Source organism: Chrysoperla carnea, chromosome 4 (assembly GCF_905475395.1).
Source record: "Chrysoperla carnea chromosome 4, inChrCarn1.1, whole genome shotgun sequence".
Classification (NCBI taxonomy): domain Eukaryota; kingdom Metazoa; phylum Arthropoda; class Insecta; order Neuroptera; family Chrysopidae; genus Chrysoperla; species Chrysoperla carnea.
In genome coordinates this window covers 61,327,363-61,448,612 of record NC_058340.1, presented here as the reverse complement: position 1 = coordinate 61,448,612, position 121,250 = coordinate 61,327,363, and the positions used below count along the sequence as shown (strand labels likewise).

General features: G+C 28.4%; 8 protein-coding genes and 1 pseudogene across 14 annotated transcripts; 6 read left to right on the top strand and 3 right to left on the bottom strand.

Annotated features, from left to right (window-relative positions):
• Positions 1-3,139: 3,139 nt before the first annotated feature.
• Positions 3,140-8,374, bottom strand: LOC123298295 (N-alpha-acetyltransferase 60). Its single transcript, XM_044880257.1, has 5 exons — positions 8,239-8,374; positions 8,092-8,166; positions 7,839-7,997; positions 5,863-6,308; positions 3,140-3,565 (listed from the first exon to the last, which is right to left on the bottom strand). Exons 2-5 carry the CDS (start codon positions 8,106-8,108, stop codon positions 3,402-3,404), a joined length of 786 nt encoding a protein of 261 aa, XP_044736192.1. The 5' UTR covers positions 8,109-8,166; positions 8,239-8,374; the 3' UTR covers positions 3,140-3,401.
• Positions 8,375-8,458: 84 nt separating this feature from the next.
• Positions 8,459-11,033, top strand: LOC123298294 (ribosomal RNA-processing protein 7 homolog A). Its single transcript, XM_044880256.1, has 2 exons — positions 8,459-8,598; positions 10,172-11,033. The coding sequence occupies exons 1-2, from the start codon at positions 8,574-8,576 to the stop codon at positions 10,939-10,941; spliced, it is 795 nt and encodes a 264-aa protein (XP_044736191.1). The 5' UTR covers positions 8,459-8,573; the 3' UTR covers positions 10,942-11,033.
• Positions 11,034-11,565: 532 nt separating this feature from the next.
• On the bottom strand, positions 11,566-12,941 carry LOC123298834 (uncharacterized protein C7orf26). Its single transcript, XM_044880929.1, has 3 exons — positions 12,803-12,941; positions 11,817-12,733; positions 11,566-11,724 (listed from the first exon to the last, which is right to left on the bottom strand). Exons 1-3 carry the CDS (start codon positions 12,882-12,884, stop codon positions 11,566-11,568), a joined length of 1,158 nt encoding a protein of 385 aa, XP_044736864.1. The 5' UTR covers positions 12,885-12,941.
• Positions 12,939-14,204, top strand: LOC123297347 (probable tRNA N6-adenosine threonylcarbamoyltransferase). The gene is made up of 2 exons (XM_044878974.1): positions 12,939-13,275; positions 13,348-14,204. Exons 1-2 carry the CDS (start codon positions 12,939-12,941, stop codon positions 14,016-14,018), a joined length of 1,008 nt encoding a protein of 335 aa, XP_044734909.1. The 3' UTR covers positions 14,019-14,204.
• Positions 14,205-15,240: 1,036 nt separating this feature from the next.
• On the top strand, positions 15,241-17,018 carry LOC123298832 (putative ankyrin repeat protein RF_0381). The gene is made up of 2 exons (XM_044880927.1): positions 15,241-16,335; positions 16,989-17,018. The coding sequence occupies exons 1-2, from the start codon at positions 15,241-15,243 to the stop codon at positions 17,016-17,018; spliced, it is 1,125 nt and encodes a 374-aa protein (XP_044736862.1).
• A 2,683-nt stretch (positions 17,019-19,701) lies between these two features.
• On the bottom strand, positions 19,702-41,292 carry LOC123298022 (anoctamin-1-like). 4 transcript variants are annotated; one of them, XM_044879884.1, is made up of 11 exons: positions 39,513-39,639; positions 36,766-37,058; positions 26,061-26,297; positions 25,703-25,750; positions 24,623-24,777; positions 24,388-24,556; positions 23,025-23,651; positions 21,883-22,251; positions 21,511-21,763; positions 20,561-21,184; positions 19,702-20,435 (listed from the first exon to the last, which is right to left on the bottom strand). In XM_044879884.1, the coding sequence occupies exons 2-11, from the start codon at positions 36,991-36,993 to the stop codon at positions 20,296-20,298; spliced, it is 2,850 nt and encodes a 949-aa protein (XP_044735819.1). In that variant the 5' UTR covers positions 36,994-37,058; positions 39,513-39,639; the 3' UTR covers positions 19,702-20,295. The 4 variants fall into 4 exon arrangements, with proteins under 4 accessions (XP_044735819.1, XP_044735820.1, XP_044735821.1 ...); XM_044879885.1 differs by lacking the exon at positions 39,513-39,639 and adding an exon at positions 41,225-41,292 and having other exon boundaries at positions 19,710-20,435; XM_044879886.1 differs by having other exon boundaries at positions 19,710-20,435; positions 36,811-37,058.
• Positions 41,293-42,932: 1,640 nt separating this feature from the next.
• On the top strand, positions 42,933-46,237 carry LOC123297556 (programmed cell death protein 6-like). Its single transcript, XM_044879263.1, has 4 exons — positions 42,933-43,138; positions 43,208-43,314; positions 44,550-44,818; positions 45,366-46,237. Exons 1-4 carry the CDS (start codon positions 43,083-43,085, stop codon positions 45,465-45,467), a joined length of 534 nt encoding a protein of 177 aa, XP_044735198.1. The 5' UTR covers positions 42,933-43,082; the 3' UTR covers positions 45,468-46,237.
• Positions 46,238-47,327: 1,090 nt separating this feature from the next.
• On the top strand, positions 47,328-49,328 carry LOC123297385 (annotated as a pseudogene).
• A 136-nt stretch (positions 49,329-49,464) lies between these two features.
• Positions 49,465-100,679, top strand: LOC123297377 (homeodomain-interacting protein kinase 2). Of its 4 annotated transcripts, none has more exons than XM_044879014.1 (10): positions 49,465-49,524; positions 80,144-80,977; positions 86,765-87,035; positions 92,074-92,498; positions 93,011-93,598; positions 94,641-94,940; positions 95,008-95,424; positions 95,619-97,009; positions 99,054-99,245; positions 100,285-100,679. In XM_044879014.1, the coding sequence occupies exons 1-10, from the start codon at positions 49,498-49,500 to the stop codon at positions 100,481-100,483; spliced, it is 4,644 nt and encodes a 1,547-aa protein (XP_044734949.1). In that variant the 5' UTR covers positions 49,465-49,497; the 3' UTR covers positions 100,484-100,679. The 4 variants fall into 4 exon arrangements, with proteins under 4 accessions (XP_044734949.1, XP_044734948.1, XP_044734951.1 ...); XM_044879013.1 differs by having other exon boundaries at positions 93,011-93,601; XM_044879015.1 differs by lacking the exon at positions 49,465-49,524 and adding an exon at positions 51,732-52,218 and having other exon boundaries at positions 93,011-93,601.
• Positions 100,680-121,250: the final 20,571 nt, after the last annotated feature.

Sequence of the window (121,250 nt, the reverse complement as noted above, 5' to 3'; positions counted from 1 at the left end):
CAGAGGGTTTTCAGAAAATATGACACAGTTTGATGAAGATAAATAGACAAATTTTTGCGTGGCGGGGTCCAAATAGATAATATTTGAGCTTTTATTTCGAAAACTAAGTGTAAGCTATCGAATGAACTGAAGGTGCTCCAGTTTTATTTTTTCAGATAAATAATTAAGATAAATATTTGAAAATTCGGGAATATTTTAAACTGATTGGCTTCAATTTGTAAGTAGTTTATTTCAAATTTACTCATAAACGAAACATTCAGTTTAAATACTCAACAACTACATAAATTTTTTATAATATTGAGCAAAATTGTTTGTTTCTGTTTTAAATTATTTTTGAGGCGAATTTGAATATATTAATATTATTATTATATGCTTTATATATTTTTTTGATTATATAATTTGTACCAAATAAATTGTATCTATTACATCATTTTTATATTTTGACTATTATAAATACTTTTTTTTTTCAATTATTAGCACCATTATACATAATTTGTGTATAATAATAAATATAAATTAACTGAACAATAATATAAAATAATGAATTAAAAACATGAACATAATATATTTAAAAAATAAAAAAAAAATTATAATTATAGTTACGAATATTTTAAAGTATAATAATTATAGACCCTTTTTATATGTAAGATATTATTGAGTGCTCAATATAGACAGGGTATTTTTTTAATTATATTGAGAGATTCCTTTTCGTAGTTTCATAATAGTTACTTCGTTTTACGTTCAAGAAATCGGTGAAGGTATTTAAAAAATAATGTATCTTCCCGAATTCTTCAATTAAAATCAAATGAAAAATTTAAATGTTTCTTAAATAATTTCTTTTGGCGACACATGCAATTTGTTTTTTAAATCATTTCACGTACATCAATGAGTGTGAGAGAGTACCGTATATATTAATGAATGTGTATAAGAGAGATACTATTATATGTTTGATTCTATGTGTTTGTAGCTATGACTGACTGAAAGCATACACGTAAACATATAATAGTATCTCTCTTATACACAGAATCATACAGGTTTCGTCCCCAGAACCAAATATATACTCCAAAGGCGAGTACATGTGTTTACGTTTTGTTTTTTTCAATTGTAAAAAACTTTACCGGCATTTGATTTGATAGATTTGAAATCTAATAAAAAGGTTGTGTTCAAAAAGTGGAAATAAAACATATATATCATTACCATGAAAAATTAATTAATTACTATTTTTTTATAAAATTCTCTTCCACTTTTTAGATAGTGACTTCCTTTTAAGAGAGGCCGTGAAATGGATCTATTCCTAAAAGCCTTATAAATTAACACTTCAAGGAATCACTTCCTGAGAAATTAAAAAAATACCCTGTACAACCGTATTATTTTAAAATAAATTTAAGGTCATTTCCACCATTTAAAAAAAAAATATTATTTTTAGTTCAGAACCAAATCGCTCAAGTTTTCTAAATCAGTAGCAACTCAAGAATTTTCAAAAAAAAGATATTTGGTGGATATTTATTATTTTTGGCAGTTTAAATTTGGAATAATTTTAGGGCCCACTCATTTAATGAAAACGTAAAATTTAATAGGATTATAAGATAATAATATTTGATAAACTTTAAAAATATATAACATTAAAAAATTATATAAATTACTCACTATGAAATTAACTATTAAAAAAAAAAAAAAATACAAATGGCGGAACATTATTAGTCTGGCACTTTTTTTAAAATCAGTATTTTATTAATTGTTTTCTTTTAAGTTTATTATTCAGTTTTTTTTTCATCAAAAATGAAATTATTTAAAATAATAAAGCAATAAATTAACAGTGCAAATACAAACAAATGGACCGAAACTAAAAAAACTGAATAATAAACATAAGTTTTTAAAATTTTATTGTTTGTGGTAACTTTTTATTTAAAATAAAAAACATATTTGGTATTTTAAAAGATATAAATGTCCTCATTCATTTGAAAAACGAATATACTGTGTTCACAGAACACGTAGTAATTGCAGAAAAGTAAAAGGGAATATTCATGTATTTTTTTTATATTTTTAATTCATTGTTTACACCGTTATAACAAAGTAAAAAATATATATACTGCTTAAAAATGCTGTATTTAAGTATAAAAAATATTTAAAATACATTATAATTTACACTTAATAAAAATGAATTTACAACACATAATTTACGCTCGTTATTATTAAGTTTTCTAATAAAAAGCCGTAGAATAGTATAATTTCATGAAATACCATATAAAATGTAAGTAATTAATATCATACAGTATGTCAACAAATTTGACAAGCCCGTACTTTGATGTCACGTCCGTATTATAATTTGAATTTCCGTTTTAGAAATTTTTAAATGCCCTCACTGAATTTGTACTTTTATTAATTAATTTTAAGTAATTAAAAAGATATTAATTACTAAAATGTCATTAAAGTTACGGAAGAAAAATATTTGAACCAAACTTAAATTTCATGAATATTCCCTATTCGAATTAAGTCGGCCTTTTCATTGCATGTTCTAAAAAAGATGATATTTTTAGAATTTTTTTTAAATAGCTTTTTTGTTAAAAAATACATGTGTTACTTTAGACTTTATTTCTTGTTTGCAATTTGTCAATAATAGCGATTTGATGTGAAAATTATTTTTCAATGAACGCAGTATAAACATTTTTCGTATTAAAAATGAATATTGAAGTGGTTCGAGTGTTTGAGCAAGTATGGTAAATGTTCATTTTTTTGCGGTAAATGATAGTTCAAAGTCTCTTGATCACAATAAACACTGTTTTGGAGCCTCTTGCGGGGCAAAATTTTGAATTATATCATTTTAAAATTGTGATTTGTTAATAGTACCTTATGGAAGAACTCAAAATAATGTTAATTGTACAAAAATTAATCGGTTAATGAGCTTCAAAAAAGTTTTCATCATGAAGAAAATTTATCACAGATTCTGTTTATGCAAAAAAAAAAAAAACATTACCTTATGGTGCTTACCAAAAAGAAAACATAACAAAACTTTAGTTTTTGTCGCTTTTACGATATTTTTAGAGCATTTTTTTACATTTACGTCACACAAATTGCCTAGTTTACGATATTTTTAGAACATTTTCTTACATTTACGTCATAAAAATTGTCTAGTTAACTACTTGACTGGTCACGTGACAGCCGAACCACTTTAACCTTTGACTAATTTTAAAAATAGATTTTTTTGTTTGTTAACATTTGATTGTATGTAAATGAATGAGTACATTTTATATTAATAAAAAAATAACAATAAATGAATTGTGGCCATATTTGTTTCTTTCTTTTCCCCCGCATTTAAATACCTTACTAAGTATACATATTATTTGTGAGTGTTTTGTTTCCTTTTATTTTCTTAGAACTAAGATGAAAGCCGTTTTATAACGTTATGATAATGTTGATGAGCATCCATTTGTTGATCGACTTGTTACTGCTGAATGATGAGGTGGTGACCACAGCCAATGCAACATATTCATTAATTTACCAGCTACCCAGGGACATAATTCTCCAGCACGCCATACTAAATTACACCAATATTTAATATAATCATTAAAAAATTTATTAAGGAAATTATTTTTATTAATCACTGAAAACAGTTAAAAATTTTTATTTGGGAACTTGATTGTACATCAAGTGCGATTTGAACAAGCTCGAATGGACAGACAATAAACAGATCGCGTTATTCGTAATTTAAGTGCGACAAATGAATCTGAAGCTCGTAATGTTATTGAAAATACATATATTTGGCTAAAATGATGCAATGTTATCGGATTTTTATCTAGAGACTATATTAATTAGTTTCTATTGAAACATTTTTATAACAAAGTTTTTATAATAAATTTCGGTAGTTCAATTTAGATTCAGCTTTTAATTAACTTAGAATTTCTTTGCTCATGGATAAAAAATTAACTTAGTTCACAATGTATCGTTCAACAAATAACTAATTATTCTTTCTAATCCAAAGGACGATTAGACACTTAAAGCCAAATCTCTGCGCTTAAAAAATACTTATCGAAAGTAACGTGCACAAAATCAAATACAAAAGCCTGTTATTGTACAGAAAAAAGGATTTGATTGCTATTCTTAACATACTGATAATAAATGTCTTAAATTGGCTCAATTTTTTAAGATATTTGGGGTCGAAATTGACATATAGGGAATAATACACGCCTCTGGGATCGTATTTCTAACGTAACTATCTGCACTTCTAGCACTTGCGAAGACAAATGTTATAAACCATTTTTGACCCATAGAACTTGCATATATCGAAAAAAGGAATAATTTAACACAAAAATTGAAATTCAGAGTGAAAATATGAGACTTATATGTAAACATTTTCAATTAATATAAAAGATGTAGGCATTAAAAAGATCTGTTAGCGATATTGTGTTAGTATCAACAATATAATACATGGTGGCTACATTTTCTATTTACAACAAGTGGCAGTTATAACTTGAAAATAAGTATTTCTAAATATTTTTCAAAACATTATTAATCTTTATTTGATAACAACTTTACATCATATTGAATGCGTCAAAAAAAAATATATATATATATATAACAAAATATTTATATTATAATTTTCATTAATTAACGCAACCATATCTTCTTGTTGCTAAAGTTTCTACATATGTTCGATCGTTCGGTAAATTTCAGTAAGACGATACTTAAAAAACCATATTTTCCCCATAGGTTTCCCAATATTAACTATTAAATATATCAATGATGTTGGATGCTTGTATACTTGATACATCAGGCTATTCAATAAACTGCCTATCATTCTATCCTTCAATTTTGTACAGCCACTGCCACTGAGGTGTATATTCCTATTCCACTATGGAAGTTCTATGGTTCGATTTTGCTGTGCATACTTGGAGACTAGTATATATTATGTAATAATGTGAGCATGCATTTTTGGTATGATAGATTTGCATTTTATACAAAACTAAATTATATTAGATTCACGTTGGACCATTTTAATCGATAAGTGAATAAAATATTGTATTATACCCGCTTTGCTGCATAATTTCAACTTTAGAATGAGAACATTGACTACCGCGTTATAGATTTCACCTCACTTGCTCTCACTTTATTGACTATTAAAGCAACCCAGAGAATTAGATTAAATCTGATGTCTCTCATCAGACTCAGCAGCTTTTGTTTAAGTTTTTGTATGATTTGTTAGCTATAAAAAGAGCTATTAATCATAATAGATTAAAATGGTCCATTCTGTATATGGCATCTGTGGCACTAGTTAGTCACTTATCAAATAAAATATTTAATCTAGAAATTCGAGAAATTGCAAACTCATTTTATATGTTAAATCTAAAATTATCATTGGCAAAAAATTTACAATAAGCGAAAACCTAAAAAATGGCAGCGTGAACATCAACCAACTAAAATAAGTCGTCATTATTTTTTCTAAATAGCTTTGTTTCTAAGCTTCTCTTTTCTAAAATTGTTTCTAAGATAATGCATGTAATAGTCTAAGAGGCGTGCGGCATGCTGATTTTGTAATATTTACGTTATATTTGGAGAGTTCAGTCAGTCGGTTTCTGTAGCGTTTGGCGCTGGAGCGGCTTTAACTTTGCAAAAAACGTGGAAGTATTTCTTTTAAAATCTGAAAGACACCCTTAATCGAAGACACTCTCTGCTACAGAAACATACTGACTGACTATATTTTTATGTTTATAATAATATTCTGTACCAATATACAAATTTTCAGATGTTAGAAAATACTTGCACGTTTTTCTCTGATAAAACGTATCGTATCGCATGCAAAGAAGTTTATAAAAGACTAAAACTAATTATAAATGATTGCTAGTTTGTAAATTAAAAAAGGATATTATAAGCCCCATGGTGGATGTCCGCCATTAATATATAACACATATGTAAAGCCATCTTTACACCTTCCACGTATCGAATAATAATATGGTAAAAATTTATGTAAATGAAAGCGTCTATGCTCGTAAAATTTAATAGCTGTTGTGTTTGTTGTCAACACATGTAAAAAAATTGCTTTCACACGTCCTTTTTCCGTTGTTGTTAATTGTCCAATTAATGAATCAAGTAATAAAGATGCAACTCCATTACGTCGAAATTGTTTTGATACACCTAACGATAAAATGTATCCAACATCAGCTGTTTTTACATATACTTTTGGCAAAATATCTTTGTCTTCAATATTCAATTTATGAAATGGTTTTATTTCAGCAACTATTAAACCAATTATTACTTGATTATAAACGGCTGCTAACGCATAAAATCTCGTACTTGAAGTAATATCTTCATACCTAGATAAAACAAGCAGATTAGGCATTTATTACAAAATTTAAATTTCACAAATATTATCAAAGCTGAGAGATCAAAGCTCGGTAACATGAAAAATCAAAGCATGTTAAACTTTCATAACAAAAATCCTCTTCCATCGAAAATGTAACAGACATTTTTAATTGCGAGTAACTTTTCTTAGTAACATTTCGCCAACTTATAAAAAAGAAGGGTAGTTTACCAAAAATAAAAATAGTGATTCCAAATTTTTGTCTACCCTGTACATTATTAAGAAGTTTTAAATATACCTACATACTTTTCAGAATAAGCAAAACTTCTTATAAAGAATGACTTTTTTTTCTTAAAATGCAAAATATGGAAATTTACAAGTATAGTTACCTCTATCCGGGGACACACTATATGTTCAAGAAATATCTGTCAAAAAATAACGTTTACAAGCTTTCGAAGTTGACATGAAATTATAAAATTAAAAGTAATCTTGACTATATTTTTTTAGTCAACCCATTACAGGGATATTTGTTAAACCCTTGTACTGTTATTTTTATGTTTTTAAAAGGTTATTTCCGTTACATCACATTGCCTACAGAAGTTATGGAGTCTTAATAAATTTTCCTGGGTGAACCAGAAAGTATTGCAGCATTAATTAAACGACATTCGTTCGTAGAAACTGTTATAACTAGGTTTTGATAATGATAAGCATAATCATGTTTCCAGCGTGTCTCAGGTTGAGTTAGTTTAGTCGAATTAATCTGGGTTTACGAATTTTTACTTAAGTATTGTGATCGAAAAAAAAAATCGATATCGGAGTTTGAACGGTAATACACGTTTTGAGGGTCCCTGAATCCAAAAAAGTGGTTTTTAAAAAATGTTGCGTCCGTCGGTATGTCTATTACCAAGCTGGAGCCTTCAATTTTCCCTAGGATTTTTTTCAAGGGTACTTCCCTTTTAAAACACGGCTCTAACGATTTCGATTAAATTTGGCACAAAGCTAGACCTTAAGGTGTTCTTAGGATTGGTATTACCCACATATTCGGGAAAATTCGAGAAGGCCCACACCCTTGGGAAAACCTTTTTAATAATTTTAGTAAACTGTTTACGGTCAAGTGCAAGTGCAATAAAACCTCAAAAATCGCAAGATAAAATCGTATAATTATTCAAATTGTTCACATAGTCAAATAAATCAAATAAAGAAATAAATAAAACTTAATTAAGCCAAATTAGTGAAGTTAAAAAACTTAAAGCTTTTCCTTGTTTTTAAATAATTCTTACAATTGGCTGCTTTCAATAAAAATATTACAAGAATAATATATCAATTTTATAATATAATAAAGTCTTGTGCGATGTTTCGGACCGTTTATTTATGTTTATAATGATTCACTAGGGACCTGACCACTAAGCTAGACACTTACTTTTGTAGAAATTTAATATATAGTGTTTTAAGTTAATGCAAAATGCATGTTGTGTCAAAGCATCGTGAATCAAAGGACACTAAATAAGCATAAATTAAGAATAATTTAAAACAGTTATCTTACCATGATAATGGATAATCAATTGGAAACCAATCTTGGCACAGTGCCCGTACTTCGTCTAAATCGCTAGGGCACAGAAATCTTAATTGAACGTCAGCCAATGAACATAATGGAATTTGATTTACGTCTACTGAACATGGTTCAGATTCAGAATTTGGATACCTACAATCAATTATTAAAATATATATTTTTTCCTTAGAAAGTATACAAATAATAATAATATATCCATAAAGAGCAATTTTAAATAAAATCATACCAACTAAATCCGGCCATGAAAATGCCTAGCCACAGAACATTTTCACCATGTTCAAATTAATATACATTTAATTTCCTGGAAAAAATTTTATATGAAATACTTAAATATCTGCATACTGATAATTCTTGAATAGAAATTCTTGCTTACATTTAAGAAGCGAATGATCCTTATTTAGGATAACATAAATCTCCAAAATTAATAAATTATAATTTTTATTGACAATTGTTGACTTTTTGTTATGAAAGGTTTATCTAATTAATTTTTTTTTGCAATTAGACGTTTCTTTCATAATGAATTAGATAAATTTTAATTCGATTAATCATTCTTTTTATCTTTATAATTTTTCTAATCGTACTTATGGATAATCTTCAAATTTGACAATTATTTTTGAATGATTATTTATAAAAACTGTTTGAGAATCACTGTAATCTGTAATATATTTATATAGGTTAGGTTTAAAAAATCGTACCCAAAATTTTAAGATGAGTGATTTGAAAGGATTTTATGGTAAATACAACGAAAATTATCTTATTATTATTTGATTTAGGCCTTATCATATTTCTATTTAGTTATTTGAAAATGTCATGTGGCATTTTACACTTTTCGACTAAAATTATATATCGCATGCATGGCTCAGTTTATATTTTAATTTGTTGCAGGTTAATTTCAAACTTTTTAATGAATCATTTCCAAACATTCACGAAAATCATAATCACTTTTTCGGCGATTCTAAATAGTCAAACCGCAGCTTCATTATGTAGAACTGGTATGATTACTATGAGGTATCATTGAAAAAGTTTCATAGTATGATGATTTTCGTGAAAAACTGTTCGAAAATGATTAGTTATTAAGTTTGAAAATTAGCCTATAACATTAATACAATAACACATTAATTAAAAATTTTAATATACCCCCGAATCGTCTGTGACATAGTAGCTCTTAAACGGATGAACTTTTTAGTTTGAAGGAAAGGTAATTTGATCGGGAGTGTTTTTAGCTATGCTTCAAAATAATCAGCCCACCCGTTTGAAGATTATCAACTCTTTTCTAGTTATTTCGGATACGAACTCTAAACTCGCACTTAAAACATAGTTAAAAACACTCTCGATCAAATTACCTTTAAAACTTAAAAAAATTAAAACGATGACACAGGCAGACACGCATATACACTGACACATTATACTTAAAGCATCCCTCTTTTCAGTCGGGGCTGAAAAATAAAGCCTGTAACATGTTCGATTAATCACTCTACGATTACGCCTTGGTGACGACATCATTTTGACTTCAATAATTACGAAATTCGATTCATTTAAGATCGCTATTGTTGTAAAAAATAACTTGAAACTGTATCTACAGTATCTACTATGTGTCTACAAGTCTGTATCTTTCGTTTAGAAAATTTGAAATAACAATTGCTCTCCTAATGAGGTTTGATAGATAGATATTAAGTCCCGCAAATCAATTTTAAATCCATATAACGGTTCATTTAATGTCACGGGATGCTAGCCTATACAATTCCATTAACCACTAATCTTAAAGTTACATAACTAAGCATCCTGAATGGAGAAGCTAGAACATTAAACCGCTTACGAAATCGTTACATATTTTCAGAACGAAAAACGCGTCTGGGTACTTCGACAAGTGCGCAGATGTTAAAAGCAGCCTCATACATAGTAGAAGCGTTTTATATCATCCAATTAACTTCAGAACGATGTTTGGGCTGATTAAATGTAAATATTCTAAAACGCCTTGAAACTAGGATCGGTAAAAGCAGTACGGGACCCTGAAGCCCGTGTTATTTTCTTAATATATCTAAAACGCCTAGCTGTAGCTTCAAGAGCATAAAAAACTGAAGATCATTGAATATTCTACTCTCCTACGAAAAAATGCCTCTGAACTTTTCAAAAAATTACTCATTTCAGTACAACAGTTGAAAAGTGCCACAAGAATAAAACATATTTTTTAGGGCCTTTGATCCCCGGACGGCTTGTATGTAAAATATGATAAGGACTGGCATAAATCTAAAATTTGTATTAAGATAAAATATCTACACTAAGTAATTTAATGTTTTTTCTTACAGTATGGAAGTTGAAGTTTTCGGATGAAACCGTTGCTCATGACATTTTTATAAAAGAGCATTCAGTTCGTGGAGAATCACTAAGTAAACCTAAAGGTCGAACATTATTTGTATTAAATATACCACCATGGGCTACAAAAGATAGTTTACAACGAGAGTTTAATAAAATTAAACCAGTCAAAAATGTTATTGTGCAAAATAAACCATCGATACAAGATGAAATTGAAGATAATTTAACAGGAAGTAAATATTTTCCAAGACATGAACCAGCAAAAGGATTTCGAGTAGCTTATGTAGTTTTTGAAAAAGCAATACATTTGGTGAATGCATTGAATGAAGAAACTCGAACACTTGTTTTATCGAATGAATCCACACCAATTGTTACCGGAATTAAAAAATGGGCAGAAGATTATCATGAAAGTATACCAAACCGACGACATTTAGAAATTGAGATTAATACATTTATGAATAAATACGATAAAGAAGAGAAAAGGGCAAGTAAAGATCAGACGGAAGGAGAACCCGATGAAGATGGATGGATCACTGTGACCAAGAAAGGACGCAATCCTGGTTTACCTCGTACAGAAAAAACAACACATAAAATTCGAAAACGCGATCAAGCATCGAAGAAGAAAAAGCAGTTATTGAATTTTTATACGTTCCAAATTCGTGAATCAAAAATGAAACATCTAGCTAGTTTACGACAAAAATTTGCTGAGGATAAAGAAAGAATTACAACTATGAAGAATACAAGAAAATTTAAACCGTTTTGATTATGAAACATTTTTAAGTATTTGTATGATCTTTTGGGCAATTATTCAGGGCAATTAATAATTTTACTTTAAAACTAAATTAAAGAAATTCAAATTCCAAACGGCATCCAAAAAATAATCCCGAATTGTTATAAATTTAGGGGAATTGTTCACTTCGAAAGGAGAACCTTTAAAAGTAAAATATTAATTTTCACTAATAATTACCTTTCTCATTACTCACTCCCGATTACAGTTATTATATCCGGCTGTCCCCAAATTCGCCTACTGCCCTTTGGAAGGTGATTCAGGACGATGAAAAAATAAAAAAATGTTATTAATAACTTTTTTTAGTAACATTTTTTCAACTTGTAAAAAAGAAGGGTAGTTTACCAAAAATAAAAATAGTGATTCCAAATTTTTGTAATATTAAATATTCCTACATAATTTTCAGAATAAGCAAAACTTCTTATAAAGAAGGACTTTTTTTCTTAAAAAGCAAAATAAGGAAATTTACAAGTATAGTTACCTCTATACGGGGACACACTATATTTTGTATTTTGAATAAAATGTTAATTATTTTATAATAAATATATTTTAATATTAAAAAATGTGTACAAAATAATAATTATATTGAATGAATGTATTTTATAAAACTACCGTTGATTTATGAGTGTTAATTACAATTGTCAGCAACCTATTTGATGGTAATTTTTCCATTTGTAATAATAATTCTTGTATATTACCAAACATACATTTTGTTGCAATTGATATTTGTACAGCTTGTGCTAATCGATCTAACGATAACTGAAAAACGAAAATAAGATATGTTATAAAACGATATTTTTCATTAAATTATATTTTCTGAAATAAAATTGGATTGTTTCAATATCACTCACTTGTATTTCAGTCGAACAATCACGTCCAATTCGTGTTAAATCATTTATTTGTGTTTGTATAGCAGGAATAACAGGTACTAAATGTTGTGATCCAATAACATTTGGTAATCCAGATTCAGTTTTCGCTTCAATTAGGGTTTCTAACAGAGCTAAATGTAATTTCGCGTACAATTCTAAGTTGTTATCGTTCATTTTCTTTGGATTATTTGCGGGCATTTTTAATGTATTTTCACATTGCAAAGGAGCTAAAATACACCATTTAAATAAACCAGCAATAGGTGTGATTGTAGGCATTGCAATACCACCAGTAGGCAATGCAGCCGTTTTTTGTTGAGCTGCTAAACATAAAGTTGGATTTTCAGTTACCCATTGTGTAATTATTTCTAGCAAACTTTTTGGTGGTGTCGTAAAAACAGAATATTTATCAGTGAGATAGATTTCAGCAATTGCTGTTAAGAAATTAGCTGTAAATTGTGGAGCAATTTTGGGTAATGAGTACAATGTCTCTAATACATTTGGTATTAATGCAAAATAATCTTTAACTATTGCTCGAGCTAATTGTAAGCTAGAATGAGATGTGCAACCTAATTGTTGCATCCAAGCTCCAGCCGCTATCAACAACGAAGCACAGGACGAAGAAATTCCAATCGAAACTAATTTACAAAGAATTTTCAACCGTAATTGTATTGTGCTAGGACCAAATAAATTTAAAAATACTGTATTTTTTGTGGTTTCGCTACCAGGTTGTGAAAAATATTCGCATAATACTTCGAGTAATTGGATTTCTTGTATACATGTTAATTCAACCCCGCGTTTGTTTCCACGCCGATCTTTTTCCCAAAATACAAATTCTGCCATTAAATCAATAGCTAAATCCATTTGTTTGATCGTTGGAGACCTTCCATTTATAAGAGATTCTAAAAAAAATAATAATTTAAGGCTAATTGCAATTTTGCATTTTGAGGTTATCTTTCGTAAAAACAAACCAATTTTTTTAATAGCTTCACGAGCACATTCAGGAAATTCTATTTTTCTTAACGAATGTTTTATTTCAATAGTATTCGACATAATTTCTTTATTTTTAACTTTTTTTAATTCACTTTAAGTAAATATATTAACAAAATGGTAATAGCAATAGGGTTTGAAGGAAGCGCTAATAAATTGGGGGTTGGAATTGTTAAGGATGGGGTTGTGTTAGCGAATTATCGTCGTACATACATTACACCACCTGGAGAAGGTTTTTTACCAAAAGAAACAGCTCAACATCATAGAGCAAATATTATTGAAGTTTTGAAAACTGCTCTGGAAGAGGCAAAAATTTCTCCAAAAGATATTGATGTGGTTTGTTATACAAAAGGTCCTGGAATGGGGGCTCCTTTAGTGGCTTGTGCAATAGTAGCACGAACTGTTGCTCAATTATGGAATAAACCTATTGTTGGAGTTAATCATTGTATTGGACGTATCCTTAAAAAATCCAATATATATAATTTTAAATGATAAAAATATCTTTTCTTAATTTTTAAATAATCAGATATAGAAATGGGTCGTTTAATTACTAAAGCAAAAAATCCTACAGTTTTGTATGTAAGTGGAGGAAATACACAAATAATTGCATACTCTCGAAAACGTTATCGAATATTCGGTGAAACCATCGATATAGCTGTGGGTAATTGTCTTGATAGGTTTGCACGAGTATTAAATTTATCGAATGATCCAAGTCCAGGGTACAATATTGAACAATTAGCTAAGGATGGTACTAAATTTCTATCACTTCCATATGTGGTTAAAGGAATGGATGTTAGTTTCTCCGGAATTCTTTCATTTTTAGAAGAAAGGGCATCTCATTTTTTAAACGAAGGATGGACTAAAGCTGATTTATGCTTTAGTTTACAAGAAACAATATTTGCTATGCTTGTTGAATGTACTGAACGAGCAATGGCTCATTGTGGATCCGAAGAAGTTCTTATCGTGGGTGGCGTTGGATGTAATCTACGTTTACAAGAAATGATGGAAGCAATGTGTAAAGAACGGGGTGCTAAATTATTCGCCACCGATGAACGATTTTGTATTGATAATGGTGTTATGATTGCACATGCTGGTGCTGAATATTTTGCTCATGGTGGTCGAATGAATTGGAATGATGCCACCTGTACACAACGATATCGAACCGATGAAGTGGAAGTTACGTGGCGGGATGATTAGTTTTAAGGAACAAAGTTTAGTTCTAATTCGTTCGGTAATTTTATGATTTTTCATGATCGTAAAGCGAATTTTGCTATGTTTAAATATTTAATTTTGTATTATAACAAATTTTGACCTATAAGTTTGGTACAATAAACTTTTAGTTTGTTATTTCAGAAAATTAGATTTTATGCAATAAACTAAATTAGTTGCGTTCACCCTATGATGGTGTCCACCCTGACAATGTCCACCCCATGTAATATATGTAATTAAGTTATTAAATTAAATCATGAATTTTGATTTACTACTGCAAAACACTAAAGAAAATAGGTAAGTACATTAATGCATTTTTTTGAGTATATTAATTCTTTTGATATTTGAAATACGCGTACATTCTGTAATCATTTTTACGCAACTAGATGTATGTCGGTAAGGTAGGTTTGACCTGAATAAGGTAAATAATGACATATTTTTAAATAACCCATTCATTAATTTTTAGGCTCAAAAAATAACATTCATATTTTCCTTAATTAAAGAAAAACTGTAATTTTTTCACTATCTCCACCAACAAATTTATAATCTAATTCGTAAAGTCAAAATAAGCTTTTCAAAAAAATACTTTAGTCACCTATTGCCTTTGGCCTACATATGCCCCCGCTGGCCGCTGGGGTCCCATATGATTATGTCCCCTTCTGGCTAGGTTAAGTTGGCTGAAGGTTTTTTGGGGGAACCTTTCTTGGGATATTATAAACACGTTACAAAAAGTTTCATTAAAATCGGTGCTGTTTCTCAACTTTTTCAATTATCGATACTTTATTCCGGCTTATTGATTGTATTAAAACACGTTATCATATAATATAATGCACGAAATGAAATCGTGTTTGATGTAAAAGTTTCTAACTTGATTTGATACATATTTATAATGGGGATTGTAAAGTTGAATATGTGGATAAACTCTATTCGAAATTAGGTAGACAATAAGAACATAATTTTTAATACCTATTAAAATCAAACTTTTATTAACGGCAATGTTAAATTTTAATGAATTATTACAGAGAATATGGATTCAAATTTAGAAAATAGGGATAATCTACAAGATTTATCGATACACTATGCAGTGGTTAATAAAAATTTAGAATTAATTAAATTGTTAATTCAAAATGGAGCAAATTTAAATGAAAAGAGTGAGTCAACAACACCTTTATGTATGGCTGTACGTGATGGGGATATAAACATCATCAAAATGCTAGTAGAAGGCGGTGCGGATATTGATCGTGTGGATCAAGATTGGATAGTAGACGATGGTACGCAAGATTACGAAGAAACATTAACACCCTTACAAATCGCACTTGATTCTAGTAACATGGAAATTGTTTCATATTTACTTGATAAAGTTCAATTCAGAATTCATCGTCTGGCCGAGTGGGGAACAGTTGAAATTATTGAAAAATTTATTAAACCGACTGATATAAATTCTGTAGATGAATATCTTCGTACACCGTTGTTTTATTCCGTAAAAAAACCAGTTAATTTAAAATATTTAATTTCCTTGGGTTCTAACATTAATCATCATGATGAATATGACAAAACACCGGTTTTTGTTGCAATGGAATTGGGAAATTTGGAATCGGTAAAAATTTTAATTAAAGAAAACTGTAACTTAAATTTCACTGTAAAGAATGGTAATACACCGTTAGAATGGGCTATCAATGTGGGAAATTTTGAATTATTTAAATTACTGGTAGATGGTAACGCTTCGGTAACTATGAGAGACCCTAAGTGTCAATGGACCCTATTGCATCATGCCGTACTCGCTGTATATGATGATGTAACTTTAAATATGATGCAATACTTACTATTAAAAGGGGCTGAAATAAATGCTACCAATATATATGGTGAAACCCCTTTATATTTAGCTGTCGATGGGGCGTGTTGTAATTATTCTTATGTATCCAATAAATCTTATAAATACGTCAAATTTCTATTGGATAATGGGGCAGAATTAAATACATTAATTAATGAATATAAACCGGTGAATCGAAAACCACCAACGCCCATATCGATTGCGGTTATGAAAAATAATTACAAATTGGTAAAACTATTAATTTTATATGGTGCAGATTTATATTTAGATAGAAATTTAATCAATCTTTGTGAGGATGCTGAGTGTCGAAGATTGTTATCTTACGCGGGCTTACGATTTAACAATGTACCAATTATAGCAAATGATTCCAGTATAGAAAATTTGATTAAACATATAGATTCAAATCCATTTGATTTAAAATCATTATGTCGAATTACGTTACGTAAGACATTGGGGAAAAATTATTTATGTTTTGTAAATAATGCCCAAAATATATCTATTTGGTGTAAACAATTTTTATTATATGATGAATTTTAAGGCTCTTGTCTCCGGACAATACTGTAAAAATGTTTTGGACTATATGCACGGTAATAAAATGACTATATGCATGTTTGTAGCCAAGTAATGTGTTATTAAAAATATTAAAAAATTAAACTAGAACGCACAAAGAACTATGAAACAACAGGAGATAATTTTATAAAAATATTTATTGAAAAAAAATTAAAATATGTGCATAAAATATTTTTCATTAGTATTCAATTTATATTGTATATAATTCGATAAAATAATATTGAGTAACTGTTTCGATAAATAGAAAACAAAATTTTCTACTCATCAGTTTGAGTAATTTTAATTTGTGTGAATCAGCTTATAATTTTTATATCGTTCACTTGTCGCTCGAGTATGAAACTTAAAGCATCGATTAAAATAAGCTCATACATATTTGATATTTGTCAATTTATAAATTATTAAAGAATCACAACATTCAAACAATTAGCTATTTAAAATGAGCATCAAATGTCAGCACACATATTTCAGGTTGTCTAGTTCTACCAAACTGTACGTTTAATTTCTGCTTTCTTGGTCATATTACAAAAACTTGCATATTTATTTTTTATTAAATCCAGATCAACTCTGAAACTGATATTTTATCATAGAATAAAATATCAAACATAACTACAACTTTAATCTTTAATTAAAGAAATATAAGAAACTGTTTTAATATTTTATCATAGCTACTCTCCCTGGTTTATTTTTGACTGCTAAATATTAGATTTTAAGAGATATACGTGATTATTACACAATTCCAGGTAGAGCCAGGTAGGAGCGTTCTATATGAGTGGCAAGAATGATGCACCTAAAATAACAAATCACATCGGGAAATATCAAATATCTAAATAAAAACCAATGCACTATTGAATAGTTATTAATACCTGTGGACTACGTTGTTTGTAGGCCATGTCCAAGGATATATCTCGATATTATACCATGGACAAAAAATGAATCTTTCTAAAATGTGTGTGCAAAAATATTTTATGGTTAACAAGACGAACGAAATCATTAATCGTTTATTTGAATTTCGGACTAAATAAAGGAGAAATGAAAGACATAAGGAAAACATGATATGGACAACGATACTTCCCTGACAAGGTGCAAAGATTATCAAGTCGGCATTTTTTTATATTTAGACTAGCTTGATATCCACCCGTTTCGCTGGGCTTAAAAGTAAAAATCACCGTGTTATAGTCTTCACCTCTCTTGCTCTCACCATACAAAAGAACACACACTCCAAGTTTCAGGTCTCTACGATCAGCGGTTTAAGCTGTGCATTGATCCGTAAGTCAGTTTCAGTCATTCAAGATAAAACATTTTATATGCATAGATTACAAAGCTACATTAATTTGTTTAAATAAACTGGCAGTGACGGTTAATCCTTGTCCCTAATTCTGTGTACACTGACTCTAAAGTGTATAGGGCGTTCAATATCTAGGACAATTCATTATTTAGATGTATAATCTGTTTAAATTAAACACCGCTATTTAAACGCCGCTTAAATAGCTGGGATTTACCCAGGAGCTAGTTAGATATCACATATGCTTAAAGCAGATATGCCTTATTAATGTTTCTCTTGATTCCAACTTTTACGGCTGTTTCAAATTTTTGTACAGTCTTTTTGGACGCTAGACACCCTGATATTTATATAAAATTTAGAATAAATTAATAAAATTAAACAACATAATTAACATATAGAGAAAAACTACATTGAAAAAACACAATTTGAATATATTATATATTCTTAAAAAAAATTTAATTTAAAGGTTCGCTTATAGTCGAATACGTAAAATTTATTATTCACAGCCTCGATAATAAAAATAAACAGTGTATAAAACAAATTAAATAAAAAATATATAATTGAAAATGAGACTTATTTTATCGGAATGTAATTTTAAAAACGAAAATAATATAGCGATTAAATAGAAGAACCATTTTGAAGTTGATTAAAAAAAGTAATACAACTTGATAGCCCTTAACAGAGCCCTTGCTTGTATAACATAAATTGTACATTCCACTTAACGCTTTTAGTACAATCCACTTTTAAGACAAAAACCGTTAACTGTTAAAACGAATTTTAAAAGAAGTTTTCGGCAGATAAATAATAATAAACCGTCTGATATGCACACCAAATTTTATATATGCACACCACAAAATTATAAAATAGAGGTACTCAACTAGAAGTTAACACCACCTAATTTCTTTCTCTCTCGAGCCCAGAAGCTCGCTAAATGGATACTTTATTTATTCTACAAGTGTAGAGCCGAAGATAAATGTTTAAGAGGAACTATCTGCACAAAGTGAGAAGATTTAGATCTTCGAAGGACTAAAACATTTCATTCAATTTTACAAATGTAAAACGTCCCCTGGAATCATGGAAGCAATTCAGATATTTTTGGAATCCATTTTCTAATGTTTAAGTTTTAGATACTTCTGAGCCCGAATTTTGTAATGTTAGTTTAAGCGAAAAATTGTATCTAATAAAAACTTATACATTGTGTTTTATGGGATCGTTTCAAATTGTTAAGTCTCTAGTTGTGGTCGTGGTCGCTAGAAATGATCACAAACCTACTTCTATCCTTTTTAATTTTAATGAATGCAAAAAAATCGTAGTATAACGTCAAGTGGCATGTACTTTGTAGTTGACAAATCTAGTTTGAGGTAACGTAGGTTAATCAGTTTGTTAAATAAATGTGATGTATACAATACGAACCTTTAAATATTAACAATACCCCACGATCTACGCATGACTATAAAAACATTAATCATGTAAATGTAAGCATTTCAAATTGATTGTTCAATTTGCATTGAAAATAATTCAGTCTAATTAAACATGGAAAGGATTTAAACACGCTATGATCAAATCAGGTATTTTAAAAAACCGGTCCTTTCAGATCTATATCGCTAGAAACTGTCATACGATCCAAATTTTTAAGAAGTTTTTTTGTATTTTTGAGAATGACTTGGTCGATTGTCGTGGACGAAAATTTGGATTTAACATTGCCAACGTATTTAAAAAAACAAACATACTTGATTTTATGCAGCGTTCAATGTTTAATTTGACTAAATTAAAAATTGATATGACAAGATGCGATTTTTTATCAAAATTGACAACTAAACATAATTTTAATTATTTTAAATAATAATTTACACAGAATTAAAATTTTACAATCAATTCCTGATTAAGTTTTTGTATTATAAATACGTATTTTAACTTCAAGATATTGATCAGTATGAATTACCCGTTAATAAAAGATTTATTGTGTCACGTTTTATTTACTTGTGAGGCATGGATTTTCTTTTTGGTGATATAAAAACCCTGTGTAATTAAGTCGCACAACCTTTTAAAATATGAACATAAATTTTTGTTAGATGACTTTTCGCGATTACTATTTTAGGATGAATAATGATTTTATATTACAATTCTCTTCAATTGCGGTCTCACTGTTGATTTAAACACACGTTTTCCTGACGTTTGTTAAAATTACATACATAATATTAAAGAGTTCAAAAAGTGTGTTAATTTTGACGGAAGCGTGACTGCAGTCCTAGTATATAAAAACTATCGCTCATATAAATCAAATGATTTGGCAGTCAAAAATGAGTATTAAATTAATACAGTTAGATACGCATCTTGTCAAATCTATTTCAAAATTATGTATTGCCTTTGCAATAATTTTAATAGTAAAAATAAGTACAGAAATAATCATTAAAAATTTCAATTTCAGGCACTTATTGACTTAGTCCTTTTTACTGATACAAATAATATGATTTATATATATTTAAAAAAAGGTAGTTCAGGTTTTTTTTCTTTTTTGGCAAGCCAAGCACTTAAATTATTAAATATTCGAGTTAATTCATGTTATTTCGATATTGATATCTTTAGTCTTCATCTAAAATTGGTGCATCTCCTCCGCCGTTTGATGAACGATGATGAACCGGAGAATTATCTACCGTACTTGGAGAATTATTATTTCCATTTTCAAATTGTTTTTTAATTGATGATTGTCGATTAATTAAACCTAAATATATTTGTTTCAATTAATTTATGATTTGGACAACAAGTAGTCATAGTTTAAATTAAATATTAATTTAGAATATAGAAAATCAAATGACAATAATATTCTAAGCAAAATTAAAAACAAACCTTTTGTTCGAAGTGCTTCTTGTTTAATAATAATTTCATTTGTTAAATAAGCTTCACGTTTAATTTGATCACGCAATTTACGAGACATGTCCGGTATGGCCCACTCAACAATTGTCATACTAAATCCAACGAAATTTTGAAAAATGACAACAAATGCCAGACGTGCAACAAATAAATGCCAATAATGTATTGGTCGCTTATATTTCTGTACATCGTCTGGTGGATTACGAAATTCAGCATAACGACACATCGATACATTAAAATTTGAGTGTAACGGTCTTGCACCATATTGAAAATCAGATGTATCAAAATATGCTAATGTATGATTTAAGAATCCATTATCGGTATGATCAGGACTCACAGTTAACATGTACATTAAACGTGGTATGAAATTTGATGAGAAAGCTAAAATAAATGCATTGGAGACAACAGCTATTCGACTGATGACAGCTAAAATGCGATACCATACACCGATGTTTTTAACACGAAAAGGCACTGGTCGGCGATAATATTTTATAAATTTTTTTCCATCTAATCGCATTTCAAATACGTTGTTGATTAGTGCTAACAGTGGTGCTAATGGAAATGCAACTACGAATATTGTTATAAATCCATACTGCATTACTAAAAGTAAAAAATTCATAATTAGCTAACCAATTATTTAAAATTAAATAAAATTAAGTTTTGAGAGCTGATTTCATCGAGTCTGTTTGAAGGTTGAACTGATTTCAAAATATAGTCGATGTGAGATCGTCCGCAATGGTAGTGAGAGGGGGGATTTTAACTAGTCCGCAACGCTATATATGTCGGTTTTGTCTCATTAGGAAACAGATTTCAGAATGGCTGAAAGTCTGCTCACATGAAGATTAAGGGGTGGCTTAGATCAGTCCGCAATCACAAAAATTATAATTTTTAGTACTTTTTGTAAGTATGAAAAATTTTTTAATTACCCATTTCAAGATATTCATCAAACAATCCTCTAGGACCAATATCGTTTAATTTGTAGTCCTCGGTCCATTGATTACAACATATCAAATCATCTTCGTCTCGTTTTTGTGCTAACCCTGTTTTTATCGTAAATGTATTGTACCATTTCATTAAAAGTGGTATTACTGTTTCAGTTACAGCACTCATAAATTGATTACCAATCATAATAATTGCTAATTGTATAAATAATTCCATTAAACATCCACCAGGACTACACTGTAAAAAAAAAAAAAAGATTTCATTAAATAAAAAGAAATATTGTATTGGATTTTAATATCAAGAACACACTGTATATAAAAAAAGATATAATTAAAAAATCGTTTTTTACTCTGTACCTCTTCTTGTCTCAAACCAAATATTCGATTATATTTAGCTGGATATCCAACAAATTTTCCTTTTAAAAATGCTATATAAAATATTGACGAATAATAATTAACAAATTGGAACATATAAATTTTTAATGTTAAACTATCATCATATTCAGTTTGAGTACGTTGATATTCCATTTCTGTTAATTTCACAGCTAATTTATCATAAATAATATTTAATATTAATATACATATTAAGTTTAATATGGCCGCTGTTATTGGTATTGTTGCTATTTTTTGTGTTGTTGAACCATCTTCTCCATAAATATTTTGTGATGTTATTTGAGACATTCTGTATATAACAACACCAAAGACTGCTGCAATGGCGATTGCAATCTGAAATAAAAATATTGATATTATCATCTCAATTATGTATAAGGCCATTCGACTGTCGCCTGAAATTCATTAGAGTAGTTAAAAAGGGTGGTGGGACTTTTGAAAAGACAATGTTGATTGAATTATCACCTTCATAACATGGCGATTTCTGATGGTCCCACTTATAGGCCCTGAATGGAGGACGATAAAACCTTCTTACATGTTATTTGCACCTTCAAAAAACCTGCAGAGCAGAGCGTTAGGTTTAGAATGTTTGAGTCCGAAACCTTGGATTCATCAATCTTGTCGGAGAAGCTGTGTGCTTTGTGCTTTCTGCGTTTAAGAAATGCTTAAAATGGCATCTTTTAAAATAACGTCTCGTTTCGTGAGGCAGATTGTTGTCAAGGAGAGCACAGAGGATCCTTTGGTCTAGGGAATAGGAGATTATTATTATTATTAACTATTATCATATTAATCATGATTAAGAATTATTTACGATTATTTCGAGGAAACAAAACCGTTTTATATTCAATAACACGCAATCAGGCTTATCTAGGTACTTGCTTAAGGATCAACATACCCTAACCCAAACAGTTTAGATATCATAATAAATTTTGTCTCCAAGTGTGATCCAACCTCGGGCAGTGTACATCATTCTCGATATACATAATAAAATAATACCTAGCTTTTACATTGCCCTCACCCGCTCCCTTTAATAAATAATTTTTATTTTTTGGAATTTATATGGCAAATTGTTTTCGGAGTTATCATAAATTAATTATAAATTTACTTACCCACAAAATGGCAACAGAAAAACTAAGTATAATTGATGGAAATTTCACTTTCCAAAAAGGCACAACCGGTTCTAATACTCGTGTAACAACATTTAATTTACGTTTTTTCGCTTTACTTAATCGTGCTAAATATTGTGGTCGTGGATGTTCAGCTTGTAAATCAAAACCAGTCAAACCCCATCGATGTGTAATTTCAGCACTATAACGTTTCCATAATTCTAAATATAAAGCTGCCCAAAAAGACATAAATACAGCGAATGCAATTGTAAATGGATTGTCAAATATATAACTAATTCGTGAAAAGGTACAAGCATCTGTGAGATTCCAATAATCACATTTTGCATCACATAATGGACACATTGTAATATTTAAATTTGGATTACATATATCCGAACTGAATTTATCATTTGAAACCGTTGCTAAACCATATAATACACAAATAACACCAAATATTGATGCGGGTATTAACATGTGTGTATAAAAACCAAGCCATGCAAAGTATAATGCATATTTTACACCAAAATAATCTTTAATGTAATCGATTGGTTGATATTTTATCCATTTGTTACATTGAGCCCATTCATTAAATAATAATGCACGCATAGAACCTTCTTTTTGATGATCACCCTAAAAAAATAGGACATTTTTTACTGAAATCTCAGAGTACAAAAAGAAAAAAATTTCAAGCAGGGGCGGATTTATGCGTAGGCAAAGTAGGATGATAAATTGAAAAAGATGTTGGTTCATCGAGAAAAATCAACGACTTTTTCAAATCGTCAACAAAAGAGGTTGAGTTATGGGATAAATTCACCGTCCCCGTTCAAGAAGAAACAGATTCAGAGTAACGTTTTTTTTGTTTCTTATTCAATTCAGTAGTAAATTGTTCAGCGCAACGTTCATTTTCATGCTTGAAACGTATCAAAACTTATTTGTGTTCAATGATGAAAGAGAACAGACTAAATTCTTTGGCGCTATAATGTGTATTGAAGTTGAAACTTTGCTACAAGTTGATCTGAACAAAATCATCGATACATTTGCTGTTGAAAAGTCCGGCGTAAAAATTTACATTGAAATAATTGAAAAATGAATTGTTTTTGTGTTTTGTAAACCTTACTTATGATTAAAAAGTTATTTCATTTATTATATTAAATATTTTACAATTTCCAAATAAATAAAACAGATTATTGTTTATAAAAAAAGGCGGCACTTTGATGCCTGCCTATGGGCGGCAAATTCGTAACTCCGCCCCTGGGACAACCCCTCTAAAATTTTCAGAATTGAATTTTCAACTTCATATAAAAAAATCAAGCCTTGACGTGAGCTTATGAATGATCTTGAAAACGTTTGGAGGTTGTATACTTACATCATGTAAAGGATAAGCAGCTTGATACACTTGAGCTTGTAACAATCTATCAATGCCAACATCAAAAGTGGCTTGTGGATCATCTTTATATTTTGTTCGTTCTAAAATAAAATTTACTACCATTGACTTAACGGATGTGGTAAAAAAATTATCTGCATTAATATCAAATCTAAAAGAACGAAAACAATTAAAATAAAAAATTAATTCAAATGATTTTCTTATATAAAATACATACAAATAATCTTTATCTCGAGAAAATTCAGCGGTTAATGTATATTTTTGTTCAGGAAATAATTTTTTATCTAATCTTACATTAAATATGTCAGGTAATTTACTACATATTGATCGTAAATCGAATGAAGGATCCACAATTGTTTCTTGACCAGGAAGCTAAAAAATATTATAAAAGTTTACATAACAATTCGTATATATTACAAAAATTTCATCAAAAAAGCCAAATTTTTATATTCAAATGGAAAAAAGATGAAAATATTGTAAAGTTAAAGTTTAGTTATTAAAAATTTGTTTTAAGAAAAACATAATGAAAATTTAGGAAATTCCGCTATCTAGCTAAAACAATGCATTTATAAATCACATATTATGAAATCACATATTATGAAATCCAAAGTTATGCCCTTCACTCCTTTTAATTAAGATCGATTAACATACCATTTTCAGAGAAAATAGAAACATTTGTGCAACTAACTCATCGTTTACGAATGATATTTGACATTTAAAAGACATCCCATTAGCTTTTAATGAAAGTAAGCGGTTTATTTCATTTTCCTGAATTAGCCGATTTTCGTTACATCTTTTACTGCACTACATACATAGGTTCTAAAATAGTTAAATGCAAAAATTTCATATGTGCGATCAACTTGACATTTTGGGGCCAATTACTTATCTCTTATATACCGTCATCCTAAAATCCTCTCCCTTTTAAAGTATGACCATATTTTTTTTTTAAATTGTGTATTTTCTATGTAAAAATGTAACAAATAAAAATCTACCACTTTCATCCAATTGATTTGGCAGAAGTCCAGATTTAAGTCAATTAAAGAAGGAGTGCATAGCTTTGAAACCACTATAAAAACATGCAGCGTAGCATGCATAGTAAAAAAATTCTTGAAAATGTACCTAGATACAATGAATCTTGATCATAGCATCTGAATGAAATAAGATATCGGTATCTAGAAACATTGCACATTTCATGCCCAGCAGAAAATTAAATTTTGATTAGTAGATAGAAACAAGAATTAGTAGCTGTTAGTAGCCGTTTATAAAATTATTTGTGTAATAAAGAAGCTCCTTTTACCTCCAAATTGACATGAAATCGTTTTTTACAGTTTATAGTGATTTTAGACTGTAAAATAAAAATATTAATACGTGTGGTGTTAAAAAGATATTGAAAGTGTTTTCATTCAAGATGCTGGAACAATTAAAGCTTAACATTTTAAATACCAAGTTTATATCAATTAAAATTGTGAGTAAAATCCTGCTGCACCTAACATAGAAAATTGAAGCCTGATTACAGTATGCAGCTTGATATTGAAGTAATATCGATGTATAAAGTTTTAGTGAAGATACTTTCGATTAATTTTACAATTTAATGATATAAACAAGGCGCCATAAAATAGATAAAATTTAATATCAATTGATTTAACTATACGTACTTCTTTAATCGGCATACGCAATTTTAAAATTTCACAATATCGACATAACACTTCCTTGGGAGCATGTATTTTAACAAAATGTAATCGTTGCGTTTCTTCATGTTCCAATATTAAACCTTCATCTGTTAAATTCCTTTCGAATACTCTACGTTTATTCTCATGGTCGTTGACGTCGTTTGGTGTATATGCTAAAACAAAGTCCACTGTACGCTCACCGTCTCTAAAACGATTCCAGTTCTGAAATAAATTTTATGAAAATTAAAAAAAAAAATTATATTTAAAAAATTTAAATTTGTTGTGTATAAGTGACTTTTAAGTTTTGGGTTAACCCTATACCAGCAACTTTTTAATCATGGTGATTAAGCCAATTTGTGTTTCTTATACTGTCACATTTCATTTTTCCTAAAAACTAACTGGATGTCTGATACAAGTTTTTTCAGCCAATTCTTGAATTAAAGTATAGCCATATCGTTAATTTAGATAAAACTATTAAGGCATCGGTTTCTGGATTGGTGCAAACATTGACAAAGCAATTAAATATACCAAGTGCCAAAAACCACGCGTACACTCTAAAATCAAAAATATTTAATTGAATGTGAAAAATCGGTTACTATGCTGTAAATTGATCCTGATAGATATGATATATTTTGATTTGTTCTTATACTAGTTGATAAACGATAATTTCTCATGATCTTAAGTAAAAGGACCCTATGGTCCAAATGTACTCTACCCATGGAAAGTCACTCTAACCTAACCCAATCTAATTGTTAAAAGATTGATCAAGAATGGAGAACCAAGAACATATGTATTAAGGATGTAAAACTCAAGTGGAGAGGGTAGCAGGAAAAAAGGCGCCTATCTGGGCGAGTCGGTCGTTGCGTACTATGTACTACGCATCTTTTATCCAAATATAATCATTATGATCTATTTTCATGCATTTTTTGGGAAATGATTTGCCTCGCTCGAAAAATTAAACGAGTTCGGAATTTTTTGTGGCAGATCGACTATTTAACGTGTGTATTTATGTAAATAACAGTGCTCTACTTTGGTGATTAAAACGTTGCTAGTAGTATGTAAGAGCCCTTAGTTTCGTGAAATTATTCTGTTAATATTCAATCGAATTCTTTAAGTTCCTTAATTTAACTGGTTGGGTATAATTCCAATTAGATTCCGGGCAACCCCTTCTACAATCTCTCAAAATATTCATCCTTCGTGGAGACGGAGATGTAAAGTGTGTGCAAAATGATTTCGTTGGAATTATGCTTCCAAGCATTATACGTTTGAAATAATGCTTCCGACAGCGTCTATTATAATCGGGGTCACTCTATATAAGTGTTAAATTCGATTAAATATTAAAAGAATAATAAAGAGTATTTTCCATTTAAAACAAAAATCGTCACACAGTCAGCTTTTGTCCAATCAAACACTTAGTCTCACACTGTGTTTAATTGAATAAACTAATGGAAAACACTCAATGTGAAACAATCGAATTAGATTGGATATGTAAGTGTAACATTTTAAACAGTTGTTTTAATTTTAATTTTATCTTGTTTAGTCAATTTTATATTGTTAATAGAGAGGAAAATGTGATTAAGAAATAAGAGTAAGCACAAGACGTGTGAAACCCAAGATATAAAAAAATATATTTATAAATACGAATAGAAGCCCAGGAAAATATAGGTTTTTCTGCCTAAAAACTAAAGTGAAGGTTTATCACCGCGATTATCTTTATTCGGATGCAAGAAATGGCCCATGAAAAGTTCAATCATGTGCCGAAAATAATAATTCAAGGTCAAAGGTCGCGAAAATAGGTATTTTTTCAAATATCTTGTAAACTGTTAATATATAATAATAAGAAGCTTTTACGCTCAAGAAAGTTATTTGATTAATACATTCAGTTCTTTCTCTGGTGTTCATAAGGCAATAATTAATATTTCTATTGCTTACTATTACTTTTTCAGCCAAATATTTTGAGAACTATTATTTCTACAGATATTTTGTATAGAACCTTTACTCACAAACAAATTTTATAGTAGCTAAAACTGCCATTAACTTAATACTTTACGAGATATTTGAAAAAAAAAACTATTTTCGCGACCTTTGACTTTGAATAATTTTTTTACGCAAGTAATTTTGCAATGGACTTTTCATAGGCCTTTTCTAGCATTCAAATAAAGATAACCCCGGCGAAACTTAGCTTACATTTTTAAGCAGATCGGCTGTTTTTTTCTTATTTTTCTGGGCTATAGCCGTCTCAAAATAGATAAAAATAATTTAAATCTGACGATTTTGTGGCAGGCCGATGAATCAATTATTGTTCGCAAATTAGTTGTAAATATGTGTTGATCAAAATCTATAAACTAAGAAAATGTGTTTTTCAAAATTCAAATTGGATGGATTCACTACTGGAATTTTCGAAATCGCTAATATAGTATGGATGTGGAAATTTGAAAATTAAAAATCCCTTTTGACTGTTTTCTTAAGGAAAATTTTATTCTGATTAAAACTCTAATGTAAAAATTGAAAATAGCGAATCCAAAATAAACAGTAGCAAAGATGAACGGCCAGCGTCCTCGGAAACCCCAGCGTGGACTAAAATATTATAGTCCATTTTGTTTATTTTCATTAAAAATAACAATTTGCTTTAACACTCTGTCATATTGAATTCACTATTTGAATTTTGAAGAGCACACTTTAAAAATGCAATCGAACACTTTCAGATCAATTTATCGGCTTGCCATAAAATTCACACTAACATCCTATTTTGAAACCATCAAAAATAATTTGGTTAATTACCTCCAAGTATATTAAATTTTGTAACATTTTTAAATTTATACAATATATTAAAAACCCACATAAACGTTTTTTATTAACATATATTAAGAAAACACTTTTTGTAAGTACATATTATATTTCAAATAATTAATAAGTCGTGTAAATAGGATAGATTGAATTTCTTACATTGCACTTTTTATTTAACTATGATTAATAGACAAAATAAAAATTTGATGATATTTACAAAAATTTCAATATTAATGTACGGGGAACATTGGTTGCATTCAAACTAACTCAGATATGAGCGATTTTCCCTTGAATGATCTAAAAAAACAATAATGCATAGATCGTCAGTCGTAATTACTAAATTTGCAATTTATTAGTTTTAGTTGCATGGAACCGCTTAACTGGTCAAACGCAGTCAATGATTACAAATAGCTAAGAATGGCTTACTTATTACAAAGACTAGAGATACGCGTAAAAGCTCATAAGTCAATTCTTTGTGTACCCACAACCTGCTAGTTAGTATCCAGGTGTCGATAGTAGATTCTTAACTTAACATGATTGCACAAATATTTCGTAGCAATTCTTAACGAACTGTATTTCGGTTAGAAATTATCGAAGGTTGGATGTAACCACTAGCATAATTTTTTTTTTATACCATGTATATGAAATATACATAGTATATTAAGTTTAGTCCCAAGTTTTAAGTAACGCTTAAAAATATTGATACCATGAACAAAATTTTGGTATAAGTGTTCATAAAATCGAATTAAATTAAAAACCTAATTAGTCCATTTCCGTCTCTCATCGCGATTACTCAAAAAACGAAAAGAGATATCAAGCTGAAATTTTTATAGCGTGCTGAGGGCGTAAAAAGAGAGGTCAAGTTCGTAAATGAGCAACATAGGTCAATTGGGTCTTGGATCCGTAGGACCCATCTTGTAAGCCGTTAGAGATAGAACAAAAGTTTAAATGTAATAAATGTTCCTTATAAAAAAATAAACAACTTTTGTTTTAAACATTTTTTCGTAAACATCACTGTTTACCCGTGAGAGCGCAAATTGTATAGTATGTATGTTATGGCTATATCAGTTATATATGTGTGTGAAATGTGACAGAGTAATCAACACTGTCTATATATGGTATTTCAACAATTAACTCAGTCCAATGTTTTTCACTTGTTATAAATGTAATTTATAATTTAAAAAGAATGATTTATGGTTAAAATTATAGTGCAATCATGTTAAGTACTTACTATTGCCGTCTGGTTTTTGGGTATTAACATATTATATAAAAGTTGACCGAGCTTCTACTAATAACTCTAATCTTTGCTTATTACTTCATTAGTTTGAATGTCATCAAATTGTATTATATTTTTAAAATATTTACGACCATTTACGTGGTTTTAAATTAAGTTCTATCAGTAGAAGGTACACAGGCATACAGACTGTAAAAATCTGAGGGTATACGCTAGAAATTTAAAAATTGTTCAATTTTCTATAAGCACAGTGTATACGCTATATTGTAAGATCAAACCACAGGGTATATAACACTTGAGACTAGTTGTTAATAATAATGCTCTATCTATAAGGCTAGAAATAAATACTTTTTGACTCTTGGACATATTTTTCGAAGTGTTTTTCAGTAACGAGAAAATTAAAACTTTTCTAAAGGAAAGAAAATTGTTTTGTTGGTTATTTTTCATAGAAACGCCAATTTATTTACCAAGTAATAAAGTGAAACATGTTTTTTTAATTGACTTATTTTAATAGTTAACCGGTTGTTTGTGGAATACTCGATAAGTATAAACCACAGTAAAAACTTCTGATAATAATAAACCTTATCGGTTTAGCATGAACGACAATCATAAATAGTTTTATATTTTTCGTATATGTTTATTATCACATGAATTGACAAAACGCTGCCCACCAACAATTTATTGTTATAATCTAAAGCTATATTCACACTAGGGAAGTTTTATGACTAAACTTTTTTTATTTTTTCATAATAATTTGAAAATTACATACAGTTTTAAAGAACTTGCGTTCCGTCAGTGAAAAAGTGGCCTATACATATATATGGAACATTGAGGTTTGGACCGCTTTTGCGCTGTGAGCCTCAAATTATAGTAGATTTTATTTTTACAACTTTATAAAAATTTCGATTTTTTACTAAGAAATTCTCAAAACTAAATATTATAATTGAGGATGATCTAGTTCGTTAATGGATAATGGTCAAATGGATCGAAAATTTCAAGTCTTTTCTACTTAAAATTTTTTTTATAGATCAGTCTATATATCTATTATCATATAATATACATATATTATATTATCATATAATATACATATATTATATTATCATATAATATACATATATTATATTATCATATAATATACAACAAAGCCTTAGAATTTTTACTTATTCATCAAATTTGAAAAAAATTCCGTGCGTTTTTGTGCATTTTTTGTGACATGGAGTGTAAATTGATAACAGAATTTAATTTTCAATGGAATTTCTATTTTCAAAAGAGTCTTAAAACACAATTTAATAAAAAAAAAAAAAAAAAAAAAAAAACAATTTGAAAACTAAACTAATTAATTTTTACAAATAAATGAATTTTTAATGGAGCAATTTAAAAAAAAAATTTTTTTAATGATAAATCTTGTTAAAAATGTGAGAGCCATGATTCAGTGTAATAAATATAACAAATATTTCAAACAGAAGGATTCCGTTGTATACAATAATAAGTAACAAAAAAATGTGGATAATTTCCAGGCGGAGTTATAAGAATTTACGAAATTTGAAAAAGCAGACATAATGAAATTATAAAAGTTCTGTTTTTGCCATTTGAAATCCAAAAAAGTATTTCATTTAAAATTTCAAGTTAACTCCCAAGGTTCATGTTAAGATTAACTTTTAAAAAGAGAAATGAATCGAGTTAGTTTAACTCTTGAATAATTCACGATCAAAATAGGTATTGATATCCGTAAGAAATTAAGATAGGAGAGTAAAAATTTTTGAACTCTTTAATAATTTATTCGTTTGAGGATTGAATCCTTCATAGGAACTATTAGTATTACTCCTGCGTGTATTGCCTCAACTTACTGACCGTCTACCTGAAATCATACTGCGAGTCGGTCTCGTCCGGTATAGACTACCAGCAGAATATACCTGAGTAAATCAGTAGGCAGGATAGCAGATCCTTTAATACTTATAGCTAAAAATAACCTTTCTACGGTATCGTATGACCTTTCCACGAAAAACAATAAAAATTAAAAATGAAACAGAAATCAGGGTCATCAATGTAAAAACAGCAAATCTGCTGTTAAAACAGTAGGGTTGGTAACACTGGTTCCGATTCTGAGTTCATGTCACCGATTCAAATACGTTAGAATCGATTCAATTCTTCCTAGAACAATGTACGTTGTCATAGTCATAAACTGTATTTAAAGATAGTCGAAATACTCGCTCGAAGATTTAAAGTTAAGAAAGATTTAATCTTCAGATGCCTCTATCTCTGTTTTTCAGCTATGTGAAGTTAATCGTATACATTAGTTTTATTTTTTAAATAAAATAAAATTCAAATCTTCAACAGTTAAAATACTTCTTAATTTTCAATGCCACCTAAAGATGGTAAAATCTAAAGCCAATCTCAGATCAAACAACTAAATTTTGTTTAATGTTTATAAAGATTACGATAATCATTCATCACCAATAATTAAAAATGGATGGCACTTATAATATTTAAGAGAAATTGCGGCATTAGAAATATTAAATAATATTATTTTTTTACATTCACATTACTTTTATAAACACCTTTCACTTCACTTCAAATTTTAAAGAACACTTTTAAAAATAAATTTAATTAAAACTAATTTATTTATTTAAACAACATAAAGTTCAAATGTTCATTATATTTGCACATAATAGCACTTTATTTGAATTAAACTGATTGTCACCAAATTTATTAAGGATGCGATGATGAATGAACTATGAACACACAGTACAGTATGATTAAATGTGAAGGAACTATTCATCCATTTCATTGAATAGAAGAAAGAATTTTAAGAGAACTGAGTTGGTGAGTCACACAACATAATAGCAACATGTTATAAAATAAAATGGACAACCGGATAATAAAATCTAAATAAATCACATACTTATGTGATAATTATTTTTAAACAATTAGTTTCTTTTAAAGCTTTGTTGAAATCTTTCAAAATATTAAGTGCACTATTTTTAGGATTCCGTATAGTGATCGATTAAAAATAAAATGGAAAAAACTGTAGGTCATCATCACTTTTTAAAGTTAATAACCCCAAAGAACCTTGCACAAATCAAGTATAAATTGCATTTTGGTCAAATTGGCTGAAAATTTAGTATTTTTAAACAGAATAATTTTTGAAATATTCGAGGTCGAGGTTGAAAACATCTAACAATACACGCGTATAAAAGTACCCAGTAAAAACCCCCAAGAGGTCCACAAAAATAGAATCATGAAAAACTGAGAGATCAACCAAGCCCCTCCCCCCCGATTGTGTGGTATTGTATTGTTGTATTTTTTGAAAATACCTTTCTAACCACAAATATCTCATAAACTATTCAATGATCAGAATGTTGAGAAGGACTTGTCTGAAATTTTTTTTCTATATGTTTTATGCATGGTCCTTTCAAAGATACTGTCCCTACACACCTCCCTATTTTTAAATAAATGGCAGTTACCCGCCGCTTCGCTGGACAATTTCCAAGACTATTCTAATGGATTTTAATGAAACCTTACAATAATATTGCTCATATATCAGAATAACACATGGTATATAATTTATAAAAATACTAAAAACCCGCTCGTTTCGCTAGACGATTTCGATTTAAAAGCAAAATAATTTGGTCTCATAACAAAAATTAACATAGTATTATTATAAAATAAGGTGCTCGTTTTTAAAAAGTTGAAACAAATAACTGTTCGCAAAATAAAATTAAGTAAACAAATTTTTAATTAAACAAATCAATAGAATTTTAACGGGATTTATTGTAATTTTGAATAATTTTCGTTTTTTGTTAATTTCTAAAATCCTGATCTACGATTTGTATGTGGTATTGTTATTTTCTCGACAAACGAGGCAAGATTGGAAATGATTAATTAAATTTTCTTGAAGACCTTCGTTAATTACTCTATATACTGTTGTCTGATCAATATTTAGCGTTTGGTAATCTTACTTTTCGACATGTAGCTATTTTTATGAAAAATCACTTTCTATCGTAAAATTTTTTTTTAAATTATATTTTCCCTGTTAATTCGAATGATAGACATACTGTATAATACTTTCTTATTTTTAAGTTTATATGGTAAGAAAAGTTTTGGTAAGAGTTCATGTCTCGTACGGAAACCTTACAATATCTTAATTAACTAAAAATTAAAATCGATCAAATTCAATCACTTTATATTAATAGGTGCAGAAACTAACAGCTACAACACCTATAAGACAAAATCGTTTTGTTAATTAGTAAACAGTTAAATTGTTTAATTATCACGATCATTCTCAAATCATATGTTTTTATGAGGTCGTATGATTCAAATATACTAGCAAAAGAAGAGTTTCAACGTTCAGTTTTATTACTTTTCCGCATTTGTAAATTTTAGTTTTTAGAATATTTATTTTTTTAAACACCAGTTAAAATTGATGAAAATGTTGAACAAAATTTAAAATTTGCTATAGTAAACTTTGTCCGTAGAAAATAATTTTCACAATTGGGTAGATGACAAATATCGAATTTGCCACATTACCCATAAAAATGTAAAGTTAAATAACGAAGAAGTTATAAGCATTCAAAAATTTGCCCGTGTCTTTCTTACAAAACAGAGTTTTATATGTAATCTCTATGGCGACTCTCTTTGTTTAATTAAGAGTTTTAAACGTTTATATTTTTCGTACTTCTAAAGATTATCAAAAAGCAACGTCACTTTTCTATCCGTGTAGTGAGAATTCTTCACCTGAAGTGAAAAAAAATTAAGCCACCATCCAATTGCTTCTGACACAAAAGTCATATCTAGGACAGTAGGACTTCTACCAGAAAATTGGCGCGGCAGTCATTTTATCCGCAAGTTTTCTACAGGCAATATCATATTTATTCGAACTTTTATAGTAATCAGTAAATAACCTGCCCTTAATTCGATAATATTTTGAAGAAATAAAAATCAATATTATTTTTAGTACATTTTTAGGATAAATCTTACCTTTTGTTTAAAAATTTACGCCATAAATTCTTTGACGAAAAACATATTTAACTTAAACCTTCCCTTTTGACACTTCCATATATGAAGTAAGGGACGATATTTGTATATTTGTTGTAAAACAAGTTGAAGTTAATCGGTGGGAAAATATTTAAAATCTTTAGTCCCATGATAAATTAAAAAATATTTAATAAAAATAGAAGAGAAAATAAGTAATATGCCCCAATCGTGAAGAGAACGACTTTAAACATTTTCAATTCGAATTTCAAACCCATTTTTAATCCCATGACATGTAATAGCACTACATAAAAAATTAAAAGAGAAAAATAATACTTCATTCCAATGCTTTTATAATTTTTCTCTCAAATGTGGATTGAAGTACATTTTATGAGTTTTCAAAGGACGATCCAAACAATACATACAATTTATATATCCGTCGATTTTTCCAAAAGCACAATATGCCATGATAAAATCCTATTGGGAGGGTAGAGGCTTTAGTATAGATAGACCCTAACCTAAAGTTATGTACTAAAAACAACTTTTAATTACTTAAAATGTATCTTGTCTGTTATTAAATTAAAGGTTTTGAAGATGTATGAAAACATCAAACGCCCGTAATAAGATTTAAACCTTATTATTTACGAACATAATATAAAGTCGTCAAAGTCATAAAAGTAATAAAAGTTATTTCTCGTACATCAGAATAACACATAGTCTACAATTTATAAAGATAGCAATTACCCGCTTTGGACAATTTCTAAAACTACGAAATGGATTTTAAAGAAAGTAACAAACTTTACAAGAATACTGGCAGTTATCTCCCGCTTGGCCAAAAAATTTATATTTTAAAATCAAAGACTAAATAGTTTGGATTCATAATAAAAAATATTTCGAGTGTTATAAAAGGGGGATAATTGAGAGCAAGTAGGTGAAGGCTACAACGTGATCTTCACTTTTAAAATAGAAATTGTCCAGCGAAGCGGGCGTGTACCGTGCTAGTTTCAATACATAATTCAAAAACTTAAATTACGAAAAAAATATCTTTTAATTGAAACCAAACACGATATATTCTCTTCAAGGCTTTTGATTTAATAACAAACAAGATATATTAAAAAAAATTTTTTAGTCCATAATTTTATGAGAGCACCCTTTTTTCCCAATGAGATAAAATTCGATGGGTATATACAATTCTATAAGTATTGCGACCGTATTCCTTTTCTATTTAACTCGAGATGGTCAGATTTGTGCATTTGTTTTAATGCTTCAACCCGAAATTTCTTGAGCTTGACTTTGGATAATTTTTATGGGATACTGTTCCGTAAGATTTGTATAATTCCCATTTAGTTTGGGTTTTTGAATACATCAATCTTAAGAGACTTTATCAGAGGATGAAAATTTTTTAATATCCTATATTTTTTTAATCCCTTATGGGAAAGGATTAACATATAAAACCCAATAGGCCAAAAATAAGTTTTTTTAAATCTGTCTAAACTTCTAATATTACAAATAAAAATCTAATGTCGTTCTTTCCATGAATAAGATATGAATTTTTCACCCATATTGAATAATATAAATAAATAGCTGGATATTTGAAGCAGACCCATATTATTAGATAAATTTTGCAGTAGTAACACATGCCAGCAGCCATATATATAATTGATCTTTGTGTGCCAGCTGTAATATTTAAAATGTTACCCTAGATCTCCACTGCGCATAAGATATAATAACATGACCAGAAACCTTTTTTCTATGGTCTCCGCTATCACGTCCTGATGACATTATGGTCAATAATTCCAAATCTTCAGCTGAATGGTATATTGTATGCCTTGACTGTGTAATGCTGTTCCGATTCTTATGCCGACTTGATGCCGTTGAATTTACAGAGATCGTATCGTAAAAATCTGTATCATCTGTGTCATCCATTATTGTTGTGCTTTCGTTTTACTCGAAATCAGTTTTATTTTATTTCCAAATATTGGACAGAGTTTCTGAAAATAAATAAAGTTATTTTAAAATTTAGTTTAAAACATAAAATAGAAATGAGGGTCAGCGAAATAAAAATATTTTTTTTTTCCGTTTCTGAATAAAAGAGAATGGCAGACAAAAGGATTTTTGTATTTGAATTGGTTTTTGAAAATGCAAATAGTGTTTTTTTGAATAGTTTTTTGGTGTGAATCAGATACTAATGTAACATATAAACCAATTTTTCAAATTTAGGATAAAAGCTTATTATCTTCCTAATCAGAAAGTTTCCTAACAATGTGAAATATAACACCCCATTTACGAAAAATTCACGGGTATACAAAATGTGTGATAGGCACCGGAGGTTTAAGCTTGCTGAAATTATGCACAATTCAGTTCATTTTATTCAGATATTACTTGAAGGTTAATTTCAAGGTTCAATAATTTTATTTTTTTAAGTTTTTTCTTATGGTTTTCAAGGTGCGTAAGTTTTGAGATTTTGTAAATTATTAATGTGATTTCAGCTTGTCCTAAGTTCTAAAACAGAATTGGCGCCCGCAATTGACAAATTTTTGCAAATCTCTCACTCTAAAATAAGCTGACTATGGGAGCTATTTTTTATAGGATCTGAATCAAAGGCAGCTTCTTCAAAATTGAATTATTCATACTAGAAATCTTTCAAGTAAAAATGTTACATGGGTTTTTTCAGAATATTAGATAATTATTCATTTACAATTATAATATTGAAACAATTCATTGGAAAAACTACTTAATTTGTAAATATTATTCTTTATTCAAGGTTATTTATATTTACTTTACAAAATAAACGCAGCGCAAAGAATTAACAGAGCGATAAATGTTAAGGATATAAAACTTAAATTTCGGAACTTTATTATTTCCCTTTCCAAAAACCTGAAGCCTGAACCTTACCGACATTCGCAATCAAGAATTCTCCGTTTCAAAGTTACAATTTGAGCACTGAAAAATTGCATAACTTCATTTTTAAGAAGTTCTTTGCAAAAGTGTTTTTAGTGCTGTTTCTTCAGTATCTTTTCGCCTACTGTCTTAGTCTTACTTACGAGCATTTTTAATGGTTTATAAAACAATAAATTAAATGTTCTTATTTCCATGTTTTTGTAAAGGTATATAGATAGAATCATAAGCGTACCAAAAGGGCGAGGTGGGCGTACCGACAGAGCGGCTGCTCTAGCCTGGATCTGGTATGCTTTCTCATTTATCAGGTTATTTATGTGCTTATGACTAAATACCGATATAGTTAAGAAATTTTATCTCATCCTAACGGAAAAAAAAATTTTTTTTTGTCTCTTGTGCCAAAAGTTCTTGACTTTCCCTCTTACAGGCCAAAAATTCTTTATTTGCTTTTTCTTATGCCAAAAAATTTTTGATTTTCTCTCTCTTTAGACAAAAGCTGAGTGTGACCATGCATAAGACAGTCTTACCTCACTCTTATATATTATTTGGAAATTTTTATCCCGCTTGACGCTCAAATTAGAGTTTTATCTCAAATTAGAGATCCGCCTAGCTAAAAAAAATAGAGTTATGTCCAGCATCAAGTGTTAAATTGTAAAAACGAACGACAAAAAAGTATATTAATATCAAAAGTCGATATCTCAAAATATACAAATTCATAAAGGCTTGTGGCCTTGTGAATATGATTATCAATTGTGGCTGTGGATTTATCAGTGCCAAAAACTAATCCGTAAAGCCCAAATAAATAGAAACTTTAGGCGTAAAAGAATTGAACTCCACAAAAAATTTAACAAGAAAAAATGAGAGGTATTCCGATAAAGATGTAATTTTTCGAATAGGATTTATTTGCCACAAAAGGTTTGTGAGGATCAATTTCCCAATAACAATTCTCAATCTTTATGTTGTACCTAATTTGATGTATCTTGTTAATGCGCATTCTTAGTACTAAATTATAAAAAAAATCAGATTGTGAGAAACAAATTCTATAAAAGGTTGTGATTTTTGAAAATTTTCAAGTTATAAATAAAACAAAATCAAACATACTCAGTGCAAGATGAACACATAATTATTGACTCAAATTAAAATTTGCATAGCACAAACTAATGAATTTTGATTGCGGCTCTGTTTTCATATAAAATTTAAACAATAAAATGAATATTATCACTAAAACCACCGTACTTTCACAAATAGCCGCAAACCCATAAATAAAGTGGTATAGAAAGTATACCGGGAAAAACTATAAAAATACACACTATTCACAAATAGCACAATAACTCTCCTGAAAACTGAGAATAGTAATCAAACAAATGAAAAGATTTTCATTACAATTAAATGATTTTATACAAATTACATTAAGATCTTTTAATGTAAAGGTAATGTTCAAGGTTTTAAATACGAATATTTATAATTATTACTAATTAAGAATAAACATAGATTAATAAAACACACTCAATATTTATATTTATAAATATAGTTTTTATGTTAATTACCTTTTTCCTTCTTCATTTTATTTATTTAATAAATAAAAACGAAATGATACGTGTCAAATTGCCACTACTGGGTGTATAAAAGTTATGTTTGGTTATGGGAACACTTCAAAGCATAATGATGGTCTAGTCTAGGTATTATATAGGTATTGTATTTTATAAATTAGTAATATGTTAATTTAATCTTTTGATTTCTGGTTTAAGAGGATACATTCTTAATAAATTCCGTGCCCTTGTAAAAATATTATAAAAATTTTTTTCACTAGTAATATTTACACGTTAACGTATAAAACTTACACGTGAATAATTATGTCTACGCGAAGTCAACGTATTAGGTTGGCTTGCAGAATGCAGAGGTTGTTCATGTGGGGAAACCCTTAGGTTATAAAGGGTCCATTTTTGTATCTAGTACGAGGACTCCATATTTCATAGATAAATAAGTTAGATTTTAATACCCTATTACTTTAACCATTTAGAGGTAGCTGTTCAAGGACAGAAGAAGAGATTTGACGTCGATCGATTTTAACTACCACAGATCTTTAATGAATGGTTAACCACGTTGACCTAAATAAGTAAACCTACTCAATTCGAGAACTGAACAGTGGTATGAGAGGTGAAATATCGTTTCCTCTTTCTCATTGTGACAGCTTCTGCAGTAGGCTTGGTAGGTGGTGCATTGTTAGGCTCAAGTGCTATTTTAATGCGTAGAGAAGTCCGAGGAAGGAGCCTCGTTAATAATTTCAGAACGCTTACGATTTTTACTATGACTATGTCTGCCTTGTAGTGGTTCAAGTGTGTTTCTCTCTTTCCTTAATATGTATAGACAACGTTAAAACTGCTAGAATCCATCCTTACATTGATTTTTGTATGAAAGCGTCCATAAACTACGTTGATCCATTCCAGCCTCTCTGAAACCCTCCTTCCCTCTATGCAGCCTATCGTAGTATTTACTATAACCTCCCCCCGAATGGAACATGGAACGTAGTTTTTTTATTATCAAGTCAAAAAAAAGTTTTGTATATTTTCTGAAACACTGGTATTACGACATTGTAAGAAAATGGCCTTCAAAAATAAAAAAGGTTCCCAATTTATGAAATTAAGTATTCATATAACGCAACTTAAACTGTAAATTATTTTCATTGTGCCAAAAATATATATCAAGAAAATTACGCAGCTTGATTTCATTGTCACCCACCCGTGACGTTGCTCCGCGTAACTTTTGATATAATACCCTCTCCCCCTTGATCGGGCCACGTGGTTTATGGATGCTCCTTATCCTAAATGCGCTTTTCTAATTAAAATGGATCCAATTGCATTAACATGGCTTGTATAATGTGCCTCGCATTATCCAACCTTTTGAACCGATTTTTACACACTATTTTCATAATTTATATCTCTTCCCTGCTGGCTGCACATATAAAAGTTTATCGTTATTAACATGATGAAAAATGGTTTGATAACGTGAATCACTCACAAGTGATTTTTATTACTGTTGTAAAAATGTCATGTTGCGATTGGTTGATTCAAACCATTTTAAAAATGTATAACGTTTATACAATAATCCCGAAAACGTGCAAATAGACAATTTAAAAAAGTTTTATTAACAATATTAATTCAAATGCAGTGCGTTACTTCTTTGTATTATAGGGTTGTTATTTTATAATTAATTATTACGTAGGCATTGTTAGTACAAATTTAATTTAAAAAAAACTTACATCTGGAAAAGAACGGTTGAATGTAGCAAAGTACTACGGGTCACAGTTCAATGATTACTGTTTTAACAATTTTATATATTTTAAGAAATACAATTTTCCGAGTTATCAATAATAAATTATTCTTGATAAATTATATGTAATAAATTATATAACTTTTGATAAAATTATTTTAAAATTATTCAATTGAAAAGAATGTTTATATACATCAAAAATTTTATTCATGTTTATATTTAACTCAATTACCTAGCCAATTCAATTTGCTAGAAATTAACTATTGTGATAACTATTATTGAAGTATGTATTATTAAAAAAATTCTAAATGAAAGTGTTTAGAATAAAAAAAAATATTTGTAATTTGAGAATATATGTTGAAATAGTAAACAATATACTAAAAATAGATCGTTAATTATTGGTTTCATTTTATTTTACTTAGTACAAAATGAATTTTATGATTCATAAACAACTTTTAATTAGATTTCCTGATATAGATTTCCCGTTCAAATGACGTAATCGTAATATTAAGGCATGTTTATGTATTACAATAGATTTAACCTTCCCGTGACGAAATATTAACGGCTTTATAACCGACTACAAAAACAAGAGTATAAATTGTGTACTTTTGTAAGGTACTAAGGTACTAATAATACTCAAAGCTAAATCAAAGAATACAGAATCTGTCTAAAGGAATTTTCTTGAGATCTTTGATTCAGGAATTGAATTTGTCATGCTGACACGCTGAAGATGATTTCAATGTCAAATTCGGTTAAAGAATCATAAAGTGTAGAACTGACTATGATCAGCAAAAATATGGCGTTAGATTATTTTTTAAACTTTTAAATCTGTCTACATGAGTGTATCGAAGAAAGGGAGAATTCAATTTCATATTGAAGAACATTTTCTTCTAAAATTGAAAGTAACAGCTTAACTTTGATTTCTTAATCAATTTATTATACCATGTATATATGAAATATACATAGTATATTAAGTTTAGTCCCAAGTTTGTAACGCCTAAAAATATTGATGCTACGAAAAAAATTTTGGTATAGGTGTTCATAGAATTACCTAATTAGTCCATTTCCGGTTGTCTGTCCGTCTGTCTGCCAATACGATAACTCAAAAACAAAAAAAGATATCAAGATGAAATTTTTACAGCGTAATCAGAACGTAAAAAGGGAGGTCGAGTTCGTAAATGAGCAACATAGGTCAATTGGGTCTTGGGTCCGTAGGATTCATCTTGTAAGCCGTTAGAGATAGAACAAAAGTTTAAATGTAAAATATGTTCCTTATAACAAAATAAACAACTTTTGTTTGAAACATTTTTTTGTAAACATCACTGTTTACTCACGAGGGCGCTAATTTGGTGCAAATTTTATAGTTTGTATTAAAATGGGAATATCAGTTATGTGTGTGTCATCAACAAAAAACAATCGATTGCGTCATCAACACTGTCTATACATGGTATTTCAACAATTAACTCAGTCAATTGTTTTTTTTTTCTCTTGTTTAGAAATTGGTTTTATTTTTTGTTAAATAGTTATTATATGTTAATGATCGATTCAGATGAGTATTATGTCTAAGTAGTGTTTTTACATATATTTGCGCAATAATAAATGAATCATGTGAACGGGCTTTTATGACGTGTACATTCATTCAACTCGTTATCATGTTCAACAGATGTCACTATATTACTTATTTTCATTTCAAGTAGTGATAAATAGGTGTACTCGTGAACCTGATTAATAATCGTACGTCAAAGTACGATACTTTCGCATTCTTTGGTGATGTTTGGCATGTGACATTAGGTTAAAATTCATTGAAAACATTTATTCATTTCGAAAAACAAAAAAGTAATTAAATAATGGCTTATGGAGCACCAATGGTAGATAGGAATTTCCTTTGGGATATATTCCAAAGGTATGAGATTGCTTATTACATTCAAAATTAGTTACAAGATTTTCATTTTGCAACGAAATTTTCTTTTAGGGTTGATACAGATCGTAGTGGATATATTTCACAAGACGAATTACAAGTAGCTTTATCAAATGGAACATGGACCCCTTTCAATCCAGAAACAGTTCGATTAATGATAGGTATTATTTCCGGTTAATTTTTTTTTTTAACTTACTTTTTCGGATTTTTATTGTATATAGGATTTTTATTATGTATATTAAATGCAACTGATAGATAGTCTAACGAATTTTATAAATGAAACTGAAACTAAAGCAGTTATGCGAAACTAATTACCATGGCAACGATTGTTATTTCAATATCGTTAATAGTTTAAAATTAGAGAACTAATGATTTACCTTTATAAATAGACAAAAATATATTATTATAAATTATATCATGACAGAAAAATGTCTTTCTACAAATATATTTACGATAAATATTTCTATTTACTTAATATCAACCAAGGCATTCCAACTTTAGGGTTTTCCCCAAAAAACCGCAAATATCTCTGTTAATTATAGATTTACAGAAAAATAAAATCAAATGATAAAATAAAAATGTTATAAAATTAATTTCATAAAATTTTGTTTGTAATATACCATTTTATTATTATTAACGCAAAAATTATAATTTTTTTTTATAATACTGTGTCCAAAAAATAAGGTGACATTTGAATTTAAACTGAGCACGTTTGTTGTGCATTATGAATTCCTTCCGCCCGGCCAAACATTCAACAAGGAATATTATTTGAACGTTATGCGTCATTTTCGTAACGCTATCCACCTAAAAAGGTCGGAATTGTGGAAAGATAATTCATGGTTTTTACACAACGAAAATGCACCATCCCATATTGCACTCATAATTCGTGATCATTTAATCTAAAATTCAACCCATATCGTTACACAACCACCGTATTCACTTGATCTGGCGCCGTGCGACTTCTGACTGTTCAGCAAGCTCAAAAGTCCGCTCCGGGGTCACCATTTTGATACGATAGAGGAGTTTCAAGCCGCAGCGAAGACGGAACTGGAGGCAATCTCGGAAAGTGACTACAACCAGTGTTTTGAAGATTGGAAAATCCGTTGGCATAAGTGTATTGCATCGGGAGGGGATTACTTTGAAGGGGATGAAATTGATTTGGAAGAGTCACCTTATTTTTTGGGCAGAGTAGTATACTCTCTCTCAACATCCTTTGTATACCAAAAATAGAACAGATACTAAATTGCATTCCGATCGTTTTTAATCAATAACTATATATTTATGGTCATTTTGGCCATTTACTAGACTGTCTTTAGTGCCTACAACAGAAAATTCATTAAAAATGACATATTGTAGACAAGTAGATAAATTTTAAAAACAATACTATTTATTATAGGTATGTTTGATAGACAAAATCGAGGTCAAGTTAGTTTTGAAGATTTTGCTGCATTATGGAAATATGTTACGGATTGGCAAAATTGTTTCCGATCATTTGATTCTGATAATTCAGGAAATATAGATAGAAATGAAATGAAGACGGCCTTAACATCATTTGGTTATCGTCTATCAGAAAATATTATCGATTTGTTAGTTCGCAAATTTGATCGTCATGGACGTGGAACTATTTTATTTGATGATTTCATACAATGTTGTATTGTTTTATATGTAAGTTTTCATTTAAATTTATTTTCATCAGAGCCGTCTTTAGGTATTCGATATTCCTGGGCTACCAGCAATAATACACTATTTTTGTTGCTGGTGTAATTATCCTTTTTCCTACAAAGAGAAATATTACAAGGGGCTAATTTTATGACTCTTTCAGTAAAAATTATCGCGGTTCAAACTGGTATTTTTATATTTAAGCTTGTCTTTTAACCACCAGGCTTAAATTTTTTTTCGGATCATTGAATTATGAAAAAAGTTGAATACAAATTTAATAATTTTTCTTTAACAATTGGGTTGTCGAATAAACAATAGACCTTTATCATGAAAAACAGAAATGCTTTTTGATAATTTTTATGAAAGTATAGGTCGAGTAGAGCCTGTAACTCAAATTAAGCAAGCCAGTAAAAAAAACTTTAAATTTAAAAAAAATTTCTGTTAACTTCGTTTTCGTTTCTTTTTATATAAGATTTTTAAAATTGTATGTAACTTTTTTGAAATTATTTTGAAAAAACTCAATTATCTAAATTAAAAAATGTTATATTTTCAGACTTTAACTTCAGCTTTCCGTCAATACGATACTGATCAAGATGGTGTCATTACAATACATTATGAACAATTTTTAAGCATGGTATTCAGTTTAAAAATTTAAATGTATCGCTCTTGTCCATTTGATTAGGGTTACTATCAAATTAATTTTGAAATCAATAAAATGGTTATTATTTAAATCGGGTTCTGCATAGACCCTTAGTTTTTAGGGGTTTACATAGATCACTGTTCCATTTAACTATATCGTCCTAAAAACGTATATTGACCGTTATGGGTATTTTACTTACTTATCTAGCAATTATTTGGAAATCTAACATTTCACACTGAATTATAAAATTCGACGAAATTCCATTAATGTGGATGTAATGATAGACCCATGACAAATGCGAGGATTTATGATTCGTCAATTTAAAAAATATTTATATTCCTCTTTATAATAATTTTATCTTAATATTTGTTTACGAATTTGGCTTTACTTAATAAAATAGTTCAACTTTCTACGGACCTATAAGAGCAATCTTATTTATACTCAAAGGTGAAAGATTTGTGATAAGAAGTTAGACAAAGTATAAATATAGACAAAAGATAATTTCCAATCAAAATTTTCGTCTAGAATCTTATAATAAATAGTGATTTGATGAATGGGAGAAAAAACTCTATAAAATGTCAACGCAATGTTTTAAATTTCACCCTTAAAAAGTTACGGTATTAATAAATCGATATATTTTTTTCATGGCGATTGAAATGGAATACGTTAAAGTAATTTAACTGGATCGACAGTCAATATTTAATTAAACTTTTCCTTGATAGTAATCACTAATCCGCCAAAATTATATTAATTATAATTGAAATAATCGTACAATAATTTTTATTATCATTTAGTAATTAATAATTTTTATCCCTTACACACGATGTCTATTTCTTAAAAAAATATGGAAATTTTATAACAGTTCCTAAAATGAATTTTTTCTAATTAATAGTTTTAATTTTGATAATAAATATTTTGAGTTAAAATTTTTATACCAACAAAGTTTGATGTTATTTAAACAGAAAAAGGTATCGTGTTAAAGGATTTTAGGTAATTTTTATATGCAAATATGTTTCTGAAACAGTTATTATAATTATTAAAAATTTATTTACATTAAAATGTGATAAAAATATATAAAAATTTAAATAATAATTTACTTAAATGCTAAGTACTTTGATTGTATTCAGATATTATATATTTACAAGTATTTAAAAAGCACTTTTGTTAAAAATTATATACTTAAATGTTTAAAAGCTCCAAAATATAAATAAACCTTCTTTTTTCTTAATAATATGTTTGTTTATTACGTAAAAAAAATTATTGTTTAATGTTTAAGTACTTTTTCATGTGAAAGGTATCCTTAAGTTAACGTAAGGGCACACATGAACTCATTCATCGAAATTTTTGACAGTATGGCTTGTTGCATAACCTGGAAAAAAAGTCCGATTTATGAATCGAAAATATCTAATTCCAAGGTTTATAAACTCTATTAAAATTCTCGATAAGGTGGTTAGTTATAAAATCCTTTAATTAGGCGCAAAAGAATTTTGAGCCGTTCTATAGTTTCGTTACGAAATATAAATATTGTTTTAAATATCCCTATTTCGAATGTTATGGAGGGGGGTTAAGTGAAAGCAAGGGATGTGAAGGCTATAACACGGTGGACTTTACTAGTTTTTACTTTTAATCCCAGCGAAGCGGGTGGGTATCAAGCTAGTAAATAATATTTATTCTGAAAAAAATGTGATGTGGATAAGACGTGACAACTGACATTATGTATCATTTTCCAATCTTTATTGTTATTTATCCCCATTTTTGCGTACATTTTAACGTGTAAATAACATAACTCATTATTTAGACACTGACGTGTAACTAGACACTTGTATATTTTTAAATAAATGTCAATGCTATCAAGGAGTTCTTAAATTTTGAATAAGTACTGTAAAAATATTTTATAAAATCATGGAATTAACCAAGAAATCCCACAAAGCCTAATTTTCAAAATCTTTTGTGATGTTTTGTTTTAGATATAATTTTGTTTGATTTTTAAAATATTGGGTATTCTTTTGGTTTTTTAAATAATGGCTAGTGGGCCACCAGTTGATACACAATTCCTTTGGAATATCTTTCAAAGGTATATAATACTAAAAATTATTAATTGACTGGATTTACCCTGCAATGTAACGAAAGTTTTCTTTTAGGGTTGATAAACGTCGTAGTGGATTTATCTCGGCAGAGGAATTGAAACAAGCTCTTGCACATGGATCATGGCCTAATTTTAACGTTGAAACTTGTAAATTAATGATAGGTAATACTTGTTAACTTTTTTTCAAAACATTTGCCAAAAGATAAACGAGAAACGTTAGATAAGCTTACGAGGCGAAAATGTGAAACATGATATGTTTTTAAAGCAATGTTTGATAGAAGCGCTCGAGGACAATTGCAGTTAGAAGAATTTTGTGCATTATGGCAATATGTTTCAGACTGGGATGTTTGCTTTAAATCATTTGATATAGACTATTCAGGAACTATAAATAGAAATGAATTGAAAATGGCTTTACATCATTTTGGTTATCGTTTAACCGATCCAATTGTTGATTTGATAATACACAGATTTGATCGGTCGTGAGGATATTATGTTTGATGATTTTATACAATGCTGTATTGTTTTATATGTAAGCTTTCACGTATCAAAAGCCTTTTTTTTGAATTTATTTCCTTTAAAGGTGTTTGTTGTAAAAGTGCTGAAAACTAACAAATAGTGAATATCTACGTTTTGTAGCATGCCACAAAATACAATAAATAGTTTTCATATTAAGAGAAATATATAAAATTTAAATTAAAAAACTTTTGTTAGTGAATGCACCTCAATATCAAATCCATCCAATCGTTTAGTGACTATGTAAATAAAATTATGAAAAATTGTTTCTTTAAAGTTCAAATTGTATAATTAAAAAATTTGGATCGCTTTAACTTACTTTTTTAGAGTTAATTGAAATGAATTTAACATAACTATTTTTATTTAATTTCAATTATTTATTAAACTTATCACAAAACAGTATAATCATGGTTCCATTGACCGAAACATGCCACAATTATTTTAAAAGAAATACTTGTCATTAATTTTTAGAATTTAACCTCAGCTTTTCGAGTACAAGACACTGATCACGATGGTATAATTCGAGTACATTATGAGAAATTTCTAGCCATGATATTCGGTTTACCATTGTGAAAAAATTTGATTTTGCTCATTAGGTAAGGGTAAGTAATTAATTTGTTTTAATTTTTATATAAATCGAATAGTGTTAATATAAAATATAGTTATCTATCAAAAGCGAGGATCTAGAGAATGGAAAATGGGGGACCCTATCTAAAAGGTGAGGAAGATCTCAATCAAGCTTGTTAACACAGAGCCATGATTCAATTGGAAATCTCGAAACTAGAATAGAATGTAATTAGGACATAAAAAAAAACATACAAGTATAGCTCCTTTGAAATTTTCGAAATAAATAATCGTTTCGAAATAAAAGATTTTTTTTACTCAAACATATTAAGGAATTAAAATGTAATACATGAAAATGTGAAATTAGTATTTAAATTTAACATTATAATAAGCTAGAAATAATAATTAAATTGAGATACATAAAAAAGATTTAAAATTTTGATAAAATTTACTTAAAACTTCCTAAAAATATGTAAATACTTTTAAAAATACATTCGATTTACACTCTTTCTATACATTCTTTGATATTTCCCTTTAAAATTTCAGATCAGCGAAGTATCAAAAGAAATGACAAATTTTATTAATCGAACAGTAAAATATGGATAAAATGAGGCAACACAAAATCTAATGAGATGGATATTTTAAAACTGTACAAAATATTACAAATAACAAATTATTTTTCTACATATTTAAAATTTGTACATCAATCGCTATCACCCGTTAAAGTAGCAGTTTTATTTTTAACCAAAGATAGCAGCACTTGTGAACTTTCTAAAATCTGTAAATATTTATTACAAAATAAATGACAAATAATTATAACGTCAGTAAAATTGAATAATAAATAAAAATACCTTTAAAAAACCAGCTTCGGATTCTTTAATTATGTTATCATATTCTTCAAAAATCTTGGTATGATGATTCAAATTTTTATTTAATTTTTCTAATTGTGCATTTATTATTGCTAATTCTTTTTCTAAACGTATTTTTTGTTGTTTTTCTTCATGTATCTTATTTCGAACTTCTTCACGGCGATCTTTTAAATTTTCTATACCTAAAGATGATTAAAAAACTAAATTAAAAAAATTTGTATTTGTGAGGTTATATTTATTTTCTATGAAATTACATTTTACAAATTCTTGATTATATGTTTGTAAATTTGCAGCATGTTCTGTCATATTTACTAAATTAATATGTTTTATTGTTTATTAAAATATGGATTGTAAATTATATATTTAAAAAAGAATATTTGCTATTTTAAAGTATAAAATATTTAAATATTTTAAAGACATGCGCATTATTTAAGTTTTAACGTTAAATTTTAGGCTTGTTCAGCAATGCGTGAGGTATAGTTAATTTTAGCAAGACCCAATTTTATTATCAAAATTTATTTTAATTGAATTTTCGTAGGAGGAAAATGTTACGAATTTTTACTCGCTAAAATAGGACTTAACTTACAAACTTTTTAGTGAATTGGAATTTTCAGAATATTTTAAATTTTATAATACGAACTAATAGGTGGGGAAGTGTGGTCTTACAAAATATGACCAAACAAACCTAAATTGTAGAATCTTCATAATGAGTAAAAATTCTAATTTTAAAAAAAAGGTAAACTTTCTTTTATTTATAAAAAATAATCTCTCTGTATCACAAACTTCGTCTGTATGTAGAAGTTTTAATATTTGCATTTTAGTAGTAACTTTTTGTTTATACATGTAACGAAAAACGAACATTTAAAGTTTTGTTCAAATTATACCACCTGTTTAAATAGTTCAAGAATTAGATAATAGGTGCCTCTACTGGATGTGTGTGTATGTTGTAGGCATTTTGTAATCCGTCATTTTGATTTATTTCAACATATACTTAGTATGTCTAGTTTTTCAAACCAAGAACATATATATAGATATGGACGTGAAACTTCTATGCCGAGCTATAGCGCCCTTAATAATCAACACAATAGGGTATTCCACTATTTTTGAAAAAGTACTTCAAAATGTTGATTTTGCTAATAAAAAGCCACCAAAAATTTATTTCTGAAAAATACACACGCTTTCTTGCCAAAAATTTAAATTAAATTTTAAACCTTTTGTAAACTGTCAAAAACGCGGGCATCCAATTTGATGACGTAATATGGGTATCACTATATAAAATAACACAAATAAGTTTGACAGATATATTCATAGACATCTGATTATAATAAAAATAAATACTTATTATCTATGTATATATTATACCCAGCTGTCTACGCTGAACTAACTGAGGGTCCATGACTCATACCGTCATGACATCACAGCAGGGCTTACCCGCGTTTTAGATCACGTGATATACAGTTTAAAAGAAAAAAGTGCCTTTATGACTCGAAATCATAATATTTAAGTATATTTTTACATAAATTTTTACTTTTTTCAAATTGTGTGAATATTTATGTTGCAAGCAAGTTGGGTTTCAGTTGCTTTGCAATACATGGTCTACTATTGGGTGATCTAGGTAAACTAAAAAATGACGGATTTCCGATTGCCTACAAACATTCACAATAATGGGATAGCGATAGATACATGATATAAAAATAAAATTCTAATAATTCGTGTAAATTCGTGAAACATCGTTTTAAATACAAGTAAAATAATACTAGAAATTACGTGTATATTACAAATATGTATATGTATTCGCTCCGAGCGTGAATTTCGTTTCCATGACAACGATACACTACTTTAATTATAGAATTAATGGATGCATATATAATTGTGTGGATTGCATTGAAAACTTACATTTAAAATTTAATATTCTTGTTTCACAAATTTAAATAAATAATTACGATAATTAACATTTGAAAAATAATATTTGTACAATTTGATTTCTTATTTTCACAATTTTTAATGCATTAAGTTTAATTAATTAGTGTTTTTCAATCATTTTAATTTGACAGTTTCTATATCATTAACATGTAAATAATTGCAAATTAGTCATAACAGCCCACTTTATCTCCAAAATTTTTCACTTAAAGCGCTGGCATCGATTTTATTATCCCCACCATGACTACGCACACAACGAATACAATAGTCAGTGAATGGTATAGAAATTTACAAGAAATATGTTCTGTTCAAGTTGGTTAAATTGGATTGAAGTCGCGAAAGTATAACACTAACACGATGTAATACGAAGTAACGATCAAATCTTTGTTGGTATTGTAATTTTAGTGTGTTTTGTAACACAGTGTAGAATTGGTCATGAATATCTTTGTGCGTAGAAAAAATTAAAAATGCTTTGTGAAATCAAGAAATAATGTACAAAATAATTGTGTATTGGTTTTATAAAACTGGACAAACAATTATGTTCAATATATTGACCTAATTTGGGGGTGTTTGTGTGTTTTGTGAGGAGAAATTTTGTGAAGTGGCTTCGTTTCAAAACATATTATGTTGACGAAAATAGTGTTGGTTTCGTGACATTTGTGTGAGGATTTGAGGAATAATAAATAATAAACATAAAAAAAAAACCGTAACAGTATAAAATAAATCACTCAAGATGGCTGATTTTATAAAATTATAACTTTGTCACCGATGACACAATGCAAATGAAACCGTTTTCAACTCAGGTGATAGAGAGGTAAATTCTCATTTTTTAACAAAAATAGTTTTTACTGTAATAGACTCATTCATATACCACCCAACAACAGTACCATTTAAAGTTTCGTACAATATGGTTTTTTTCAACTTTGTTTATGGAACATATTGTTCTATTTTTGTTTTGGAACTCTATATATTTATGATTAATCCTTTTTGGATACAATTTATAGTTTTCATTTTTAAATTGAGAGCTCACGTTTTTTATTTCTAGTTTGATTCAGATCTCACACGTTGCTTAATTTTATAAATAAAATACTTTTTGATAACAAGTTTTTATTAAAGCCAAAATAAATTGGTTATTTTAAGTTCGTGGTAATATGAGTTGAGGTGTTTAAGTAGGTCCTATATTTATATTTAGTTTTGTAAATAGCATAGCAACAGTGTGTTTTAAAGGGGTTTTTTCTTATAGTCTGACCTCAGATTACAAAAAGTTTTAATCTAAAGGTCAAATTATTTTGATTTTTTATTTATTGTTATTGATTTGATCATTTATATTTTAATAATATGTAATTTAATGTGTAAGAATGAGGGGGAGGGGGTGTTAGCAATCAACTAGAACTTATTTATATAACCTCAAGTCTTTTTTTAAAGAGGTTTAACTATAATAATAAAAATAGGTGTTTGAAAACAAAGACACTTAAAAGTTTCCATACGGTAGACAAATTTTCACGTATGATCAAGTGAGTTAGAGCAGTGAATGATCAAATTAGCTTAGTCCACATTTAACAAAGATTATTTTAATAATGGATTAAACAAAAATTTAGGTTAAATAGATTTCATGTTTGTTAATTGTAGTAAACTTTAATTATCAACCTATTTCTTTGAAAAATAATTCATTGGAATTACACTTTTCGTGGAAAGTTGAAAAAGTAGCTTAAATCCTAATATATTTAAAATGTTAGAAAATTAATGAGAAAGACAATTATTATTTTGACAATAGAATAAGGCACCATTGTTTTTGTACTGGAATATTTAATAATCCTACAATCAACTTTTTCAAACTTACAAAATTTAAAAAAATTTTGTAATTTCTGCACTCTGTATATTAAGGATTTATATATATATTATAAATAATTTTTACACCATGCATATATGCAAGGTATACTAAGTTTAGTCCCAAGTTTGTAACGCTTAAAAATATTGATGCTATGAACAAAATTTTGGTATATGTGTTCATAAAATCAGTTAAAAAAATGAAAAAAGATATCAAGCTGAAATTTTTACAGCGTACTCAGGACGTAAAAAGTGAGGTCAAATTCGTAAATGAGCAACATAGCTCAATTGGATCTTGATCTATGGGTCCGAAGGACATAGGTCAATTGGATCTTGATCTATGGGTCCGAAGGACCCATCTTGTAAACCGTTAGAGATAAAACAAAAGTTTAAATGTAAAAAATCTTCCTGATTAAAAAATAAACAACTTTTGTTTGAAACATTTTTTCGTAAACTTCACTGGTTACCCGTGAGGACGCAAATTAGGCGTAAATTATTGGATAGTTTGTATTATATGGGGATTTCAGTTACGTATGTGTGACATGTATGCATGTGTAAAGTGATAGAGTAATCAACACTGTCCATGCATGGTATTTCAACAATTAACTCAGTTGTTTGTTTTCACTTGTTAATTTTGTTTTTAATTACTGGAGACTGTAGTTTTATCAAAAATATGCTTATGTTTTTCTTATTTTCTCATTAAGCAGGGATTTCTCTGAAGAATAACTTTTTATTATAAAATTTAATAAAATATATTTTGGTTCCCATTACACATTGAGTCACACTGTAAATTATGAAATAGTCAAGAGTACTTAGAGTTCGTACAAAACGAAGTGGCACCGAGCAAGAGAGAGTGTATGATGTATATGTATGTGCACTCGTATCTACACTCTCTCTTGCTCGGTGCCACTTCGTTTTGTACGAACTCTACGTACATTTCATTGGGACAGGTCATGTTTGCATTTCGAAACTAAAAATAATGTTCTATTATTTTATTAGATTCGAACTATAAGTTGTAAATATCTCTGTAAACCTAGCAAAATTTATTTTCTACAATTTTGCTTATTATAAAATTGCTATTATTTGCCGTGATATAAAATTTTTGCCATTTTAAAAGTGCCGTATTAATCCATGCCGGAGCTCTTAGGCAATCAATTCTCCGGGATTTTTTACATTTAAACTTTTATTCCTTTTTTTTTACATTTCTTACATTTAAACTTCTATTCTATTTCTAACGGTTTACAAGATTGGTTCTACGGACGCAAGACCCAATTGACCTATGTTGCTGATTTACGAACTCGACCTCACTTTTTACATCTTCAGCACACTATAAATATTTCAGCTTTATATCTCTTTTCGTTTTTGAGTAACCGTGATGACAGACGGACAGGCCGACAGACGGTAGACAAACAGACAGCCGAAAATGGACTAATTAGGTGATTTTATGAACACCTATACCAAAATTTTGTTCATAGCATCAATATTTTTAAGCGTTAAAAACTTGAGACTAAACTTAGTATACCTTGGTATATTTCATATACATGGTATAAAAAAAAGTAACATATTTGAAAATTTATTTTTAGTTACTAATTTCTTAAAATAACAATTATCTTACGCGTTTCATTCAATATTTTATTTTCAAAATTATGATTCGTTTATTTTGTGGGTGGATTTCTCACCACGTGTTTTTTTTTTTTAATTGAAAATAATTCGAAGAAATAAAAGTGTATTCGATACCAAAAAACAAAAACAATATGATCAACTTATTTTGAATATCTCAACTCATGAAATATGAAATCAACTTTCTCGTTGGTTGTTGGTAAGCATGACGGGCAGCTTCTCTCCATTGCCTGTACGTTGGTTGATACACATTCAAGGTTTTTACCTTTAAAATGACCTAAAATAAGATTAGTTACTGGTTGTTGGTGTTCACCAAATGAGAGTTTTTATTTAAATCCCATGGTCGACATCCATTTTATTCATTTTTAATTTAAAAAATTTTTTGGTTAGAGGTCTTTTTGTATATATTTTGATTATAGTGTATTTCATGTAAAATGAACATATAATCGAGCTTAAAAAATTATCTAATTTTAATTTGACGAATATTTTAATCATAATGGTATAAGAATGCATAACAAATTAATAATAAAACTTGATTTTCTTTGTTTTGAACTGATTTTTAAATAAGAAAATTAATATTTTGAAGCGTTAACTGATCTTTAAATCTTCCAAGAAAAGTTTTTTATTCAGTAATTGCAGTTCAATAAAAAATTGTATTGAATATATATATATCCACAAGTTTTCCAAAGTCACCGAAATTCTGGTACGGTTTTTAAACCCGCTTTGAAGCATTTTTATAAAAAATAAGTGAAAATTAACAAATCAAATTTTTAAATAAATCATAAAAGTTGTAAAAACCAACAAATTTATAGCGCCTTCCGATTGCCATATGTTATAATTATCGAAAATTTTTCGAAGTATTTTCTAGGAAACTATTTAAGGACAGTTTTTTTCAAAGAATTTTCATGAGTCTCAATAGTTGAGGCAACCTACAAATTTTTATCTTTCTGTCTTTTATAGCTTTGGGGAAATTGGGCATCAAAGTTTGTAAAGGTTAGAATTAAAATAATTAGGCCATTTCCGTTTGTCTGCTCGTCTATCCGTGAACACGATAACTCAAAAACGTAAAGAAATATCATTTTGTAGCATGCACAGGTTGTAAAAAGTGAGTTTTAGCTCTAAATGAGCAATATAGGTCAATTGGGTGAATCTTGTAAACCGTTAGAGATAGAACAAAAAAGTTTGAATGTAAAAAATATTCCTTATACAAAATTTTACAACTTTTGTTTGAAAGCAAATTAGGGTAAACTTAATTTGCTCTCTTCTTTTTAAGGACGCGTCTCAATTTTAAATTTACTCAAATTTTACTGTATTTCTCAAAAATTTTAGCAAAGATTATCTTTACGTATTTCGTAGAATATTTGGTTGGCTGACAAATATAATGAGATTGAGAAGGTCCGCAACGGCTTTATTATTAATTATATAAAATATTTTAAACAATTTGCAAATAAATAACTTAAAACATTTCTTTTTTATCAATATAAAAAGTTCAGTTTATCTGAAATGAAATATATGTAGAACAACGTAATTAATTTTTGCAACATGGTTGCCATTATCTTTTAATTATTGACAAGTTTAGATTAGACTGATTAGAAGCGATATGAATTGATCATTGGATGTCACGTTCATTATTCTTTTAAAGATCTCCTCCCTCTTCCCCCATCTTGCTTATTAATTAAGATTTTAATTTAATAATCAATTGCAGGTTTTAAATTGCCCGAAATTTATGTATACAGTATGTTTGGTAAATTGGAATAAAAAAAATTTAATCAGAGCTTTGAATTCATTACAATAAAATTTTTTTTTTTTAATAATGGGGCTTAACCTCCGTTTCTCTGACATATACGCCTATAACAGAAGCCACCCACATAATTATTTGTTAATCTTTATTTATTTAATTACAAACATATTTACAATTACATTTTGATGTGGGTGGAGTCGGTAACTTCGTTCTTATCCAAAAGACGACAATGTGATCAATTCTGCACTCCCATTAATTATAAATTGTTCACGCTGCCGCTGCCTGGATTCGAACCCGCAACCTAAGTCTAAATGAAACAAACAGACAAAGACAAACGCCTTAGACCGCTTGGCCATTTAGACTCTAAATGGGTCTAAAAATTTTGTTATTTGATTCTAATGGAATATTAAACCTAATTTAGATTTAAATCCGGGAAATATGACCAAATTTTTTCCATAATTTTTTTCCTTTACTGACACCGACATACGCTCACATAACGCTCGAAAATTTCAAAATTTGTATTTTTTCTTTTTGGTTCAATATAAGGCTTTTTTCGTTTCTTGAATGGCTAAAAAGCATCTTAGATCAAGTGGTCTATTATATTTTATAATCGATCACGAAAACTCGGATATATCACTTTTTCCACCAAAAAAAGTCTCCGTGTTAACCATGAAAACTCAATCCTAAATTGGAAAATGGAAAACAAAGGCAGGTAGATGCTTTCGATTTTTGAGCATAACTAACACTATGCAATATATTTTTGGGCAAATACTGCAAAATTTGGTTTGATGAAAATCCTAACCATAACCTTATTTCACTTTAGACGATAAAATATGACTTAAGGATGTTCCAGCATGGTATTTGCAGTTTCTATGTTAAAGCAATGGTACAATTTTTTTTTCGACAGAATTTAACGAAAAATTAAATTTAAGAATTTAATAATGCTTACTATTAATTACCAAAGTTTCAGAAATTTTGACCGTTTAAAATGGGAAATAATTATGACAACGTCCCAATTTCGATCAATTTACGTCAAAATTAATATCTCGAAAGTGAAAATTAATTTCTAAATTTTTTTTTTAGAATTGTATTGTATAAACATTTTTTTCTACTTTTTCTTCAATATATAATAATATCATGAAAAATAGTTGGAGAGACCGGACATTTTACATGCTTTAAATGGGACATGACCCTCAAAATCGCGAACTTTGTCTTTAAATATCTCGCGATCTAAACGGTCAAAAATTATGAAATTTTAGGAATTCATAAATAAAGCTATTATAAACCCGAGAAAAAAAATTCGGCCAAATCTGTCGAAAAGTGATTTCATGCTGGTACTACCTTAAGTAATATTAAAAAATTTTTTTTTCATTCGGGAAATTTATGTTTTACGCATGAACTTTTTATCAGAAATACCTTTTTTACATAAAACAAATAATAAACAAGTTTTCCATATGGTTCCGACCTAATTCGACACACTGTATATTTTTGAAAATTTCTTAAGTAGATTCCGAGTGTTTAATCCATTTGATCACTTTGTAGAAACATATAAGGTAAAAAATGTTATACGTATTATTCGAACTCATTCTGTTTTTTTTTTTTTTGTATGTTGTACAGAACCCCTTGCATGAATAAAATTCATACTTGGCAAATTTTTTAAACTTATTTTTAGGTCATTAACAAACCTTGTTACAATGTCAGAATATTATTTAATATTCATAATAAGGATAAAATAATTTTAATATTTTATCACAAGCTACTTATACTTTGCTGACCATTCATTATCTTGCTTTTTAGTGGTCACCAAAAAGAGTAATGTTTTATCAATTTGTATTTTATAAAATAACCTTGCGACCTTTTAACCTTATCAGGGAACAATTTTAACAAAAAGGAGATACTTTGAAAACACAAGCTTTTATCTAAAAGTAAAAATTATAATTTTTTTCTTCAATCATTACTTACACGTGGCTAGAAATAAAATTTTGAATCAAAATTGACCAAATTACAGGATGTTCCAAGTTACAGGGTGACAAAACCGTATTGATACAATTTTTGGATAATTTTGTGTTGTTGTCAAGTTTTGTGCACCCTGTAATCTAATCAACAAATTTTTTTTCTATGGTAATTTTCTTTTCTCAAGAAGCAGGAATTTATAAAAAGGGGCAATAATGTAAAATTTAAAGAAATATTAGGAAATTTTTCTTTTGCTTCTATTTTTCTAATCATTGCAACCTTTGACCTGTAATTATATACACAGCTATAAAAATTTGAATAGATATAAGTTGCACATTGCATAGCCGAATAAAGTTGAATAATTGTTTTTAAAGTTCCTTCGATTAAAAATTGTCGCCCGCTAATTAAATCAGCAACAATTCAAGGACATTCACGAAAATAAATTTATATGTACGTGTTACATAAAATGTCCTTAAATTTTTTGACTTATAAATATCATTTTGACGTCATTACGATTATAAAAAGAAATAAAATGATTAGAATACAAGTGTGAGTTGAGACATTCGTATCAAAGGTTCCGAAAAATTAATAATTACGTTAATAGTGCACAAGCGGATAACAATATTGTTTAGTTTTGGAAAATAAGGGCTTGGTTTCTACTAAAGTTCGTATTATTTTTTAACCCCCAAATTAAAAAAAGGGGTGTTATAAGTTTGACATCGTAGCACCTAAACCGCCCACCCGAATTTAAAGAAATACAAGAAAAGTTGTCAGGCAATCGCTTGATAATACCATCACTTATTGTAAAAAAAATGTCTTCCGTGTTTGCAAGGAGAGGTGTTTCCGAGTTTTTCGAGAAATAGCCGTTCAAAATCGTCAGTAGTTCGTCAGAATTTTGCAAGCTCAAGTACTCGAGGCTACTTTGTATACCCTGTATATGAAATATATCAGAGTATATTAAAGTTAGTCCCAAGTTTGTAACTAGAGCTTAACGAGAATTTGTTCGGGTGCGAAACCCTAAACTCGTACTTGGAACGTATCTAAGAACACTCTAGAGTCTTCTCCAAACTAAACATAGTAGCGCCTTAAAGGTAGGAACACTCCCTATAAAATTGCCTTCCAGGCGAAACAAAAAAATCCAAATTGGTTCATCCGTTTAGGCGCTACTATGCCACAGATAGACAGACAGACACACATAGTGGGTCAAACTTATAACACTCCTTTAATATACAAATAAAATTTTGATACAGATGTTTATAACGTCATTTAATTAGTTCATTTTCGTTTACCTGTTCGTCCATCGATCCATAAGCACGATAACTCAAAAATGAAAGTAGCTATCGTGCTGAAAATTTTATAACGTGTTCAGTATGTAAAAAGTGACTTTGAATTCGTGAACGAGCAATGTAGGTCAATTAGGTCATTGGTCCGTAGGACTCATCTTTTAAACCGTAACAGATACAACAAAATTTCAAAACTCAAATGAATCTTTTAAAATTTATTTATAAAAATAATACAAGCACTGATATTGAACACTGTCTATAAATGGTATTTCAACAATTAACTCAGTTCTTTATTTTCACTTGTTAATTCTAGAACTTCTTATGGTTTAATTGGATCATTTTAAAATTGTATACTGAATCCTAAACACGTGAAAACGACATACTCTTCACCAGGCTAACAATCTTCTTGGTTTTGACGTTAAATAAACGATATAAACTAATAAAATTATTCTGACGTGGTTACATCCAATGACGCAACCTAACGTTTCAGAGTTTAAAAGAAAATGAGCGACGAGAACCTGGTGACAGACACTATGATAATATAATCTTATTATACCATGCATATATGTAATATGCCAAGGTATACTAAGTTTAGTCCCAAGTTTGTAACGCTTAAAAATATTAATGTCACGCACAAAATTTTGCTATAGGTGTTCATAGAATCACCTAATTAGTCCATTTCCGGTTGTCCGTCCGTCCGTCTGTGGACACGATAACTCAAAAACGAAAAAAGATATCGAGCTGAAATTTTTACAGCGTTTCAGGACGTAAAAAGTGAGGTCGAGTTCGTAAATGAGCATCATAGGTCAATTGGGTCTTGGGTCCGTAGGATCCATCTTGTAAACCGTTAGAGATAGAACAAAAGTTTAAATGTAAAAAATGTACCTTATCAAAAAATAAACAACTTTTGCTTGAAACATTTTTTCGTAAACATCACTGTTTACCCGTGAGGGCGTCAATTTGGCGGAAATTTTACAGTATGTACCATACTTGAATATCAGTTATGTATGTGTGACATGTATACTCTATGTCATTAAAAACGCTCGAATTAAAACATTCTAAGTGTTACTATTATAACATAACATATGATGAGTACGCTTAGAATGTTTTAACTGTTGTGATTTTTATTTAATCAAGTATATGTATGTGTAATGTGATAAAGAAATCAACACTGACTCTGCATGGTATTTCAACAATTAATTCAGTCAATTGTTTGTTTTCACTTGTTTTTAATGAATTTCTTTTAAAAGTTTTCAAAAAAAAAAAAATGCATTGAAAATATATTCAAAACGGTCTTTCTTTTGCAGGGATAAATTTTTACCTGTATAATTTCTAACAATAACCAGCATTGGTTTGAATATGTCTTTTTTTGGTGCCTATATCTCATAAAATTAAAATTATTTTCAAAACTTTGTACTTACACTGTAAGTCTTACAGTTACAGTTACAGTCTTATAATCCTTTTTGGAATATTATAAATTTTGTATATGTTATTTTAAAAAAGTATTTTGTAAGTTAATTATTTAAATACCTCTATATATTGTAAATACTCTAAAAACTTTTATTTCAAAATCTACAGTTTAAGGTTTAAGTCAATAATAAATAGAAGACATTGAGCAGGTAAAAAGTGCGATATTCCCAATTACCTTTTTTTTATATTCAAAATAAAATCTTCAATCCAAAGAATCTGGTATTTGATACGGAATTACATCTTTAAAAGGAAAATACCTTGTAGGTTTTAAGGTTTTACATATACATACACAACAGGTTTTATTTTTAAATGAAAACTTTAGTGACGTTGTTGATTTTTTATTTAAAACAAGCGTAATATTATTGCGCAACATAGGATTATTATAAAAAAAAAACCATCAACATTTCTTCTTCATCGAGATATACATACCCTCCACTAGGTATATCATCAAACCCGGTGTTGTTATGTTGCCGTGCTCGCCGCCGCGCCAGGTCAGTCAGTCTGCTCATACACATACACACAAACACACATACATAACTTATCACGTAACAGAATGTCGACTGACGACTAGAACGCAATATACATATATTGTATTGTGTAATACTTCGAAATGGTTGTTGGTAGAGTATATTTGTGAATCATCAGAACTATAATACCAAAGGTCTGTTTTATCTTAGGGCAGACGGGCTTTGTGGTGTCTTTTCATAAGCTTAGATTAGAATTAAAGATGCATACTATACAAGTACTTAAGCGAGGAATCAGAAAATTTTCTTGAGAAGGTCATAAGAACTTCTCATACTCTTAGTTGTTAGTTAATCCCCTTGTTATTTGTTGTAAAAACTTGACCTTTTGTTTACTTGAAAATCTGGATCATTTTTGCCATAGAATGGCAAGTTTGTAAGATATTGGCAGGAATTGCTTCGAAATTATTTATAATCGATAAATAGATAAGATTCATTTATGATTTTCGTGGTATTTAAATGAATTTATTAATTTGAAAATTGTTATACAGCTTGTATATTGCATATAGATAACAGGGCTGGCCAGTCAGCCCTTATTTGTGAACAATAAATAAATAATATTCATTTATGATTTACGTGGTATTCAAATGAGTTTAGCTAAAAATTGTTTTACAGCTTGTATATTTTCAGATTTAATAAATTCATTTAAATACCACGGAAATCATTAATGGATATTATTTATTCATTGTTCATAAATAACGGCTGTCTGACGAGCCCTGTTCTAACATTTTACTGACTGACTGTCATAACTGTTATTCATATGCAATATAGAAATCATAAATGATCTGATGTATTCATTTTTCATAAATAAGAGCTGACTGACCAGCTCTGTTCTAACAACTAACTGATTGACAATCATAACTTTTATTTATATGCAATCTGTATAACAATTTTCAGCTTTAGTAAATTCATTTTAGTACCACGTAAAACTTAACCGTTTCATATATCTGACCCCTGTTCTATCGTTCGCTTGACTGACCGCAGTATGTGTGTGTACACAACTACTATAACCAATCCCCAAATTGTCAGCTTTAGTAAATTAAACGAATTTTTTTTGGCCTGGCTCTTAACCCATTTTGCAAAAATTATAAAAAAAATATACTTATTATAATTATCGATAGTCATGTACAGTTTCAATCTTCGGTAGGTACTGAGAAAAAAAAATTTTTACGTTCAGAGTTGCTACCTCTATTGTGATGACTATTTTAGATGAAAACAATAAAAACAAGGTAAGAACCCTTCATCAGACGCGAGTACAGTTTTCATACGCTTAACCGGCTAGATCCTTTCACAATCTTGTTGACATTATATTCAGATAAAACGTACCATATATATACATACCCCCCAGACAGCAGCATTCTACTCGAATTTATTCAAAAGTTTTAACACGATGTGCGTATATACAACTAAATTACCAGCCAGACAAAATTTTTTTTTAAATGTTGGGAATAAATTCATATTTACCGACAGGAATATCGATTAAATCTTTATTCGAATATACAACTTAATCAAATCAAAACTTGACCTTGGAAGTTAACAGTCATATGGTTTTGAATTCAATCTAAAAACAAACTCTACATTCAAAAAAAAGTTCAAATTATGTTGAAAACTTTGCAAACATCCATGTTGATAATGCTACTCATTTGTTTATATTAAATGTATGATTGAAAGTTATCGGTTTTACTCCGAGTAACCAAAATACACACGCTTTCTTGCCAAAAACTTAAATTAAATTTTTAACCTTTTTTAAACTGTCACAAACGCGGGCATCCAATTTGATGACGTAATATCGGTATCATTACACGAAATAACACAAATATGTTTGACAAATATATTCATAGACATCTGATTATAATAAATATAATTACTTATTATCTATGGATATATTATACCCAGCTGTCTACACTGAACTAATTGATGGTCAATGACTCATACCGCTATGACATCACAGCAGGGCTTATCCGCGTTTTAGGTCACGTGATATACAGTTTAAAAATTACGATTTTCTGTATCATTATTTGTAAATGTTCTTTGGATTTCTTTAAGTCTTAATGACTCGGAATATAAATCGTCCATCTTAACAGTTAATCGCCCAATTTAACTTTTTCTTGTAATTTGGACTTTGTCAATTATCATTTCAAAATATTCAAATTTAGCTTCATTTTTCAAAGATATGTTAGGAAGTTATTAAAATCAAACTATTTTTTACATTACTCAAACTAATATCGATATAAATTGAAAAATTATCGATAAACATTCTGTTTTAACTTAACTAACTATTTTACTCAAATAAGTGTTTTGTTTTACGCATCACAGTAAAGATTGGAAATAAAATATTTTTGCATACTTTAATTTTATGAAAAAGTGTAAAGTATATTTATAGAAAATAAAGTAGGATACGTTGTTATAAAGTATAGTTGGCAACCCTAGTTATAGGTAGTCGTTTTGAAAAAAAAAAAACAATAATTTATTTCACAGAAACTTCTTGGTGTGACTTCTAAGACCCTACTCATCACGATTTGTTTGTTTATATTTGCGATATGTCTGCTAATGAGTTGTATATTGTCATAATATGGGTGGGTGGTAGCTTGATTGGTTCGTTTCTCCGTTGAGTCAGTAACATACATAAAACACAGTTTAGATAGAAGAGTAATGTATATATGTCACCGTTATTGTAAGAATCGCTAGTTTATAATAAATCTACTCAGATTGTAAATTGTCGATAAATTATAAGCGCACAATAAGATTTACAATCTATCGTTTTTGTTTTCATTAGATTATAAACTATCGTTGCAAAAAATCTGATATCATGGACTGTCGATAATGAACAAGTACTTATAATGGAAAGTAAATCCCATTCGGATCCAGTGGTACGAATAATTCTAAGCAGTGAGTCCTACTACCCACGAATACTCGAAATCAAAAACACATATTGCTACGGGTCATGGCTGACGCGACAAAATTGTTCACGCCTTGACAGTAAACTTAATAAATTATGAACAACATACTCTAAATAACTGAACGCTTTTTCCGATGAAGCATTTCGATTAGTAGCTCTATCGATTCGAATTCGTCTATATCAACAAGACTGTGTAGTGATAGGACTGACAGTTGGTCATTGTTAGTTTAGAATTTAACGAAAATAAATGGGTTAGATTGTAAATCCTATAGTTTGTTCACAATCTATCGACAGTTCACAATCAGACCATATTTATTATAAACTAATGATTCTTACAAAAACCCGGTGACATATACATCAGTTTCGACGTTGTCAATTCGTAGAATTTTGTATAAACAATTTTCCGTTTATTTCATAACATGTTTTGATATACTGCGTAGTTGGTATTCCAAATATCCTTGGGGATAAATATTATCAGGAATGTTGATATCGTCTACTAAATAGCTAAAATATATGTGAAAATTTGCGTGGTGCAGTGCGCTAAGGAGCGATGGGTTTTGTTTTCTTTGAAACTTATCAAAATTGGAGTGATTTGAAACAAGTTTATTCCCAATTAAATTAATTTATGACAAATATTGTTGTTATTAGCAAAATTAAAGGATGTGATGATGGTTTATGACAAAATTTTCATTTAAAAAAAAAGAGAACGTATAACTTTCGTTTTAATGAGAGTTTATGTTACTTGGCGTTGTTATAGTTCATCACTCATCTATACCAATTCATAAAATTCTTTTTACTCCCTTTCTTTTAACTCGTGGTGTCTGCTTCTCTGCCGAAAAAACTTAGGCAGATTTTTTAACTCTTTCCCCGATTTTTAAATTATGAGTGATTATGACCTGACTGTGACGATTTTGTATTTTAGATGTGGAAGTGATTTAATAGGGTATTCCACTATTTTTAAAAAAGTACTTCAAAATGTTGATTTTGCTAATAAAAAGTCACCAAAAATTTATTTCGGAAAAATACACACGCTTTCTTGCCAAAAACAAATTAAATTTTAAACCTTTTTTAAACTGTCAAAAACGCGGGCATCCAATTTGATGACGTAATATGGGTATCACTATACGAAATAACACAAATAAGTTTGGCAGATATATTCATAGACATCTGATTATTATAAATATAAATACTTATTATCTATGTATATATTATACCCAGCTGTCTACACTGAACTAACTGATGGTCTATGACTCATACTACTATGACATCACAACAGGGCTTACCCACGTTTTAGGTCACGTGATATATAGTTTAAAAATTACGATTTTTAATTTTAATATTTTAAAAGAAAAATGTGCTTTTATGACTCCAAATCAGAATATTTGAGTATATTTTTAGCGATAATACCCTATTACTAGGCCGAAATAATCGTTACTCTATTACTTTTCGAGGAAAGTTATTTTATTACATTTACCAAATGAATCACTGTAACAGAAAATGATAAAATTACTCATCATATATATTTTCGAATTTTCAGAAAAATCAATCGTTCATATTCGAATGAATGACTCAACATAGAAAATAAATTACAATCTTCAATCTCACTTCCTTTCTATGATTTTCAAAGGAAATAATTAATAAAGTGGGTGGCTCTGTCACAAGGCGGTGTATGCAAAGTGTATTTCGACTAATTCGATATTTATTCTGAGTCATAACACAGAATATATTATTTTATGTACGATGGTATACTCTGTAGTTGTGACCTTATTTTAAATGACGTAAGCGCTACAGGTATTTGAACTTGTTAGAGCTTTTTTTAAATGCTTGCTTATAGTCAACTTTGAGCGAATAAATTTATAACATAGCTAAAGTGTCGCATATTGTTTTATGTATATTATTAGTCATTTTGATGGCGTCCACCCAACCCATTCACTATTAGCAAATTGTGTACTTTGTATTTTCGTTATTTTGAGATGATAATGCTTTCTTCACAAAAAAGAAAAATATTTTTAATCGAATGAAAAACACGAAAAATAAATTAGTACACTGAAAAAAAATTCTTAATACTTACCGATATGAGATTGTCCAATCTCATCGCGAGATCAAATATGGCGAATGGTGCCACGAATGTGATACAACTACCGTACGAGGTTGAGTGATGAAGTTGACACTAAAGCATAAGTTGCTTTTCGAGAAAATTGAGCGAAAATTAAGTAGATTCCATAAAATTTATGTTTTGCTTTTTCACTTTTTCAACCAAGCAATTCAAAACTTTGAACTCAAGGTTCTATAAACAAATTTATAATTTTGAAACACCCGATTGTGTAGACTGTGAAGTATCGTGAGTAAGCCTTATGAAAGAATTAAGAATTCAGTTTTTGCCATTTCGCTACGGAACAAATATTGCTCGATATTTAGTAATGAAAGTTTACGGTAATTATAATAGTTTTGATTGTTATTCGGCAATGGTTGCCATGTTGTAATAGCTCTAAAATTTTTACGACGCATTTATTGATTTTTCGAATAAGTAATAGGTATCATGATTCATGAAATGTGTAATCGTGTGCAGACTTTTTAAACACTCGGTATATTTTATTAATATATAATAATAATAATTCTAAAGAATATACAATTATAAAAAAATAATTGTAACACGTTTAAAATAGCTTCCGCGCTGATGTAACAAATTCTACTTCTTTCAATTTTTTGCTCATGTATGCGAGTGGAGTCACTCTTTTCATTAAATCTGGTTTTGATAACTTAGACGTTTTTCCAAAAAAAAAAGATAAATTTCAAGGACAGCTCAATACCCAGCTATAGGTATATATTTTGGTCTTATATATCTGTGATATATTCGATTTCTTTCATAATATAATAGGTTATATGATATTAAACAAAAATTGAAAAAAATAATGAAAATATCAAATTATCCAAAAATGGTAATTGAAACGTCTCATATTGTTTGTTATTTAATATTTTTTTACTTAAAAATAATAGTAAATACAGAGCGTCACTCTAGAAATATAATCCTAAAAATCTTATACTCGAAGGCGAATGAAAAAACATTTTTTTTTTAAATTAAGCTAAAAGTTTTCGCGTTTTTACATAGATGTCATTTGTAAAAAAACATGTCGACCTCCATGGCTGATTTTCTACTACCGTTACCCCTTAATACAATGAAATTATTATTTACGAACGAAGATGGAAACGTTAGAGCTGGTATAAGAGTCCACTGGATTGGGATTTGAAAGGGAAGGACTTTGAACACGATTGATCAAAATTTTATTAAAATTATAAATACTTTTAATTTTAATTTTATTTAGCACTTATTGGCGCACAATACTTTTGGTTAATTCGTCTTTAGCTAACACAAATTAATATAAAATTGTAGCTTATATGAAACGTTTGTATTTTTAACATAGCGCCATCTATTGAATACTTACTCAATCCAGCCAACAGATATCGCCATCTGTTAGAATCGTTTGGAGCTAACAGATAATTGTGACTGTCAAATAATAGACAAACAATTTGCGATAAAATAATATTGCGACTATAAATTGATATGTTAGCTATCCTATCTTTCAAATTGGATCAAATTTCACACGGTGTGCAAATCAAATTTAAAATCGGTTCAGTAGTTTAGGAGTCCATAGCGGACAAACAATGTGACACGTAATTTTTATGCCATGTATATATGAAATATACATAGTATATTAAGTTTAGTCCAAAGTTTGTAACGCCTAAAAATATTCATGCTACGAAAAAAATTTTGGTATAGGTGTTCATAGAATCACCTAATTAGTCCATTTCCGGTTGTCCGTCCGTCCGTCCGTCTGTGGACACGATAACTCAAAAACGAAAAGAGATATCAAGATGAAATTTTTATAGCGTACTCAGGACCTAAAAACTGAGGTCAAGTTCGTAAATGAGCAATATGGGTCAATTGGGTCTTGGGTCCGTAGGACCCATCTTGTAAACCGTTAGAGATAGAACAAAAGTTTAAATGTAAAAAATGTTCTTTACAAAAAAATAAACAACTTTTGTTTGAAAAATTTTTTTGTAAACTTCACTGTTTACCCACGAGGGCGCTTATTAGGTGCAAATTTTATAGTATGCATTAATATGGGAATATCAGTGTGTGTGTAGCTATTTAAAAGTGGATATCTTTTTTTATTAACGTGACGTCAAAAAACAAACGATTGTTTCATCAACACTGTCTATACCTACATGGTATTTCAACAATTAACTCAGTCAATTGTTTGTTTTCACTTGTTATTTATAAAGATGAGGCCAGTCTGTATATAATCTAGACGTATTAAATATGTTTATCAAAATTACCAAACCAAAAATTTGTGTGTTTATATGTGTGTATTTTCAAATAATATTATAATACGATGACTGACCTTGACATTTTAATACACACGAATTCATTTTTATAATTATCAAGGTAATTTGTATGGTTTTGAGAAATAAATACGTTCAAATATATAGGTTGATGTACAAAGTAACGAACCCTTCGATTATTTCAAAAATCTGATAGTCATGATTTCCCCTATTATAATACTTTATAAATGAGCTTATATTTTCCATCATTAAATAAATACAATATTTATATTTAATACAAAATTAGGAATTTCTCAGTTTATATTATAGCTAGCTGACCCTTGCAACTTCGCCAAGCGATGTCGAAATCGTACAGCGACTGGGACGGCTAACTGCTAGTCTCTTTATAAATTATAGCTTATGTGTTATGGATATGTATGGGTTATATTATTGTAAAGTTTCTTTAAAAACCTTTCAGTAGTTTTCGAAATCGTCCAGCAAAGCAGACGAATAAATGCTAGCGCGATGTTATGTAGCGTATAGCCTTCCTTGATAAATGGGCTATCCAACACTAAAAGAATTTTTCAATTCGAACCAGTAGTTCCTGAGATTAGCGCGTTCAATTAAACTCTTCACTCTTCAGTTATATATTATAGTAAACTAGCAGACCCGGCCACGCTTTGGTGTGGCTAAGGTTCTTGTTATATTGTTCTTGTTACATAAAATAATTAAATTGTAAAACGTTTGTATTTTTAACATAGCGCCATCTATTGAATAATTACTCAATCTAGTCAACAGATATCGCCATCTGCTAGCATAGTTTGGAGCTAACCACAATTTTACACTTTTAAGCTTTTAATAATAGCATTAATAATCTTTATAATTGCATTTGAAAGAAATATTAACAGATAGTAAAAAACTAACAATCTTTATTAACTATAACTAACAATCCTTAACCGGCTAAGTGGTCGAGCTAGTAAAGGCGCAGTAAATTTAAACCATTTGATTACTTAGTTTTTTACAAATATGTTCATTTTTCATTTTTTAATTATCCCAAAATTGTTTTTCGCTCAATATATGACAAAATTACTTGATTAGTAGTCTCTACTATCGCTCAAAGAATGTTAAAAGGTAAAACAAACTTGCTTGTAACCATAGTAACAAGTATTCATTCACTCCAGCCATCAATTAATAAAATATGGATGGATGGTAATGTATACAATCCAACAACCCACTGACTCACTAAAGTGCTTGATGTATTTTTCTTTTCGTACACAGAGAAAAAAAAAATTCCATCAAGAAAATATTATATGTATTATGCCAAGAAAACATAAGAATTCCATGAAAACGTATAAATATTACCAAATGAAAAACAACACCTACACGTTGATGTAACGAAGAAGTAAAATGAAACTATTTCATATGCTAGTACTGTTCAAGCATTGTTTAACAAAAATTATTCTTTGATATCTTATACATTGTTAAATATCTATCTGCAATAAAAAAATAACTCAAACAAAAGTTGCAAAGTTTGATGGAGGGGGGGGTATCATGTTCTGACATCAGATTGTTCTCCGGATTGCTTTAATAGTCAATTAAGATCCTAAAAGGTAAGAGATAGAATAACACTTTAAATTAGAAAGTCATAAAAAAACTAACGTTTAGCTTTCGGAGGAAAAGGCGTCTTAAAAGGGCTACAGAAAAATGCTTTAGCCAATAGTTTTCAAGAGCAATAGAGAACATTCATCAGTGTCCATGACCTGAAATTGTAGTTTCAAAGTCATTTGACCTTGATCTTCAAATGATCTTGAAAATTTATCTGTGCTTAAAAGTTATTAACACAGACGAATGACTGTTATTGTCCTTGAAAACTTTTTTTTCGATTAAATGCAATAATGACATACTTTTAAGACGCATTTTCTCCAAAACCTAACGATTTTCGAAAAAATGTTTCAAATAAAAATTGTTAGTTTTTAAAATTATGAGAATAAACTTTCTAATTTTATTAAGTTATCCCATAGAACTAGATTCAATCTGATAGAACATGATGTCTCCCACCTGACTCCGTAACTTTTGTTTAAGTTATTTTTTGATTGGATACTTACAAAACGAGCTATTGTCATAATAAAAATATTTGCTTCAAACAAAAATTGTCAATAACCATGGTATATATCGAAAAATTTGAAACGTAAGTCTAAAATATTTGCATACACTATTTTTTAGGAACGTCCTTTAGAACCACAATAACTTGAAATAATTCGCATCGTGCGTGAGTTTTATTGGAGGCGTTTCCATGGTAACGATACACTACTTTAATTATAGAATTGTATGGATGCATATATTATTGTATGGATTGCATTTATTACTTACATTGAAAATTAAATATTATTGTCTCACAAATTTAAATGAATAATTATGATAATTTACATTTGAAAAATAATTTTTGTGCAAGTTAATTTCTTATTTTCACAACTTTTAATGCATTAAGTTAATGAATTAGTGTTTTTCAATAATTTTAATTTGACATTTTCTATAACATTAACACGTGAAGAATTGCAAATTAGTCATAACAGCCTTCTTTATCGCCTTTTTCTGTGGAAGCGCTGGCATCAATTTTATTGTCTCTTCCATGACTACGCACGTTTCTAAAACGTAAGTAGTAACAGAACGTAAAATTACATAAACTAGTACTAGAAACATAATTCTAATGAATTTGATTAACAAAATTATTCGATTATAAAAACTATCCCTAATACGCAATTCATATTTTGCTCGAATGTTCCTATCATTCTCATTCCCCAAACACAATGGAATTGATTTTATATTCTACGAAAATGTAAACAAAAATTTATTTTTCTTATCATTTTTCTACATTTTTTTTTCTACGAAACTACCAGACAGTAGAAGATTTGTTTTCGGTGTATAATTTTTGTGTGTAACATTATAGTCTGCAGATCTCACATAATATTTATTTTTATGTGAATTCGCTTTACTTTCCGATTATGTTCATAAAATTTTTAAGGTTTTACAAGTAGACAGTGTTCGAGCTAATCCCAATTCAATCAAGCTTCAATAAAATATTTTCTGATACGCTGTTGGGGAAATTAGAGTGAAAACAAACAATTGACTGAGTTAATTATTGAAATACCATGTAAATACAGTGTTGATTACGCAATGGTTTGTTTTATTACGTCATATAAGTAACGAAAGATAGCCAAGCAAATATACCATACGTACATGTCACACACACTTAACTGATATCCCATATAACACATACTATATATAATTTGCGCCTAATTTCGCTCTCACGGATAAACAGTGATGTTTTCGAAAAAATTTTTCAAACAAAAGTTGTTTATTTTTTTATAACATTTATTACATTTAAACTTGTTCTATCTCTAACGGTTTCCAAGATGGGCCCAACGGACCCAAGACCCAATTGACCTATGTGGCTCATTTACGAACTCGACGTCACTTTTTATGCCCTGAGCACGCTATAGAAATTTCAGCTTGATATTTTTTTTCGTTTTTGAGCTATCATGTTGACAGACATGATGTATAGACAACCGAAAAGGGACTAATTAGGTGATTTTATGAACATCTATACCAAAATTTTGTTCGTAGCGTCAATATTTTTAAGCTTTACAAACTTGGAACTAAGCTTAGTATACCTTCATATATTTCATATACATGGTATAAAGATGTTCGATGATTTTAAAGGTTTTTTGATTAAAAAAAATTCACCTTTGTATTGTGTATTGCCTAAATGAATTAATATTTTGAAAAATGGGTGCTTTAACTTATTCGATTGTTAATATCAATCGATTATAGATAATACAAATTATACAGGATGTTCTTCGTGATTCCTTAACCAAGTCGAAAGTGCCTTATACAAGGTGATTCGAGAGGAATGCGCCAAATTCCAGGCTTGTATTCTACACATGAAAATCATGTAATAAAACCCAAATATTGGTATCCAATTTTAATTTGTTTTCAAGTTATTGCGTAATTCCATCACAGATTCGTTGAAATAACTTAAAAGTAAGTTGTAGTGCACAAAATTTTCTTTCATAAAGTACAAAAGGTGCAATTGAAAATCTTGACTCTCCCAACGAAAAAAATCAATCAAAATCGGATAAAAACATTGTTTTCACGTATAGAAGACACTCCTGGAGCTCGGTGTATTCCTCACGACTCACCTTGTATATTTTTGTCAAAAAACCCAATAGTTAAGTGCTATCTGTGCACTATTAAATTTTATCAATAGAGTAAAAAAAAATGTTTATTAAAATTGTAAAATTATATGAGGCACTTTCGACTTGAAACTTTTAAAAAATACGCTCCTAAACTATGGCTTTCGAGTCATCGGACATCCTGTACAACTGTAAATTTTTTTCGTTCGACCAATAGTAACTTTTACTCAGAATTACATAGTTTTTCACTGATATTTTCCACTTGTACGAGGTTATTTATCTTTTAAAGAAGAAAGGAAATGGGGAAAGTTTGGTATTGTGTATATTTTAAATAAGATTTTTGTTAAAAAAATTACGAAATATGTTTTAAAGAAAATTTTTCTTCCTTTGGAAAATAATTATAAAAAATTTGTGTAGAATATAAATAAAGATAATGAAATCAGAAAGCATTATACTATTTTTTTTTTTTCATTGAAAATATACAATTTCTGAAAACACATTTATTAGATTAGTGATGTGAAAATTTAAATAACAATAAATAAAATTTCAAGTAGACTTGTTTATCTTCAATTAAAAATAAAAACTTTCTATCCTATAAGATTGTATACAAATATTGTATATCTTATTCATTCTAGCAACTAAATTTATATATAACACGATCTTTGTTGTTTTATGTTAATTTTTTATTTGTTGCTATAGGAATTTTCACAATCACGTTTAAAAGAATTTTAAGGTTATCTTTTCTTAAAAAATTACGACAATTTTTTAGATATTTCACTTTTAAAAACTTTTATTTGTTCTGATTTTTACTTTTTATAGATTTATTTACTTGCTTCTAATCTAGAAGAAGAATTTGTCTTCACTTGTTGCGAATTTCGACTTCGAAACTGAACTTCCAAAAATTGGGAACGTGACATAAAAAATTCGGTTTTTTTTTTGAATAAACAACAAAATTTGTTTAGATTATTTGGCTTATTTAAAACAAAAAAAAGTTTCTTATAACATATTACGAAAACCAAGAGTCTCTAGATGTAGTTCTATTATAAGTTATTTCTTGAAAAATTTAAGAATACCTAGGTTGCAAAGTTGAGTAGCATTCATTAATAAGTGGCTTTGTAATTAACTTTTTTTGTTTTAAAAAAAGCCAAAGAATTGAAAAAAAATTTTGTTTATACAATAATTGTAAATTTCTATGTTTCTTGAAGAATCTACATGTTATAAATGTGAAAGTAAGGATGTATGTTTGTTTGTTTGTTTCGCTTTCACGCAAAAACTACCGAATGTATTTGAATGAAAGTGTACGGCAGTATAGCTCACACATCAAAATAACACATGAGCTATAATCTATAAAGATTATTTTTAAAATTCAAAATTTGATTTAATCTGGCATTTAACTGCTCCATCTATTATCATTATTTTGAACCCTAAATTAAAGATTTCTGTAAAAATTTTAAATAGTAAATGTAACAATTCATGGCCATATTTTCTGATATACTCGTGAATTATTACTATTTGGCACTTAAAAAAAATTGAAAACTGTACACATATTTTAGCTATGTAAAGCAATCCCTTCGAGTTTTATAAATGGGAGATCAAGAAAGATGGAGGTTGTAAAGTGGTGGTTTTTATTTTTAATCCCAGTGAAGCGTGCGGATATTAATGGTAGTTTCAAATAATTTTTGTCTGATTTTTCGGGTTTAAAAGCTCATTTGTTTTAAAAAAGAACCCCTTTTTGTCTCTAAACTTTCTCTAACCCTCAATTATCTTTATAAAAGGGTCTTGAAATCCAATTTACATTCTTAATACATAGAATGGAAAATTAAAAAAGTTATATGTATAGAACCTTTGTATTGTTATATAGGCTTGACAGTTTGATTTTTTTTTTGAAAATAATTTGTTTTTTCAAATGACATTGAAAGTTTTTTTTTACGTATTTAAAAATAATATTAAAATAAATTAAAAAAAATTGTCCGAATTAAATGTCAAAAAATTATCTAATTATTTATAAAATTAATTTTGATAAAATATTAATGTGCGATGTATTACGTGTTAATTAATTAATAATTAATTTTACACAAAATATTTTTTCTCTACGTAGACGAATTATTAGCTTTCTATTAAAAACTTATTGTATTCAACCTGAAAATTGGAAAAAAAGAATGCATTATAGAATTTGTTAAATCTTAAAATAATTATTTCTTTATTATTGAAAAATTTTTGAGGCTAAATACACCTTAGTTAACTTACTTTGTATCCCCATGACTGCAGGGTTAAAGTGGCTGAATATTCTTAAGGGCCATAAAAACCGAGTACTCGAGGATCTATTCCAAATTCGGATTTAATAAAAACTGCAAAATCAAGGTTGAATTTCTAAAATTGTTAATACGTTGTAAAAATAAAGGATTATTTATTTTCATGATTTATTTATAAATTTTAAATTTAGGTTTGATTTGTAATTTATTATTTTAAACGTCAAAAAATACTCTAATGGGCTTGCGCACAAGTATCACGCTCATTGGCCAAGCACAGTCAACTGATGGAAGTTGATTGACTAGCGCCACTGATACTACAATTTGACAGATACTGTGAACCATGAAGGTTATAAAGAAGGAGAACGATCGCTACGTGTTAAAGCATTAGCGCGTCTGTCCCTGAAAATTTGTAGAATTTATAGTTCATTTTTCAGCTACCAGCCGCGCTGTCATCAAGAAGTAGTATCTGCGAAGTTAGCTTTTTATGAGTACAAGTAGATGAAGTTAGTTGCATAATGTACAAATTGATATATCATTTCAAATTAGCGCACAGCAGCCCGCTTTTATTGATACTACTTAGCGGTCGCAGCGCCTCACTTATTTTATCCATATTTCGGGGACAATATTTTCTATAGCGATCGTTCTCCTTCTTATAGCCTTCATGCTGTGAACAGTATAAATTGTAGACACACGAAAGTATCATTGTGCAGTCCGCCACCAAATTAGCAAAGAGTAACATTCATAATAAGAGCAATCACTAGCTAATTCTTACTGATGCTGACTACTTGGTAGTCGAAAATACGTATTTTAAAAATACAAAAAACTGATCTAGGAAATTGGGGCAAAAATCGAAATTTATTTTAAGGTTGTATTGTATATTCACGAGTATACAACCTTAGAAACAGATTCTACTCAAAAAATATCAAATCATGATGATTAGCGAGACTCTTTGTATAAATAATACTCACATAATAATAACAAAAATTCAAAATAATATATCCTTACCACCTTCACATAAATACATGAAGTATTTTTTTTTTGTGAATATTTTATTTAATACTTGACAAAAATAAATATTTGGAAATTTTCCAGCTCAATGAAATTAGTTCAAATTTTATATTTCATATGAGATGATATGATGCGCTTCTCTACGCTGCGCTCTCTGTTATTTCATTGGCTTAAAAAGTTTGTTGGCGATCACAAAACAACATCATTAGTTCACGTTTGTGTATTTTCTTTTATATAAATATAGAATACCTGCACGATCAACGTATAAAGATCAATTCATACTACTAAGTTTATTTGGAGTCGTACCAGCTACATTTATACGATACGTAATACAATATCTTTAGGAACAATAACTTGTATTTTTATGTCTTTTTATACTATGTGTATGAAATATACATAGTATACTAAGGTTAGTCCCAAGTTTGTAACGCTTAAAAATATTGATACTATGAACAAAATTTTGGTATATGTGTTCATAAAATCACCTAATTAGTCCATTTCCGGTTGTCGGTTATCTGTCCGTCTGTCATCACGATTACTCAAAAACGAAAAGAGATATAAATCTGAAATTTTAAAGCGTGCTTATAACGTAAAAAGTGAGGTCAAATTCGTAAATGAGCAACATAGGTCAATTGGGCCTTGGGTCAACAGGACCCATCTTATAAACCGTTAGAGATAGATCAAAAGTTTAAATGTAAAAAATGTTCTTTATAAAAAAATAAACTACTTTTGTTTGAAACATTTTTTCGTTAACATCACTGTTTACCCGTGAGAGCGCAAATTGTATATTATGTATTATATGGAAATATCAGTTATATATATGTGGCATGTATGCATGTGTAATGTGACAGAGTAATCAACACTGTCTCTACATGGTATTTCAACAATAAACTCTGTCAATTGTTTGTTTTCACTTGTTGATTTTAGTTTACTTTTATAATAAATGAAAATTATTTTTAAGAAAAGTAAACAGCTCACGGAATCACCGTGATATCGCCAGTTGACGATTATTACTATATTCTAAATGGACCACAATTTGCGAATGTCTTGTTTAACAATTCTTAGCATATAATCAAAATTTTATTTCATTCTAAAAAAAAAAAGTTTAATAAAAAAAGTAAAGTTTAATAATTTTTTTCCAAAACATTTTTCTGAGTTTAACTTGTATCATTTGATCTATAAAATAGTATACCGTTACCATGGTAACACCTGAAAATACATGCACGATGTCGGATAACAATATTTTTATTCTATCTGATAACGTGCTTGGTGTAAGCAAACCCTTATACGTTTATTAATTGAAAACGTTTACATTACAAAACGAGATGGCACGATTCAAAGAATCTATTTAAAGCATTCTAAAAATGATAAATAATAATGTAGTAAACATTTTGAACGAAAAAAAAAATAAAAATAAATAATAATATAAGTATAAAAATTTAAAACATTACAAAATTGAACATATTTAGTAATATTTGTGTTGTTTTGTTGTTTCCCTAGAAGCACACAAATTACAAAAATGTATTCCATATAGCCATATTTTGTGTCATTATTATTATTATGAAAATTTCTTTCATGAATAATAATTAATTGTGAAAATGACTCATCACAACCTATCATGATTCGAATTGGATTTCCTAAATGTCACTATAAAAAAATAAGTGTTTCATATTATGACTAATGTTTATATATTGATCGTCCGATAAAATTTACAATTGTGACATAAAACGCGACACTTGTCATACTACCTCTCTTTAAGATTCGTATACACGTTATATTTGACTTGGGAACCATTGATTTTTATGCATTTTTGGTCTCCTGGTCGAATTGGTGAATGACTGATATTGAATTTGCCACATTACCGAAGAAAAACGAAGAAGTTATAAGTATTCAAAGGTAGTTACCCGTCTATTTCTTGCAAAACAAATTTATATGTAATATCTATGGCAATACTCAACAATGACGTCACTTTTAAAGTATCTTTCGCTTTGTTTAATTAAGAGGCGTATTTCTAAAGATTTTCAAAAATCAATTTCACTTTTCTGTCCGTGCATTAAGAATTCTTCTCCTGTAGTTTAAAAATAATTTAGATATCATCCCAATTTATGAGCCTTCTTTAGCTATGGCCATATTTTGGAAAAATTCAATGAACCGAGCACTCGGTCGCACTCTATTGGTTTCTAATTTCCGTAAAGAACTAAATCAAAGTGACTGGTAGATTTTGCGATTAAATGACTAAATTTTTTAGAGATTGGTTGAAGAAAGTGGAAACATATTAAGGACGTTCAAATGCCACCAATAGTATAGGTCAGGAAAACAATGTAAATTTTAAATCAATAGACACTTGAAAATTTTGTGAAAATCTAAAAGTTTAGATAATAATTTTTAACTTACTTTTGTATTATCATAAATTGATGACGCATGAACGCCCTTAAGTTTAAAAAATGCTATAAAATTTGAAACATTGAACTTAATTTGAACAAAATTTTAATTATTAAAATACCTAATTAAATCATGTTATGATAATTATTTATACTAAATTATTATAACAATTAATAATACGATAACAATTTAAATAACATAATAATGTTAAAATAACACACAAAACATGCATGCAAACAGTAAACGATTCATATTTTGCGATTTTATATTTTAAATAAAAATTATTGAAAATAAATCATGGATGTTTAAATTCTGATACAATGATTATATATACATATATTCATAATAAATTTTAATATGGTGTTTTCAAATCGTTTTGTATCTTATACATTTACAGAGTGTCCCAAATTCCAGAATTTGGCCAATATAATATTTTAGAAAATAAATTTAAGTAGTGTCCGGCTCGATATGCCCTAATTTGAAACACGTTTGCTGAATATAACAAGCGTAAATCCGGGAAATTGGTACAAATATGAACTTGTCATGAGCATTTTTTAAAGTCTGACGTATTTGCGACAGTTGAAAACCCCATATTTGATTATAATTATTATCCAACTGTGGCAAAACACGCTAGTCTACAAAAAGTTTGCGAAAAGTTAAGTTATTATTTGAGTTTTGTTTTTGTTTGTCCCTTAAGTGCAAAATCGGCATAAGAGACGCAGTACCTGGATAACCGGGCTTTGCTCGGTATTTTTTGTATTTAAAAAGACATAAATTTTATCACTAATAAATATAAGAACATAATAAAACGTCTTCTCAGAAATACCAATTTGAATACCCCATAATTTACTTTAATTCGTTAACTACGATATACGTATATATCATAACAGCAATATATCATCCAAAACTAACAAAGCCACACGGACTTCACACTATACTACAATACATACGAAGCGAACCACGTACAATGTATTTACTCGCCAATAGATGTCAGAAAGAGTCATATTTTGCAGTTGATGATATTTCAGTTTTTTATCCTGAATACACGGATAAAACGACATTTTCTAAATGAAACCTAGCTAGATCGATTTTTCGCCCCCGAAACCCCCTGTAAAATAAATTTCATGAAAATGGTTGGAGCCATTTCCAAGATTGTTGATATATACAAGAATTGCTCGTTTAAACATATAAGATATCAGTTCCCAATAAGAATTGTAATATTTATCTAACTGTTTAATATTAATTTATGTTTTCTGTCAATAAATAGGGAATGCATGACATGTTCATCCCGTCTCAACATCTGTCAAGTAACAGCAGCAATATCGGCGTGGTACAAATCAACCAGAAGAAACGAAAAGCCGATCATTTTCTTAGCAACAGCGGCAATCACCACAATAGTGATTTTACAACAAATTATTCAACAAATCTTGATACAAATCTATTATCATCAACGCATCAACACAATCAACAGCAACAAAATTCAACAAGCCATCATCACCAACACGGAACTGATATCAACAACACAGTTATCGGCAACAATACCTCATCCATATTACTATCATCATCAAATCAACATCAAAATCAACACAGTAACACAACAAGCTCAACATATCTAATCAATCATCCAAATAATCCAATAAATAATAGTAATATTATTTATCATCAAACACAATATGGAACAAATAATAATTTAGGTAACAGTGCTGCCACTGGTGGTATAAATCATAAATTACAAGTGCATAATAAAAATAGTGGCGCTACTAGTGATTTAGAACTAATTACTGATATAAATAATACAACTGTTGTAAGAACAAGTGCTGCCAACACAACACAATTTAATAACAGTAGTGGTGGTGTTGAGAATACAACATTTAATATTGGAACAGGAACAGGTACATGTGCTGGTACAGGGGGTGGAGGAAATGTTCATACTGATAACACACAAACAACAACAACGGACACAACATTATCTACGAAATCATCGGGTGGTACTACAAGCCCATCAACAAACGATAATACTAACGATACAATTATCGCTCAAACATTTGTACGAGCATCAACAATTAAACTGTTAGATACATATCAACGGTGCGGTCAAAAGGTGAGATTTTATTATCATCTATTTTACATTTCAAAATCATTGATATACAGGGAGTGCCATTTTAATATATAATGGCTAATAGCTGGTTTTGTAGTTAACCAATCAAAAAATAACTTAAACAGAGTTTTATGGGGGACATGTTCTGACATTAGATTGAACCTAGTTCTTCGAGTTGTTTTAGCAGCCAATCTTACCCAACGGTAAGAGATAGAATAACACTTTAAATTAAAAAGTTGAGTCTCATAAAAGACTAACAATTTTTGTTTAAAACATTTTTTGTGACTTAAAATATGCTTAAAGTCTATCGATAATTGTAAATGCAATAAATACATATTTTCAAGTCACATTTCCTCTGAAAGCTAACGTTTTTCGAAAAAAGTTTTAAACAAAAATTGTTAGTTTTATATGAGAATTAACTTTCTTTAATATAAATTGTTAAGAAATTTTAAGACGAAGAGTTTTTTTTTTTATGTTTTTTAATTAGGTAATCAAAGCTTCGTTAATTATCGTTTTTAATTTAAAGAATTTCTCGATTAATATTAAGATAACAAAAAAATTTATAATAAATTAAAATAACACAACTTATATTTTACTGATCAAATTTAATACGCATTAATAATAATTAAAAATCGTAAAATTATTTTTAAAAACTCAACTCTTGGTTAAAATCATCTGTCCAATTCAATGATCAGCTGTTTGTTTAAAATCATAAACATAACCTCAAAAAATTTCCCTTCTTTTTTTACAACGTAATTTTAATTTACATATATATATTATTTTGATTACGAATAACATAAAACTTATAAAATATATTATTAATATTTGCCGTCATTTTGTATATTCATTTTTTTATGGTCAGATTCGAATTCAGCGGCCCCGAAAACCCCAGAATAGTATTTTTTTTCATTCGATCAAAATCGGTCCATTATCAAAAAAGTTAGTTATAGAGTATATAAATATATCAATATTATGAAATTTTCATTAATAATTGTTAAGCACATATTTTCAATGTAAAATCTCGGAAAATTAACAGTTTTTCATAGTATTTTTATACCATGCAAGGTATAATAAGTTTAGTCCCAAGTTTGTAACGCTTAAAAATATTGATGCTATGAACAAAATTTTGGTATAGGTACTATAGGTGTTTATAAAATCACCCAATTAGTCCATTTCCGGTTGTCCGTCCGTCCGTCTGTGAAGCTGAAATTTTTACAGCGTACTTAGGACGTAAAAAGTGAGATCGAGTTCGTAAATGAGCAACATAGGTCGATTGGATCTGGACCTACTGTTTACCCGTGAGGGCGCAAATTAGGAGTAAATTGTATAGTATGTATTATATAAATTGTATATGTATGTGCAATGTGAGAGTAATCAACACTATTTATGCATGGTATTTCAACAATTAACTCAGTCAATTGTTTAATTTCACTTGATTTTTTTATAAATCTGCCGACAAATAGGTTATTTTCTTGATAATTTATATTAAAGTAAAGAGGGGAAGCCGAACTTCTAATCACTTTGGTAGCTGTTTTCGCATAAACGTTTCTGTATGTAGATTTGAAGTACCTATGTTTCTGAATTGACTTCGTTCTGTATCCAAAGATTTTTTTTATGCTAAGCATGCGATCTCCAAAAACTTGTTTTTTTGGTGAATTTGAATTGAATAGTTTTTAACCTTGATGATCTTGAATTGTTTTAAGAAAAACAATATATGAAATTAAAAGCTGTTAATCTTGAAAAAAACAAATCAAAATTTGAGTGACTGTGACATTTGATAGACCCGTATGTTAACAAAAACCAAAATTTTCTGAGCCAGTGACCTTCAATAAAAATTTTTGTAAATTGTTTTTGAACTAACAAACACAAATGATGATTCTTAAACAACTAAAAATACAGGTTTCTAACCTTGAAAATGAGATGATTTAAAAGTTAATGTTCGACTCCCACATAATTTTTCTCATAGCCACGTTTTCTTTTTAATAATATTTTCATGTGCGCATTCCCATTAAGATATATAATAATTATTAATCACATGCGTTAACAATTTTTCTGTTTTCTTAAAAAGACTAATCCATCAATTCGTCTGTTTTTATTTGATAAAATAGTTTTTAGTCATATTTTCCCCGAAACTTAGTCACTGTATCGAAGGTCAACGCGGAAGGGTAAGGGTGTTTTATCTATTTCGTGATCCCCAGAACATAATTGATGAGTTTTGGGAGATGTCGTCTTATATATATAAACTTTTTTCCCCAAACGTATGAGTTTCTCTAACACGTTTATTCTCAAAGATGAAAATTAGGTACAAATAATTTTAATCACAAGTCTAAACTTGCCTTGGCGGTCGTAATACCTTAATTAATAAAAATTAAATGAGTGGGAAATATGACCCTAGTGATGAAGCTCTACTGCTCACAAGTCTTTTGTTAATAAAAATATAATGTTGAATGTTAAGAAATGTGATTAATAACTTTATAAATATTTAAATATTTTTATTATCATATAATTGAAATGTGAAATGGTTCTAGTATGTGTCACGTCACGTTGCCAAAAACAATTTGGACAAAAATAATATGTTCATTTGTTTGAAACATGTTTATTTCAAAAGTATTATTTGAAATTAATAAAACATTGTTCACGGCTCTAAAAATTTATTATTATCTGACGTGAAAAGTACACAATCTGAATATAATACGTAACGAAACTTTCAATGTTGTAAAATGTTAAAGACGCGTTTTTGTTAAAATTTGAAAAACCAAAAAAATTTCCAATAACTTACGACTGGATCTCCGAATTGATATGCTTATTTTTTGAACGAAGATTATCAGGGATGGCAAATAGAAGTTTATTAAATTTGCAAAAAATAAATAGAATAAATCATCCAAATCCCACAGAATAAAAGTATTTATTATACCCTGTTTATATGTAATATATATCAAGGTATACTAACATTAGTCCCAAGTTTGTAACACTTAAAAATATTTATGCTACGAACAAAATTTTGGCATAGGTGTTCATAAAATCACCTAATTAGTCCATTTCCGGTAGTCCGTCTGTCTGTGATCAAGATAAAAAGGTAGGCTAAGTTTGTAAATGAGCAACATAGGTCAATTGGGTCTTGGGTCCGTAGGACTCATCTTATAAACCATTAGAGAACAAAAAGAACAAAAGTTTAAATGTAAAAAATGTTCCTATTAAAAAAATAAACAACTTTTGTTTAAAACATTTTTTCGTTAACGTCATTCGTTATCCGTGTGGGCGCAAATTAAGACAAAACTTTGGTGTCCATTTACCCAAAAACTATAAAAGATAAAGAGTTGAAAATTTGCAGGTACCTCAACTAGTAAACTTGTGGAACCTTCTCGAAAAACGAAAAAAATTCTAGAAAATACTTTCGAAAATTTGCTGCCACAACTGTGTAAAAAGAAATAATGCAAGCACTGATATTCAACACTTTTTACACAGGGTATTTAATCAACTGTTTGTTTTCATTTATTTAATTTGCCTTCTGTTTACAAATTTTGTAATCAAAGTTTGATTGTGATTTTAAGAGTCTCGTTGAAGCAGAAAATGTTACTTTTTTATTATGAATTTGCTTTTGTTCGTTGTATGATGTTCGCCATATATCTAACCACGGTTTCAAAAAATGTCGTCCATTTTTAGAAACATTCTGTATAATTAATATAGAGAATCTATTTATTTCTTTTTTGTATAGACAGACAATTTTTTATCAATATATAATAATAATTGACTTATATACTATCATAACACATTATCTTTAAAAAAATATTTATCAGTGCAAGTAAATTATAATCACATTAAAACAAAAATTTTGTCCATTCTTTCAAAGTAAAAATAAATGTTTTTATACCTCCTAAATAGAATTAAATATTTTTTAACCATGTATACTTCAAATTTATGCCAAAACGAACTTATATTTTAAAAAAAATGCAGGCTTCCGTTTTGATGGTAGTTTAAATCCTCATTTTATTGGACTAAAATGAAGAGGCTAATTATTATTTTTAAGAATTGAAAGCTAAAATAATGTACAAATTATTTATCTGTAAATTATAAATTCAAAATTGTCTAATAAAAAGGTAGCTAAAAATTGAGTAAACTATAAGAATACATCTTCTCATGCAAGATTAAAATGTTGACTAGACCTCAATATATCTTACTTCAAATATTAATTTGATATTGTTGTCAGTCATCAACAGACGCAACAATAGAATAAATGAAAAAAAATTAGCATTGTACATACATTTAAAATTATGATGGGAAAATATTTCGTGTGCAAACTTTCTCAAAATAATTTGACCCGTTTTCGTTTGTTAAAATTATTCTAGTAATTAAAATATCGATTTCAATACTTGTTTGTCTAGGATTCCGTAGAGAAAAAAAATTAAATACTTAAATGTCTTAAAGAAATAAATCCCGTAACTTTGGTACCGGAAGTTAAAAAAACTTTTTATCTCCCAACAATTTCCTAAGCCCTACGTGCTTATTTCTGTACGGCATTTATGTAATTCGCTTTGAATACTTATGCAGAGTTAGTATCCAGCCACGTCGTACATATTTATTGGTGCAGGGGTGAGATACCAAAAGATGTGACATCTATATTTTCACATGTACCGTCCAAAACTGACGCCATGGTTCTTAAACTTACTTTAACATCTAGGAGTATTTTTTTCCTGGTGGGTTATTTCACCGGAAAATTTCAGTATGGGCTTGTGGTCTATTAGAATGGAACACGAGCATTTTTTGTGACACAGAGTGTACACAGTTTTTTTGTTCAGTAGTGTATACAGAAAGTTTAAAAAAAATGAAAAATGAACTAGTTATTTTATGGTAATAGTAGTTTTAGTAACACTTACAACATAATGCTGACAAATGGTTTTAAAGTATACATCGTAAACTGAAATACCCGTATTATGCATTAAAATTTTATGTAATCCTAAAATATGGTTGTAAATACTAATATGGGGTAGGTATATTATATAACCATTGTTTTAAATCATCATTTGTTGGGAGCTATTATAGCTCCATAGTACCATTATAGTACATTATTGACTTAACCCATCATTATTCCCCAACCTATCATCTCAAGAACAAGACAAGAGAGCTATTATTTTTTTAATTCTATTTAAAAACGTTAAAATTTATTGTTGTCAAAAAAGGTTAAAACATAAAAAATTATAAATGTGGAAGGAACCCGAACAACTTTATATGTTAAGAACTTATATCTCCCCCAATATTCTCGAAAAGAAAAAGAGTTGCATTATAGACTTTTTATTTCATTTTTAAAAGGTTTGAAAACAACGAGTAACATACAATATAATAGTAATTATGATTAGCTAATTCATACTTATGATGATTACTTGGTAATCGAAATACGTATTTATATAATACAAAAATTGATCTAGGAAATTGAAGCAAAATCGAAATTTATTACCAAATTCTCCACCAACTACCAAAAGGTTTAAAATCTCATAAAATAAATCTTAAAAAACGTAACTTTTCACATTCATTTTATTTTCGAAGAATTTCGTAATTTTTTCAGAAAGTATTTGAAATATTAATAATTTTGTTAAAAAATTTAATTTACTTAAATATCAAAATATACTTTGTCTGCAATTGTACCTCGTATATATCCTCAATACAATACTGGTATTTGTTGATATTGACGTACCTCATACCTGATTATAATGAATGAAGGTCAAACTAGTTTAAATTAGTTATTAAATATTTTTAATTATATACATAATTAATTTTATTGTTGTGTATTATTAGAGAAAAACGTGGTCGCGAGAGGGTTATGGTGATAGCTCTGGTCAAACAACCTGCAGTGGAGCAGAGCAAACAACAACAACACATCATACGTCGTCACAACGTGCGGCTGGCGGTGGCGGAGGAGGTGCTGGTCTACAGCAACAAGGCAACGGTACGGCGGCGACAGCAGCACATCACGGTGAAACGTGTCATACAGCAGTCACCACGACGGCTCACAGCAAAGTCACCACCGCGGCAGGGGGTGCTAACCCCCAGCCGCAAGGTAACAAACGTAATACAATCTCACTCACTTTTTTTATCCATATTCACATTATTATTTGATTTTTTTTTTTAATAAATTTAATTGAAATTGGAGATATTTTATAGATTTTGATAAAATTGAAAAAGTTATTTCATTTGTTTGTGATCCTATATTTTCTAAACTTTTTTTGTTTTGTTTTTCATCAAAATGTAGAAATTGATGTTTGCAAGTCGTAATACACTACCCGACAAAGAAAATGGAACAATAATAAAAATGAATAATCAAATTCTATTTTTATAATTTTTTTTATGAATAAAGCGTAATTAAGATTGTTCCATTCGATTAAATATCGAATTCCTTTTGTTTTTAGTCAGCATATGGAATGATAAAGGAACCTTCACACGACATATTATGAGATTTTTGCCTCCCGTCAAATCAGTTTAAATTAGTGAAATTGTATTGAATAAAAGACCCCCGTGTAATGAACTAATTTTTCACAACAGTTTTATGAAAGTCTGAAAATCGTATCTTTTAAACCGTAACAGATAGTCCGCGGGACAGAATCCTTTTCGTTAAATGATTAATACATACTTGAAATTTCGTGAATGGGTTCCTTTTGGCCAGTCTACCTAACTTTTTTAAAAAGGGCTGCGTTTTCAAATGATCATGTAACGTCAAATTTTGGTTCTCGGTCTAAAAAAATGCAGTAGGGAATATGTCGGACACTATAACCACTTGATAACATTAATAATTATTAAATAATAAAATATTTTGTCCAACAAAAATACTCCACCGATGAGTTTTTCTACCACCTCGAAAATTCTGTACTTAAGTATTTTTGTAGTTCACTTTTGCTGAATTGTTTAATAATTATTAATGTTATCAAGTGGTCATTTGAAAACAGCATTTTCGAAAAAAGTCGCAGAGAGAAAGTTTTGTAAATTCACCAAAAGAAAGCCACTCACGAAGTTTCAAGTATGTATTGATCATTTAACAAAAATATCACTCTTTAATTCGGTTTTTGATATGAAATTATGGTATATTTATTGAGTTTATGAAAAAATGTATCAAACAAAAGTGGATTTTCTTATTAAAAAAAAACCTTTTTTTGTATTTAAACTTTCTTTTATCTGTTATGTTTTAAAAGGCAGATTTTCAGATTTCGTAAGGACTTTTATTCAACACAATTCTCCTACTGATTTGACGGAAAGCCAAAATAAAATAAAATTTTATTTATTATTTTATTATTGTTCCATTTTTTAAGCCAAATAATATATTTCCAATATTCATACACAATAGACAAATATAACTAAATACTGTGGTCGACATTTAAGAATTCATAAATTTTTTCATTTTAGATTTCAATTCTCATTTTTGCAAATACAAAGGAATGATATTGTTATCGACTTGAGAAAAAGAAAAAAACATGAAAAAACAGATAATCGCCTGTTTTTGTTATCACTACATATTATAAAACAAAGTCGCTTTTTCTGTCTCTATGTCCCTATGTCCCTTTGTACGCTTAAATCTTTGAAACTACGCAACGGATTTTGATGCGGTTTTTTTTAATAGATAGAGTGATTCAAGAGGAAGGTTTTTATGTATAATAAATACATCCATATTATAGTAGAGTAAGGGGTTGAAAGGGATATGCTTCAAAAACTAAAAAAGTTGTGCATAGATTAAGCTCAAATATTGACACGATATACAACCAGCTTCAAAGATCTATTGTTTTTATCTACTTTTAACCTTCGGAGGGTAGAAAGGTGTAGCGAGAAAGTGGGAAGGAATTATCGAATATTTACAAATATACCTAAGTGGGGTATCAAATAAAAGAGCATGACGTGTACATTACAAAACTGTTATCCCACGCAAGGAAATGTGGAGGGAGGGGTGCAAGTGGGGATGTTTCCCAGCAAAGCGGGTAGTTCACAGTTAGTTTAACATATAACAAGAAGGCTTAAAACTGGATTAATGATATTCCCGTTTTTTCCTTTTCATGTACGGTACCCTAAAAAGAAAAACCTCGTAAAAAATAATTAATTTAAACTTTTCGTTTCTGATGATATTTTTTTCGATATTTAAATATTCAATCCAAAATGGTGTTAAAAGATATAAAAAATTTCCATGAAAATAGATTTTATCTCATATAATTGAATTATTTATTTTTGAAATTAGTGGAAATCATATGATGAATATTTGCAAAAAAAATTATTTAGGCTTGATTCACACCAACATGTCATGTTCGTTCGATAAGCCTTGAATTCGATAAAATCGTGTAATATTTACGCTTGGTATATAAAGCATCTTCGCCCGCTTTTGTAACTTATTAATATTATAGTTACTGCTAAAATGCGTATTAAATATATTTAATTCATTAAAGATATTTTAATTGTCGACCACAGGTAAACAAAAAAAAAAAAAATTTATATATATATATATATATATTGGAACTCCGGTAATCCAGCAAACGTTTTACAGGGCAATGTCGAACTATCGAATTTGTCGGATTATTCAGTATTGCCTAAGACCCCCTATAGTTCGGAATTTTTTAAAAAAGAGTACCTTGTAATCCCACAAATCCAACAATAATAAGTTTCTATATGTTATACTCTGAAGTACAAACCATATTTCAATAATAATAGACATGTCGGATTAATGGCAGCGCTAGATTAGCCACCGACCGGATTACCGAGGTTCCACTGTATACCTAACAAGAAGAAGGAATTCCAAAAGAAGCCCTTTAAGTGGTCCACAAATCGCCATTTTGTCTTACATGGAATAATTGATATGCATATTGTTTTCCTTCTAAATGATTATTTTTGAACTTTCGTAAGAGAGCCCTTGTGCTTATAATGTGATGCTTAAAATCAATAATATAAAAATTTTTTTATTTAAAACAATTCTGTACGCATGTAAGTTTTCAGTAAAATTTGCCTAAAAAAATTGATAAAATTCATTTATTTTCTTCTACCACTCCTTTAAAGGTTTGGAGCTCGGTAAGCAGAAATGCTAAGTACTGCTGACAAGTGGGTCCCTGAAACTTACAATTTAGAACGAAAACGGCTTGTGTATCAATTTTTACTAACTAGAAAATGACAATTTCATAAATTTAATATTTTGATCATTTTTATTTTAACGGTTCTTTTTGGAATCATTTTTCATAAGACAATAAAAAAATGCGCACCGGCCATGGTGATTAAAAAGTATGATTCTTAAATGGTAAAGTATTTGATAATGTACCAACTCTTAAAGGTTTCATATCCCATACATCAACTCTGTTCGCCCAGAAATTGTATTTATTACTAGCTGTGAAAGTTTTTCTCATCACTTTAGTAAATTTGGTTAATAAAAACCACAATTCGGGTGGCTTCGTTTTACGTTTCGACCTATTATTGCTTCGGGCAGACGGTAATGAGTTGGACAAAGATAAAAGATATTTTTTATTCATTTTATCACATTAGTTTTTTGACATACTGTCCGCAACAAAAGGTACTCACTTTAAAACGAAAAGGTCTATGACAGATGACAGATAATATGTGATAACTATTTTGTTATTATAATATATTTTATAAGTGACATTTTCTAGCCAGAACATTTAATAAGTAAATTTAAAATACTATTCTTTCTTATGAATTAATGTGTTTCCACACGTAAACATATGTAGCCTAAAAACATATTGTAAACAAAGTATGAACTTTCGCTCTTGGCGCTTGCATAATAGCGTGAGATTTTCTCTCATCACTAGAGTAATAAATGGATTAATTTACTAATTTGTACATTGTTCAATCTTATTATTTTCTCTGGACGATTTATCAATATATTTAGGAATCATGCTATTTTAAATCAGTGAGCTATTGGTGTATAATTTTTTGAACGGAAATACAAAAATCATTATTTATTTTCTCGGAATATTGTAAAAAAAAAAAAAGAATATCTAATTAGATAAACTAAACCAAAAGTTATATCGCGATCAAGTGATAAATAACCACTAAATCTTATCAATAGTGTCGTTGGCATATAACAAAGTAACAACAATATATTCTTCATTAACTTACAAGATAAACAAGCAAACAAATAATTAAACCGGAAGCAGTAAATACTTATTATAAATTAATTATTTAAAAAAAAAATATCCGCAATATTCAAAATAAAAAATATCAAAAAATAGAATTAAAATTTCTATGGTTTTTTTTTTTTTAAATATTAATAAAAAATTAAATAATCAAACAAATTTGACAATTTTATATTTTTAAAAGTATATGGCTATTAAACACCGACAAAATTAGTTTGTTGTTTAAATAATGAACTATGATTTATAAAATTATAAGGTATGTGATTATTACGTCATATATGTAAAGTTTAAAATTGATGAAATAATGAATAAATAATATTAATAACATTAGTCAACAAAATTTTGACTTTGAATTTGTTATTTTTATGCGAATTTCTTATTCATTTTTAACGCCTTAACTTCGAATTCAACTTCATTAGAATCGCATCAGGTTTGTTTATCCTTAAAAAACCATTTTAATCGAAAACTCAACCACGTGTTGCATCATTTTAACGACAAATAAAGAGGAAAAATATTTTATAAAAGCAAGGCAGATATCATCAGAAAAATTGTATTCTTATTTTTTGTCTACATTCATGAAGGAAGTTATAACAAAACTCAAAGTTACAAATAATTTCAACCCTAAATCTAAAATTGCATGCTCGTACTACCGTAAGTTAAAATTTTTGAAAAACCTGACGTGATACATTAATTTTGAAGTTGGAATCGGATTCACTTGATTACTATTTATTTGATTTAAACTATCAAAAGTTCAGATTAAACAAAGTTCTTGAATAAAAAAAATCACTAAAGAAAATAAATAATGAAAATTGTATTTCATTAAAAAAATTTTGAATTAATGCACGTAAACAACAGCATTAGTAGACTCCAAAAAAAATATATAAACATTTTATTCACAGCTTTCCAAATTGAAACCCTTATTAATAATTGTAATTAGTTTATCTAATTATATAAAATGTTGATCTCTAGGTGAATTTATTCCTTCCTCCGCAGGCTCATCAAGTGGAGCAGACGGAGATTACCAATTAGTACAACATGAAGTGTTATATTCTATGACAAATCAATATGAAGTACTTGAATTTCTTGGACGTGGGACATTTGGCCAAGTGGTCAAATGTTGGAAGAAGGGTACAAATGAAATTGTCGCAATTAAAATACTTAAAAATCATCCATCATATGCTAGACAAGGACAAATTGAAGTTAGCATACTATCACGGCTCAGTCAAGAGAATGCAGATGAATTTAATTTTGTTCGAGCATACGAATGCTTTCAACATAAAAATCATACGTGTCTCGTATTTGAGATGCTTGAACAAAATTTATATGATTTTCTTAAACAAAATAAATTTTCACCATTACCATTGAAATATATTCGACCTATTTTGCAACAAGTTCTCACTGCTTTACTTAAATTAAAGGTAAACTATTTAAATATCTTAAATTTTTATCAGTTATTAACTTTAGTTTAATAAATTTCAAACTACTTTAACTAAAGAAACACTTGAAATGAAAATTCTTACGAGAAATGTAGTGTCTTATGAGAAGAATCATTGCTAATGCAGCAATGGTATGGTAAAACCTCACAAAAATTTGCATGACATACTTCACTTAAAGGCAGTTTTCCACTAAAAGAATAGACAGTTGAGTTTTTGTTGTCTTTTCTAGAATATGAAAAAAAAAAACCTAAAATAATAATTTAAAAAATCCATATTTGATTGTTATTATTATCCAACTGTCTAAAATCGCGACAGAATTCAAAAATTTTGCGAATAGTTAAGCTATTATTTAAGTTTGTGTTTTGTTTCAATTTTTTCTTTGAATCACCTATATCAAATATCTATATTTTTTGGTGGAAGAAAATTTTAGAATCCCCAAATCGTGTAAGAACACTTAAACGAAAATCTTTAATTTAAAAATCATTTTTTTACAGCAATTGGGTTTAATACATGCTGATTTAAAACCAGAAAATATTATGTTAGTTGACCCTGTACGACAACCATATAGGGTGAAAGTAATTGATTTTGGTAGTGCATCACATGTAAGCAAAGCGGTCTGTAATACATATTTACAATCACGATATTATCGTGCACCAGAAATTATACTTGGATTACCATTTTGTGAAGCAATCGATATGTGGTCATTGGGTTGTGTTGTTGCTGAACTATTTCTGGGGTGGCCATTATATCCTGGCTCCTCGGAATACGATCAAATACGCTATATAAGTCAAACACAGGGTTTACCCACTGAACAAATGTTAAATAATGCATCAAAAACAACAAAATTCTTTTATCGTGATATGGAGAGTACATATCCATTTTGGAGATTAAAAACACCAGAAGAACATGAAGCTGAAACTGGTATTAAATCAAAGGAAGCTAGAAAATATATATTTAATTGTCTGGATGATATTGGACAAGTAAATGTACCCACTGATCTTGAAGGTGGTCAATTACTTGCAGAGAAAGCTGATAGAAGAGAATTTATTGATCTTCTAAAAAGAATGTTAACAATGGACCAGGTAGCAATATATAAAACCAGTTTATTGTTTGTTTTAATGAAATCTGAAATATTATTTATACTTTTCGTAGTTCTATTCTGACATTTTTCAGATTATTTTAGCCTGCCAAAAACGTACCGGCAATTATTAAATAAAACATGCAAATCGTTAAATAATAAATATTAATTTTATTTGCGGGGGAGTTTTTTTCTAATTTTCTTCCGAAAAAGTTTTGTTACTTGAGGTTGATCGACTCAGGCATAAAGAAATGACAACAGGCATAAAGAAATGACAATTTTATTTTTGTTAAAATGTTTATTATTGGTAATTGTTGCAGTTTGGTTTTATATTTGCAACTGTTCCTTTATGCGATGGATTATCGCTGTGAAAATTCACAATTTTAGCCATTTAAAAATTCACGCAAGCGCTTAATTAGTGGATCAAAACCACGAATATCGAAAAAAAGACATAACTTAGATTTGCTTATTTTGTACCCTGTTTAAATGACTAATGGTTAAGTTTTAAATCAAAATTTAAAAGAAAAATTATATGTGTGGATCCTTTTCATGTGATCTGCAACAATATACATAGAAACGTGTTATTTTTGAAGGAAATTTACCTTTTTTGGGAAAAACTAAAAAATCTCAAAGTCATGTGTTTTGTCTCAAACTGAAATATAGACTGTAGTACAGGATTTCCTTCACTATTTTGATTTTATGGTCATTACCATATACATATTATCAAAAAGCTTGAAGATCTGACTGAACGTAGATTATTTGCGATACTCCTTCGGCCGCCTTTGAAGGTTTTGTATCAATCGTAAGCCTTCTTTTCTAATATTTTAGGGGATATTCAAACGAAATTTCACTAACAAAATAAATTAAAATAGTTCTGTGGGCTGTTGAAACTATAAATTTTCGGTACTTTTTTGAGAGAATTATAACCATTTTATATATCGAATAAAAAAGTATAAATAACGAAATTTCATTAAAACAAAGAAATTAATAAAATTGAAACTTGTATGATATTAACCGTCATGTTTTTCTTTATTAAAACTGTACAGGAACGGAGGATAACTCCTGGTGAAGCATTAAATCATGCTTTTGTTACACTTGCACATTTAGTTGATTATGCGCATTGTAATAATGTAAAGGCTAGTGTACAAATGATGGAGGTATGTCGTCGTAACGATTATAATAATTCTGGTTCAAGTTCACATCATCAATCATCTCAACAACCACCTCAACTAATAACAAATTTTGTTCCAAATTCTAATGGAAATGTTACATTTACTATTAATAATCAATTAACGAGTGTACAACGATTAGTACGTGATAGCAGGGCGTCTGGCTACGATAATTTGGTAAGTAAAATTTTCACAATTAATAAAAGTTTTTCGAATTTAAGTAATATATATTTTTTGCCCTTAGTATACGACACTTTACAATGGAGGGCGTAGTATGGGACGGCAGTATACAAGCGGAGGTGGCCCACAACTAATGTCAAGTCTACTTTGTACAGCTGGACCTACATATCAAGGATTAGGTTCACCAGCAAAACATGTAGCAGTTGTTGCTGCTCAACAGCCAGCGGCTTTACAAATTCAACCACCAATTCTCTCACAGCAACAACAGCAGTATGTACCAGTGAGTGTGGTCGAACCGGGTGGTCGGCAAATGTTACTTACAAATGCTGTGCAAACATCATGGCCTGCAAGTCGTCAAATGGCCATTGTACCTTCGTGGAATCAAATACCTGCACAACATGCTGCAATGCAACAGTCATTATTATCGGAGGCTGGTGATTGGGGTCGACCTCTTATTGTTGATTCTTCTGGAATTTTACAGGTAAACACAAATATATAATATCGAACCCATCAGATTCCACAGGTAAACCCAAAACGGTACGCGTAACTTTTAATGTCGATCAAAGGTATTTCTGGTCACACATTTCTTATACCAAAATTAATATCATAGCATATCGTATCTTATCTCCACCTAGGTTAACTAACACCTTATTAATTATTATACTTGGTTTTTAGGAGCAAAGACCAGTATTCCCAGTAGATGTTCCAACTGAAGTGTACAATACTGGTATTGTTGAACATTCAAGTGGTGCCTGGAGTACGACAAGTGGCAAGCGTACATCGAAAAATTCACATCACTTGATTCAACAATCCGCACCACATCATAATCATCACAGTCATTTGATGGTACCGAGTCATCATCGGCAATCGGAAAAGAAAGAACCAACTCAATTAAGTCCAGTCAAGAAACGTGTAAAAGAAAGTACACCCCCATCTTCCGAACAAGTATGCGCTGTAACTTCATCAAATCGTAATTCACGACGTACAAATAATAATCACAATTCCTCACCATCAAATAATTGGGGACAAAATCAACCTCAATATAATTTAGTTGTTCACTCAAGTAACAAACATCATTCGGATCAACATCAAGTTGTTCCATCGTCGACCACGAATAATAAACAAAATCGACAACAAACGATTACAATACGCGATACACCGTCACCGGTGTCAGTAATCACAATATCCGATAGCGAAGATGAAGCCCCAACTAAATCGAGCGTAACGAGTGGTGGTAGTACTTCGAAATCATCACATCGAGCGATTACAATACCTGAAGTTGTACCACAAACTAATTCACACTCATCTTCAGGTTCATCGTCATCACGCAGTCAACGTAAAAATGTGATATCATGTGTTACAGTTGGTGATAGTGACGGTGAAGAACAGCGTAGTCCGCAAATACAAATTCAATCAAATCAGAACCAGAGTGGTTCTCATCACTCTCAACAACAGCAAGTTTATTATCAACAACAAATGATTAAACATGAACCACAATCAGTTCAACCTCAGATATCTTCACAGCAGTACAATTATGCATCATCTCAATCACAAAAGAAGCGCTTATTAGCTAAAGCTCAATCTGAATGCATGCTCAACAATGTATCAACGAAACAAGAGCCAGGTACATCTAATGATGGCAGCAGTGGTTACCATTCTAGATCCAACGAATATTTAATTCAACAACAACCGACACACATATCCAGCGGATCTCATTGCAATTCGGCATGTAAAGAAGCGGCAGCAAATAATTCTGCAGCTGGATATCAATACGTAACAACTGATGGTCATGGACAAGAGCATATTGTGTATTCAAATGGAAAGAAACGTGTTTCATGGGCACCACCTCCACCAGTAGCGCATGCACCATCTGGTGTACATAAACGTGAATCAGTTGCGGTGCCTGTTGTTACGCATCGAGATTACCATGTACCTGTTCAAACGCATAAAGAGTATATACAGCCGCCAGCTGCACATACAAATCGTGAACAACATTTATTAGCGGCAACTGCACCATCAGCTAAAGGATGGGGACCAACACACCAATCGTTGCATCCTGGTTATGGGTGAGTAATTTATGCGTTTCGTATATTTTAACAACCTTCTAAAAACTAAGGGAGATTTACACGATCATATAAATAAAAAACTATTATAGCTTTTTTTTATTTTAAAACCTAACCTTAAGAATAATTTCAACGAAACCTAATCATTTGCGTGCTTTTGAGGAGTGTACTGTAACTTGTTTGCTACATAGCTCATCTAATTCATTGTTGTTTCGTCACATATTAATCTGAGCATATCCTTAATTGCTTATTATCTTAATTCAAAAACATTTTTTTCATAAGTGACAACCACCTCAAGAAAGTATTAATAATAGCGCTCGCGTGAAACTTTTGGCTGCTAATATTCGTTTATTTTCAATTACCGTTGCTCAATTGTACATCAAAGTAAGGTATAATCAAGAGAGCTAAAACTGGTAAATGGTCCGTATCTCTCATTTCTATTATAGCTGTGCATACAGTGGCGAGGAAAAGGAAAGTTCAACAAAAAAAGAGTGCAAATGTGTAGGAGAAGGTCGCCAAGTTGATTTACGAAAGAGAAAAAAAAGAGGAGGAAAGGCAAATTTATACGAAAGTGTCACATAAGGGGACGCCAAGGTGATTTAATATGAGTCTCAACAATTGTATTTTCTAAAGGACCTACAGGGGTTAATCAAGGCCCTGTATGCATCTATTTAGATTTTTTCCCAAATCCGTATTTTCATATTTTTTTAAAGGTTGCTTATTTCTTGTAAATATTATAACATCCTGCGTAGAAGCCTCATATTTGTCTTCACCCTTTCTGTTGGTGATATTTCATCTTCATGGCTTGTTCTCTTGAATTTCAACATAGTGATTAAATTGCGTTATTGAAACGACAACATTACATTTTTCCATACCTATTTTTTATAGGAAAATTATTTCGTTTTGAGGCTATTTCTTTTAAAAGTTGTTATTATTCACGAGTGTGTTAAAATTAAGTTTAATAAAAATTTATAATTATTGCATGAAATTATCAATTATAAAAGGGAAGCATGCTTTAGTTTTTGGATTTTTTTGGGCTAATTCGCATAATTTAAATTAACAATATTAACAATAATTATCAGTGATTAATGTTTCATTTTTTTCTAATTTTCAACATTTTTTCCTTATTCCACAAGTATCGACTACATCCGTTTTCCTTCCCATATTATTTAGCAGATTTTGAAATCATTCTTTTTTATTAGAATTATTATTGATTTTCTTTAATTTTAATGTACTATAATATTTGAAAATAACGCACTGCACAAAATCAGTTGCATCGTTTAATTAATAATCAAAGTTAATTTACTATTTATAGAGTAGTTTCCTGATGTCGAATTTGCCACATTAGCCATAAAATTGTAAAAGTGGACTTCATACCATAACAAAATTTCAAAGTTGATTAAAAAATGAAGAAATTTAATCGAAAATTGTTGCCTGTCTCTTTTTTGAAAAACAAAGTTTTGTATGTAATCTCTTTGGCGATACTATGCAATGACGGCACTAGTCGATATTTTCCTCTTTGTTTAGGAGTTCTCTCTACTCGACCTATATTTTCATAAAAAATTATCAAAAAACATTTCTGTTTTTCATGAAAAAGGTCTATTATTTAACTTCTCCAAAATCAAAATTTATTTACACCATACGTCCGTGAATTGGTTAATTAACTCTGTATTGTATAGGAACCAACTGTTAAGTCTTTTCGTCTTGTAAATTTGGAGAAATATACTCTAATGATGTCGTATGTTCATCGAATGTTGCAACCCTTAAAATTAAATTGTTAATATCTGCTCGTTTCTCCTATTTATACTCTTTTCTTTATCCTTGCGCGTGTCCTTTGTCCTTCTTTCATGTTTGACGCTTCATTATTTTCTTATTTTTTTAAGTAAAATGAGTACTAATTTTCTGAATAATCATTTCTTTAATAAACATTCATAGTTTGAGTGACGAGTGAATTTTCATTTGTTTTCAATATGAAGTATTGTATGAATGGGGATGTAGTTTAGTAAATTAGACTCCAATACAACAATTATTATTGTTGTATTTGTAGACACAGCAGTGCACATCTATCTCCACAACCGCTGAGTCATCATGCAACGGCACGGCTGAGTCCGCTTGCCGCTGCAGCTGGTCAGCCTTTGTATCATCAAGCAGAGTTGTATCGACGACCTGCTGTATACGTCACAAGTCAGCCTGCATATCTTTCAGCAACACATCAGGTGCCATTTGCTGCTGCTGCGGGGTAAGTTTATCACAGTCCAAACTGAAACTTTAAGCTGTAAACTTCTTCTTTTTTTGTTTTCTTTTAGTAATTATAATGGAAAGATAATTTTAAACTATTTTAGTCGTTATTTAGATTTTATATTGTGTATTGTTCTGAATATTTAGTATCTATAGTTTTTGTTAGTTCCTCGAAACATGTTTTGATTGATAAAAGTGGGTAGAAATGTTATTCGTCAATTACTTTGCATGATTGTAGCTTTAAATCAACTGAAATATTTTAATTTTTTAAATTGAAAATTTGTACAGCGGTCGCCAACTTTTATTTTAGTATGTAAACATTGAATAACTTTGACATTTGTCATCAACAACCAAGGAGTTTCAATAAACTGGTTGAAGTGCCCAGAATCCAAAAGTTTCGTATGGTTAAACAACAGTCACTCGAATAGTTGACACTGAACCTAAATTTTGGAAACAAATTTTGATGACCGACAAGGCCCATTTCAGATCCTCTAGAGGCGTTCATAAGTAAAATTGCCGCATTTAGGGGACGGAGAATTTACTCGAGATTCATGAAACGCCATTACATGCCCAAAAAACACTTTTTAGACCAAAACGCAGCAGAAAGGTCACATTTTGTGTCGGTCACTTGATTGATGTTGTATTCAAAAACTAGTCAAAATAAATTGCAAAGGACCAAATTGAATAAAAATACCTCATATACAGAAATCGGTTGTTTTTTTTTCAAAATTATTCAATATTTACATACTGACATAAAAGCTGGCGCACCCGTTATTATTTAACTCTTCGTGTGTCTGATAAAAATTTGAAATAAATTGTGTGTCTATCAACTATTTAAAAGTAGCACAATTTTGAAATTGTCAGGAATCTACTCAAGCATGCGAATAAAAAATGCGTTAAAATATATGATAATCACTAAAAAATTACCTCTCCTCGACAAAGTTCAAATGTTGTTCAAAACCTTTAGAATCCGCTGGATTAAAAAATATAAAATTGCGTCGTGATTTGAAAACTTAAACAATACTTATTATCTTTTATAGTCGAGCATTACCACCGCCTGCACACCATTCAAGCGCCCGCCCCGTTTTAGCAGCACATCCGGGCCATCCATTACCTGCGCATATGCAATTTCCATCACACGCGCAAGTAGCTGCAGCAACCGCACCATATGGATTTGGTCCATTATCACCAACAAAACCACAACATTACCATCAACCAAGTTTATGGTTTACTGAATAACAATCAACTTCGCCAAAAATAAGGCATATTATTTTACGTTGTTAAAACGAAACAAAAACAATTTAAAGAAAACAAACTTGTATGAGACAAGTCTTTGTTAAAACGATTAATTGAGAAAAAATGAACTGTAATTTTTTTTTCTTTTTATTTTTTTTTAAAGTACACATGCATGTCTTGATTAAATAGACAATAAATAACTGAAACCAAATTATTAATTATTAAGTATAACATAAAATTATGTTCAAAATAATTAATTTTATATTAAATATTAATTATAGTTTACTACAATTGTGAATTCTTCGTTTAAGAATTATGTGTTTTTATAAATAATTTAAAATATTTTTATCAATTATTATAATTTATTTAGTCTTTCAATAATATATTTTCAATTTTTTTTGTTTCTTTTAATTCTAAAACTATATTGATTAAATATAATTTAACGATTTTTTCCCAACACATATTTTAATCTTGCTTGTGATAATTCTTTTCTATCGAGAAAACGTAGGAAGAAGTTTTTTTAATTATTTTTTTTGTCCAATTGCATGAATAAGTCGATTTTATTTCGCAAATGCAAAGAATTGACATCAATAATTCACATTCTAAGGGTTCGTATTACTATGTACATTATGTTAACACATTTATGTCTAGAAATTTAGTCAAATTCGAAATCGGCATCTGAATTTGAATTCATTTTCATATGCTGTGATACTTTATTATATAACGAAAAACACAAATCGTTAACCTGTGCAAATAATCTTTTATAATTTATTTGTGAATTTCGTTATTCAACAAATTATCGAAGTTTTCGTCTAGAAAAGATGTGAATTAATTAATTTTCTCATTAATTTATTAAAATGTGTGAAAATGTATTTTTTTTTAGGGAAAAATTTGTTAGATTATTTTTGATCAATGTATTTATTAATTATAGTAAATATAATTGAAAAAAAGTACAAGTGTACAAATTATTTCAAAACACATGGGCCTGATTTCACATTTTTAAGTATGTAGAGCTTTATATTATATAAATAATTATATTAATTATCAAAAAAAAAAAAACTGCATTAAAGGGTACTAAAATTTATTCATTAATTCACATAAACTTTAAAAAATATATAATAGGTGGACACACTAGCAAAACATTGTAATCTCTACAAAATATTTAATTTTTTTTAAAAATATTATTCACGTCTATTGTTTATTGGCTTATTTTAATTGGAAATATATTGGGTAAAAATTCGATTCGAAAAGTTTTGAAGATTTTTTTCGCCTTTATAGAATAATAATTATACATAACGCATAAGAAAGACGAAATAAAGTCATCAAAACGTTGCGAATTATAAATTATAATTTTTGTCCAATATGCTACTAATTTAAATATGTCAATAATAATTTTTTTAAATTTATAATTAAGGTGTGCGTTTTATTGACAGATTTATGTTTTTTTTCTCTTGGGTTCATATACTTTTTAAAAAAAAATTTTAATCGGTGCGTTACAATGCAAAATATTTAGAATTTATTAATTCAATAACTTTTTTCTAATATAATTTTTTTTATATTGACATTAGTTTTTATTTTTAATTTGCTTTATAATTTTTTTAGAAAATGAAGCAAATTAAAATAATAACAAAAAAAAAGGAAAAATTTAGTATAATAAAATATTAATGATATAAAAAATACATATTTAGGGAATTTTTACTTTAAATCTATGGGGGTTTTTTAATATTAATATTCAATTATTATAAAAAGTTAAATGTTTTTTGGGGTAGTTCTCTTATTTGTAAGTTTTAATATTGAAAAAAATATATATAATATATATTTGCTGTCAATGTCAAATTTTGTCCCATCCAAAAATCTTTTACTGTGATTCTGTAATATATAATTATATATTATAAATTTAATAATAAGCTGGCTAACTTTTTTTAGATCAAATTTTAACGGTTCTATATATATACTTTTTTTTCTAGACACCCAAATTTTTGACTCAAAATTTAAGTACATAAATGTATACGATTTGAGTTCACTTAAAAACATTCGTTTTTTTATTAAATATGTGTCGGTAAAAGTTAAAAAAAAAAAAAAAAAAAAAAACAACAACCGTTAAAATAATTCAGCACCATTCTAAAATAATTATTAAAATTAAAAATTTTTGTATATCTGTAATTGTACTTAAAAAAGTTATAGTTAAAATAAAAAGCAACAAAAATGGTAGCCGAAATATAAAACACATGTTTTTAAAATTAATATTTTTAATGTTCAAATTGTTAACAAAAATAAAAAATAAAGAAAAATGAATGTTATTGGTAGAATTCTCTGATTAAATTCAGTATTTAGCTTATATTATTACACTCCCCTCGTATTTTATGTGTCTTGTTTTTCGGTTTTTCAATGTGTGGTTTTTGCATTAAAATTTTTCGGTATAAAAATTATTTCAAAGATTTAATTATTGAAGAGAGAAAATTTACTATTTAAAAAATATTCAAATTTAATAGATTTAATGCAAGATTTTAGGATTTTCATAGTTTAAAAAATAAAAAACACCAGCTTATATGTAGTAGAAAATTTTTTAAAATAAATTTAAAATATAAAAAGCTTAGTGCTTTCGATTTAATAATCTTAACACTTTTGATTGAATTGATACAAGAGCGTTCAACACTTCTTGAAGGTGGTTTAGAAAGATTACATTCAGAGTTAAATGTGAATGGGTGTATTAAACGTTGGTCGTCACAATTTTAGTAATTAATAATAAATCTGTGCAATTATTTATAATTTAAAAAATTGACGGAACTCTTCAGCGTAATTCTGCTATTTAGACGTTTCATACAGAATTGGTTGGCATGAAATCACGTGCATTCTTAACGCACATATATTTTTGCTATGCAAGTGACAACGTTTTTGATCTTACTAAAAAATCGCAAACGCTAAGAGTTTTTATTATATTTTAAAACGGATGCAAAATCATACTTTAATCGTCTCTTCAAAAATATTTGAAATAATTTTTATATTATTTAAATAATATTTACACCAGTCTTCTTGATCAGCTTTTTTAAAGACGCGCAAAATAATTCAATGTTTATAATAATAAAAAATGAATGTATTCATAAATATTTTTTCTTCTTGGTATGTTGGTAATCTTGGTAAAAAACATAGTCTATTTGTATTATTGAAACAAAAAGTTAGAATATTGTCTATATTTTTTTACTCAATCATATTATTATAGAAAATAAAATCGTCGCTTAAAATATATTCATTAATTATTAATGACAAAAAAAAAAAAAAACAACAACAACAAAGAATCATATACTAAAAAAATAATGTTATCTTTCGTGCTAAATCCATTTGATTACAACCATTAGCATTTTTTAAATTAGCCTAAAACTAAACTACCTGTCACTTCTTTTAGCAATCATAAAACATACGAAATTTTTAAATTCCTCAAAATTACAAAATTTAAGATTAAAAAAAATTAGCATGAATAAGGGTTTTTTTTTGAGATTATCGCTTTTTTCTCGTAACTTTATCAAACTATAAAAATGTTTTTGTAAATCTAAAGAATTTCTTTATTAGAAATTTCCTGATTAATTTTATTAATTAAGTGTCTTAAATGGTTAATGGTTGTAATAAATAGGTAACCAATTTAGAAGATTGTATTGTAGTAGAAAAAACGGGATTCCAAGTTAGATTATTTTTCGTTTATTTTCACAAATTAATTACTTTGGACAATATTTAATAAAAAAAAAATTGTAAAATATTTTATCCTATATAGATAATGACTGCATTTTTAAACAAAGAATAATTAAAAAAAACAGAAATAATCCTAGAGAATCTGTTTTTAATTTTATATATATATATATATATACTATTGGTGATAGTAGATAAGGGAATGATTAAAACAAAATGATAGGATTTATACAACAACAAAAAACACAAGGAAAAATAATTTGAGCTTTTCGAAGTAGTAATTATTATTAATCGATAACAAAATATCTTTTATCGGCTAAAAAAAACCAATGGAATGTGCAGAATTTTGTGTTAGTTGGTAAAAACACAAGTTGATGTGCCTGTTTTTAATATTAAAATAAAAATTATATTTATAAAATATATATTAATATTAGAAAATGATTATTAATTAATTATATATATCTGCTCTAAAACAAATAGAAAATAGAATTATTAATGAAATATATTTTACTTTAACAAAATGGAAAAAAATCTTAACAATTCGTATAGTTATAACACACAAAAATTTTCATATAATAATAATATATTCTTAATGTTTAATGTTTGAAAACAATTATTATCGTTTTATGTTGCTCCTCGAATTTTTTAGAAAATAAAGCATACATTGTTGTAATACAAAAAATAATGAAAGTATTTCATAAAACATAAGGTGACAATTTGTTATTAAAAGCTGCTGATACTTTTAAAATTTTTTTCAGAACCTCCATTTACAAGAGATCAGTAGATAAACTTCATCAAATAAAAAAAAAAATTCTAATAGTTAATTTTTAAAAAAAATTCGGTATCATTCATTAACTCTTCCAATCATATTCTCCTTAAGAATTTCAACCTGTATTTTTTTTAAAGCGAATAATAAATATTGCAATTATTCGTTAAAATCAAATTTCAGATTCATAGGGAGATTTTAATGGGAAGAGATAATACGTTTTTTAAAGTGGAAACTTTGCTTCCTTGGATAATTTTGGTCAAAGTTAAATGGCCAAATCAATGAAAATTCCGAAAATTTCAGGTCTCTGCGATCAGCGGTTTAGGATGTTCGTTGATCCGTCAGTCAGTCAGTCATTCAGGACAAAGCATTTTATAGCCATAGATACATTTACATTAATGAAACAAATAACGTATATTATTTAGACAAAAAACGTCGAATAACTTTTTATAGAGAATTAAAAGCAACACACAGTTCAAAAATCGAACAGTAGATGTTTTATATTGATAATAAACGCCATATATCGTTTAATTCTATTTAATTAAACTTTTTATGTCATTGTAATCACGCAATATTTTACTGGTCTCAACCATTTACAATCGAAGCAACTCTTAGACTCTAAGAAATCCTTAATGGTATCCCAGAGTCGTTAATTTTTATCGAATTTAGTTGCAGATAATCGTTTAGAAAAGTTTTAATAATTAGTTCCAGTTTAACATTCATGTTGTGTCAGAAAAGTATCAGTATTAAAAAAAATCATATTATGATTTATGAAACTTATTATTGTATTTAGAAACAAATAACATTCAAAATATAATAAAAATTTAGTTGTTTAGTAATGTGTTCGATAGTGGTGCAATTTTTATGTATTACAAGACCTCAAACAGTTAGCTAAAAACATTTAAAAGTAGTACACACTTCTCTCATCAACTCATATGGGTGTAATCAAAATTTTGGAGCTATATTAAAAAAAAAATCTTACTGTTGATTACATTCCTGCTTAATTCAAGTATTTGCTAAATGGTGTGCTATTTTATACTAAAAAAATATTCGTATTTTAATTTTAGACAGTGTAAACAATATTTAAAATTCATGCATAAAACATTAGAATATTTTTATCACCTACGATTGATTGATTGCGTTCTACAAAAAAAGATGATTCTTGAATTTTAAGTTTAAGAATAATTGAAATGAACGCAACCCAAAATTATTTTATATTATCTTTTTTATAACAAATTAATTCTAATAATAATATATTTAAAAACATTGTTATTAAATGTTTGTGTGATTCATATATGCAAAAAAGAAACAACAAAACTTTTTTTGCTATTTATATTCTAATAAACATACATTAATAAATTCAAAGACGATAATCGCCGACCAAAATCAAAACTTAGTGTTTTTTAAACAAATATCGTGTCGCGCTTCATTGTTGTCGTCTGTATTATATAATGTCCAGTTAGTTAACAAAACAAAGAAAAAATTAATTAAAAAAATACAAATTAATTAGAAATTTATATATAATTGTATAATAAATAAAAACAAATAACTAATAATTAAATATATATATGGTAAATAGTGTTTAAAATGTTCCTGATACGATTTTTTAATTAAATGTACATTTGTTTATATAATATTATAATTATGGTTCAATTTTTGTCATAAATTTTAGTTATTTAGGATTTTCCATTAAGATTGTTCGAATTTTCAACTTAAACAAGTTGTAATGTAATTTAACAAGTTGGATATCTAATATTTTTTTGGAAGACCAATTAATGCAATTTTGTGTGCTATAAATAATACCAGCTATGTGGCAATCGTAGCTTTCTTAATTTTACTCATCGGCGCGATATAATTAATAAAGGAAACAAAGATACAATTGAGCAGACTATTGAACTTTTTTTATCCAAAGTGTGGTAAAAAATTTTATATCCGTAAATAGTCAGACAACATGAGAACGTTGTTGAAACGTGAGGCTTTATCCAGTGCAGTCTGAAAGCAAAGTCGAACAATGTCATTTATATATCGAAATCCGATCTATGTTGAATATTTGAAGAATTGTATTTATCGCATAGCATTTAACCCAGGTTGCGGTTGCCATTTAGATGGTATTATGTATTACACAAAATTATTATCATACACATTTTGTTTTAGTTTAAAGCTCGAACAATCTTAATGAAAAACCTTTTTATTATCCACTCGTCTCTGATAACGCACACAATAAATTTAATTTCACCAGTAGGTGGCCACCCTCTCTCATTTGGAAATTTGAAGTCACTAGCATTTTTGATCTCGTGTTTTTTGAAAATAAATTTTAGTATTGTAGGCTGTATTAACAATGAAAAATATTAGTTTTTCATTATTAAATAGCTGCAAATCCTATTCTTTACACGTAGAATAAATTTGGAGTATTTTTCGAATTAAAATAATTTCTAAAAAAACCATTTTATATTTATTATTTTTTATTAATGGCCATTAAATAGATTATCGAGAAATTCTTTGTTTTTAAAAGAGTTTGATTCTATTTTTGATTCCCGAAAATTGGTTGAGTTTATGAGATGAGTGGATAAATAGGCATATCATCACTCATAAAAATCATTTTTTGCATAATAAAAGTACACACAAAAGTTGTGGTAGATTTTTAAAAATAAATTTAAAAAAATTATTTTACTATTTTCGCTGGTACATCGAATTTTTCAAATATTCTACTACAACAATTCAAATTTTTGTAATATATTAACAATACACCGATGTTTAGTTTCGTTTCAATTTTCTTTTTGTTCTCATTCCGATAAAAATTCATAAATTCATGTGATTAAGTAGTCAATTTTCGTTTACTAATTATTATTTTCTATATATTCTTGGATAAATTTTAATTATGGTATATATTGATTTAGTCAGTGATTTTAAAAATAATTTTTAAATGCTTTCCTTGTGATTAGTTTTACTTAGAATTTTTTTTCTTTGAGGGTATAATATTATTTGTATATTTTACGTATTTTTTAAATTATAGTTTTCGTTTAATATTAATAAATATTTTAGTTTTTGCTTTATAAACAAGAGCTAATCTAAAATTTTATTTCAATATTAAGTTATGAATATTATGTTTGGATACAGGTTGTAATTGCTAATAAGTATCATGAAATGCAACATAGGGGTAAAACTATGTTACGTACTATCTGATAAGTAAACTATACCGAGCGCTCTCAAAGAAGGGGAAACTTTTCCGATAAGGATGACCCCACTAGATTTACGGAGTAGATTTTGATAAAATCCCATTATCAGAAATTTTAAACAATTGAAATTCTATTGTATAAAAGCAATGCGAAAAAAAATTAATCGAATTTTCTCAAGACTGTTTTGCGTTCTTGTCTTTTTTTTTGCTTCTAATCAATCTTGGCTCTTAATATAATCTAACGTGATTTAGTTTGTGAAGGGCATCGTACGATTTAATTATAAAAAAGTGTGTTGAGCTTTAAAAATTTTATTTAATTTACAATTATGTTAAATTCAATTTTAAAATAATAAAATTTAATAAATATAAGACTGATAAACAAAATTTAGTGGAATGTGTTTAGGACCAAGGAATGAATTTTTCAGTTTAGTAGTTATTGCTTAGTACTCATTGATCGAATACTACTTTTGGCTAACATCGTTTGCTTGAAATGCTTACAAATTGATCTCAAAATTAATTCATTGATTCAAATAAATCAAAAATAAACATATTTGATTGCTCGTGGTAAGCATTCAGAAAATGATCGAAAATAATTTAGTATTTTATGTATACTTTATAGTTGTCACAACCTGTAAAAAACATTTTATTATGTTCCAAGACCAAAATATAAACAATTAAACATTTTATTTAAGAATTTTTTTTATTATTATTTAAACATATAAACAAACTTATAACGCTTATATATTCATACATTTTAAATATGATTTTTATGTGATCGATAACAAACAAATTATCGGTTACATTTTCTACGTCCTCTTAGGCCCTTTTTGACGGATTTTGTCAGTCCTTGTTTTTATAATCGTGAGATCATGATGTTAAATTATAAAAATACCTCCTTGTTAAAAGTTTGGCATTTTAAAATTCGAAACCCAAAAAATGGATTTAATTATTACACTATACAAATCAGTTTGTCATTTTTACACATTTTTTCGTGTGTATTAAGGTGTAGTATCATCTCAAAAGTATAATAGTGCTCCGAAGAATGTTAATTTTAACGCATTTGATACAAATTCGAAGTATCTGCACACTGAAAAAGAGCCGTAAAATGTTCAATAAAAATGACATGTTTTTTATCATGAAATTATGACCTAAGATTGCAGTAAACGGTTAGGAAAATCCACCAAAAAAGAGTCCTGAGTTGGTACATGGATGATCATATTTCTTATTATAATTTATTATATTCGTATTCGTAACGTCTATATATATATATTTAGAAAGCAAAGCTATAAAACATATCTATAAACTTATCAGGTGTTATTTTTATGTGGTAATTGGTCTTATGTTACCTTTTTTTAATTAATTCATTAAATGTTAGTAGTTTAGTTTTTTTAAATATAAACATCGATCGAGGTATTGAGGGGTTATTCACTCATGATTATTATTTTAGTTCGATTTTATATAATTGTTTTTTCTTCTACGCTTAATTCAATCAAATTCACATTAATTTTGGTTTTTTTAACTTACAAAAAATTAACAAACATTAAAAAATTTCTCTAGTCCGTCCTGATTAATTACAAAACAAAATTTTCAAAAAAAAAAAAAAATAATAATCGTTAAAGAAAAAACACTTATAAAATTTGATTTGGGTTTTTTGATTGCTACTTTTTATATTAAAATGCCAGGAATATTATACTCTTAATATGGTGATGCACATATATAATATTTAAACTAAACGGTATGTTTTCAAGGATTTTTATTTTTTTTAAAGGTCTTCAGTAGCAGTATTAATATATTATAAAACTTTGTCTAAATGTCGAAATCGATGTTTTGAAACGATTTAGAAAGGGCTATAATTCAAATTGAAAATAAATATTAAAAAAAAAAACAACACAAAAACACAAAAAAAAAAAACAAATATAAGAAAAGCTTTAAACTTTATTAAAATTAATCAAAAAATAAAACCATTAACAATAAAAACGGTGTATTTTTGTAAATAAATGTAATAATGCCTTTTTTCATACAAATTTTATGCCTTTTGTAAGTCAAAAATGGTAAATATTTAATTAATTACGAATAATTTCGTCCAATATTAATCAAAATAGTTATACTTACAAAAAATGGTCAATTTTTCTGATTGTATTCCAAAAATAAGTGTGTTCTTTTTTATTATTCATACGTGTCTAATTCAGACTGATAAATTTTTACACAATTTTGTGTGTAAAATAGTTACTATGATGTTTAAAAATAACACGTTTGTTTTTAGATAGCATCGAGTATGATCAGGACTGGCGATAAGCGACCCATCGGACACTTCCGGAAGTCCGGAAAGTCAAGCCCTTTTCCAATAATTTGATTATTATTTCATCATCAGTTATGGAAAACAGTCCAGTTTCTCTTGATTCAAAGAAGATCTAATTCTACTTTTGATGTTTATGAGATAGCTGAAAGATCTTTCGCAGACCACTTGGATCAATGAAAGCGTGTTCTTGCTCCATAACAACTATACCCCATATACAAGATAGACTGCAGTCTATAATTATAGGGGTTTTTCGTTTATATAACATTGGATCGCAGAGTTGAAGTTTTAAGGTAGAGGCGCAACGGACGCTTGAAATATATAGAGAACAAACAGCGGCAGATAAAAAACTAAGAGTGATTGTAATCAAATAAATACACAGATAAATTTTAATATAGAAAGATTTTATTTCAATTTTTGGGCCACTGGCCAATAATTATTAATGTTATCAAGTGTCCGACAAATTCCTTGCCCTGTTTTTTCAGAACGATAACTCAAATATGACGTTATCATTCTCATTTGAAAACGCAGAAATAGCTTTTCGAAAAAAATCATAGAGGAAAATTTGGTAGACTTGTCAAAAGGAAGCCATTCACGAAGTTTCCAGTATGTATTCATCATTTAAAAAAAAACTGTGGTGTCCCACGGTCTATGTTTTTCATTCCTGAGGTCACCTGCCCACCGGGAATTTTCCCGACTTCCCGTATGGGATTACAACTTTTTATACGCCTAACATACTCGAATCTCTGTAAAATTGACTGAAACAACTTTTCATAACGGTTATAGTTTTACATCTGAAATTAATTTACCAATTTTGACCCGTTTGAAGATCCATTTTTTACAAATTATAACTGTTGCATTAAAGTCATCTTCATGGTGACTCAGTAATGTTTTTTTTTGTTATATTTTATATTTTTCAATTCTATGCCACATAATAAATCTTGTATATAAGTACACTTATGTTACAGTTCAAAAACAGTCTGAGGCAAATTGTTGCCAAAAAAAAAATTAATATTAGTGATGCACTTTATAATAAAACTTGAGTAGAAAGAACTACGCACTTAGAAAATCATTTTCGATTAGTGTGTTAGAAAAATATATGTACTAGTAACTTATTGTTAATATCCGATCTCAATTTTTGTAAATATAATATTTTCTTCACAACCAAATGTTTGATCTATCGTTGTCTTTTATTAAAAATCGTTATCAATTGACATAGAATTAAACTTAAATAAGTTTTTGGAGATAGTCGATAAATTATAGAATAATTATCCAAAAAATAAGTCACGATTTTGGTATAGCTATTAAACAATTATTAAATTAACAATTTTTAAGACTATTTTTAGGGATGGGAAAACTACCCTAATTTTCTCAGTTTTTTTTTTTTGTAATGCCAAGGTAAGTGCGGCGGCTCAATGTTCCTAGAGGTCTAAGGAATACGTACACAAAAAATTTTTAAAATCGGAGCTGTTCCATCACTTTTCCACATTTTCTGGCTTATTTATTGTACTATTATTTTTGTTTTAATATTTATGCGATTTTTATCCTGTAATTTATTATCTCCAAAATGTTTGAATAGTTTTTATAATGACACTGAAAATAATTTTACACTTGACAATAAGCTATTAGTAATTTCTACTAAAGTCAACAAATGATAATTGTACAATTCAATCAAAATATTAATTAATCATAATAATTGTCTGTTAATTAAATTACAGATTGATGGATATAATTATTAAAAAATAAAATAAAAATATTTTTTAATAATTATATTCCACTCTGTATTTGAAAAAAAAAAAATTGCCTACACAAAATTTTAAAAAAAACAAAATATGTATTCTAAAAACAAACGTATTTAATTATTGTTGCATATAATTAATTAATTAATAGTATTTATATATTTGTGAAAAAGGGGGTTCAATTTTTAATTATTATTATAATAAATAAAGATAAAAAAAACATATGAGCTTTTCCACATTCACTAAAACAAAACAAAAAAAAATTTTTATTACTAGACTCACAGAGGTCGCAAAAAAAATGAAGCATGTGCTAACTTGAAATGTTTAATATTTAGAAGTATTTGCAAATAGTAGTTTTTGTATTTTATATTAATATTATTAAATAATTATTGAAAAACAGAAAAAAAATGTTTCTTATTAGTTTTATTTCAAAATGTTTTCATGTTTTTGATATGACATCTTTGGTGATTTTAATTTGAGCGTATTGACCGACGACCCAATGACAAATGAAAAAAATTTCATTTCCAAGTGAATGCTATTTAAACGAAGAGAAATACAACTATAAAGATTGGCAGTTCAGCGAAACATGTTCAAAAATTTGGGAATAGATACGAAGAAGGTTAGTGTCATATGGTTTCTGTATTACCAGAATTTATACAACGCTTTTTTTTTTAATCGAAAATTTTACTTCGTAGTATTTATAATTTAAAATAATAAACTATATTAAAGTATTTTTTTTAATCATTTAAATCGATTATGTTTTCCAGGAATTTGAGTCAATAAAAATCGTTTATGTCGATTAAATTAAAAACATGAAAATAAACAACACATTAATTCACTCACTCATTTACGATCAAACTAATGTTATTTTTAGTTACCATATTTCGACTAACTATACCAATCACTAAACTATTTCTATGTACCATTAAGATTTTTTTAGGATTTTAAAAAAAATAAATATCTTCAATAAAGAGACAAATATTTGAAATTTCATATAATATTTAAAAATGAAAAATTGTAATATTCATCGAGCAGTGGAGTTCGTGATACACGCCAAGGGTACGTTGAACATTACATTTTTTTAAATAATACGGAATGTTTTATTTGAGTTAGCCGAACTAATATTAATTATTATCTCGAAAACAACGCGTTTAAAGTGAACATATTTCGTTTCTAATTAATCGAAACTCAGTTGTTGAAGTTTAATGAAATATACATGAAAATGAATAGTTAACAAAGATCATTTTAGATTGTTTTAATAAAATAACGTTATTAAGGATATACGAGCGCCAGGACAATTTTGGATAAAAGGCTTGACTTTTTTTCTGTTGGACTGAGTCTATATCAATTCTGAAAATTTTAGGGGGAATTGCCCGATTATTTAAATTAATTAATTAATTCAAAAGTATTCATATTTAACTTTGGTTTTATGGTAAAACGGTAGATGGATATGTTTTCATAGATTTCTCTAAAACTAGTCGGTGGAAATTAAAAAAAACTATTTAAATTAAAGTTAAAACCTTAATTATTGAAGACAAAAAAACCCATTGTGCCCTAATTAAGGATGTATAAGCACGGTAGTGGGGGCACAAATTAAAAAGTAAATCTATTTTCAATTTTGATGGTGAATTATGTTGTAACTTGAATATAAGACGAAAAGTAAGAATAAAATTTTACGATATCTGGAATAATTTTCAAAATATCGAAAATTGAAAATTTTGTTTAATTATCTAGCTTTCGATATTTTAAAAACCAAGGCAGATATCGAAAAATTGTTTTATTATTTTTCCTTTACATTTATGGTGTTATAACAAAATTCATCATCGAAATTGGAAATAAGGTACAAATAATTTCAACCACAAATCTAAACTGGCCTTGGAGCTCGTACTACTTTAATTATCAATCACAATCAATTTTTTCTTATTGTGGTAAATTTACAAAAGAACTCTATAATAACAAATTAATACTGCGCATTCCGTTTTTTATTAATAACAGTGTTAAATTCTAGTATTGAAAAATTCCTGACAATAAATTTTTTTTTAATGGCAAAAATTAGTAAAAATCTTCAATAATTCAACAAACTTCAACGAATTGTTTTCGAGTATTATTTAATAGTTTCATAAAATCTGTGTTGATACTGAAACGAAGTCCTTGAAATATCTGTTTCATTGCATTTTACATTCAAATACACAAAAATATTGCCTAAAATATTTCGTCAAAAACATATTATTTTCGAGATATCCTAAAATAGCAATTTAAGTGAAATAACCGTTTTTGTAATATGTAAAATTTGAAATACTTGACTTTTTACCACAAATCTATTTAAATAAAAAAAAATATTATATTGACTGTCCGAATTAAAATTGTAATATTTACTAACAAAAGAAAATTAAAACTAACAATTAATCTATACTAGAATTGATTACTATTTGTATTTAGTAGGTTTATAGTATTTAAAGGCTGTACTGAAAAATTTAAAATAAAAACAATTATTGTAATATAAAACAAAAAATTTGATAAAAATAAACAAAATAACTTTAAAAAATTGACAACGTTATATTTATATATTAAAAAAAAGGAAAAAAACCAACTTTGTAATAATATTAAAGAAAATTTATTATATATTTAGCTAGATTTTCATTGGTATCTCAATAATAAATTTTTAAATATATTTATGCCTGTACGTTTGTGACATAACAAGACTGGTGTAGCGTTTTTCTAGACATTTCTATGTAGTCAAGTCGAATTTTATAGATATTGTGTATAATATTTTGTATTTTATTTGTTTTCTTTTTTTTAAATTTTGAATCTGATCATACTGCGTCTTAAACATTGTAAATTATCAAAAGTGCTACTTCAAATCCACTTGGGGTAAATCCAGATATTAACGGCGTCAACACCAGGGTATTTATTAATAATTTCTTAAAATAGTATCATACTTTGCCACATTATCCATAAAAATGTAAAAGAAGGCTTGATACCATAACAAAATTTGAAATTTAAATTAAAACTTCCTCTTTGTTTAATTAGGAGTTTTCTGCCTGTGAAGTGAGAATCCTTCACCTGAAGTATTAAAAAAATTTGATGAGTTGTTGTTCTCTGTACTTATCACGCAAAATAAAATGAAGATAACGAGATTCAAATTTTTACCTTTGCAATAATTCTCTAACTATATTCTATGACAAGTTGACCACAGATCTTTTCATTTTAAAATCACGATTCACTTTTGTTCCGGACTAAATGATTTATAACCAATGCCATAAAATGAATAACAAATATCTTCTATCTTAGTCCAATTTATTGCTGCCAGTCCGAAAAAATAAACTCTGCACTTGCGTTTATGACATGATGAAAAGGCTTATTATAACTTAACTGCACATCATTTGAATGGTTATTCATATTGATAGGCCTTTGTCCTGATGCCGATTTTGTGTGCGAAAATAGATGATAAGATCTGAAATCAAAATTAAAATCGATTGATAAACATAAAAGATATAATCAATTAAATAATTTTTTCCTATGTTATTATTGCAAAACAACTTTTAATATGTAGTCTCTATGGTCTAATTGCTGGGTATGATGTCACCACGTGTTATTTTTTTTTCTTTCTATTTGGACATTTAAATCCTTCATATTTTCATAGTTATTAATGTTGTCCAAAAATTGATTTCACACGATGTTTTTGGCTCGATAACGAACGTCTTTTGAAGCAAAAAAAAAAAAAAAATAGCACAAAGGCCCATTATATAAGTTCTTACGATTCAAGTATATTTTATAATGATCGAGTAGCAAAAAAGGTTTTTGTACAACCTGAAAGAAAGGTTTTGTACAGGTCATGAAATTATCCGAGAAGAACGTGTTTAGTAGTTTGTGTTAAAGAAGACTTAGTGAAGCTGATAGTGGTCAAATGTAAACTCTAGTAAAAAGATCGCAAGATTTTCCATAAAATTGCTTAGCCGCGTAAGACTTTAGGTTAACGATAATTATAACAAACAAAATCGTTCGAATCTTGAGGAAGGGGGAAGCATAAAATCCTACGAAAAATATCTTCAAACTAATAATAATAACTAACTTTCAATTTTTCATTCAAATCTTAACAAAGTTTAAAAAAAAGAAAACCAAATAAAAATACAAAATAATAAAAAAAAAAACAAAACAAAAAAAAAAACGTTATAGACATTTTAATAAAAAAAAAACCTTTAATATGGTGTAGGTTAAAAAAGAAAATATTATAATGATTGTAGCTAAACTCTTTTAATTAAACACACAAAAAATATAAACGAATTTCTACAACAAAATCAATTTAACTTTACCACTATATAAATATCACATGCGCACTACGAATTATATTGAATTATTCGTGTAACGTTTTGTGTTAAATATGTAGAGGTTCATAAAATTTAATGCTAACAATTAATATTATTGTTAAAAAAAAAAAGAGTTCATAATTTTTAAAAACTAAAACTACATATATTTGGTATTGTAGAATGGCATAAAATACAATTTTTCGGCAAAAAATTTTGAAAAATAATAATATTTTTTTGCACACGAGACTCACAAATTAATATTAAAACTATTAAATTTTTAGAATACAACAATATTTCTTATTTAAAACTTTTTAAGTTTCAATTTAATTAGGATTTGAGTATTACTTGGGCGCATACGATCAAAAAATTTTACGTTAAATTTCCCGACGATAATTGTTTTTAAAGAGCATACACGCGTACGTCGGACGACAAGCCTACAGTAAGGCAATATACAAATGTGTTCAATAATCACATGATGCAGGAAAAATTAGTTGAAATTTGCTCCGTACAGAAACGAATTTAACTTATCGTTGTATTCACTATGCAACACGTTTGATAAATCATTTCATATGCTACATCCATGAGTATAAGAGAGTACATAAACATTAAGCAATGTGGATAAAAAAGATATATGTTTGCTTGTGTGTGTTTGTAGCTTTGCTCAGTTGCAGTTGTATGACTGACTAATGCACTCTTACATGACTTCAAATACGTTAGTCATACAACTGTCACTGAGCAAAGCTACAATCAAATACAAGCAAACATAAAGTAGTATCTTTTTTATACACTTTGCTTAATGTATATGTACCCTCTCATACTCATGGATGTAGCGTGCGAAATGATTTATCAAACGAATTGTATACTATTAAAACAAGCAAATTTCAAACATTATTTATTGAAATAGCATCTCATTCATTATCTTTTATGATTAGCTACAGGAGTATTATTTAAACAGAGTTTGTAAAACATTTTCCCAGTTTTATATATGTAATTTTATTTATCACGCGTGGAAAATAAAATCAATTTGTCAAATGTCTTCAATATTCTGTACTCACAGAATACTATTAGGCATGAGCTTCCATATAATTCACACCCTTTATATAACTTCAAACGGGTTAGAAATTCTCGTTTTTGGTATAGACGATATCAGATTGTACAAACTCTGGTTCGAAAAGATAATGACATTTTAATATTACAATACAATTATAAACGGCTACAGCGCATTAAGATCTATATATCCTGAAATCCTTCCCTGATATGAAACTTACGCATGCGTACATGTAATACGCCAATCATTTACAAACGAACTCACGGACACTGTTTAAAAAAATATTGTATTTAAATTTAAACAAAAATTGTTCATTGTTTATGACCATAAATAGAATAAAATATTTAAATGGCGAATTTATAAAAAAAAAATAATTGTAACTAATGATTGTACTCAATCGAAATAGCAATTTATTATAGTGTGCACACATGTTGCTCGTGTTTACTGATAGTACTTGTAGAGTGTCTTATATCATCGTTTATAAAAATTAAAAAAATACAAATTCATGCTTTTTATGTGATAATTCATAAACATAATTATGTAAATGAAAAGATGGCTATAGATATATGTACTAAAATGACTCAATTACAACTAATTTTCAACGTAACTAATACCCATTTTTATCTATTGTTAACGATTCAGCTCTCAATTTAAAGATTTCTAAAAACCGCTATAAAAGTGCCAAAGATAGATTAAATATCTAAGAATTTAGGCATTTTTCTAGTGTCTTTTGGAATTTTTGTCAATTTTGAATTGATGCTTAAATTGAGAACAATTTATTTTTCACTACAAAAAACATAATGAGTAAAAATTTGAATTCTAAATTTTCACCAAAAAATACATCCTTGTGTCTTTAACTATTCTTTACACAAATGGAGTGTCCCATAACTATCAAACTTTAAGAGCTCGGGGTGATATATGGGATAAAATTGTAAGAGGAAAGTTCCTTTGCAGTATTGGGATTAGTTGAACCATCCTAACTAATCCCAATACTGCAAAGGAACTTTCTTCTTAGAATTTTAATAATAGTTTTTTTAGTTTTGAAAATTACTCGATTATTATTAGTTAAATTGCAATTTTTATAATAAACAAAGTTGTAAATTATGTTTTACAACTTTACTTTATAAAAATTATACGACTGTACTAAGAAATACTGAAAATTTAAGTTTTCCGCACTAAAAACATTGTTCTTTTCAGCATTTTCCAATTATGTAGGATAATTCAGTCCTTCTCAATAATAATAGTTTTTTAATGAAATAAAGAGGAAGAATGTTGGCTCAAACTAATAACTATTTTATGGGGAATATTTAGAATTCATTGACAGTTGCTAAAAAATAAAGATATGTTTTAACTAAAAATTTGGACATTCGCCATCTTCAAGTATCAGAAACAATACCAAAAATTATAAACAAAACAAAAAACGAAACCATCCTCCATAAACTCGTAGAATGTTTCATTTAAGGTATATTAACTTCACAAAAAAAAAATGTATATGGTGCTCATACTACAACCTTATTGAATGGAACATTCAGTAGTATCCGTTTCGTTATTAAAATTTATGTCAAAGTGGATTATGTGTAAAACTAAAAGTTTATGAATTCTAATTTTAATTGGAAGCCAAAACACTTTGTTTTTTATATAAAGCTCATGTATATTTTTTCAAAAACTTAGGAAATATTTTAATATTCTGAGAATAGGGAATATTCATGAAATTTTAATTTGGTTCAAATATTTTTCTTCCGTAACTTTAATGACTGGGCATTTCAACTAAACCATTATTTTAGTAATTAATATCTTTTTAATTACTTAAAATTAATTAATAATAGTACAAATTCAGTGAGGGCATTTAAAAATTTCTAAAACGGAAATTCAAATTTTTATACGGACGTGACATCATAGTACGGGCTTTTCAAATTTGTTGACATACTATATGATATTAATTACTTACATTTTATATGGTATTTCATTAAATTATATTATTCTACGGCTTTTTATTAGAAAACTTAATAATAACGAGTGTAAATTCTATGTTGTAAATTCATTTTTTTAAGTGTAAATTATACATTGAACTGTCAAAAATTGACAGATCGCGTACTTATACGTCATCAATAGAGAGCGCCAAAAAAAAGCGTTTAAAAATCTCAAAATTATAATGTATTTTAAATATTTTTTTACACTTAAATACAGCATTTTTAAGCAGTATTTATACTTTTTACTATGTTATAACGGTGTAAACAATGAATTAAAACTATAAAAAAAAATACATGAATATTCCCTATTGTATTTACAAAATTGCTAGTACAAATCTTTTTAAATATTATTTTCGAATGCCACCATACGAGTAAATATGGAACTAATTATGACTGGTAATGTCATTTGTCACATATCATATGATTTCTATTCAAATTTATTTTTAAGCTTATATGTTTCATTACTCTTTATTGCCCAAACTCTCGTTTAACTAACTTTAATTATTTAAAAAAAAAAAATACACGAATAAAAAAAAAATTAAAAAACAAAAACGATTGATAATTATTAAATTAAAAGATACACATATTTTATAATTATTATAACCTGCCAATAAAAAACATTGTTGGACCAATCACATTAATTCATTGAATTTCTGGCCTATATAAGAAAAAAAAAAAGGATTTTATAAAATCTTAAATTATAAGTTTCAATTGAAATTAGAAAATTATGTTTGACTGTTCTTTGTAGTTTGCTGTAAAATTCAATCAAACTCAAAATATAAAAAAATAGCAGTAAAATAATTGGTTTTTATTTTTATTAAAACCTCTAAATTTTTTTTTTACGTAATGTGTCTCAAGGTAGCATACTAGGCTCAAATATTACATCCTAACAAACACTACATCCTAATAAGCTACAAAATTTCACTTATATAATTCAAATTTGGTGAGTACACAAATAGCAAAATTTTTTTTTCAGAATTTTGTGTGCTTTTATTTTTAACCCCCGAGGCAAAAGAGGGATGTTATAAGTTTGACCGCTATGCGTGTGTATGTGTGTCCGTCTGCCTGTCTGTGGCACCGAAGATCTTAAACGGATGAACCAATTGGAATGAGATATTTTTTGTTTGAAAGTGAGTTGATCGCGATTGTACTTAGCTATATTTCAAGAAAATAGGTTTAGTTTGGAGATATTTAGAAAAAAAAAAACCGTATTTACGGGACTTTTTTAAATTTTGTAAATTGCACTTGTTTGAACTGTTATCAAGAAATTTTATAAAAAAAACACACTCACGATACCTTTACGAGCCTCTCATAACTCAACAATTTGTTATGATCGTAAGTACTGAAAAAAATTGGGCTTGGTATCGGCAGGCATCTAGCATAAACCAAGTGCGCTATTAATATTTTTACTGTTCAAGGCCAACAGTAGCAAATAAAATCAACAGTACCGATATATATTTTGATTTTTGTTCGTAATCGACGAAATAGTTGAAAAATGGCACTTGTTGACGTTAGTACAATCTCGTATGTTTGACCGCGAGCGTTCCGTTTGCTGGGGCGAATAAGGAAAGTAACAGTCCACTCTATGTGCTATAATGTCTATGTTTTAAACTTATCAAAAGTTTTAATACTTATAGATATTATTCTTATTTCGTATTATGAGGATACGGAATAAAAATGAACTAATATTCATTTTCTTCTCACATGTAGGTGGCTTCTTGATGGATTGGATCCAGGGACACTGCGAAAAGATTTCACAATTTTATTAAAATAAAAAAAAGATTATTT

Coding starts and splice junctions, on each gene's coding strand:
- LOC123298295 (XM_044880257.1), bottom strand. Junction 6,309..7,838: donor ATTGATTATCCATTATCATG/GTAAGATAACTG, acceptor TGTTTTATCTAG/GTATGAAGATATTACTTCAA. Junction 3,566..5,862: donor ACATCCACCATGGGGCTTAT/AATATCCTTTTT, acceptor ATAAATTTTTTA/ATGATTATATTAAATATTGG.
- LOC123298294 (XM_044880256.1), top strand. CDS start 8,574: ATGAGTGATTTGAAAGGATTTTATG. Junction 8,599..10,171: donor TGATTTGAAAGGATTTTATG/GTAAATACAACG, acceptor TTTTTCTTACAG/TATGGAAGTTGAAGTTTTCG.
- LOC123298834 (XM_044880929.1), bottom strand. CDS start 12,884: ATGTCGAATACTATTGAAATAAAACATTCGTTAAGAAAAATAGAATTT. Junction 12,734..12,802: donor TGAAGCTATTAAAAAAATTG/GTTTGTTTTTAC, acceptor TATTTTTTTTAG/AATCTCTTATAAATGGAAGG. Junction 11,725..11,816: donor ATTGTTCGACTGAAATACAA/GTGAGTGATATT, acceptor TTCGTTTTTCAG/TTATCGTTAGATCGATTAGC.
- LOC123297347 (XM_044878974.1), top strand. CDS start 12,939: ATGGTAATAGCAATAGGGTTTGAAGGAAGCGCTAATAAATTGGGGGTT. Junction 13,276..13,347: donor AGTTAATCATTGTATTGGAC/GTATCCTTAAAA, acceptor TTAAATAATCAG/ATATAGAAATGGGTCGTTTA.
- LOC123298832 (XM_044880927.1), top strand. CDS start 15,241: ATGCTAGTAGAAGGCGGTGCGGATATTGATCGTGTGGATCAAGATTGG. Junction 16,336..16,988: donor GGAAAAATTATTTATGTTTT/GTAAATAATGCC, acceptor TATTAAATCCAG/ATCAACTCTGAAACTGATAT.
- LOC123298022 (XM_044879885.1), bottom strand. CDS start 36,993: ATGGATGACACAGATGATACAGATTTTTACGATACGATCTCTGTAAAT. Junction 24,778..25,702: donor GATTTCATGTCAATTTGGAG/GTAAAAGGAGCT, acceptor AATATTTTTTAG/CTTCCTGGTCAAGAAACAAT. Junction 24,557..24,622: donor TCTCGAGATAAAGATTATTT/GTATGTATTTTA, acceptor TCGTTCTTTTAG/ATTTGATATTAATGCAGATA.
- LOC123297556 (XM_044879263.1), top strand. CDS start 43,083: ATGGCTTATGGAGCACCAATGGTAGATAGGAATTTCCTTTGGGATATA. Junction 43,315..44,549: donor AACAGTTCGATTAATGATAG/GTATTATTTCCG, acceptor TATTTATTATAG/GTATGTTTGATAGACAAAAT. Junction 44,819..45,365: donor AATGTTGTATTGTTTTATAT/GTAAGTTTTCAT, acceptor TTATATTTTCAG/ACTTTAACTTCAGCTTTCCG.
- LOC123297377 (XM_044879013.1), top strand. CDS start 49,498: ATGTTATCATATTCTTCAAAAATCTTG. Junction 94,941..95,007: donor CGTCTGGCTACGATAATTTG/GTAAGTAAAATT, acceptor TTTTGCCCTTAG/TATACGACACTTTACAATGG. Junction 95,425..95,618: donor ATTCTTCTGGAATTTTACAG/GTAAACACAAAT, acceptor CTTGGTTTTTAG/GAGCAAAGACCAGTATTCCC.